The sequence below is a fragment of the Macrotis lagotis genome, chromosome 1, assembly GCF_037893015.1.
Source record: "Macrotis lagotis isolate mMagLag1 chromosome 1, bilby.v1.9.chrom.fasta, whole genome shotgun sequence".
Lineage (NCBI taxonomy): Eukaryota > Metazoa > Chordata > Mammalia > Peramelemorphia > Peramelidae > Macrotis > Macrotis lagotis.
This window is the reverse complement of record NC_133658.1, coordinates 802349760-802477606: the sequence shown is the minus strand read 5'-3', so window position 1 is coordinate 802477606 and position 127847 is coordinate 802349760. Positions and strand designations below refer to the sequence as shown.

At 38.4% G+C, this 127847-nt stretch overlaps 1 protein-coding gene and 2 pseudogenes across 1 annotated transcript; all 3 read left to right on the top strand.

Moving 5' to 3' along the window:
• Positions 1-6350: 6350 nt before the first annotated feature.
• On the top strand, positions 6351-28120 carry THAP12 (THAP domain containing 12). The gene is given in 6 exon segments (XM_074216927.1): positions 6351-6365; positions 6368-6441; positions 20263-20383; positions 23929-24036; positions 24664-24700; positions 25258-28120. Coding segments are annotated over 6 exon segments (2301 nt in total). The 3' UTR covers positions 27204-28120.
• A 26771-nt stretch (positions 28121-54891) lies between these two features.
• Positions 54892-58950, top strand: LOC141488632 (BTB/POZ domain-containing protein 1 pseudogene; annotated as a pseudogene).
• A 1055-nt stretch (positions 58951-60005) lies between these two features.
• Positions 60006-62345, top strand: LOC141488624 (cytoplasmic tRNA 2-thiolation protein 1 pseudogene; annotated as a pseudogene).
• Positions 62346-127847: the final 65502 nt, after the last annotated feature.

Here is a 127847-nt window from a genome sequence, read left to right as displayed (position 1 = left end):
ATTGGATTTAAGGAGGACTAAAGAAAGCATCTTCCAAAAGGTTGAATTTCAATGGGACTTAAAAGAAATCCGGGAGGTCAGTAATCTGAGCAGACAAGGGAGAGAGTTGGGGGACTGAAGGACAGACAGAGAAAATGCCTCCAGAGAAAATGCCTGGAGCCAAGAGATGGAGTCTTTTTTTGTGGGAACAGCCAGGAGGCCCATGTTACCAGATGGAAGAGTATGTGGTAGGAAATAGACTGGAATGACATATACTTTGTCTTATTACCACTTAGTTTTAATGTCTTCTGCTAGGTTTCTATACTTAGAAAGCTTTTCACTCCATGCAGTTTGGATGTTATAGGTAGTCAGCATAGAAAAATCTATTTAGAATATTGTTCTAAAATTATTATGGATGAATGCTGAGCAGATGATTGTGGGCAGCAGTCAGTTCTGTCCATAATGATGCTCCCATTCCTGTACATTCTGTTGCATTCTCAAGGTTATTTTGAGATTTGTATTTGCAGCATGAAGATCTGTTACCTAAAGGACAGTGAGATTCTGGAGTATAATTCTAGCTGTCTAGAGTGTCATGCTACATGTTTTTCAACCTGCAAAAAAATGAGTTATTGAGGATTGAGTTATTGCAGATGTCACCAAAGAAGGATTTTGATTTCACTCTGAAATCTTAACCGTTTCATTAGCTCTCTCTGGAACTAAATCATATTCTATTATATTTAAGAAATCCAACAATAAATACCTATGGTCAGCCTTACTATTATGAAGTAAGACAGCTTACTTCAAAGGTTTTCTATAAATTTTTAACATATTTATTGTGTACCCCGGGGGGTATCTATAATAATTCTCTTTTTCCTTCTTGACAAAGAAGCACTTATCTTTCTTTAGCTGCCATGGGGTGAGAGACTTATGTTCCTGTATCATAACATGGTTTTTGTTTGAATGCTTTCTTTTGGGGGGAGGGGGTGATCTGCCCAAGATCACACAGCTAGGTAATTATTGAATGTCTGAGGCCAGAATTGAATTCAGGTCCTCCTGAGTCCAGGGCCAGTGCTCTATTCATTGTACCACATAGCTGCCCCCTAAATGCTTTCTTAATCTCTTAATTACTAAGTCAAAAGTATATATTAAGACAAGCATCACATAGGTGTCAATTCTAAAAGTGATCATGTTTTAAGGTTTGACTTCAGAATATAAATCAATCAGGCCTAGCTTTCTCCCTGTGTCTTGTCTGGAGAAAACAATGATATTTCTACATATTACCTTTATCCATTGATTGCTCTGACCTACAGTTTCAATCTCAACATCTGTTATGTCTATTCTCTCTTGGCTCATATGAATGATTTTATATTTGTCAAGTGTAAATATGTTATCACACTATTCACTTATATCCAGTATCAAGTCCACTAAAATTCAGAGTTGGTTTTTTTTTTTTAGGTTTTTGCAAGGCAATGGGGTAAGTGGCTTGCCCAAGGCCACACAGCTAAGACCAGATTTGAACCCAGGGACTCCTGACTCCAGGGCAGGTGCTTTATCCACTGCGCCACCCAGCCACCCCTAAAATACAGAGATTTTAAAGAATAAAACCTGGGTGGGCATGGGGGTGGTTTAGAGAGGGAATGGCACTCTATCAATCAGTCTCCCTGAATGTCCATTAATACTTATTTTTTAGAACCAGTGACTAGACTTAAATTCATCTAACCATATTATTGTCTAATCCATCTTTCTCCATCTTTATCACAAAAATAGCATGAGAGACTTGCTGAAATCTAGGAGTATTTATTTGCCTAACATTTCTCTGATCTACTAGTTTATTTCTTTGGTTTATTTATATAAAGAAATTAATTTAGTCCGACACAATTTGAACCAAATCCCTTTCCTAAATGCACATAAACTATCCTTTTACTAATAGATTTCAGGACTTCGCCTGGAATTTAATCAGTAACTTATAAAGACTCCAAGCTATTCCCTTTTTAAATATATTATTTATATGCATTTATACAGTGCTTAAGATTTGTAAATTATTTCACATAAATTCAAATTTGAGCCTCATAGCAACCATGTGAAAAAGCAGAAAAATACTCAAATGGATCTGAGATTCCACTGTTGTGAATCTTACTTCCAATGATGCAGATAGCAATCCAGCCCTACTTTCCCATTCTATAAAACCTGTGTCCCCCAATAAGTTCCCTTATAGTGGATATAAGGATATAGCATCCTTGATTTCTCTTGAATTTCAAGGTTACCCAGTATAGGATATGCAAGCCATTCAGTGGCTTTCCCTTGATGTTGCCACATGAACAGCTATGATCTTTTGATCATATATTTCTTTGATATCTTTTACTCTGATTCTTTCTCTCTCATTCCAAATAATTCATGAAGCTTCTTCCTAAGAAGCCTGTGCTTTTTCCACTGCCCTCTGAGCGATAGGGATACTCAATCTTAATTCTGTAGAAATGGTAGTATTACATAACTGTATTGTACTACCATCTGTATTGTTACTAGAGAAGATAGGCCTTGATATCAAGGAGAAGTTCAAGGTCATTAAAAGAGCAACTTCCCTTTGATGCTTATGCCCATTCTCCACCTCTTGTTTAATTCTGGACTCAATTGTCCATTTATGGTATCTATCCAAGGTTTATTATTTGTACGTGACCAGTGGTAGAGGCTTCTGAGCTCATATTGGTCTGATCAACCAGTCACACACTGCACCTTGATTCTAAGATAGTGATGCCATTTTGGATCCTCTTCAAGAAGGACAACCAACCAAGCAACCAAGGTTTATATATCAAAGTTAGGTAATTTAGTTGTTTGTCATAGCCTGGCCGGTAGACATTTTTTCATCCACTTGTTTTTTCCTCTGAGAGGAGTTAAGCCAGACTCTTTTGAGGGACAGTATAGATACCAGAAAGGAGCAAAGGAGGGGGAGAAAATGAATGATTACTTTACAAATATCTCATTTGATCAACACAGTAACCCTGAGAAAGAGGTACTATATTATCCTCAGTTTACAAGTTGAGGAAACTGAGGCAGACCTTAAATGACTTACCTAGAGTCACGCAGTTAGTGTCTGAGGTTAAATTTGAGCTCAAGTCTTCCTGACTTCAGACTGAGAAATCTATTACTGTATCACCTAGCTGCCTCAGGTAATAAATAATACAGTTATTATTATTATTCTCATTTTATAGATAAAATTAACATTTTATAGAGATAAAGTGAAGTTCAGAAAGGTTTAATAATTTGCTCATAATTCTTTATAATTAACCAGAAGAATTTGACTTTTATCTCTTTTGATATAAAATCCAGCATTTTCCACTATAGCTGCTCCCTCAGTACACTTACCTATCTCTATTCTTTGTGGTGACACCTCTTCCCTTATCCATGCATACATATATTCTTTTTTTATTGAATCTTTTCTTCTATTAGGTTTTTTTGGGGTTTTTTTTAGATTTTTGCAAGGCAATGAATGGGGTTAAGTGGTTTGCCCAAGGCCACACAGCTAGGTAATTATTAAGTGTCTGAGGCCAGATTTGAACTCAGGTACTCCTGACTCCAGGGCAGGCGCTCTATCCATTGTGCCACCTAGCCACCCCCTTCTATTAGGTTTTTAAAATTAATTTCTTAAATGAACAAAAATCAATATTCCCCATCTTCTTTCCTCCTCATCTCACTGAAAAAAAAAACAAAATTCTCATAACAAATATGCAATTTTAATTAGAACTACATTATTTTAGTATCCTGACATATAGGTTTGGTTACCTAAAGTCACTGAAGGAAGTTTGATGCTTTTTTACTTTCACACTTATGATGGATTTTATCTCACTGCTAACTATTTATTTGTTTAATCCTCTCAAGACTACAAATCTTTCTGGTAAAAAGAGCAAAAGTGAAATAGGAATTCAGTAATTCTCACTTCTTTTCATCATTGACCACAATCAATTTAGTAATCTACTCCTAAACAGTCATCTTAGCACTTAAAAAAATTAAAATCTTAAGATTACTTTGATCTGAAAAAAATTGCATTTAAATATTTTTAAGTGTTATGTTACTATATTTTTGTTTGTATGATATTCTGTTTTTCAGTTATAGATTCATAGTCTTAGGCCTAGAGTCTGGTTCACAGACTTAGATATTGACAATCAGTTTTCTTTTTTATTTCTCCAATGACTCTCACATCCACCCATCTATCATTCTCCTTTTTCGACTACCAGCCTGTTTCCTCTTACATAGACAATAACATAAAAGTAAAACCACTGATCCAGGTAAATGCAATGCTAATGCATGGATATAGACAGAGGCTGAACCAGCTTTTCTCAGATGGCAAATCTGAAAAGGAACATTCAATAATAATACAGCCCCAGTTTTCTTTGTTTTAGAAAAGGAACACTTTTTTGGGAGAAGCAATTAGGGTTAGGTGACTTGCCTAGAGTCACAAAGCTAGTAGGTGTCAGAGGCCAGATTTGAACTTGGGTCAAAGTTTAGAAAGGGAAGGGTTGAAGATGGTACTTTTAAGACAAAGGCACGGTAAGCTTGGTTTTGAGAGATGATTTTTTATGCTTACAGAACCTCTTTTCTCAGGATAAAGAGTCTGTCCAGAATTTTTTGGATATGGGGATCTTCAAGGTGCTTCATTGTTAAAGACTGAGGGATAGTCTCAGAAAGGTATTTATAGGAAACATTGGCCTGGCATTACCTTCCCCTGAAATGATAGGATGGTAATGAATCACAGATCAGGCAAACAATGGTCATTGAAAATATATAAAAACCAGACAAGGAAGGCAGATGGTAAGCACCAAATCAAAGCACACAGCTTTGGGACCAGGGTGAGATATGTAATCATATGCAAAAAAAAAAAGGCAAGTCATTATCTCATGTAAGCTAGGAAAAAAAAGGTTCTAATACCAGTAGCAAAGATAAGACTTTCAGCAAACTTTGAGCTGAAACCTCTGAAACCATCTCATCCAGGCAAAGGCTAATTCTCTTCTGGAGTGTGCCTAGACCAGAGGATTACTGGTGATGATTATAACCTGGATAGCTGAGTAGTGGGGAAGGAAAAGCATTTCCAGTTAAGATAAACTGCTATTTTCCCAAAAGTTGCTTCTTTTTTCTTAATCAAAAATGCATTTTGAACAGATTTCTTTGAATTATGAGAACAGTTTCTGTTCACTTTTCAAAATACAAGATACCATCTCAGTAATCACCGTTTTTCCATTTTAAAGGTTTTTTTTATCTAATTTTTCTCTAAATGTATCTCTTCAGTCTTCACGTTCAGTTAAGCATCAATTTGAATGACATTTTGAGTGTTTCCTGGTGGGAGATGGATGGATCACACAATCACATCTTCCCTCCTTCCCTTCTGTACTCATCGAAGGGCCGCGCTTCTAAAGAATCATTCCCGCTTCTAAGCTGCCGACAAGTGTCAGGCGATTACTTTGTTTCAAATACTTTCGCTCTTTCCCTGAAACAATGACCACTTCGGAGCCCGGGCGACCCGCAGAGCCGGAGGCTGGCCCGGGCCGGGGCAGCCTTACCCCGGTGATTTTTCCAGTCCGGCCGGGACTCAGCGGCCCGGCCGGCGGGATGAAGACGAGTCGAGCGCCCTTGGGAGTCAGGCTGTCAGCACGGCCACGTGGGCCAGCCTTGCCATGCAACCGGCCCGAGCCGGGGAGGGCCCCGCGGCTCGGGAACGGGAGCCGGCCGGGCCGGGGGGAGCTGGGAGGAGCCGCCAGGGCCGGCGGGCGGCCTCTGCCCGGCTGTCTTTAAACAAGCAGCAGCAGACACACCGAGCGGCTGGCCCGTGGGGGGGCTCGGAGGGCAGGGAGCCGCGCCCCGAGGCGGCCCCGGGAGGAGTGGGTGAGGACCCCGCCCCGCCCCTCGCCCCGCCGGCTTCCCGGGCCTGCGCGCCTGCGCGCCTCCAGAGCGCTTCGCCCGCTCCGACACCGCCCTTCCCCGGCCGCGCTCCGCCGCCCCAAGCCGGCTCTCACTGCGCGTGCTCCCAGGCCTGGGCCCGCAGGCCAGGCGGGGAGGGGAGGCCGAGGGAAGGGAGCCGGGCCTGGCGAGGGGGAGGCCGGCGGAGTGCATTGTGGGACGGAGGCGGCAGCGGCCCGGGCGGCGCGGCGGCGGCGGCGGCGGCGGCGGCGGTGAATCCTCCCGGCCGCTCACAGCACTGTGGCGCCGCGTCCCCAGCCCGGCCGCGGCCCGCGGCGCCCCTCCTCCTCCTCCTCCCCCTCTCCTCTCCCCTCCTCCTCCTCCTCCCCGCCGGGCCCGGCGGCCCGGCCTCCCCGGGGGCCGGGGGCCGGGGGGCGGCCGGCGGGGGGCCGGGGGAGGGGGCCCGGCCGGCCGCGCGGGCCACGATGCCCAACTTCTGCGTGGCGCGCCGAACTGCACGTGGAAGAGCACGCAGTCGGACCTGGCCTTCTTCAGGTTCCCGCGGGACCCGGCCCGGTGAGTACGTCCGGCGCCCCGGGCACCGCGGGCACCGCGGGCCGCCTCTGCTGCCCGGCGCGAGCCGCCCCCCGCCCCGGCGGGAGAGCGCAGTGCGCAGGCGCCGACCCCGCACCTCGGAACGGCCCCGGGAGGGAAGGAGGGCAGGGCGGGCGCGCCGGGCTGGGCACGTGCGCCGGGTAGGCCTGCGCCCCCCGGGCCCCCGCCTGGCACCGCCGAGGGAGACCCGATTCAGTGGTGATTCTTGGAGCTCGGAGAAGAGGCGCTTATTAGACGCCTGCTGTGTACGGGCACTGCGGGATGGGGGCGGCCCCGTGGCCCGCCTTCCAAGGACTTTTTCCCCAGGAGACATGTAAACACAGCCAGGACACTGGCTTACTGACGTCCGCCGAGGCCACGGCCGGAGACGGAATGGGGGGGACAGCTAATCTGGGGCAGATAACTGCCCGGGGACACGAGGTAACAGTGAGTCGCAGGCCACAGCGGGGGGGCGTCGGGGTGGCAGGCAGAACGGGGCTCCACGTCAGTTGGATGGTGGTCCTTCCTTCTCCAGGAAGACCTCAACATGAGGGGGTGATGCCGTGACAGGCACGTGAACTAGGTCTGAGTGAGGGGGGCTGGGCCGAGTCACCTGCCTCGCTTTCTCCCCCAGAGCCATCTGGGTCCAGTGACCGCACATGACTCAGGATGACTGGACGTGGCCCGGATGCGAGGCAGCCAGGGTTAAGTAACTTGCCCAAGGTCACACAGCTCATTGTCAGGTGTGGAGGCTGAATTCTAACTCAGGCCCTGATTCCAAGGCCAGTGCTCTGCCCACTGGGCCAACGGATAGCCTAGTTTTGAATCCTCTTACTCCCTGGGTGACTGGGGCTGGTTAAGCTTCAATTTCCTAGACTTTTAAATGATCATTCCCCAGGCTGCAGGGTGGCATAGTGGTCTAGAGCTACAGACCTGGAGCCAAGAAGGTCTGAGTTCAAGTTCTGTAAATTAGGCCTGTGCTAACTGGATGACCTTGGGCAAGTCACTCCACCTTTGCCTCAGATTTTAGGGCTATTATGAGGATTAAATGAACATATCTTCCCTACCCTTTGGATGTCTCTTGCTTTCATCACACTCAAGGAGTGTGGTAATATATGTGTGTATGTACACATATGTAACATGTAATATAGAATACATATAAGTATACATTTATTATTCTCTTTACCCCTTCACTCAAATGTCACTTCTTGAAAACAGGGGTTACTGTTTAAAAAAACATTTTATATCCTCCGTTGCCTAGCACAATACTTTGCCCACAGTGGGAGCTTAATAGGTATTATTTCAGTGAATAGATTGTCCAACTCCTCCAGGAATCCTTCTCTGATCTAGCTCTCTTCCTGCTTCACCTTCCAATTGATGCAACACTTTGCAATGGATATTTATAGCATTATAACATTTTTAGTTATGGATATTTCTGTGTGATTACTTTTTTTTTTCTTTAAGAGACTGTTCTTTGACATTTTATACCAAGTCTTACTTTGCCTCTTCCCCAGTATCTGAACTTGGATTCTGGAAATGATAGACACTTAATATATTTACTAAATTAAGGAATTTTAAAAAGACTCCAAGAACTTGAAAGAGAATAGAGATCATCTAGTTCAACTCATCTTTTTACAGAGAGGTATGGAAGGGACAGGACATTCGTCTAAGAGCAGGATTTAAAATGCATTTTCTACCTCATAATTTCTCTGCTACTTTCTCCCTCCTACTTTCCCACATTGTGAGGGATACCACATACCCCATTTTCTTAATTCTCAGCTTTTCCTTGCTATGGAGATTTAGGCTGACATTTATGGCCCTCCGCAGACTGGCTCCAAACAGTCAGTAAGCATTTATTAATTTAACACTTACTATTGGCCCATGCTAAGTAATGGTGATGCAAAGAAAGGCAAAAACAGTCTCTGTTTTCAAAGGAATGTATATTCTTATGGGTAGAACTATATATAAAAAGGTATGTGGAGACTACATGGAAGGCAATAGAAGAAAGACCTGCAGAAGGTGGATTTTGAACTGTTTTGGAGGAAACTAGGAGGGAAACTAAAAGGTCTAGGTGAAAAGGAAGAACATTTAACATAGGATTTAATGTTTCAGTTAGTAAACACTGATTAAGTCATAATATGTGCAAAGAGTACAAAAAGAGACAAAAAGACAGTACCTGACCTCATGGGTAAACAAATAAGTTCCAACAAGCTATATATATATATATACAACATAAAATAGAGTGGGAAGGACTGGAATTAAAAGGGGTGGAGAAAGACTTACTACAGAAGTTAGGAAAGGGGAGGGAGGAGAAATTGGGGGAGGGTGACTTAACCAGGAGACCAGAGGCACTGGTCTGTGAGGCAGGGCATTAAGTATGAGAGTGGAAGATGGGGTGTTAGATTATGAAAAATCCTGAAAGTTAAGAGGGAGTTTGCACTGGAATTTGAATAGGGGAGCTTTAGGAAAATGACTCTGGCAATTAAATGAGGATGGATTGGACTGGGGAGAGACCTGAGGCAGGAAAAATAATTAATTAGAAAGCTATGATCATAGTCTAGAGAGGAGGTGGGAGTGGAGATACTTGGACACAAAACAACTTTCCTGTGTTACTTCAAATCTCAACTAAAGACCCACCTTCTGCACAAAGCCTTCCCAGTCCTTAATCTTACTTTCTCTTTGAGATTTCCCCCATTCTGTGTCTTTGTTGTTTGTACATAGATATTTGCAAGCTTCCCATTAGACTGAGCTTCCCTAGAGCAGTGGCTGTCTTTTGCCTTTCTTCATATTCCCTGGGGCTCAGTATTACAATAACTTTTCCACAATTTTTAATCCCTCCTCAAATTTTTCATGGCTCCCACCTCCTGTCTCTCTCAACTGAGAAATTTGCCTCATTGTTTGATGAAAAAAAATGGAGACTATTCATTAAGTGCTTTCTATTCCCTCCTCATCTCATATCATGCCATTATCTTCTTCACCCATCTTGAATGAGTAGGTGACCTCTTCTCATTACCAAGTTGAACTTCTCAAACTTCTAAGTATGTTGACCCATTCCATCCCCTCTTCTCCTTGGATTGTCACTCTTCACATCCCTGCTCTCTGTGATCCCTTCTGTCAATAAAGATACTCACATCTCCCCTCCTCACTCTGTCTCTGGTCTGTTTTGTCCCAAATCTCTTACCCCACGTCTCTCCTCCTGTTTGTGACTAAATTTGAAAAGGCAGACTAATCAGTGCCTTTTCTCTCACTGTCTTAATTTCCTATAGTCTCACTCCAATCTCCTCATTTAATATGAAAATTCTCCCACCAAAGTTACTAATGATCTTTTAATTGCCAAGTTTAAAGGCTTTTTTCTTATTTTTCCTTTTTTAGCCTCGCTGCTGCCTTTGACATTCTCCAAGAGTTTATCCAGCACTCTCTTTTCTTTTCCCTCTATATTATTTTGCTTGGTGATTTCCTTGATTTTTGTACAGTTTTATCTTCCCCACCAGGTCATAAAAAATTTGTGTTCAGAGATATAACTTTCATTCTTGCATTGCTTAGTTGCTGAATTTAATGTAGCCGAATTATCCATCTCCCTGCCTCTTTCTGTCTCCATCTGTGTTTCCAAAGTAGGGCAAATATACATCTATACCATTCTCCTTTTCTTTTGCTTCCCCTAGACCTCATCCTCTCCCTGACAGAGAATGTGATATAATGAACTGAGTATTAGTCATTTTTTGGAGAATCTGGGTTCAATTTTTGTTTTTCCCATTTCCTCCCTGTATGAAATTGGGCAACTTAACCTCCCTGAGCCTTAGTTTAAAAAAAAAAAATAGTTGGGAGTTGGGTTGATTAGAGGATACTTGCTCAGCTGTCCTTTCCAGCTCTATAGCTATGGCCTAAGATAAATTTCCTGGTCTTCTGTCAGTGATGGCAATGCTGTTGTTGTTGTTCCTATCTGAATCTTTGTGACCCAATTTGGGGTTTTCTTGGCAAAGATAGTAGAAATTCCTTCTCCAGTTCATTTTACAGATGAGCAATATGATTTTCTTTTTTGGTTGATGAGGATATGAAACAGTTTAGAAGCAAACAAGGTTAAATGACTTGCCCAGAAATCACACAGATTTTAAGTTAGCTGAGAGTGAATTTGCCAGGTCTTTCTGACTCCGGGCCTCTTGCTCCATCCAGACTGTTTTATATCCTCATCAAATAAAAAAAAATTGCTAATATATGTATATTTTTAAAATAAGTTTCATTAATGTCTTTTTTTATAACAAACTTCCCCCCCCCAGAGAACCATCCCATGTAAACAAGTGGCATTTTTAAGACAAAAGGAAGAGAAAAAAAATCAACATGTAACTAATCAGTACATTGAAAAAATCTGACAATATATGCAATGTGCAACATTTATAGACCTTCCATTTCTGCAAGAGGTAGTAAGGTGGAAGTGTCTGTCATGTTTCTTCTTTCAAGCCATGCTTTGTTACAGTTCTTGTGTATATTGTTTCCTTGGTTCTGTTGACTTCACTCTGCATATAGGTTCATGTAGCTCTTTCCATGCTTCTGTATTCATTAAAATATTTGAACAATATGATTGAGTAAATTTAATATTTGAGAATTTTGGCTCAGTACTTTGATAGAGATTTGAAGGACAGGTTCTAAGTTCAGTTTGTTTTAACTTGATTTTCCTGACTCTTTTAACTAAAATTTTATCAAAAGATCCATCAATTGAAAGGGAAAAAGAACATTGCTGTCTGTACTCACTAAAATCTTGATACTTTTTGTCCTGTCCACCAGTCATACTGCTCTTATTGAAATTTGGCTCATAAATTTCCATCTTCCGTAATATCAATTGTTCTTTGAAACTAATTGGAAGATGTTGCTTTTTTTATTTAAAGTAAAGAGATTCTGGGGCGGCTAGGTGGTGTAGTGGATAAAGCACCAGCCCTGGAGTCAGGAGTACCTGGGTTCAAATCTGGTCTTAGACACTTAATAATTACCTAGCTGTGTGGCCTTGGGCAAGCCACTTAACCCCATTTGCCTTGCAAAAACCTAAAAAAAAAAAGTAAAGAGATTCAAAACTCTTATTTTAGATTTTTTAAATAGGTTAGAAAATGACATTTTGACTTTGTTTTTGTCAGTAAAGGCATTTTGAATGCCTACCTAATTATGAAGTCTGTCTACTGTTTCTAACTAGAATTCTCATAACAAAAAAAATACACATTTAGGGCAAGGTCTTTTCTTTAATAGTAGTAGCTATAAAACTATTTCACATAATTTTGAGAAGTTTAAATATTTTGGCCGACTTCTTGCCAGATCTGAGTAGTTTAACATTGTTTTTACATTGAAATATGGCTAAAGAATTTGTACCAGATGTAAGAAAGGTGTCAGCTCTGCCATTTTTGTCTTCACTCATGATCCTGTTACTAGAGTTGTCTTTAACCTGGTTTCTTTGCAGAATCTGTTTAAGCCCTTTGCCCATTTTGTGAAGGGCAGTTTAGTTTAAACTAGATTATATATTCCCTAAACCCACTTAACCAGGCACATGTAAACTGCAATACATTTCAGTGTGTCGGAAGTGAATAATGGGAAAAAACACTCACTGCTCTTTCCTCAGCCTTCCTTCTGGGGCATGTGAGCAGCCTATCTGTTAATAAGTAACTTAAGTTTTCTTTTTCTCGATAAAAAAATGTATATCTTAATATCTTTGCATACCTTAATGAATTTTCTTGGAGGAAGTCAGGTGGTGTTGTGATGGATAGTCAGGAAGACCTGAATTTGAATACTATTTCAGACTTTTACTTTTTGGGCAAATTACTTCATCTTTCTCAGGCTTTCATTTACTGTCTGCAAAAATGGGAAGATAGTTCACTTCATAGGATTATGATGAAGATTGAATGAGATAATAGATGTTAAGCCTTACCTCTCACTCCATTCAGAGGAACAACATTAGCATTCTGACAGCCTTGAGAAGGTTCCTTAGGCCACAAGTGTTTATGAAGCACCTACTATGTATCTTCGAAGAACTGTGCTGAGAGGTCTTGTAGGCAGATGTCTACTCAACCTTGGCTCGAGAAGAAGGCATCTTTGACCCTTAGACAGGGGCTTCTTGTGCCCTGATAATTGATTTTAGTTCTTCCCTCAGAACAATGGGAAGCAGAACTTGTATTCTTTCTCATGGCAGTCTTTCAGATGTGGTTTTCAGACACCATGATATCCTGTTTTCCCTCTGTTGGATGACTTCCTTCTCTTTGTTAAACCTATGATTGATGAAACCTGGAAGCTATTTCTACAAATATTTGCTGAATGAACAGTTGCCTTTTTCATGACTATTATGCACTATTCCTTTTTTTTATTAAGTGGAATATCAAAAGATTTTTTAAGATTTTTAGAGACAGATATAGATAGAAGAGTTGAATGTAAGTGGGTTTTTCCCTGACCAATTTTAATATTCTTTATGGGATTTTCTCCCTTCCTTGTACTGTCTAGTATTTTATTCATTTCTTCTATTCTACTTTGGTATTACCTTATTTTATTATTGTGTTTATATGTCCTCTTTTATAGTGAATTGGAGAGTGATGACTCTCAAGCACTAAATAGTTTTAATGAATGAATGATTTAGCATTTCATTATCTCTTTAAATAAGATTTTGACTAACTAGGAGAACTTTCTAATAGTTTAATGAGGTAGTTTATGGGGTATTGATAATATTCTGTTGTGCACAGCTATTATTATTAGGGTTTTAATACTGAGAAAAGCAAATTTCCTGGTGTAATTTGACATTTGTGATCATGAATGAGCCGATAAAAAATTTATTGATTAACTAGCAGATTACTGGGCAACTAGGTAGCAAGTGGATAGAGTGCTAGATCTGGAGTCAGGAAGACCAGAGTTCAAAAATGGTCTCAGACATTTACTAATTGTCTGACCCTGGTTAAGTAATTAAAATTTGCTCATCTGCAAATGATCTGAAGGAAATAGCAAACTTTAGTATCTTTGCCATGAAAATCCCAAAAAGGGTCACAAAGAGTCAGACATGAATTAAATGACAAAACAACAATAAAACAGATTACTGCACAACAGAGAGAAAAATGGGATAAAAAATACCAAAATGTTATGTTTCCAAGTCTAAGAGGAAGAAGACTGTTTATGGGAATAAGGAAAAGCTTCCTTTCTGAGGGAAAGAGATGAAAGATGAATAGGAATTTGCCAGGTGAAGAGGGGGAGAGAAGCCATATGGGACCTAGGAACAGTTGGAAGAGTAGGGAGTGTGAAATAGAAGACCATGCCTGCCCTCTGAGTCAGAACTTTGTTGTTGTTTGGTCATTTCAGTTGTGACTTGTCCAGGGTCAAGCAGCTACTGAGTGTGTCAAATCCAGTTTCATTTACTATTTTACCCTAGATTCATTCAACCTAGGTGACTCCCAAGGCTTTATCCTGGGCCCCCTCTGTTGGTGAACTCATCTGCTCCCATGATTTCAGTTATCTCTGTGCTGATGATTTCCAGATATGTTATCCAGCCCTTAGTCTTTCTTTTGTACTATAATCACCTATTGCCACTTGTCTCTTGAATATTTCAAACTCAATGTTATCTAAAATAAAATTTATTATTTTTCTCCCCCCAAAAAATTCTTCCTTCTAAACTTCTCAAATTACAGTCAAGTGCACTATCATCTACCCTGTCACTCATAATCACAATCTTTTTTTTTTTTTGCAAGGCAAATGGGGTTAAGTGGCTTGCCCAAGGCCACACAGCTAGGTAATTATTAAGTGTCTGAGACCGGATTTGAACCCAGGTACTCCTGACTCCAGGGCTGGTGCTTTATCCACTGCACCACCTAGCCGCCCCCATAATCACAATCTTAATATCACCCTTGGCTCCTCTTACTCCCTCTGTATATCTAGTCAATTGTCAAATCTTTTTTGTTTATGCCTGCACAATATATCTGTGTTTACTTCTCTCCACTTCCTTCCTTATAAGACTACTGTATCACTTGTTGCCTAGACAGTTGCAATAAACTTCTGATTAGTTTTTCTATCCTAATACTCTCCCAACTCCAATCCATTGTCCACTTAGCTGGCAAGGTGATTTTTTTTTAAAGTCCAAGTCTACTCATATCACAACCTCTCTCTTCCCTTCTTTTCCTTCCCCTTCCTCCCCTCACCCCCCTTCACCTCCAGAATCAGTGTAAAATCTATGTGGCATCTAAAACTCTTCATAACTTGCCTCCTCCCTGCCTTTCTAGACTTCTTACAACCTCCCTTTCCTCCAAATTACTCTGCTACAATCCCCTGCTTGGCAATTCCCTTCACCCGTGCCTTTTTTGTTGTTTTTGCAGGGCAATGGGGTTAAGTAACTTGTCCAAGGTCACACAGCTAGGTAATAACTATTAAGTGTCTGAGGCCGGATTTGAGCTCAAGTCATTCTGACTCCCAGGGCCAGTGCTCTATCCACTGCACCACCTAGCTGCCCCTTCATCTGTGCCTTTTTACTGGATGTTTCCTGTTTCTAGAATGCTATGCCCCCTCATTTCCCTCTCTGAGTTTGCTTGGTTTCCTTCCAGACTTAACTTACCTTTCCTGGTTCCTCCAACTGCTGATGTGTTTGTTATCCCTTCAGATTACCTTCAGCTACTTATTTAATGTGATTCTAAGGGCAACTAGGTGCTATAGTTGCATAGAACACCAGCTCTGGAGAGGATCTGAACTCAAATCTGACCTCTGACACTTGACTTTTACTAGCTGTGTGATCTTGGGCAAGTCATTTAACCTTGATTGCCTCACATCTAGGGCCATCTCATGATTCATATCTGTCCCTGGACCCAGATGGCTCTGGAGGAGAAAGTGAGACTAGTGGCTTTGCACAGCACCCTCCCACTCATATCCAAGTCTTGTGCCTGATATGATATCACTTCCTTGATGAAGAACAAAACAACACCTACTTTGTTGTTTACATATTGTCTATTCCATTTAAATGTCCAATTCTTGAGGGTAGGGATTATTTTTACTTTTCGTTGTGCCCTCAATTCTTAGTATAGTGCTTTGCATATGACAAGAATTTACTAAATGTCTATTGACTTTTCCTCATGAGCCTTAGTTTCCTCATTTTTAAAGTGTTGGAGGCTGGGTTCAATGGCTTTTAAGTTCCTTTTCATATCTCACTCTAAGCCTTATAGAGCACATTCAAGAAGTAGAATCCTCAGTGCATGAAGGAGTGGGATCAAAGACCAGAAAGGTTGACATTTCCCACCCCACCTTACCTTACCTTACCCCATCCCTTCATTTTATAGTCCAGAAAATGAGTTTGTCTGGTCACTACTATTATTGGTTTTTTGTTTGATTGGAATTATTAGAGAGGATTTATGTTGCTTACCGAGGCCACATATACTTTTCTGGTGTGACTTTGTTTCTCTTCTGTAGCCATACATCTTATTTACATATGAAAATTTCTCTACTTAAGTTAAAGTGCCAGTTGTTACCCAGGAGTTAATTGGTGGACCACGTTCCCTTTGATTGACCTTAGATACCTCCCTGCTTTTTAAGATCTATTCAAATTCCTGATGTTATATAAATCCTTTCTTTTTCCCAGCTAGTGACTGAAAATCTATAGACCTAGGGCCAATTATTTTAACTTCTGGTAGACAACCTAATCCTACCTAGGCTTCTCTTACACTCTTTTCCCTCTTCTTCACTTCTCCACCCCCACTTTGGGACCTAATTATAGTTGACTATACATATTTCTCTAGTCATTGCCTAACTTACTCTAGTCCAGTCTTCTTTTCCCCTTAAGGTTAAGAGACAGAGCTTTAGTTTTCAAAGGTTTTTACTAGTAGTAATTAAGAGAAAGAAGGTAGAATTATATAGAGAATAGAATTGTTAAGTTATAGAAAATGAAAATCTTTTAAACCTAAGATACTTGTCAGCCTAGGCTAGAAGCCACTGAACTAGGATCCTCCTTCTAATTGACAGATCATCCTTTTACCTTAGGAGAAAGACTCGCATACCCTTCTTGGCTAACAGCTTTCAATTCTTTCCCATCCCTTTTCCTTTCCATTTCCCTTCTTATCAGCTTCTGGGTGGAGGGAGGGTGGTCTTTTATTTCTTTCCCATCAGTTAGAAGCATTTAAAGCTCCAAGTATTTCTTATTTTTATCAACTTAGTGGGATCATCACCTCCTTATTCCTGAAAGCCATGCTTCCTTTACTAAATAATAAATCCAAGATCACATTTGCTTTCTTAACTGACAGATCATACAGATGACAGAAACTCCCAGATCTTTCTCAGACCAACTACTAATCTCACCCTACCTTCTTCTTGTGAGAATAAAGTTCATTTTTTAAAAAAATTTTGCTCCAAATGTAAAATGTTACATTGATCCTCCTATATTCCTGCAAATTAAATTCAGCCCATTGCTGTAGCATGTCAGGATCTTTTTGGAGTCTGTCATTCAGTTTGTTACTTATCCCTTTGGCATTTTAAAAACTTCTACCTTTCCAAGCTTCTTATGCTTTGTTTTCCCTTTTTATACTCATTGCTCAGCTCGGGGTCAAGCATAGGCTCCAGCACAGGGTCCTTTGGATACTCCCTGAGATCTCTTGCCACAATGACACTAAACCATTAATAACTATTCTGTATCTCATCATCCAACTAGTTCTGAACCTAATTGTATCTAGTATGCATTGTTCCATCTTTTCCAAAAATAGTATGAAATTCTTGATTGTTATCTTTGCTGAAGTCTAGGTAAACTGTATTCTTATAACATTCTTCCTCATCTTCCAGTTTAGTAATCCTTGTCAAAAAAGGAAATGATGGGTGGCTAGGTGGGTCAGTGGTTAGTGCACTGGCCCTGGAGTCAGGAATACCCGAGTTTAAATCCAGCCTCAGACACTTAATAATTACCTAGCTGTGTGGCCTTGGGCAATCCACTTAACCCCATTGCCTTGCAAAAAAAAAAAAACCCCTAAAAAAAAGGAAATGAGTTTATTCTGAGTGACTTTTTCTTAATGAAGCCATGTTTTCCTTTTGAGATGTTCTTTAGCTTTGTCTTTAATGATCTATTCTAAGAATTTCCCAGGAATTCAATTCAGACTCCTTACCTTGTAGTTTGCAGATTATGTTTGCTTCTCTTTCTTGAATATTGGGATGACATTTGCCCTTCTCTAATCTTGTGGTATTCACAGTCCACTATCTTTCAAATATTGTTGATGGTGGCTCAGTAATGACAGCTGACATTTATTTGAACACCCAAAGGATGTTGTTTATTAGGGCCTGAGAAATGAAATTAATCAACTCCCCATCAGCCTTTTTTGTTGTCCTTTCCAGGACAAAGAGCCATTCTCTTTGGCAGAGAAGACAGAAGGAAAATAAAAATTGAAAAGCTCTGCCTTCTCTCTGTTATCATTTCTCATGATCTCATTCACCCTAAGCAGAATCTATTTTTTAAATTTTCCTTTTTTTTTAACTATGGCTCAAGACAAAAACCTTTTGTGTTTTCCGTAGCTCATGCTGAGCTTTTTGCACTCTTGTCACTGAAGTATTGTGCCATGTTTGTGTGTGTTTTCTTTTATCTGGATTTATTTTTATACTCTGTTACTTTTTTTAACATAAAAGTTTACTATCCATCCACATTGGTCTATTTTATTTAATCCCATTTTGCTCCTTTTCATGGGAAATTTTATTTAATGTTTTCAGAGGGAAGGTACTGAAAGCAGGGAGACTAAATAACAAGCTAGTTAAGAGTCCCAATTAGGAGGCCCAGGTGAAAGTGTTAGCTGTGTGAATGAAAAGAGGTTGTAAGACTGCAAGAAATTAGAATTAGAATTGCAAAGAATTACAATAAAATTGAGTAGCTGATTACATATAAAAGAATGAGGACAATTCAGAGTCAAAGATGACTTTTTGAGATTGCAAACCAGAGTTACTGAAAGGATGGCAGTTCCCAGCAGAAATAAGAAAACTTTGAAAAGGGCTAGGTTTTGGGAAAATGAGCTTTGATTTGGTTGTGGTTAATTTGAAATGCCAAAGGTTATTCAGTTTAAAATATTTAATAGATATTTGGTGATATAGTTTTGGAGCACAGGGGAGAGACTAAAAGAAGATAGTGCTCTGAGAGTCATTGATAGAGCAAATAAAAACCTTGGATGAGCTGACTGGCATAGTGATTATGAAAGTATAAATAGAGAATAGTTTCCAGGTGTGTATCCAAAACAAAACTTCTATTCCCCTTGAGGGCATCATCTTCCTTCCAATCACTCAGGTTTATAATCTTAGAACCATCCTTGATTCTTTTCTTTCCCTTAGCCCACTCATCCATTCATTTATCAAATATTGACAGTTTTGTCTGTGTAATATCCATGACATGTCTTCTTTCTCTATTCACACAGTTTATCTCCGGTGGAGACTTCATAATTGACTTCTGCTTTTAGCCTCTCCCCTTTCTTATTCATCCTATCTCTACACAGCTGTCAAAATTATATTCCTAAAATTGTGATGACCCTGCTACCCATTTATGCACAAATCTTCAGTGGCTTCCCTTTGCCCTTAGGGTAAAATAGAAAATAGCTGGTTTAGCATTTAAAATCTGCCTTGTGGATCCCATCTACCATCCCTTCTTATTTCACTTTATTCCCTTCAAATGATCCTTTTAAACATGCTGGCCCCCTTGATGTTCCCACCTCCCAATCTCTCTGCCTTTGTCATGGTGGTTTCTCAGGCCTAGAACTCATTCTTCCTCACTCCCGCCTAATAGCATTCCTTACTGCCTCACAAGCCACCTTGTTGATATAAATTGATCTCACTCTCCTAGATTACTTGTATTTATTTTTTCTGTGTCCATATTGTATTCCACTGATAGAATATAAGACCCCTGAAGGTAGAAACTTTTTTTTCCGTTTAATGCTCATTGCCTATTTAAACTCTAAAATTCTGAGAAGGCATTAGGGAAATGGGGATTAAGTACTGATCTCATTTAGAAAAACCTGGATTCTGGCCTCCTAACCAACACTGCCTATATAACTACTCACTTGCCCTCTCAAGGCCCTAGTTACCTTCCTAGGACTTTGATTTGCAAAGTAGTGCTGATCTGCATTAGGATAGCATTCCCTAATCCGGGAGAGAGAAGATCTAAGGAAAAGAAACATTTTTTTATTTCACAAGTGCCTTGACTTGAGTGTCTTCATTAATGTTTGTTGAATTGTGTTACTAGAAATCTTTATTGTGCCATTCTTCAGCCACAGAGTGACTTGCTGTGTGGTCTATGAATTGTGTGGCCAAACAGTCTAGCCCCAAATAGAATTTAGGTACAAAATCATTCAGTCAAGTTTTTTCTTATCACTGATCAATTTGGCCTCTACTTATGCCCAGCCCTTTGGTTGAATACAGTTACTCTTCAGTAACTCAAATAGACCCATGTTTTCTTGTTAATGCTTATTTGTTTGTCCTTCATTTTTTTTTTTAGGTTTTTGGCAAGGCAAATGGGGCTAAGTGGCTTGCCCAAGGCCACACAGCTAGGTAATTATTAAGTGTCTGAGACTGGATTTGAACCCAGGTACTCCTGACTCCAAGGCCGGTGCTTTATCCACTACGCCACCTAGCTGCCCCTTTTAATGCTTATTTGTTTGAAGAGTTTTAAATCTTCTCTAAGTTGAAGAGCATTGTGCAGGGTTCTAGTCTCAGCTGTGTGGACTAATTTGCTGCATAATTTGGATAAAGTATGTGCTTTTTGATGGCAGAGATGTGTTTATTTTGCCTTTGTATCCTTAATGCTAGTTTAGGGTCTTCTGTGCAATAAACTGCTTGTTAATATTTGTTCAATTTTTTTAGATGTCAAAAATGGGTAGAGAATTGTAGAAGAGCTGACTTAGAAGATAAAACACCTGATCAACTCAATAAGCATTATCGACTTTGTGCCAAACACTTTGAGACATCTATGATCTGTAAAAGTGTAAGTTACAAAACTTGATTCTTTCATTTTTTTCCCTTTTGTTTAAAATGTAATCCTTTTCTTTTTTCCCCCACATTTACTCATTTTTAATTTATGGACTAAAAACAAGCATTTCCATAAGATAGTATAAAATGATTGTATAGAAAACTGCAGATCTATTATATATGATGTGCTATTCCTTTTAAACATATAATAAATTTAAATGTGTAAATTTTTTTAATGTAATCTTGTTACAAGGAATATGGATGTATATAGGGGAGAAGATGTAAGTGAAATTTTTGTTGTAATTATATATTATCCTTAAAAATCTTACTTTTTTGAAACAATTTCTTGGGTTTACTAATCAAAGAAGGAAGTTCATTAGCCTTAATTCATGTTATAAATTAAATCTTGGAATTTTGTGTATTTGTCTGTACTTGGTTGTAGCCTACTCTTTTTTTCTCATATTTAATGGTCACTAGTGAAAGCAAGGAATAATGGATAGACAACCTACACGTGCCATTTGCATCCATGAAATTCAAGGAGGTGGATCCCCTATAGAGGTGATTTAGGAGGAAATGGGAAAGAATTATACACAATGAAAAAGCATAGATTGATTCTAGTGTCATTTGAAGAGCACAATTGATAAATCCACATTGACAAGATCACAGATTCATGTTCAGTTATCTGTGTATTATAATAGAAACCTAGAGGATAGCATCAATGATTTAAAATAAATATTGTAAAAGAGCTTTAGCCAATATTTTTAAATTTTATGTTCTTAAGAGTTGTTAAAAAGTAGCAGCAAATTGGCCTGTTTGAATTAAATCTGCTTTCCCTTTATCCTGCCAACCCCTCTGAAATTCCTAATCAAAGTGACACCCTAATCAAAGTGACATGACTAGAAAGCAAGGTGAAGAAATAAGAAATAATAGTATTTGTTTTTAATTCAGTCCAAGTAAAGATTTAACTTTGCTTTTCCTAGAAAATAGTATATTTTTTCTTTGATATAATCCTCCATAGCTCAAAAAAAGTCTGAAAGTCTTAATTTTATTTGATTTTATTCTTCAGGTGTTTTTATTTAATAGTGCTCATTTAAAGCAGATATATAGTAGATTTCAGAAATCATGACAAAAACCCTGGACCTAGAGCTGGGAGATCTGATTGAGGCCTGTCTTTGCCAATCCCAACTGTGGAACCTTGGGCAAATCGATTTACTTCTTGAGTTTTTTCATCTGTAACTTGGGGATAATAATGCACACTACCTACATCAGAAGAGAGTATTGTAAGCGAAGCATTTTGTTTACTTTAAAGCAGTGTGTTTGTATGCCTTGGCCTATGTGAGTTCCTCATGGAGCTCACATTCTAATGAGGATATGAGAAATACAGATAAATGCATTGTCAAATCAACAACCATTTATTAAATGCCTACACTATGTGATGGGTCAGAGTATTGGAGGTACAAAGGCCTGTGGGGAAATCAAAGGGAGGGTGGATTTTTATGGGGAATTGGGTAAAACTTTTTTTTTAATTTATTTAATTATTTTTGAATTTTACAATTTTTCCCCCAATCTCCCTTCCCTTTCCTAACCCCCCCCCCCCACAGAAGGCAAGTCTGTTAGTCTTTACATTGTTTCCATGCTATACATTGATCTAAGTTGAATATGTTGAGAGAGAAATCATATCCTTAAGGGAAAAATATAAAATATAAGAGATAGCAAAATTACATAATAAGAATGATTTTTTTTAAAAATTAAAGGTAATAGTCTTTGTTAAAATTCCACAATTCTATCTCTGGATGCAGTTAATATTCTCCATCACAAATACCCCAAACTTGTCCCTGATTTTCACACTGATGGGATGAGCAAGTCTCATTAAGCCCCCATGTTGCTGTGTACAATGTTCTTCTGGTTCTGCTCATCTCTGTCAGTATCAGTTCATGCAAATCCTTCCAGACTTCTCTGAATTCCCATCCCTCCTGGTTTCTAATAGAACAGTGGTGTTCCATAGCATTCATATACCCTAATTTGTTCAGCCATTCCCCAATTGATGGACATTCACTCAATTTCCAGGAATTGGCTAAAACTTAATGGAAAAAGTCAAAGTTTCATTTGGTTTTCCAAATACATCAAAATTCTTGTAGCAATGTAGTTAGGGAACATATTTCATTTGTAGGCATACCAGTAAGCAACAGTAAAAGACTTAAAAATGCAGGGTTTGTTCTGGAGGCAGATAGTAGTTTTTACCAATACTGAAAATGTTAGACAGACTATAGATTGTGAATTGCCAAGATAAGGAAGGAGTTGACTTATTCTGTCCAGAGGAGGAACATGATCAGATCCATGCATATGAAGAATTATTTTGGCAGTCATATAAAGAAAGAATTAGAAGAGGAAAGAGTTGAAGCGGGAAGCCAGGTTCTGACTGTTGCAGTAGATTAGGCAGGTGATAAAAAAAGGTGATAATAGTGGGAAAAGAGAGAGAAAGGGGGATTAGAGATAATGAAGAAGGCAGAATTCATAGAATGACTTGATAGCTGTTAGAATTTAAGGTTAGGGACGAAGAATAAAAAAACACTTAGGTCTCAAACCTGGGAGACTGGATTAATGATGATGATGATGATGTCATTGGTCAAATATTAAAGTCAGGAGGTGTATATTATAGTCAGATGGGACTTTGTAGAGGTGTCAAACGAGTTGTAGGCCACTACAAAGTTTAGGTAGATAGAATACCTGATAGAATACCAGACCCAGTTTTGAATCTTGCCTCTTATGCACTATTGGTCTTGTGATCCTGGTAAGACTCATGAGCAGATGCTAATTTAGAAGATTAGAAATAATTTCCCTGCAGGAAGTTAACCATCCAGTTTATTCCTTACCTGATTTTTCCTCTTTCTCTCCCCCCCCACAAAAAAAGTCAGAGGGAAGTTTGCTGAGTAAGCAGATTAGAGTTGAGGGAGTTTTATGGATTTTATGTATGTAAATTTTTGAGTGGAATTTTAAATGGTAGGCTTTAGAGGTGCTTATGGAAACCGTGTAATTTCTTGAGACAGTGAGGTTTGATATGTGATGTCTGGCACAAACTGGAGAAAGAGTTCATAGAAATTTAAAAGGCTGAGGAATGGTATATGTAGTTAATGTTAGAAGAATTGTCAGTCTGTATATTGAGGGGTTCAAAGACTTCATATTGCTTTTTAGAAAAAGTCCATCATAGAGAGTCTTCACTATATTGTGTCTAGAGAACCAGCCTCGGAATCAGGAAGATGATTTGGGTTCAGTGGAATCAGGAGGAACTGGGTTCAGATCTTGCCTCTGGCACATTCAGAAACTATCTCAAGTGATTTCTTTTTAATTAACCCTTAAGATTTCTGAGAGAGCAAATACAGTTTACTGAAGATTGGAGACAGGAGTTGGTAGTTATCCAAATTGATTTTAGAGTCTTCCAGATCCCTTTAAATAGTTGAAAGAGTGCTGTGGGATTGGTTAACAGGAATTGCATTTCATTTAATTGTGTCTTATTCTCATGACTTGGATCTAAAATATTGGCTGATTTTTTTTTCTTTTCAGAGCCCTTATAGAACAGTTCTCCGAGATAATGCTGTACCAACAATTTTTGATCTTACAAGTCATCTGAACAATCCACACAGTCGGCATAGAAAACGAATAAAGGAGTTGGTATGTTTAAATTCCCCCTTCTGTTCTGTAAGATTATATCATTTTAACTTAAATTTAGTGATTTGCTTAACTCCCTTTGATATTATTGACCAAGGACAATGCTAACCCATTCTTGCAGCTGCTTGGCATTAGAAAGGAGGGAGATATGTTACGTATTTTCTTTATCTAGTGATAAGGAAATTATAAAGGAAATATATTATAATCATCTCTATTAACTTTCAGAAAATGTAGAATGATTATTAAATGGTGGGCCCATACATTTTCATAAATTGCTGTGAACATAAAGTTCTACTTCCATGAATTACATGTTTATTTTGTCTACCCTATAGGTGTATGAACTACTCATTTTACACTGTACCCTGAGTAGCTCTATCCTCCAGTGGACTTGTTGATTTGTGCTTGGCCAGATGTAATACAAAATGATGTTCTGGACCTGTCCCTCCCCTCTAGGATTCCTGTAATAAGATTTTGCTAACTTCTTTGTATCAAATTGATTTAGATTTATTTTATATGAGGTATTGTACTGAGTATATATTTCATACATATATTTATGATCTTGAGAGATTTAATAGTTAAGAAGAAAATGTTACTGTGAGATAATATAAAGAGGTTTTCTCTTGTCTTTAGAGTGAAGATGAAATCAAGTCACTGAAGGAGCGAAAAAGTAAGTGGCTAATATCATATGTAAATAATATGAAATAGAAAAATCTGACAATAACAATGTTTTCTTTGTCCACGACTCAGTTTTAGGATGGGAAATATGTAGCATATTCTGTCATGTGGTTTTATGATTACTTTCTGTGATAAAGTTCAGCTATATTAATTTTTCTTTAGAGGAGCATAGAAGATATACCTCCCACCCTGAGTCACCCATGCAAATTCTTACCAAAATGTTGATGACTTAAAAAGTTGCTTGTTACATAATATAGTGGGAAATGGGCAGAATGTCAGGAGACTCTGGATTTAGTCTAGCACTGCTGCTGATTTCAAGCTCAGCAAGCATTAATTAAAAACCCCTCTTAAGAACTTTCTATGTGTAAGGCATTGTTCTAGATCCTAACATGAGCTGTGTGAGCTCAGGCAATGTGTATATGATTGCACACTTGGATTAAATGCCTGTACTGATTTCTTTTAAATTTAGTTAGTAAGAATAGAAGAAAGTGTTTGATTTTAAGTTTTGAATCTCTTTTATAAAATTAATCCTAATGTTTTGTCTTCTAGTTGATGAAACCTCTGAACAGGAACAAAGCAATCAAGAAACAAATAATAGTAATAGTACTCAAAATGCAGTTGCAGGAGGAGGAGAACAGGATGAAGAAGTTTTACCTTTAACACTAGAAGAAAAGGAAAACAAAGATTACCTTAAATCTTTGTTTGAAATTTTGATCCTTATGGGTAAGCAAAATATACCCTTAGATGGCCATGAAACTGATGAAATCCCAGAAGGCATATTTATGCCAGATAACTTCCAAGCTCTTCTTGAGTGTAGAATTAATGCTGGTGATGAGGTTTTGCGAAAACGTTTTGAGACAACAGCAGTCAACATGCTGTTTTGCTCTAAAACCCAGCAAAGACAAATGCTGGAGATCTGTGAGAGCTGTATCCGGGAAGAGACACTCAGGGAAGTCCGAGATTCTCATTTCTTTTCCATTGTTACTGATGATGTAGTGGACATAGCTGGAGAGGAGCACTTACCAGTGTTAGTCAGGTTTGTGGATGACTCGCATAACTTGAGAGAAGAATTCATAGGTTTTCTTCCTTATGAAGCTGATGCTGAAATTTTGGCTGTAAAGTTTCACACCACTATTACTGAAAAATGGGGCTTGAATATGGAGTACTGTCGGGGCCAGGCCTATATTGTCTCCAGTGGATTTTCTTCAAAGATGAAAGTTGTGGCCATGAGACTTTTGGAGAAATATCCCCAAGCCGTTTACACCCTCTGCTCCTCCTGTGCCTTAAACACATGGTTGGCAAAATCCATTCCTGTGGTAGGAGTGTCTGTTGCTTTGGGAATAATTGAAGAAGTCTGTTCTTTTTTCCATCGGTCACAGCAATTGCTGGTGGAACTTGATAGTGTTATCTCTGTCCTCTTTCAGAATAGTGAAGAGAAGGGTAATGAGCTAAAGGAGATTTGCCGTTCACAATGGACAGGAAGACATGATGCCTTTGAGATTTTAGTGGACCTTTTGCAAGCACTTGTTTTATGTTTAGATAATATAAACAGCGACACAACTGTTAGATGGGATAATTTTATTGCTGGCCAAGCATTTGTACTTGGTAGTGCATTAGTAGATTTTGATTTCATTGTTACTGTTGTGGTTCTTAAAAACATACTCTCTTTTACAAGAGCCTTTGGGAAGAATCTTCAAGGTCAGACCTCTGATGTCTTCTTTGCAGCCAGCAGTTTGACAGCAGTATTACATTCTTTAAATGAAGTGATGGAGAATATTGAAGTTTATCATGAGTTTTGGTTTGAGGAAGCTACAAACTTGGCCACTAAGCTAGATATAGAAATTAAACTCCCTGGAAAATTTCGCAGGTCTCAACAAGCTAACCTGGAACCTGAAGTGACATCTGAAAGCTACTACAAAGAAGTTCTTAGTGTACCTACTGTGGAGCACATCATTCAGGAGCTGAAGGATATCTTCTCTGAGCAACACCTCAAAGCACTGAAATGTTTGTCTCTAGTGCCCTCTGTCATGGGTCAACTGAAATTTAATACATCGGAGGAACACCATGCTGATATGTACAAAAGTGACCTTCCTAATCCAGACACACTTTCTGCAGAACTCCACTGTTGGAGAATCAAATGGAAGCACAGAGGAAAAGATATTGAACTTCCAGCAACAATTTATGAAGCCCTGCACCTACCAGACATCAAATTTTTTCCTAATGTTTATGCATTACTTAAAGTCCTCTGCATACTCCCAGTGATGAAGGTTGAGAATGAGAGATTTGAAAATGGTCGAAAACGTCTTAAGGCATACCTGAGAGATACCTTGACAGCTCACCGGTCAAGTAACTTGGCTTTGCTTAACATAAACTTTGATATAAAACATGACCTAGATTTAATGGTGGACACTTATATAAAACTCTACACAAGTAAATTGGACCTCCAAGAAGAAGTTCTTCCCACCAGTAATTCAGAGATAACTGAAAATACATAAGGAAATTGACCAAGATAGGTTTTCTCCCTGAATTTACATATTGGGGATTGGAAGAGAAACCCTGAGATGTTGATCGGCTGCTTACTCATTGAAGATAAGTTTGCCTTTTGGTCTCCATTTGGATATGTTAGCCATGATAATCTGTATGTTAAACTACTAAATGAATTGAAATTGTTTGAAAATTGCTCTTCCAAAATGTAGAAATGCTACCTTTCATTTCTTTGTAATTTCTACTGGTAGCTACTGCTCTGGAGATATTTTAGTTAACTTCATTTTGGACTTCTCATTTGTGATTACCAGGGAATCCAACTATCAAGTTTTGGGTTTCTTAGTCATTGTGAAAAAATAAGTATTGGGAGAAGTGGGAAAAATTTTTTAGTTAAAATGAAGCTCACTACTGACCACTGACTCCTATTTGTTTGTTTGTTTGTTTTTTAAAGTTGTACCATTGAAAGAAAAAATATATTGGAAAAGAGTTAATCCAAACCATGACCTCATACACATTTCCATGTCAACTCTGACTGCATCAAATGAATGTAAATGAATGAATTCACTTAAAATTTAAGTAATAGAGCCAATGTTGTTCCTCATAAATGAGTGATTGTTGTGGTTTACATTCCTCTGTTGGGGTTCCACAGTAACTGTTTCATGAACTTTTCAGAGGTTTACATCAAATATTATGTTCTGTGATCTTGAAGCCAATCTCACAAACATAAAAAAACTGATCTTGTTTGTGTTTTATTCTGCCTTTTTTCCATGCCTCATCTTGACTTGTAAATCTAACCTGGAGAACTTACAAATTAGGCTTTTGTGGTTTATCTAGGAGTAATGAGGAAAATATTACTGTTATTTTTGGTGAGGAAAAACAATTTTTGTATAGTTTATTTCATTCTAAATAAAATGTGAATTTTCTTTAATTCTGAAGTAACTTTCATTATTTTTAGTGTAATTAGATTCTGAGAAGCAATATGGCATAGTTAATAGGAAATCTGCTTTGGAGTCAGGATCATCTGGGTTCAGTTATCATCTCTTCTTAACACAACCTGACTGTGTAGGCAGCTCATTTAACTTCTCATGGCCCAAGCAACTCTCCTATGTTATTAAAATATTCAGTTTAATTTTTCAGTTAACAAGTATTTATCTTCTCTCCCTACCCCAACTAACCTCAGTAGCACCCAACTGAAAATAAAATTTTAAAAAAACATACAGTGTTTATTTTTATAACACATAAAATTAGGCTGAACAAATTCCTACATATTACACGAACAGAAATGTATTTCTGATTTTGAAGCTTTAGTCCATCACCTTTCCATCAGGAGATGGATAGCACAATTTGGCATCTATCCTTTCGAATCATATATGATCAGTCACTGTTGAAAATTCTAAATTCTTCCAAAGTTTTTGTCTTTACAATGCTATTGTTATTACATAACTTATTCTTAATCAATTCATTGAAGTCTCCTCAGTTTTCTCTGAAATCCTGCTTTCTGTCACTTCTCATGTACAGTATGCTATAATTTGTTTAACTTTTCCCCACTTGATGGATACCTCTTTATTTTTATTTTTTTATTTATTTCATTTAAGGCAATGAGATTAAGTGACTTGCCTAAGGCAACACAGCTAGGCAATTATTAAGTGTCTGAGGTTGGATTTGAACTCAGGTCCTCCTGACTTCAGGGCCACCTAGCTGCCCTGGATACCTCTTTAGATTCCAGCTCTTTATCATTACTATGTACTGTGAAGATATTTTTGTATACATGGATCTTCTCTTTGATCTTTTTTTGATGGTATATAGGCCTGGTAGCAACCTTGTTGGATCAAAGGGTATGCACATTTTAATGACTTGGGGCATAGTTCCAAATTGCTTTCCAGAATGGCTTGACCATTTCACAGAACTAATAGTGCATTCATATACTTGCTTTCTTGTAGCCCCTCCAACATTTGCCATTTTCCATTTTTTATTAGCATATACCTGGTATATGATGGGATTTAATAAATGTTGATTGACCAATCTAATGGTTGTGAGGTAGAACCTCATCATTGTCTAAGACTAAGGTGCATAGTAAGAGCTAATCTACCTTGGTAGAGGAATTTTCATCACTGGGAGTTCCTATATCATATGAAATCACAGGTCTAGGCCCTGGGCCCCAAAACACACTCACAAGATAACTTATCTCCATAGTAAGCTCCATCTGACTATTCATTTGCTTCACATTAGTTGTTAAGAGGTTAATGGCTTTTGTTTTTGTAATTTTATAATGAATCACTTGGAATCAGAAGATATACTTTTATGTTTCCTCTTACTCTCTAACCTCAATTTCCTCATCTTTATCATAAGTAGAATGAGAAATTTGGACTAAATGACCCCTCTGGCCTTTTTCTCAATTATTTAATCTTTTATAGTGTGATATGGAATTTTTAGAAAGCAATTTCTCTATTGATATGTTAGGATTGGTTATAAAAACTGGAAAAAATAGACGCCCAATAGGCAGTCCAAATATTGGTTATATCTAGATCAAATCTTCCTTTACACTATGATTAAAATCAGACAAATTTTTAGCCTTCCCTAGTCATACCCCAACCTGTTAGGTTTAGATGACCCTAATAAATCATAGTTTTTTAAAAATCAAAACTTTCTATAGGAAATACTATTTTGCAAATTTGTAAACTATATTCAAATTATTTTCCAAATTTTACTTAAATAAATTAAGGTGTATTTTTCATCAACCATAAAAATGTTTTGTCAAATAGTAGAAGCTTCTCTGTTTGTACATTACATTGCTTTGTCCACTAAAATCTTTCTTTTATTATTCTTTTTGACATGGTGATGGCCCTTGGAGATCATACTGGCATACTGAACTCTGGCATGGCCCATTAAGCACATAAGGTAGCCCTAAGGACTGACTTAGGTGTGATAGCTCTCTGAGTACTCTTGACGTTTTTCAAAACAGTGTAACATTGTTTTACGAAAACAATGATTAGTAAATATATCTGTATTCAATTTAAAAAATGTTTGTTTCATTGCCTGTGTTCATGGTAGATAATTGTAAGTATTAGCTTAGTGATTTTGCTGATATCTATTTAGGGATAGATTAATGGCAGGAAGACTGATCTTTGTGATGGAAATTTAACAAAAGAGTAAACTCAGGCAATTCTTGGAGCAATTATAATTTATTAGTGGGAATTTGAAGTCTTATAATAAATGGGACAATGGATTGCTTCCATATAGGCCAAAGACATGGGAGTGAGGAACAGTCAGTTGGACCTTTTAAAACTAGGTATGTCTTCCTTCTACTTGACATAACAGTACAAGTAATTCTAATTGATATTTTATTAATTTCTCCTTTAATTTTTAGAATTTCTAATTTGGTATTTAACTAGGGAGTTTTAATTTTTTCTTTCTCTAATTTTTGATAGAAATTTTAATGAAAAGGTAAGTTAAGTTCTCAGATCCTCCCTATTCTTTCAGTTGAGAGAGTGGGCAGGACTAGTCCTAAGGTGAATGGATGGATTAGTCTGCAGTTGGGGAAAGTGGACTGGCAGATGATATCCCTCTTTTGATTCAGCTGCTTCTAGCAAGCTTTGCTAGAAAATTAAAAAAAAATTCTATCAGGTTCTTTGGGGGTCCTCTCCCTGTTTTGGTCTCCCCTTTTTCAAAAAAGTCACCCCTAACTATAATGAAGGAAAATCAAAGACAAGAGACTTGTTCCTAAGGAAGGACCTAGCTCAACTTAGCAAGCTTTGGGGACTGGGAGTTGTCAAATTACTTGATTCATGCCCTACAGAAAAGGTATATGACAGAATGAGAAAGAGGATGGATCACAATAATATTGGTTATTAAATAATAGAATACAATATTTTCCTTAATATGAAACATAGTCAAGTCCATGAGATACTCCACTGATAGAACCTAAGTAAATATGTCATTATTTTATTTTTAATTTTATTTATTTGAAGCAATGGAATTAAGTGACTTGCCCAGGGTCACACAGCTAGGTAATTATTAAGTGTCTCAGGCCAGATTTGAACTCAGATCCTCCTGACTCCAGGGCCAGTGCTCTTTCCACTGCATCACCTAGCTGCCCCCATGTATGTCATTATTTTATAAAAATTCCTGCTACACTAAACTTCTAAGTATATATCTTCCAGATAGTGATTGGTCATAAATGTTCAAAAATCTAAGTTAAAATCTTGTCTCAGACATTTACAAGTTGTGATCCTGAGCAAATCATTTGACCTTTATCTACCTCTATTTCTTCATGTAGAATTAGGAAACCATAGCACATTTCTCTTTGATTTGGAAGGTAATATGAAGTGATATTTGTAAACTTTTGCAATCCTTAAGGCTAGGTATAATTATTATTCAGTCCTTAATTGTAAGTCAGTACAATTTTGTAAGAAAACAATTTACTGACTCCAAAAGCAGGGCTTGAATTTTTCCATAGGAATAAAATCTTTAGTATTGAATGAGCAACAGATAATGAAGTAGGAAGCTCCAAATATCTATTCTCACTTGTAAACTCAAATTTTAGAACTTGTCTTAGCCTCTCATCAGGATTAAGTTCAAACTATATTACTTTGAAAATGTTAATTTCTCTTTTCTACCTGCCAAAGGTTTCTGGAATAATCTGATTTTTAATATTAATGCTCCTTTTTAAGGTCTAATTTTTTTTGAGGAATTGTAAAAGGGAGAAGAAATTCTCATCTTATATTTCACTGCCTTGATCTATTCCTGTTATTTTGATGATAACAAGTAGTCCCTGATTTTCTTCCTCTCCCCCTCTAAAATCAAACCTTTCACTTCTCCTCTGATCTTTGAAATTCTTTCAGTAGAGATAAATCTTACTCTCTGCCAGTTGATGTGAAGCTTAAAATTCTAATACCCTTTCCAGAAGCAATAAGATTGGATTCACATTAGTGTATAAGTCACTGATAATATATCCTTTCCTGAGAGAAGGCTAAGGGAGTAATCTTCTATCCTGAAAAAAAATGTCCCTCCCTGGAGATTTTCTTGAAGCTTGGATAAGGTTTTGCAGTAGAAATTCTTGTTCAGGTATAGGCTGTATGAAGGTCTTTGAGGACCCTTATACCTCTCAGATTCTATGATCTTGATGTACAATAGATGTGCCCCCAAGGGAAATTTTGTGTAACTCAAATTTTGGTAAATCAAATTCATAAAATACACATTTACTTAGATTCATCATAGAGCATTTCATGGACTTTGCCTCCCCACTAGTCTTTTAACTGCTTCCAAGCATTCTTCCTGACAGTTCAGTTGTGAGTGTCTATTCAAGTAATGTCCTTGATTAGGTTATATCTCTTGAAAAAAATAGCAATGCAAGAACAACTACAAATAAAGCACACACACACGGAAAGGCATTAGCAGCTGGGGAATACTGAAGCTGTAGAAGAAGGTGGGATTTGAACTGAGTCTTGAAAGAAACCAAGGAAATCAAAGGTGGAGAAGGAGAAAATGACAGAGGGGTGAGGACAGGGAAGGGAGAGACAGTCAGCAAAAAGGCCCAAGGGAGATGCAATGTCCTGTTAGAAGAGTTACCTGAATTGTAAAGCTAAAGTTGTAAATTGTGAAATTGTAAAACTGAATTATAAAGTATAGAGGGATTTGGGGAATAAGAAGAGGAAAGGTAGGAAAGGGGCAGGTTATGAAAAGCTTTAAATTACAGAAATTTATTACAATCAATGTTGGAAGTAATAGAAAGCCATTGGTGCTCATTGAACCCCAGAATGACAGGGACTCATGCTTTGGAAAGATCATTTTAGCTGCCTTGGAGTGGGGGAAAAAGTTGAGTTGGTGTGGTTAATTAGAAGGTTTTTGTGCTAAGTCATACAAGCAAAAAAAAAAAAGTTTTCTTGATCCTGACATTCAAGGCCCTCTATAATATTGTACCAGCCTACTTTTCTAACCTTATGTTGCTTCTTTTTTTAAATTTATTTTTTAAGGTTTTTTTTTTTTTTGCAAGGGAATGGAGTTAAGTGACTTGCCCATGGTAACACAGCTAGGTATTATTAAATGTCTGGGGCTGGATTTGAAATTGAGTCCTCCTGATTCCAGGGCTGGTGTTCTATTCACTGTACCACCTAGCTGTTGCTTATATTGCTTCTTAAACTAGTCCATTCTTCACACCCTACCTTGCCTTTCTCCTCTGAGCTTTTACTCATGGTGTTCTCCATCTCTGGATTACCCCTACCACCATCGCTACTATGGACTCTTCTGGTAGGACTCTGAGAAATCCCCATCTCCTAGGCAGCAGGTGACTGAGCAGAGAGTTGTAGTCATCTCTAAAGTCAGTAGTAGAGAGGTAAATCCTCTCTTTGGCCAATGAAGCCAAGTCAATTGTTAGTACAGAGAAGGATAAAATCTTTCTTCCAGTCTCTGAGGTCACTTCTTGTACCAGGCTTTTTGTTAGAAAGCAAGGTCCCTTCAGTGAGAGACTTCACAATGGTTAATCAAGTCCTTATTTTCTCCTTGCTAAGAAATAATAAGATAGCTAAATGGTGCAGTGGGTAGAGACCTTGGCTTGTTATCAGGAAAACTCATCTTCCCTAGTTTATATCTGGCCCCAACACTGTGACACCCTGGGTGAGTCATTCAACCTCCTTTGCTTTAGTTTCCTCCTCTGGAAAATGAGCCAGAGAAGGAAATGACAAACTATTCCAGTGTCTTTGCTTAAAAGCCCCAAATAAGATCATGAAGAGTCACTCCTGAAAACAGTAACAAGGGAATGTACATTTATTTGTCTAATCTCAAAAAGTTCTGGGGTTCAGATTTCAGTTTCAAAGTTCTGCTGGTCATATACACATTAAATTTTGGGAGACATGATTAAGTGATCAACTTTACCCCAAGTAAGTGGTTGTCTTTGTTAATTGTTTTTCTTCATTTTCCCCCCCTTGCCTCTTTCAATGAATAAAATTGTCAAGATACAAAAAGGGCTTATATTTTTACCATAGCTATTTTTGTTCATCTCTAATATCATTTACTATTACATGTATTCCTTGAAGGCAGGAATTGTCATTTAAGAAAAATGTAACTTCAGTGTTAAAGTGTCCCATATTGATCAAGCCCTTGGTGTTTGCTGAATTGAATTGTTGAAAAGGGGCTAATGTGGGATGATCTAAAAAATCACCTCATTTCCTTTTGTGACCATGTTATAGGATTGTAGACAAAGTGTGCTTGTTTTGGTAAAGACTGAAAATTTTCCATGATGTCATTCATGGTGGATGTAATGGCCCTCCATTTCTTTTGAGATTGATTCCACTGATCTACCCTAAGTCCTCATTTTATAATTATGGGAACTGTGACCCAGAAGGTTAAGAGAACTAGTCCAAGACTACTCATATAGTAAATACTAAAACTACAATTAAATCAAAATTTTGAGAAGAGATTAAGTGCCAAGGCAGTCCTTTCTTTGGACATCTCTACTGAATAATATCACTTCTTAAATATTTTGGGATATATAAGTGACACCTTTGGGGTAGTGGAACCTCTGAGTTCAAATATATGAGTATCTTAGTTAGTTTATTTTAATAAATTCAAATTACTTTCAAAAATGGTTTTTCTACTTAATAGCTCCACTATCAATGTACTACTGTAGCTATTTTCCTATAACCCTTCCTATATTGACTTTTCATTTTTTATCTTTGCCAGTTTTTCTAAGATAAAATTTCAGTTGTTTTAATTGTCAGTAATCTTATTAGTGTTTTGGAACTTTTTATATAGTTGTTAATAGTTTTCAATTCTTGTGATAATTGTTTGTTAATATTTTTTTATCACTTGTCTATTGGGTAATGATTTGGGATTTTAGATCCATCTATCATCTGTCTTTCTCACCCACACATTCTTGGTTGGAGATCATCTCAATATAATTAACTCATACCTCTGTCCTCTTTATATGAAAATGTCTTCTAACTGACCTAATAATGACACATATTAAATCTTATATGATCTAAACTCTAACTCCATGATATTTGATTTTTTCCCCCGCTATTAGCAATATTTTCTCCTTGACCGAGAAGCTTTGGAATTTGACTATAATGTTCCTTGAAGTTTTCATTTTAGAATCTCTTTCAGGACATGATCAATGTATTCTTTCAATTTTGATTTTATTCTATGGTTTCTTCATAAGTTTTTGAAATATGATGATGTCTAGGCTCTTTTTTTTGATCATGGATTTTAGCTAGTATAATAATTATTAAATTCTCCTTAATCTATTTTCCGAGTCAGTTTTTCTAATGTGATATTTCACATTTTTTTCTATATTTTTCATTCTTTTGACTTTGTCTTATTTTTTAATGTCTCAGAATCATTATTAATAAGAAATTATTGTCCTCAGTAAGTTTTTATACCTCTTTTCTATTTGATCACTTCTCTTTTTAAAGGAATTTTTTTTTTTGGTGAATTTTTGTATATCATTTTCTATCTGGTCAATTCTGTTTTTTAAGAAGTTTTTTTCTTCAGTGAAATTTTTTGCTTCGTTTACCATTAGGCCAATTCTGTTTTTAAGGTGTTATTTCCTTCTGTATTTTTTGTACCTCTTTTACTAAGCTATTAACTTTTTCAGTTTCTTGCATCAGTTTCATTTCTCAATTTTTCTCTGAATATTAAAGATCATCCTCTTAAAAAATAGCAGATTACATACTTTTCACATTTATGTAAAAGGTATAAGTAAGAAAAGTATCCTTAACCAAATGAAAAATAGAGACAATTCCACTAGATAAAATAGTTACTTTTGATTACGTGAAATTGAAAGGTTTTTTTATGTGCTAAATTAAGAAGAGAAGTGATAGAATGAGGGAAAAAAAATCTTCTGCCACTCTTATTTTTTTCTTCAGGTTCTAATTAATCTTTTTCTTTAAGTCTTTCTGGTCTTATTTTCACATGGTTGTCTTCTGAGTTTCTCTTGATTTTCCTTTGCTGTCATAGTAGCTTGACTAGGGTTAAGTGTTTTTTTATTTCTTGAACTTTGAACTTTATGTCAAAGTTAGGTTCTGCTCTCTGTGGGGTAGAGAGACGCTGGACTAGGTTTCAGATTTTTTCATTCTTCTGTTTTGAAAGCTAGCCCTGGGATTCTGCAAATTTTTGGTGCTTCCAAAGTGGTGTGTTCCTGGAGAAGTGTGATCAGTGCTCTCCTGGTCTGGTCTCTGATCTTTGTTCAGGAAGGGCCTCTGCTCCTCTACAACTACAAGAATTAGCACTCTTCTTGCCCTGAAACTATGACCAGGTCCCTTGCTCTTCTGAATGACAAGAACTAACTCTCCTCTTTGCCTTGGAACTGTGATTAGGGTCCTTGCTTCCTTGTGACCACCAACTAAAGGTACTCCTCTGCCCTAAAACTGAGACCCATAAATATGTATAGTCAGTAGAATTACCAATCATTGCCAGCTGCATCCTAGCAGAATCCCCTATAGTCTTTTTTGACTAGTTGTCTGACTCACCATCTCTAAACTAAGAAATCCCAAAGTTGCAGCTGCTACCTTCAAGGCTCACCACGATGAATAGGCAATTTTCAGAGGAAAAAAAATCAAAGCTATTAATCGTCATATAAAAATACTCTAAATTAGTAATAATGAGAGAAATGTAAATTAAAGCAACTCTGATATACCATCTCACATCCATCAGTTTGGATGTCAAAAAAGAAAAATGACAAATGCTGAAGGGGATAAGGGAAATAAGTACACTAATGTACTCTTTGTAAAGCTATGAATTGGTTCAACCATTCTGAAGCACAATTTGGAACTATGCTCAAACTGCTGTAAGACTGTATACCCTTTGACAGCGATACTGCTTACTAGGTCTATATCCCAAGGAGATTAAAGAAAAAGAAAAAAAACTCATTGAGTTATGAGAAATAATGACACATAATAGTAGGAACCTTTTAATGTCCCTTTCAGATTTGAACAAATCTATCAGAAAGTTAAAAGGGAGCATGTAAAATTGAATAAATTGCTGGAGACTCTAAAGCTTTTTTTTTAGCATTTTATTTTTTTAAAATCAGAAATAACTTTTGTAGAAAACTTTTTTGTACCTATTAATATAATCTTGTGACTTATTCCAAGGGATTTACTGCTTACTCTAATTAACGAGCTCTCCAGTTCCTCAATTTCCTTAAATCCTATGATCTATTCCTTCACTCCATGTCATGGTCTTCTTCATATAAGGAAGCCACGTTAACAATCAGCCTATCAGTATTTATTGTGTCTACTATGTGCTAACTGCTATGAAAAACTTTCAAGGATCTCATAGTCTAGTGTTCTATTCCCTTAATTAGAAACTCAACTTTTCTTTGACTCTAACCCCATCATTCATTTTTCTATATCTCTCTCCTCTTATTCTTATACCTATTCTTTCCTCTCATAAATACCTCCAATTTCATCATCAATCTCAAGTTAATAGCTTTGATCTGACTTTCTTCCCTTTCCAATCTTGAAACCATTATTAGGCATTTCATTTCAAAGATATGAAATATAATATGATATGCTTTAGAAGCCCTAATCCATTTCCTGTCATTATTCATCTCTTGCCAAACATCAACCTGCACTTTCCTCCTTTGTTTAAAACCTTGCCCTTCATCATTTTTTATAGCACAAGAGTATTCCTTTACATTTATACACCACAACCTTCAGCCATTCCTTAGTTGATGGACACTCCCTTAGATTCCCATTCTTTGCTACCTCAAAAAGAGCTATAAATATTTTTTGTACATCCTTAATTAGAATTTATTTTGCTTAGAACTAGTTCCTTCCTATACTCTAATTGCCCCTTCTCCTTTTTCCCTCTTATTTCCTGTTGAGTGAAGTATATTTCTGTACTCAACTCTGTATGTATGTGTGTATTTTCCTTCCTTCAATCAGTTCAGGTGAGAGTGTGGTGCAAGTGTTAGCTGCCCACCCTACCATTTGTTCCCTTATTGTTTCTATAAATGTTTATTTGCAAGCCCTGATTATGTGAGATAATTTTTCCCTAACCTTCCTTTCTCTTTAGCTCACAATGTTTAATTCTTCCCTTCTTTCTTAAGATTTTCAAGACATAACTGAATTATCCCTAGGCTATCTGTCTAATTAAACTCCTGCTATGACCCCTGATGATGGTAGGGTCCAGAGAGGACACATGATTCATCTCCCCATATTAGAGTATAAGTTGTTTATGTTTAATCCCTTATGATTGTTCGTCTTTACATTTTTGTATTTATCTTAATCTCTTTCTTTGTTTCCATATGGTTTTGGTCTCTAAGCATCAAGAATGCTTAGAAGCCCTCTATTTCATTAAATATCCATTTCCTTCTGTAGAAATATATTCAGTTTTACTGGTTGTTATTCTTGGTTGTAATCCTATATCCTTTGCATTCTGGAATATTATATTTCAAGCCCTCTACTCTTTTATAATGGTGACTACTAAATTACATGAGATCCTAACTGTGACTCCTTAATAGTTGAATTCTTTCTTTTTGACTATTGTAGTAATTTTTCTTTGACATAGTGACATGGATTTTGACTGTGGTGTTCCATGGGATTTTGTGATTTCTTTCATGATGTACCTGTAGGATGGTGATCTACAGATGAATGCCTTTGATGTGTGTAAAGTCAAGAAGGTTATTAGTGGACCCAGTGTAGCAATTGTTCAAAGTTGTGCCATGACACACTAATATGCACCTGTCCTCCCTATACCCAGAAAATTTTCTTTTTAACCCCTGCTCTGCCACTCCTGTGTTACTGCCTTCTTTCTCTACTTGTCTTCAGAGAAGTCATAATGATGAGTTTTATCAGTGAAGGTGCCTCCAATTCCACTGTGTCCTAGCAAAGTAAAAAGCAAAAGGAGAGTAAAAAGTCATGAGAAAGGAGAAGGGGAGGAATCTCAAACCTCAAAAGGAATAAAGGCTAGAGGCTTTGGATTTCTCTTTCTCGCTCTTTTTTTCCCTCTCTTTTCTTTTTCTCCTTTTCTTTCCTCTCTCCTCTCTCTCTTTCTCTGCTTCTCTCCTCTTCCGTTCTACATTTGTCTATGCCTGTCTGTCTCTGTCTCTTCAGTTTGTAGGATCACAGATTTAGAATTGGAAAGGATTTTGTAGACCATCCAGTCCACTCTCCTTTTTTATATGAAAAAACTGAACTGAAACTCAGAGAGAGTAAGTGACCTGTGTTATGTCACACCCCAGAGTTGAGATTTGAATGCATATCTTCCTGACTCCAAGGCTAGGTTTTTACCAAACACACTAGGATTATTCTTAACTTGGTGTCTATGAACTTTAGAGAAAATTGCTAACTGTATTTCAGTTTAATTGGTTCCTTTATGCATTTTATTTTATGTATTTAAATTATAAATAAGAAAGATTTTTGAGAAGGGGTTCATAAGCTTTAGCAGACTTTCATGACAAAAACAAAAAATTATTATCCTCTGTACTTACCAGACTGCCTCTAGTTTTCTCAGAGCTAAATGGAATCTTCTACCTTTCCACCCCTTACCCCACTCAAAATGAATTCTGGGGCAAATATAGCTGTCTCTTATAGATAGGACTTCATCAATGTATACATATAGATAGATATGCATATATATATTATGATATTGTTCACCATTAATAAGTATGTATATGTAAAATGAGCCACTGAATGCAAAATATCAGAACTAGAACAGACCTTAGAATAGTGGTTTGTTGATATGTTTGAGCAGGAAGACCTCTTAAGATTTCACTGACCTCAATTATAACAATAAATATTGGCCTTTGAGCGAGAATAATAAGGGGACTGACACAACCCTGGCAGAGGTCCTCATCACTTCATGCCTCAACAACCATAATAGCTTTTTGGTTGGTCTTTATCCTCCCTTCATCCATGAAACTCATCTTCCTAAAATGTGAGTTTGACCATGCTACTCTACAAACTCTGGTGACTATCACTTCCAGGACCAAATATCAACCCCTTTGACATTTAAAGCCTTTCCTAACATGGTCTTTGTCAACCTTGTCAGTCTTCTCACGCCTTCTCTACAGTCCAGTAGCACTGGCTTTGATGCTGCTCCTCCTACAAGAGACTCCATTGTTGCCTTTCTGTCCTAACTGGAATTCTCTTCCTCCTTATCTCTGCCCCTTGGCTTCGCTGGTTACCTTTAAGTCCCAGCTAAAATGCCACTTCCCACAAGAAAAAAGCCTTTCCCAATCTCCCCTTACATTTAATGTCTTCCCTTTGAGATTCCTCCCAAATGAACATATCCATATTTTGTTTATCCATATCTATTTTCATGTTGTCTCTCCCCCGCCCCCATTAGATAGTGAGCTCTTAAGAGCAGGGGCATCTTTTGACTTTCTTGGAATCCTTAGCACATTGTTTAGTAATAGCAACCATTTAATAAATGTTTGTGGACTTGAACTATATATCCTTCTTTCCTTGAAGGGTGGTCGCTGGGGAGTGCCATAGTGCACATTGTCCCCTGATCTGGAGTCAGAAGGATTCATCTTTCTGAGTTCAAATCTAGGCCCAGGCACTTACTAGCTGTGTGACCTTGAGCAAGTCACTTCATCCTGCTTACCCCAGTTTCCTCTTCTATAAAATGAGCTGGAGAAGAAAATGGCAAACCACTCCAGTATCTCTGCCAAGAAGATGCTAAATAGGGTTAAAAAGAGTCAGACATGATTAAACTTCTTTGAAGGGACTATGGATATGGGACTTTGTGGACTATTTTCAAGTCATCAGATGTGATTGCTATGTTTGCTTTGTTTAATTATTTTTTGTTATAGGGAAAGGTTCTCTCTAAGAGGAGGAATTTGAAGGAAAAATCTAAATAGAAATGATTATCATATAAAAGCAAAAGGCATCAATTAAACTTTAAAAAATTCAGACATATAATAATAGTTGTACTATTAGTATCCATCGATAGAAAAAATACTCGATAATTAAAAAACTAATTTGAATTCATTAGTGTCTTTAAAATTACGTGATATTTTTTCTACATACTCAATAATTCTTATAAATAATATTGTATTTCTTTGATCATGCCCAGTGTCTACATATTTATGAACCATGACTTAGTGGTTGGTCTTTGTCCATCATAATATCCTCTCTGATGAGGGCATGCCATGCTAGTGTCTCCCATGTTGTACAATCATTTCTAAAGTTCTTAAGAGAGACCTTCAGGGTGTCTCAGTATCATTTCTTCTGACCCTTTTGTGAGTACTTGTCCTGGATCTCAACATCCCCTGCCAAATGATCTTTGGAATCTTCCTAAGATAATTTAAATGGAAACAAATAAGTTTCCTGACATAGTGCTGGTAGACTGTCCAGGTTTCACAGCTATAGCAATGAAGTCAGCACAAAGGCTCTGAAGACCTTCAGTCTGGCAGTTAATCTAATTTCTCTTCACTCCCACACTTTGTTTAGGAGCCTCCCAAATACTGAGCTAGATCTGGAAAAGTTTAACTTAATTATCAATGTTTGCCTCCCCAGAAAGGTAAATGAACCTGTCCACAGTACTCAAAACTTCTCCATTTGCTGTAATGCATGATTCTACATATCGATGGCATGGTGCTGGCTGATAGAGCACCTGTGTTTTCTTGGAGTTAATTGTTAGACCAAAATGAGCACAAGCAGCAGAGAATCGACCCACAATTTGATCTATCTTGTCTTCAGAGACTGCAAAGAGTACAGCCATCTACAAACAAAAGATCATGCACCAACACTCCCTCCATTTTGGTGTTGGATTGTAGTCTTTTCAAGTTGAAGAAATCAATGTGGTAGCTTACCTTGATGTTACGTTCACTTTCAGTTAAGGTGTTTGATAACATACCTGAAACCATCATGCTAAAAAGCAAGGACACAGCCTTGTTTCACTCCATTGGTAACCGTGAAACACAGAACCTGAGCATGCATGCTGTCATGAAATTGATATATGATACTGATGAACCTTCAGGCAACCAAATTTTGACAAAACTTTCCATAAACCTTTGTGACTGATAGTATCAAAGACCTTGATAAGATCTGCAAATGTTGTCTAGACCTCTATTCTGCTCCTGGCATTTCTCTGGGAGTTATTGGGCAGCAAACATCATCGCGACTGTTTCTGCACCCTTTCTGAAGTTACTATCTCTCAAGGAGGTGACCATCTTCCAGGTGAAGAATCAGCCTATTGAGAAGGACTTTGACAAAAATCTTACTAGTGGTGACTAAAAGAGAAACACCCTGTGTTTGTCACAGTTCAGTCTTACCTTCATAGAGGTGGACAATGGAGGCATCCTTGAATTCCTGGGGAATAACCTCTTCATGCCATATAATCTGGAAAATTTCAGTCAACTTTTGTAGGAGCAATAGAACCCCCCCCCCCATCTCATAGATCTCAGCTGGAATAGAATCAGCACCAGGTGCTTTGCCACTTGAAAAGAGCCTAATGGCATCAAAACCTCTTCTTCAGTTGGAAATTCAGCTAGGGACTGATTGACTTTAACTTGAGGTAAACGATCAGTGGCTTCTGCATTGATTGAAGATGGTCTGTTAAGAACTATGAAAGTGTTCAACCTATCTCTCTAAGATCATGCCCCTATTGTTAATCAACGTGACTACATTAGCACACAGTAGTTGAGATGCACCATATGTTTTGGGGCCATAAATAGCTTTGGGGGCATCATAAAAATACTTTGGATTGTTGCTGTCTGCATAAAACTGAATTTCATGTCCCTTCTTACTGAGCCAAGAGTCCTGCATCTCTCTAAGTTTCACTTGTACTTTACTTGTGATGGAATTAAATACTGCCTTCTTAGAAATGGACGAACTCTCCAGCTGATAAACCCTGTGGAGCTCTTGTTTTTCATTTAGCAACTAAAGTATTTCCCCATAATTTTCATCAAATCTTTTCTAGCGCCTTCCACACATCAGTAAGTGAGCAGTGTGTTCTTTAAAAAGCTACTCAGATACCCAGGGGAGTGATGAACCCCACTGCTGCTTTCAGTGGGGAAATGACTCTATGGCCTGGGTCACCTGTGTGGAGGTTTGTGATAAGCTTCCAGAGTATCTGCACTTGCTGCTTCATCACTTGCTGCTTCAACCACAGAACTTTGAAATGGGAATGGTACAGTGGTATGAGTGATGTCTTTTAAATAGTGGGAATATTTGGATTTAAGTGAGGCAGAGTTGCAACTTCACCCTTGCTTTCAAAGTCACTGAAGTCCATTGACAAGATACAGTCAAGATAACTGGTGATGGTACTAGATGCAGTGGCATCTTTGATATCTAACTAAGCTCTAAATGCTCTACAACTTCTGCTTCAGCTGCCTTCACAGCCATTGGAATGAATTGTTCTCATCCACTCATTCCACCAGTGAAGCACTTCTCGTACTTGGGGTCGATACCCTCAACTCACTGATGAGTTTGAGACCCCTCCATTAACCTCAAGCTGTTTTTTTTCTTTTTTAGTTTTTTGTAAGGCAGTGGGGTTAAGTGACTTGCCCAAGGTCACACAGCTAGGTAATTATTATGTGTCTGAGGCAAGGAGTTGAATTCAGGTCCTCCTGACTCCAGGGCCAGTATTTGTGAGTGTTCTGGTTATCCAGGAAGTTTTATTGCATTTAGATAAAGGAAAGACAGTGTTTGTGATGAGGTCATGAGATGCACAAGTCTTCAGTAAAAGGTAACCATTGCCATTGCTGTTTCTAACTCCATTCCTCCCAAGGACTCCCTGCCGTGTCTGGTAATCTGAGCTCATTCTGGCATCAAAGTTACCAAGAATTATGAGCTTACCTTCTTCTAGTACATTTATGAAAAGGGTCTCCAGGTCTTCAGGAGATTTTCTTTCACTCCATTAGGTTCATTGTGGTAGAAGCATAAGCAGTAGATGATGGTGGCATAGTGTTTTCCTGGAAGTGGCAGTTGCATTGTTATGACCCTGTTGAATACTCTTTTTGTAGGCATTCAAACTTCTTGACTCAATTAGTTTTGATTACAAATCCTACCCCAGCTTCAGGGTGCTTCCCTTCACTGAAGCCACTCTAGAGGGTAAAGAGAAACGTATCCAGCTTGGACTTCAGGATGCTGGCCTTAATTTGCCAGTCTTGTTTCACTCAGGGCTACTATTTGGATATGATACCTGCTGAGTTTTCTAGCAACGAGAGCTGTTGGTTTTCTGGGTCTATTGGATCTTGTGTTGTCTATGAGTATGCATACATTCCGTGTACTGATGGTGACTTCACCCTCTTAGAGTCATTGAAGTCCGTTTACAAGATAGAGTCAAGACAACTGGTGATGGCTCTAGATGCAGTGGATGACCTTGGTGTCTTCAATGTCTAAGCTCTAAATGCTCCACAACTTTTGCTTCAGCTGCCTTCACAGCCTTTGGAATGAATTGTTCTCACCCACCCATTCCACCAGTGAAGCACTTCTTTACTTAGGGGTTTGAGACCCCTCCATTAACCTCAAGCTATTTTTTTTCTTTTTTTAGTTGTTTTTGTAAGGCAGTGGGGTTAAGTGACTTACCCAAGGTCACCCAGCTAGGTAATTATGTGTCTGATATTGGATTTGAACTCAGGTCCTCCTGACTCCAGGGTTGGTACTCTTTCCACTGTGCCACCTAGTTGCCCCTATCTCAACCTGGTTTAACCCGTCTGCTGAAAGGGTTCAGGGTGTGGCTGTTGTGTGCTACAGTTTCTTGGAACCACAGGTGAGTGTTAGGTGACTCAGGTGAACATCAAAGGTGGAAAGCAACCCTAAGAATGGTTCAGCAGTCCTCACACCAGAGGTCTTCCTTGAGCACAGCCCTGGCAATGAGATCAGGGTTAGGTAAGCAAACTAGGCTTAGGTAAGAATTGGGGCAAAAGAGGGCTTTAGTACTGGCTATCTGCTCTCCTACCTCTGGAATGCCCTTCTCATTAACTGCTTCAAAGAGTCTCAGTCAGTGTCTCTCTCCTTTAAGCTGTAGCTCAGATGCCGTCTTCATTATTAAGCTCTTCCTGATCCCCTCAAACTCTTGTTTGTATTATTTGTTTTATTATACTTTATATGATCTTGATATTATTAACTCTATATGAACAGGCCCTATATACCTCCTTGAAACAATCATGTATGAGACTAATATGTATGATATGTATGTGAATGTGTCTGTGTGTATATATAATCTAAATACAATCTTTACTTCTTGTCTTCCCCTATTAGAAGGTAAATTCATTTTTCTGCTTTGTACCTTGTAGCCCTAGTGGCTGGCACGCTGTTAGCATTTTCTAATTATGTCACCTGTTTATCGAATGATTGACATAGGTGTGAGAGAGTTCTGGTTCATGTTGTATACTCTTTTGTAGCTAAACAATAATCAGATAATGATCCGTGGTATATATATGAATTTATGGACTTCCTATGATAACTACATGATTTACATATTGAGAGTCATTTCCTTTAAACATATATAAAGTAAAAAACACAAAATATTAGAAACAGAATTGACCTTAAAATACAAACTGACAGAGATGGAAAGTACTATATAAAAAACCCTGTTATAATAATTCACTTTAAGTCTAGGGTGCAATATAATGCTCCTAAGGTCCATGTGGTTCATTCTTCCCTCAGCTTTAGAAAGTTGATTTTAGTTAAAAAGTGATGAGTTCAGTCACAATTACTCTGTGCCCTCAGTTGAATTCCTAACATTTAGGAAGAGGTTGGGCTTTCTGCCTAACTTTACATTTATATCTATCTCTAGTTTATCCCTGGCCTCTTTGTGGTTAGGACAAAATTCAGTTTACTGGAAGTGTTTGGGTAACTAAATAGCAGACTATATCTGTGGATAGACAGTTACTGGGAAGGAAAGTTAGTTTTTTTAAGGAATTTTCTCTGAGATGCCTATAGAGCAAAATGGCTCTTTTATTTATCTTGTTGCTTAATAAATATCGATTGATTGTTTCTTTGCCACTGTCCTCAGAGGCATTATGGAATTTCATGTTTGCTCTAACCTCTCAAATCCAGAAACAGCAACTAGGTGACCCAATGGATAGAGCCCTGGACCTGGAGTCAGGAAGGCTTGAGTTCAGATCCAGTCTCAGACATTACTGTGTGTGACCCTGGGGAAATCTCTTAACCCTGTTTGTCTCAGTTTCTTCAACTGAAAAATAAATTGGAGAAGCATCTTTGTCAAGAAAACCCCAAATGGGGTCTTGAAGAGTCAGACATGACTTAACAACTACAAACCCAAACCTAAGTCCTCAAAGCATCTACTTGGTTTTGAGATACAAATTCCTTATAGCAGGATCAAGTCACTCATATATAGACTTTGATCAATTCGAGGAGGTATAGAGGTACTAATCATATTTGGTTCTAGTTGGTTGTTCACTCAAGAAGAGTTTTTACTTAACAAAAATAATGCTTTTAAGGGAAAAGAGTCTATTCTATTCCATGTTTTATTCTTTGGTGATGCTGTTCCTAATGTCTTACCCTTAATCCTTTCCATTCTAAATAACAAATATGAATGCTAATGCAAACATAGAATGATTACTATAGATAGGAATGATTATAGAATATAGAATGATTATAGAATATAGAATATTAGATTTAGAGAGGGCTCAGGTGAAACATAAAAAGTTCATAGAATCACGAGTTTCAGAATTAGAAGCAAACTTAGAATAAAGAACATTCTAGCTAAGATAAACCAGAGATAGTAGTAACTTGAGAACTGATGAGCATTTGTGGATCAAAGGGACAAGCAGGGAGGCAGCTAAGTGGCACAATGATTAATTAGAGCATCAGCTCTGAAGTCATGAGGACCTGAGTTCAACTTCGGCCTCAAGCACTTAATACTTACTTAGTTTGGGCAAGTCATTTAACCCTACTGCCTTGGAAAAAACAAAAAAAAAAGGGCAAGTATTCCCTCCTATTTCTAAAAAAAAAACAATTTGGGATTATTATGAAATTTGAACATGAGGACAGGTTTGAGTCATGCCTAAAATTCTTTTTTTCTTTTGCAAGGCAATGTGTTAACTGACTTGCCCAAGCTAAGTAAGTATTGGTGTCTGAGTCTGGATTTCAACTCAGGTCCTCCTGACTCTAGGGCTGGTCCCTTATGTCTGGAATTCTCTAGAGGATATGTATGAGAGTCAGACTGAGAGATGAGGACTGCCTTTAAAAGATCTTCATAATCCCAAATCCCTCTGAGCTATAACTCCATTATTAGTCCATTCTCAAGATGATATTAGAACTTAGGACATAGAAAGTCAGAACTGGAACATGACTGAATGCAGAGGGCCAGAGCAGAAAGGACCTTAGATCACAAAATGCTGCAATCAAAAATCTTGGGTTCAACTCCGTCATTTGATTAAATGAAGTGAAATCACCAAGATACAAGTTAGGCAACATTGCTGGAACAGGAATTTGGACCTTCTGAATTCTGAAACAGAATTCCTTATATGCTCTCTCTCTCTCTGTGTCTCTCTCTTTCTCTCTTTCTCTCTCTGGCTTTTGCAAGGCAAAGGGGTTAAGTGGTTTGCCCAAGATCACACAGCAAGGTAATTATTATGTGTCTGAGGTCAAGTTTGAACTCAGGTCCTCCTGACCCCAGGGCCAGTGCTCTATTCACTGCACCACCTAGCCACCCCATATGCCTTATGCCTATGTAGGACTTGATTCAGTGGCCCTTTAGAGTTAGAAACTGATAACCAGATGATATAGAGGACAGAGAGAAGGATCTGGAATCAGGAGGACTTGGGTTCAAATATAGCCTCAGACCCTTCCTAGCTGGATGACCCTGGGCAAATTGTTTTACTTCTGGCTACCTTAATTTTCTCCACTGTAGAATGGGTGAGTTGATAGTAATTATCCCCCTCCCCCGGGTCTATTATTAAGTTCTGATGAGATAATGTTTGTAAAGTATTTAGCATTGCACCAGGCTAAAGGGGTCATAAAAAAAAGGCCCTGGACATTTAACATTTAGCACTGGGACCAAGTGTGGCCTGCAGGACTATATGGACTATGGCACAACTGAAAAGGTGGATCCTTCCCCATCAAGGATGATCTCCCCTGATTCAGCCTCCCTTAGAACTTTGTCCCCTTAACACACTTTCCATGTAATTTTCTATGCTGTTCTCCATATTAGATTGTTATTTCAGGATCTTTTCAAATTTGTATTCCCCCCTCAGAGTCCAACTCAATGCTCTGTATATAGTAGTTGCTTAATAAATGCTTTAGTAAATTAGTGTTATAAAGCACAGCAGCATTATTCTGTCACCCTAAGTGTAAGATCTTGGGTATTGCAATGTAACTGCAATGTAACACAATTACAGAAATTATATTTGTTGAGCATCATTCCTTTAGCTTGGGACTTGTAGGTGCAAAGATGAAATTTATTTTCTCCTAACTATTGAGCTGCAGACCCCTGACCCCTTGAAATCAGTAGTGGTTGGTTCTGGGGTGGGGGAGGGGGAAAAGACTGGAAGCTATTTCCTCTGGAAAGGGCAGTAGAGGAAAGTTGACAGAGGGCCCAGCCCTTTCAGGGCCCAGCAAGATGAATGGCATGGAAGGCTGTGGAGGCGCCGGGCAGACTCATTTCTCTGCCAGAGCCAGGGATGCTGGAAGGAAAGCCAGAAGTGGGGAGAGGGTGTCAGACCAGAGGTTGGCTGGGTTTGTGAAATTCTACAATGTGGAAAACAGTCTAGGGGATTACTGGTGGTCAGCATCTGGCCTGGACAGCATTGTCTTTTGCATCAAATCTAAGTCCAAAGTACCATGGAAAGACAGTGGTGAGAGGGACCTGAGATCATAGATCACAAAATTTCATAACATAGAATATTAGAGTTAGAAGGAACCTAGAACATAGAATGTAGAAAGTCAATCTGGAAAGGACCTTAGAACATAGAACATAAAATAACCTAGAATGTTAGAACTAAAAGGGCATTAGACATTAAATATAGCACAATCTAGAAGGACTTGAGAACATAGGATGTCAGATCTGTAAGAGCTATTAGAGTGAACATAAAATGTGAGAAAGTAGAATATTAGAGCTGAAAAAGGATTTTAGAATGTGGAATATAGAATGTTGGACCTTAGAAGTTAAAAGTCAGACCTAGAAAGTAGCATAGGGGAAAAAGAATGCAGAATGTCAGAATTGAAAAGGATCTTCAAATATGAATGCGAAAGATAAGACCTTAAAGCACAAATGTCCCAAACTAGAAGGACTTTAAAATACAGAATGACAGATACAGAAGAAAATCTTGGAGATAATTTGGTTCAACTTGCTTGTTCTATAGAATAATAATAATAATAATAATAATAATAATACCTAGCATTTAAATATCACTTTAAAGTGTACAAAATACTTTTCATGTATTATTTAATTTGATCCTTATAAGGGTCTAAGAAAATGGAACTGAGAGAGAAGAGCAAATTGCTCTTCTCACCCTGGTGCCCCAAATATTGAGAGGAGTTTGTGGCACAATTTTTTGAGTCATAAAGTGTCAAAGAGAAAGAAAAAAACCATATAGAATATCTAGCCTGACCCCTTTACTTTTTTTAAAGAAATATTTTATTTATTTTTGAGTTTTACAGGTTTTTCCCTATTCTTGTTTCCCTCTCTCCCACCCCCCACAGAAGGCATTCTGTTAGTCTTTACATTGGTTCCATGTTATACATTGATCTCAGTTGAATGTGATGAGAGAGAAATCATATCCTGAAGGAAGAAAAATAAAGTATAAGAGATAGCAAAATTACATAAGAAAATAACTGTTTTCTTTTAAATTGAAGGTAATAGTCTTTGGTCTTTGATCAAACTCAACAATTCTTTCTCTGGATACAGATGGTATTCTCTATCGCAGATAGCCCAAAATTGTCCCTGATTGTTGCACTGATGGAATGAACAAGTCCATCAAGGTTGATCATCACCCCCATGTTGCTGTTAGGGTGTACAGTGTTTTTCTGGTTCTGCTCATCTCACTCAGCATCAGTTCATGCAAATCCTTCCAGGCTTCCCTGAATTCCCATCCCTCATGGTCTCTTTTTTCTTTTTTTCTTTTTTTTAGGTTTTTGCAAGGCAAACGGGGTTAAGTGGCTTGCCCAAGGTCACACAGCTAGGTAATTATTAAGTATCTGAGACTGGATTTGAAGCCAGGTACTCCTGACTCCAGGGCCAGTGCTTTATCCACTGCATCACCTAGCCGCCATACATATACCAGTGTTTGCTAAGTCATTCTCCAATTGAAGGACATTCACTTAATTTCTAAATCTTTGCCACCACAAACAGGGCTGCTATGAATATTTTTGTACAAGTGATGTTTTTACCCTTTTTCATCATCTCTTCAGGGTATATACCCAGTAGTGGTATTGCTGGATCAAATGGTATGCACATTTTTGTTGCCTCTTGGGCATAATTCATAATTGCTCTCCAGAAAGGATGGATGAGTTCACAGCTCCACCAACAAGACATTAGTGTCCCAGATTCCCCCCATCCCTTCCAACATTGATCATTTCCTGACCCCTTTACTTTTACAGATACCCAGAGAGTGGAAATAACCTGGTCAAGGCCATACAATAAGTTAATTAACCAGTATTAGTCTTCAGGTTTCCTGACTCCTCAGATCCAGTGATCTTCCAAAGAATATATCCTCAGGAGTGGGACTGAAGACATCTTCCATGGTGCCTAAAATACTATAATTATTATCATGTTTTTAGTTCAGCATTTTATTTTCAGAACAATGTTTGTATTAGTATTCATATTTTCCCACTTGTTGTAGGACCTTAGGTAATCATTCCCCTTCCTTTGGGTTTCAGTTTTCATATATTTAAAATGGAGATTGTTGTTATTCAATCATGTCCAACTTTTTGTGACCCCTTTTGGGATTTTCCTGGCAAAGATACAAGGGTGGTTTGCTGTTTCCTTCTCCAACTCATTTTACAAATGAGGAAACTGAGGGAAACAGGGTTAAAGTGACTTGCCTAGAATCATATAGTTAGTAAATGTCTGAGGATGGATTTCAACTCATGACTTCCCGACTCCTGGTCAGTTCTCCATCCACTCTAGTTGCACCAAATAGAAATAAATACATCTAAACTACCCACTCCTAATCCATTTGTGAGGATGAAATAAGATAATGGATGGAAAGTGCTTTGAAAACTGACAATGTAAAGGGTTAATAACATTAATTAATTACCAAATTGGCCTTATGCATTCTTTTCTTTTTAAGTTTTTGCTAGGCAATGGGGTTAAGTGGCTTGCCCAAGGCCACACAGCTAGGTAATTATTAAGTTAAGAGATTGGATTTGAACCCAGGTACTCCTGACTCCAGGGCCAGTGCTTTATCCACTGAGCCACCTAGCTGCCCCAGCCTTATGCATTCTTGAAAGCAATTTTGAATCATTAAAAAAAATGATTAAAATTCTCATATCCTTTGACCTGGAGATTGCACAGTTAGGCATATATCCAAGGAAGTTATTGGTAAAAATCGCACATCATTATAGTTATTTTTTATTTTATTTTTTAAAGATTTTATTCATTTTGAGTTTTACAATTTTTCCCCCTATTCTTACTTCCCTCCCCCCACCCCCCACAGAAGGCAATTTGCCAGTCTTTCCATTGTTTCCATGGTATACATTGATCCAAATTGAATGTGATGAGAGAGAAATCATATCCTTAAGGAAGAAACAAAAAGTATAAGAGATAGCAGGATCAGACAACAAGATAGCAGTTTTTTATTCTAAAGTAAAGTCCTTGGTCTTTGTTCAAACTCCACAATTCTGTCTCTGGATACAGATGTCATTCTCCATTGCAGATAGCTCAAAATTGTTCCTGATTGTTGCACTGATGAGATGAGTAAGTCCATCAAGGTTGATCATCAACCCCATGTTGCTGTTAGGGTATACAGTGTTGTTCTGGTTCTGCTCATCTCACTCAGCATCAGTTCATGCAAATCCCTCCAGGCTTCCCTAAATTCCCCTCCCTCCTGGTTTCTAATAGAACAATAGTGTTCCATGACATACATATACCACAGTTTACTAAGCCATTCCCCAATTGAAGGATATTTACTTGATTTCCAATTCTTTGCCACCATAAACAGGGCTGCTATGAATATTTTTGTACAAGTGATGTTTTTACCCATCCATTGGGGAATGGCTAAACAAATTATGGTCCATGAATGAAATATTACTGTTCATAATAAATGATGATTTTGATGCAGAGAATCATAGAAAGATTTATATGAACTGATACAGAGTGAAGTAGAGCCAAGAAATATCTACAATAACCTGTAAATAGTTTGAGCCCCTCCAAATGAAACATTGTAGCATTGGAATATTACAAAGAATAAGTTTGATCTCTAAGAAAAGATATGAGAAGACACCTCTTCTCTTTGTGTTGTGATAAGAGGAATCTACTGATGTGTTGTTATATGTTTAATATAGTGATTATTTTTCTTTTTTTCTTTTTAAAAATGTTATCTAGGATGACTTTATGGAATGGGGCAAAGAGTAGAATATAGGGGGAAATCAGCACTTGAAAATGAAAGCTATCAATAAGCATATTAAAATTATTAACAATAACAAAATTCTTAATGTGATTTTCTCCTCAGTGCATATGATTTTACTACAACCTTGGGTGTTTAGTCTGGCAAATATTGGTAATAAGTAGTCAACTTGGAGTCAGGTAATCTAGATTTGAACACTTGTTCTTCCAGTTGTTAGCTTCTTTTTGGTTTTTTGCATGTAAAATTAAGGGGATCAGAGTAGATGATTTCTCTAAGGTCCTTTCTGACTCTAAATCTTTAACTTCAGATCATAAAATGTGATAGGTAATTGATTTGTTTGAAGTCACACTAAGAGTTAATAGGAGAGTGGGGTGGCGTAGTGGCGTAGTGGCGTAGTGGCGTAGTGGCGTAGTGGATAAAGCACCAGCCTTGGAGTCAGGAGTACCTGGGTTCAAATCCAGTCTCAGACACTTAATAATTACCTAGCCGTGTGGCCTTGGGCAAGCCACTTAACCCCATTTGCCTTGCAGAAACCTAAAAAAAAAAAGTTAATGGGAGAGTGAGGAATTGAACTTAGTTTTCCAGATTCTGATATCCTTTCCATTGGACTATGATGACCATCAATCCCATTTGACTGATGAAGAAATGAAGACCCAGACAGGAAATCAATTACTCAATCATCAATCAACAAGTACTTATTAAGCACTCACTGGGCACTGTATGGGCATCTAGTGAACTGGGTTGAGTACTGGACCTGGAGTAAGGAAGACTCATCTTCGTGAGTTCAAATCTAGCCTTAGATTAGTTGTATGACCCTGGGCAAGTCACTTAACCCTGTTTGCCTCGGTTTCCTCATCTGTAAAATGAGTTGGAGAAGGAAATGGTTAACCTCTCCAGTATCTTTGCCAAGAAGACTCCCAAATAGGGTCATGAAGAGTCAGTTAAGAATGAAAATGACTGAACAACAACAGCAAAATTTATTAGCTAGTGCAAAGATACAGAGATGGAGATAGGTCATATATAAGAAACAGCAAAAAGACCTCTCTGGGCAAAGTGCAAGGTAAGGACTTTCTAATCTTTTTTTGTATCCTGGATTCTTTTGACAGCCTGGGGAATCCCTTCTCAAAATAATATTTTGAAATGCATAAAGTGAAATAGGATTACAGAGAAACCATTCTATTGAAATACAGCTTAATGGGGCAGCTAGGTGGCGCAGTGGATAGAGCACCAGCCCTGGAGTCAGGAGGACCTGAATTTAAATCTGGCCTCAGACACTTGATTATTGCCTAGCTGTGTGACTTTGGGCAAGTCACTTAACCGCATTGCCTTAAATAAATAAACAAAATTTAAAAAATACAGCTAACAAAATATTATTTGGAGTTCAGAGTCCAGGATTAGTTGATCCTTCTTTGTGGAGAGTGTAAGAAGAGGACTACTATATAACTAAGCTAGAAAGTTGTGGAGGTTTAAAAATCAAATTGAGGAGTTGAGGCAAGGATACAGGATGACTGTTGCTTATTCTATGACTTCTGAATAGGGAGACTCAGCTCCTCAGGAGAGGCCTGCAGCCCAGCTGTGGCACCATCAATCTGTATTCCCTTCTCTGAGCTCAATTTCTAACATTAGCAAGACCTGGGGAGAAACTTTGAGAAGAGCCAAGAGCTAACAGAGCACCTCCGGCTTTGAGTCTTCTGGGAGCCAAGACCTTGAATTGTGGAAGAGTTTGATTTAGAAAGATGGCTGCCCAGAGAATCCTGCAGAACGACTCTGGCCAGGAAATTCTGGCTTTGGTTCCGCTGATCCTCAGAGGATCGACCCATCCCACTTCCCAGCCTTGGCAGTCCTCAGCAGCCCTACACCCCAACTCCCTCCTTCTCTCCCTGAGGCCCAGATCTGCGGCCTCCTCTTCCCTGACTTTTCCAATGCCTTCTTCCCATAGCCTCATGGGAGTCAGAGGGAAAGGAACTTTAGAGATGTTCAACAAGAATTTAAGAGCTTTATAATTCTGAAGCTATATAAACACAGGTAATTATAACTCCCAGCATCTCTGCAGGAAAAAAAACTCCAAATGGGGTCCCAAAAAGTCAGACACGAGTGAAAAATAACTATATGATATAATCATATATAATAATGTAATAAGTATAGATATAATGTATACATAGAATATAAGTAGATATTATATTATATAATATAAATATATAATTATATGTTAATTTAATATATAATGTAATCATAATGTTATAATGAATGTAATTATATAATACACTATAATTTTGTTGATTCAAGAGTAATTTATTAAGTGCCTATTCTATTCTAGGCTTTGAAGGTGAACATATTATTATCTATCTATCACAAACATTCTAGGAAGTAGGTACCATTATTATTTTCCCCATTATCTAGATGAGAAAACTGAGGTTAATGGAGGTTTAATGACTTGCCCAGTGTACCACAGCTAGTAAGTATCTAAAACTGGATTGGAATTCAAGTCTTCCTGACTCAAGGCCCCAGTGCTATATCCACTGTACCAGTTCGATGTCTCATCCATTCTCTTAGAATGGCCTATAGAAAGACTCCAAAGGCTTCAAATCAGGAGAAAAGAATTTATGTCCCTGCTCCTCTCCCTGCCTCACTCTAGGACCTTGAGCAAATAATTTCCTCTTTCTCAATATATGTAAAATAGAGGAGTTGGATTAGGCCAATGGTTCTTAAAGAGTTGTCCTAGGAGCCTCCAAGATTCTTTTAGGAATCATCAAGGTCAAAATTATTTTTAAAATAATACTAAAATATTTTTTGTTTCTAATATGGATAGATGGAGCCCACCTAATTTCTATGATCAAATGATCCCAATTCACATCCCATCACAAGATCTCAATTCTGTTCTTGGTAAAATATTCAGCCTCCTTCACAGAACTGATGTGAGGGGTCTGTGGGATGACATGGCAAGTTTTTGTAAATTATTACAAGAGTGATGGTATCGTTATTATTGTCTTGCATCCTCCATGAAACTTTTCACTGACTGCCTCAATCCACATTAATCTTTTCTTTAGAAAAAATCCTTTTAGGTTACTTCAGAGAAGAGAAGATTTAGAGGGGGAAGTGAACTCTCCTGCCAAACATTTAAAAGAGGCAGAAATGAAGGCTCTGTTTGGTCCCAGAGAGTGGAACTAGGGCCAATACTGTGGAATGTTATGGAGGGCTGTGTGTGTGTGTGTGTGTGTGTGTGTGTGTACAATTTACTTTTCAGTGGAAAGAAGTTTCTTAGCAATCAGAGCACCCCACAATGAATGGGATAGTTGGATGACTTTCAATAGCTGAATTTTAGTTTCCTTTTCTGTAATATGAAGGAGTTTTAGGTAGCATAGTGAATAGAGCTACTAGCCCTGGAGTCAGAAGACCCGAGTTCAAATCTGACCTCAGATACTTAATACTTACCTGTCTGACCTTGGGCAAATCACTTTAACCCCATTTCCTTGCAAAAAGCAAAAAACAAATATGAGGTAGGTTTACTAGGTCACAGAATCTGAGAGATGTATTGGATCTAATCTACCATTTAGTCCAACTCATACGTAAGTAAAAGTGCCCTGGACAATCTATTCAACAAGGCATCATCCAGCTTTGGACTTGAAGACTTCCAAGGAGAGAGGACCCTCTCCCTGCCTTCCAAGGCAAGCAATTTAGCCAGCCTATTAGGAAATGTTTTATGCATCATTTCTAGTTCTAGCTTCTGAAACCAAGAAGGTCAAACCTAAACAAATCCCTCCTTCATCTGACATTATTTCAAATTACTTGAATACATGTAGGTTTGGAAGATGGAACATTCCAGGAAAAGTGAGCAGGCCAGCTTGGCTGAATATAGAGTACATAAAGGATAGTAATAGAAAATAAACCTTGAAAAGAAAGATTGAGAAGTCTTAATTTCCTGAGGAATTTTGATTTTTTTCTTTTTTAATCTCGAGGAAATAGTAGTTGTCCTTTGACTTCAAAGAAGACCACGACATCAGGGAAGATATGAGTGATTACAGGAGGGGTGTTGTGCAAAGACACCATTCTCACCATTCCATTTGAGTCCAGTGATCTGACATAGTAAGATCACAGTGGCTGGTGATCAATGGGAGACTTTGATCTTTTCCCATATCACTGAGGCTTCTCACTGGTCAACAAATGTTCAATAGTATGGTAAAGTCTTAGGATTAGAGAAAACTCTTATTACAGTAGTATAAGTGAGAGGGTATGACTGTGAGTGGAGAGAAGTGGATATTTGAGAAAGATGCTGTGTAAGTAGAATGTTTGAACATTGGGGAGGAGGAGGAAAGATTCAAGGATGATTCTGAGGTCACAAACCTCATCTTTAAATGTAGCTCAGTGAAGGCTAGTTCATCAAATGAGATTGGAATAGGAGACTAGGCAGATCTTGCTTATCACAGAAGTAAGAAAGGAGAGGAATTTAGAAGAGGGAACTGACAGAAGCAAAATTAGAGAAATAAATGAAGATGAGGACTGTTCAAAGGCCATAAGATTTGGCACTTGAGACCACTGGTCAATGAGGGTTAGCAGAATGGTAGTGTCAGAAACCATAATATAAGGGGTTAAAAAGAGAGTGGGAGGAAATCCTCTTGTATTTCTCTAGAACCTTTGACCTTTATGTTACTTCTTTTTTATGTGGCAAAATATCTGAGTTTTGAGAAAGTTCTATGACTAATATTACAGGTAAAAAGTAACAAAATTGGCATTTAAACTCCTTTTCTTTAACTTCCAGTTCACAGCTTGCGATGAGATTTCTTTATCCAGATGAAGTTTAGATTGATCCAGAAACAGTCACAATTCTTTTTACTGCAAAAATTAAAAAAAAAAAGAGCCAAGTGCAACTTTAGAAGCACAAGGTATGGATTTTCTCCCCAAGCATCCTAGGGCAGATAGTGCCTTTATGGTTCTCACTTACACATATTATGTGATGGTCTAGAAAGAGATACACTCAGTATTTGAGAAGGTTGACTCTTTGAAACAGTTGTTCGCTGGGCAGAAGCTGCAGTGTCAGAGGGAGCAGCTGCCAGTGACTTTTGTAGACAAACAGAAGTTAGTAAAAGTTCTCTCATTTAGACCAAGAAGTATTTAATCCCTTCCTTCATTTTATGTCAATCCTAAACCCCGAGTTGAATACATTGATTGACCCAAATTGCTGCCTCAAGGGAAAAAATGCAGCATCAGTAGATTCCAGCAAATAAAAAGTCCTTGGGGTTACAGTGGGGTTACAGGGACATAGTTGATAGAAGAATCTCTCTATTGGAATTTGGGTTGTCTGGGTCTATTTATGGGTCCACAGATTACCATGTAAATATACAGATAATTGAATATGAAAAAACAAAACTCTGAGACAAAACGATTAGATTTAGTTGTGATGATACAGCTAACTTTTTCAGGGTCATATTTAAAGCATCTATTGAAATCTTACTCTTTGTCTGATAGAAAGGTCCAGATTTCCACTGATTGAAGAAAGTTGTACATGAATCATCTACTGCAAGCAAAACATCATTTTCTTTCTTAAGTTATCCTTTCAATAGTAACTATAAATCAACAGAAGATGCACAAATATCAGGAATAATATTTTATACATAATACAGCTAATAAATACTAATCTGAAAGGCATAGTGAGGATGATTAAAAAGTGAGAATTACGGGGCAGCTAGGTGGCATAGTGGATAAAGCACCGGCCCTGGAATCAGGAGTACCTGGGTTCAAATCCGGTCTCAGACACTTAATAATTACCTAGCTGTGTGGCCTTAGGTAAGCCACTCAACCCCATTTGCCTTACAACAAAACCTAAAAAAAGGAAGTGAGAATTACAATATGACTGAGGGCAAGCCTATTGAGAATGTTGTGGAAGGAATTTGTTTTCAGATATTGATTAGACTGAAGCAATTAGGTGGCACAGTGTATAGAGTACCAGATCTGGAGTCAGGAGAACCCGAATTCAAATTTTACCATGGAAACTTATTAGCCATGTGATCCTGAGCAAAGTACTGGACCCTGTTTGCCTCAGTTTCCTCACTTGTGAAATAAAGTAAATGGCAAACTACTTTATTGTCTTTGCCAAGCAAACCTCAAATGATGTCATGAAGAGTGGGGCATGATTGAAAAATGACTAAACAACAATTGATTGGATTGGATGACCACTAAAATCCCTTTCAACTCTGAAATTTTGTGATTCTATTTAGTAATTGTTCTGACTTCTCTCTCAAAGAGCCAGAATGGCTGCATCTCTTTTTCTCAGGGATCCAGGGAAACCCCTGAAATGTTGAAGGTATCTTTCTAGAGTACTGTCAGCTTGATCCTCAAATCTAATATATTTCTCCTACTTTTAATTGCCATTGATTAATACCCTGGTTCCATTTATACATTTATCAAGGAATTTTTACAGAGATATTACTTAGAAGACATTGCAAGATCAAAAGTATAATTATCTCTCCCTAACACCTGGCTATGTATATGGGGGTGGATACTTTTCCCAATGTCACTTTGGTACTAGGGGAGAATGGACTCAGATTTAATGTGCTTCCTTGCATAGCACCCACCAATTCACTAAAAACTGCATTGCTGTTAGATAAATCCTTTTCTTAGCTTTCAATCTGGGTCCCAAAGATTGCTCTTCACTCCTTGGGGCCTCAGAGCTGGATTGTTGGTTGTGAAGTCTGACATGGCTTCATCCTTGGGCCTCCATCTCTAATTTTTTTTGTTTAAAATGGAAGAACAAATATTAAGACTTATAACCAAGACCTACATTCATAAACTACATGTTGGCTTGAAACCTTCCCCCTTACAGCATTGTCTTTTCTCATCAGAACTCCACCACACAGGAATATGCTTCCCAGCCCAAGTTCTGGTTAAACAGCCAATTAAAAAAAGTCTCCTTTATCACATGATATAGGAGTCTGGAACCAGTTACAGAATGTATGAAAATTCTCTAAAGTCAAAAATGAGGATTATATTAGGTGAGCACTTTGCATATCCTCATAGGGAGTGGACTCATTGGTCAGTTTTTTGTTACATTATGAAAGTGGGTCTCGAGAGATTAAATGATTTACTCCAGGTCAAATAAATAGTAAAAAGTAGAACCAATATTTGAACCTGTCTTCTGATTCCAGCTCCTGGATTATTTCCATTGGACTATTCAACTAGACCCTTAGGACCACATAGCAAGCTTTTTACTCCACCCTGCCACCCCCAAGGATTGACCATCATATTCTTCTCATTAGCCATCTCCTCTCTTCCAGAGACCACGATGACACTATCTTTCCTCGGATAATCTCGTCTCCTAGTATATTAAGAATAATAGCTCCTCATGGTTGGGCCGGCTGGAAGGGGGAGGGGGGGTCCTCTCCCTGATCCGCCCCAGATGCCAGTGCCACGGTGCTCTGGGCCCTGCGGCAGGGCCAGGCCAGCCGCCTTGCGAAGGCCCCGCACGGGCCGGGCTGTGTGCTGGTCTTGCTTCTGTGGCGCCTTCGAGGCCGAGGTGCTGGGCACGCTGCGCACAGGCCACCTGCTGCCACTGGGGGCCGTGGGGGCCTCCGGGGGCAAGGACTCCACGGTGCTGGCCCATGTGCTGCAGGCCCTGAACAGCCGCCGCATCGGAGGCTACCGGGATGCGGCACTGGCTGCTGTGCGCCGCCAGGCTGCTCGCTGGCAGCTGCCCCTGCACGTGGTGGCCTATGCACAGCTCTTTGGGGGCTGGACCATGGACGAAGTGGCCCGCCGGGCGGCCCGGGAGCCGGGCGGGGCCCGGGCCTGCTGCACCTTCTGTGGGGTGCTAAGGCGCCGGGCGCTGGAGGAGGGGGCCCGGGCCGTGGGGGCCACGCACATTGTCACAGGACACAATGCAGATGACATGGCAGAAACAGTGCTCATGAACTTCCTCCGGGGAGATGCTGGCCGGCTGGCTCGAGGAGGGACACTGGGTGCCCTGCCCCGCTGCCGCCCCCTTCAGTTTGCATCCCAGAAGGAGATCACCCTCTATGCCCATTTCCAGGAACTGGACTACTTCTCTGAAGAGTGTGTCTATGCCCCTGAGGCCTTCCGGGGCTACGTAAGGGACTTGCTCAAGGCCCTGGAGGCCACCCGGTCTTCAGTTGTCAGACCTCCCCCCCCCCCCCCGTGCCTGTACCCGCTGCGGGGCTCTGGTCAGCCGCTCCCTGTGCCAAGCCTGTGCCTTACTTGATGGTCTCAACCGTGGAAGACCCCGCCTGGCCATTGGCAAGGGCAGAAAAGGGTTGGGGGAAGAGGGTGAGGGAGAGAACTGTACTTCTAGGGATAGGGGGCACCCCACCCTGACTGGAGCCATTCAGGCCTTCTAGAGTCTTAAACCAGAGATATTCTGGGACCCTTTTGGGGTCCTAGGTTTCTTGTATGACTAGATTTCTTGGATGCTGATGGGTTCTAGTATCCTCCATGAATTTTGATTCTCTGCTTTGAAAGTCTAGGTCACTATCAGAGTTCTGGACTCTTTAATAGATTTTAGGGCTCCTCTAGACTAAAAAATCTAGACACCCCCAGCTGGTCTCTGTATTCTCAGGGGAGCCTGGACCTTTCAGAAGACTGAGTCTTGAGCAGGTTTCTGGGTCTCAAATCTTCCCTTGAGGTTTGGAGTACTTCTTTGGGATTCTAGATATACTGACATGAGGACTCAAAATAAACCTTGCAAGTCAACACTCTGAAAAAAAAAAACTTCCACTGTATCTCCCCCATCCTCTCCTTTGCTCTGTTATCTAAAAGGCAGTCCTTGGGCAAGCCACTTAACCACATTTGCCTAGCAAAAACCTAAAAAAAAAAAAGGCAGTCCCTTCTTGTTGGGTATACAAAGACAAAAAACTTAACAGTCCCACAGGGGGAACATAAAAGGGACAAATAGAAGTATACCAAGTAATTTGAAGAGAGAATGACTTGCAGGGAGGAGGAAAGGCTTCATGTAGCAAGTGACTGATACCTGGACTGATTTTGGAGGAAGCTAGGTATTCTAATTCCTTATGTATTAAAAGACATTGACTCATTAAACAAGTATTTAGACACCAATCTATCTTTCCAGAGAGAACTCATATTACTCCTCCTCATGAACTTTATGTTCCAGCCAAATTGACCTATTTGTTCTTCTCTCCCCACACCATTTCACCCAGTGATGATCTTTCTCTATCAGGCTTCATGTAATTATATCTATAAATATAACTACATCCCTGTCTGTTTGCCTATCTCTTTTGTATATATGTATTTTCCTCTTTTGATTTCATGCTCCTCTATCTATTTATGTGAACACTTAGATGGCATAATATATAGGACAGCAGGCCTAGAGTCAGTAATATTTGAGTTCAAATCTGTCTTCAGACATTTCCTAGCTGTGTTACCCTGGACAAGTCATTTATCTCTGTTTACTTCAGTTTTCTCTTCTGTAAAATGATCTGGAGAAGGAAAGGGCAAATCTTTGCCGAGAGAAAATCTTTGCCAAGAAGGAAAGGGCAATATCTTTGCCAAGAAAACCTAAAAATGGGATCACAAAGAGGCAGACACAACTAAAATGACAGAGGAACAATAATAGTACCATGTAGATAAGCATATGTCTGTCTTCTTTCTAACTCATTTTCATCTCTCATTATATATGTATATATCTTTCTTATCTACCATTCTCTTTATCTGTTGCATTCAGTCCAGGGTTCTTTCTGTGTGTATATTCAGGATTGACCAAAGCAGAAAAAACGCCTCATTCGATTCAATGTAACTTGCATTTTTTAAAAGCATTTTCTCTGAGCTGATACTTGGGAACAATTCAAAGTCCCTGGCTTTATGGAGTTCATAGTCTGTTGGAGAATAAGATGCCTATGATATACAATATTATGTAAATGCATTAGAAGCTCCAACTATACAAGAGCTTAGAGGGATTAAAGATGACTTCCTGAGGAAATTGGTCTTGGAATAGGGCCTTAAAGGTTGGGATGGACTTCAGCAGGTAGTAAAGGGGGAAGGAGGGAGGATAATCCAGTCACAGAGGATATCAAAGGTATTTACTTGTCCCTCTGCTAGGAAATTTACTTTCTGAGTCTGGCCCCTGACCCATGCAAATAGGGAAGGAAGAAGGGATGAGGAAAAAGAAAGGCAAAGGAGGACTCATGCCTACTGATGACATTAGAAAGTATTCTTTCTTTTTTCCCTTCATACATTCACTGGTCCATTCATTTTCTTTCTTCACTGGCCTCACTCTGGCCTCATTCTCTTCATTAAATTAAACACTGCCCTAGTTTGGACCCTCACTGCTTTTTGACCCGACTATTTTAAGAGCTTCCAATCTGATGCATAATAGTCTTTTTTGCATGCTGTCACATTAGAATGTAAGCTCCTTGGGGGCAGGAATTATTTTTTCTTTTCTTTGTGTCACCAGTTTAGCACAAATACCAAGTGTTTAATAAGGATTGCTGATTTGGTTAGCACCATGCCTTGAGAATAATAGATCCTCAGTGAACATATATTGAATTGAATTGAATTGGTCTCCTTGTCTCTCCCATCTGTTTCCCTCTAGTCTATCCTATGTATTATCAGATCTAGATTCCTAATCCTGTTCCTCCTCTGATAAAGCACCTCCTTCTCTCTCTCTCTCCTCTCTCTCTCTCTCTCTCTCTCTCTCTCTCTCTCTCTCTCTCTCTCTCTCTCTCTCACACACACACACACACACACAGAAACATACATACCACATTTGTTCCCTATTGCTTACTAGACAAAACTAATTTCCTCAGCTTGGCATTCAAGGTCTTTCATACTCTGATTAAAATCTGCCTTTCTAGCTTTACTTCCTACTACTCCCCTTTATACATTCTAAGTTCCAGATAAATTATATGACTGAATGACAGTTCAACCAACTCCCCCATGATCCCTTCTGCCCCTTGATCTCAGACATTTTGTATTCAAAGACTTAGTTTTATTTTGCCTCATTATCTTTCTCCTAGATGATGGGCTCCATGAGAGTAGAAATATTCAGTCTTTTATCTCCAGCAAGCCATAGTGATTAGCAAATTCCAAATAGCTGATTAGTTCAATTCTATGATTTCAAGATTCTATAATTCTATATGATGTTAAAATCGAAGATTCTTTGGGGGTGGGAAGAGATCTTCCTGATAGCCCCAGAATCATGCCAGATAAAGACCATGTACATTGTCTATTTGTGAGACTACTTTACTTTCCAAAGTCAGAATTTCTGGAAGCAGGTTCTCTCAGTTTCTCTAGAATATTCATTTTGGCATCAATTCTTGGGAAACATTGTGAGAGTTCCCACACTGGGAGTTGGGAGTGACAAAACAAAGATAAAAGCACAGCACTCTGGATTTCTGGATTTTTCCCTTTGGCCACAAGGTCCAGACTACCAGTGTTGGATTATGATCTTTCAGAGCTTAATTTTATTGATTACCTTACTTTTATTGATTATCTAGATCTAAGAAAAAGTTGGAAAAATATTAATAATAATTTAATTGGTTAAATAAATAATTAATAACTATTAAGATTAAATTTAAAGTGTGTTGTGTGTACATTTATTTTTGAGAGCCAATTATTAAACATTTGCTATATACCACTAGTTATAGGGATTCCTGTGGCTGTTGTAGTGGATTATATAACATGAAAGTGAGTGGAGTGTGTTATATAGTAGTGAAGCAAAAGATAATGGGCATCAGGTTAAAAGAGTAAATTAAATACTTAACCCTGTCTCAGAATAAGAAATTCAGTAAGCCATCAATGAACTCTCTAAGAAAAAAATCTCCAGGGCCAGATGGATTTACAAATGAATTCTACTGAACATTCAAGGACCAATTGGTTCCAATTTTATCTAAACTTTTGTAAAAAAATAAGTGAAGGAGACCTGCCAAATTCCTTCTATGACATTAATATGATGCTAATGCTTAAACCAGAAAGCATCAAAACAGAAAATGAAAATTATAGACCAATCTCCCTAATGAATATGGATGCAATTTTTTTTATTTATTTTTTTTGATGCAAAAATTTTAAGTAAAATATTAGCAAAGCGATTACAGCAAGTTATCACTAGTGTAATACCCTAATGATCAAGCAGGATTTATACCAGGAATGCAGGATTGGTTCAATATTAGAAAAACTATGAGCATAATTGACTCTATCAATAACAAATCTAACAGAAATCATGATTATCTCAATAACTACTGAAAAAGTTTTGGCAAAATTCAGCACTCATTCCTACTAAAAACACCAGAGAGCATAGGAATAAATGTAATGTTCCTTAAAATGATAAACAGTATCTATCAATCAATAAGCATTGTATGTAATGAGGATAAGCTAGAAGCATTTCCAGTAAGATCAGGGGTGAAACAAAGATGCCATTATCACTATTATTATTTAATAAAATTTGCAGAATATAAAATAAACCCTCAAAATTCTCAGAATTTCTATATGTTACAAACAAGATATAGTAGCAGGCAATAGAAAGATGAATCCTATTTAAAATAACTTTAGACCTGGGGCATCTAGACAGGAGGACTGGAGTTCAAATCCAACCTCAGACACTTAATAATTACCTAGCTGTGTGACCTTGGACAAGTCACTTAACTCCATTGCCTTGCAAAAACAAAACAAAACAAAATAACTTCAGACCCCCATAAAATACTTGGGCGGGGTCCTAATCTACCAAGGCAGACTCAGAAACTTTATGAAAACAACTATAAAACACTTTTCACACAAATAAAATCAGATTTAAATAACTGGGCAGATATCAGTTGCTCATAGGTAGGCTGAGCTAATATAATAAAAATGACAATTCTAGCTAAATTAAATTACTTATTTAGCACCATACAATCAAATTTCAAAAATCATAACTAAATTCATATAGAGGAACAAAAGATCAAGAATATCAGTTGAATTAATGAGAAAAAAATGCAAAGGAAGGCAGCTAAATCATACCAGATCGAAAATATTATAAAGCATCAGAAACAATTGTTACAATTAATGTTTTTGACACAGGTCTCATTTCTAAAATATATAGAGAATAAAGTCAAATTTATTAAAAAAAAAGTTATCCCCTAATTGATAGTCAAAGGATATGAACGTAATTCTCAAAGAAATCAAAGCTATCTATAGTCATATGAAAAACTGCTTTAAATCATTATTGATTAGAGAAATGTAAATTAAAATATCTCTGAGGTACTACCTCACACCTCTCAGATTGGTCAATATGACTTGAAAGAATAATGATCAATGTTGAATGGGATGCAGGAAAACTGGGAATGCATAGTTGGTGGAATTGTGACCTGATCCAACTTTTCTGGAGAGCAATTTGGAATTATGTCCAAAGGGCAATAAAAATGTGCATACCCTTTGATCCAGCAGTACCACTACTAGGTCTGTATCTTGATGAGATCATGAAAAAAGTGAAAATGTACAAAAATATTCATAGCAACTCTTTTTGTAATGGTAAAGAATTGGAAATTGACAGGATTCCCGTCAATTGAGGAATAGCTGAACAAATTGTGATATGTGAATATAATGGAATACTATTGTTCTATAAAGAATCATGAGGGACAGAACTCCAGTAAAGCCTGGAAAGATTTACATGAATTAACACTGGGTGAAATGAGCAGAACCAGGACATTTATACACATTACCAATAACATGGAGTGATGATCAACTATGATGGATTTGTTCATTTCAGCAGTACTACAATCAAAGACATTTTTTAGGGACTTGTGATGGAAAATTCCATCTGTATCCAAACTTCAATTTTATTTTAGTTTTTTTTTCAAGGCAATGGGGTTAAGTGGCTTGCCCAAGTCCACACAGCTAGGTAATTATTAAGTGTCTGAGGTCAGATTTGAACTCAGGTAAGGGCTGGTGCTCTATCCACTGTGCCACCTAACTGCCCTCGTCTTCAATTTTTCAAAGTTGTCTTATATATTATGTCATTTTGTTCTCTTTAATATTTTCTTTCTTTCGTTTGGATCTGATTCTTTTCTCACAACACATTCATTTATCGATCTATGTTTGGCATGGTTACAAATGTAAAGCCTATATCAGATTGTTTTCTATCAGGAGGAGGGAAGGAGGGAGAGAAATTGTAAAAACTCAAGACTTTGCAAAAAAAAAAAAGATTGGTAAAAACCTACCATTGTTTGTACTTGGAAAAACCAAATAAAATATTTATTAAAAATAATAGGCATCCCTCATCTTTTTTTTTCTCTAACTTTTGTAGGAATCCCCCAGGGATAGAGTCTGTTTCCATCTGTACCCCTATATCTTCACTCATTTATTTATGTATTGATTCTTTTATTCATTTAGTTATACATCCATTCTTTCAATATGACAAAATTGAAAGATTTAAATATGGTAAAGTAAATGGAGTACTGAATTTTGGGATCAGGAGATCAGGTTTAAATTCCAACTTTTACATTTTCTGACTGTGACTATAGGAAAAGTAATTTAACTTATCTGAACCTCAGTTATTCCATCTGTAGAATGAGAATAATACTACTTACAGTGTCAACTTCATAGGGTTTTGATGAGAAAAATGCTTTTTTGGGGAGGAAAATCTTGAAATATGGAGTATGAATTGATTCTCCATTTGTGGGGATAGTTTCCTGCCCTCCTGGCCTTAGTTTTTGTGGAAAAAAATAAATAAGAGATAACTAGAAGGAGGAAAAGCTTTGCAAATCATAAAACACTGCAGTTACTAAAATAATGTTACCTTGACTTGGGTAAATCACTGAGTAGCCCAAATGTTGATCTGGTTCTTTTTAACAAGGTTGTCTATTCTATTCAAAGAATCTATAGGGTTCTGTGGTTGGCTCAGCTCTTACCTTTTTGTCCATGCTTTCCTCTGGTCCAAATCCTGGGGAGATGTGTTTTTTGTATGCAAAGAAGGGAGAAACCTGGTGGGGCCACATTGAACTGACCCCAGAACAAGCTGTTTGGGACTATTGTCCTTGATCGTAAAGATTCCTGCTTTGGGCATCACATTTTTAGAAAGGACAATAACAAATTGGAATAAGACAGGTTGGAGGAGGGATGACTACTGGCAACAAAATGTACCGATTTGTATCATTCCATTAGTACAAAAACCAGTGAAATGGGATGCTTGCCCTCAAGAGGAAATAAATTATCTTCAAGTATCTGAAAGGCTAGATTTCTTGCTTTTAACCCCCTGGGAAGGAGTGGGGAAAAGGGAAGAAGGAGGGGAAAGAAGTACAGAGAAGCAGATTTAATATTCACATAAAGAAATAACTCCTAACAACTTAAAAGCTGTTCAAAAGTGATATTGCCCAGTTTTGGTGGATAGTGAATTTCCATCCCTGGCTGGATGATCCTTTGTCAAGGTTTCGATAGAGAAAGTTCTAATTTAGGTACATATTGGACTGGATGTTCTATTGGGTGTCCGAGACTCTGGGCAAGTCATGGAACCCTATTTGCCTCAGTTTCCTCATCTATAAAATGAGCTGGAGAATAAAATGGCAAATCACTCCAATATTTTCGCCAAGAAAACCCCAAATGGGTTCAAGGAGAACTGGACAGGTTTGAAAAATGACTGAACAACAATAACAACAAAGGCCCAATTCAGGCCAGTCCAATGATTCAGATTCGGGACTGGAATGTAAGGAGGCACTTGTGGCTCATAAAATATTTAACAAAGAGAAGTTTACTCAACCATAAAAAAGATGGATAAGGATAAAACAGTGATTCAGATGGAATCAGAGCTCCCCTCTTCCCCTGCTTCTGTCTCAGCTGTAGCATCCCATCAGAGAGGCATGTTCATTCACTCAGCACAGGATATTTATTTTATCAAGCCTGAGGCATCCTCTAGACTGGGCCTTTTATATTTCAGGCAGCCAGAAAGCCCTAATAATAATAACCACCAACCCAAGACTTAATTCTCCAGAGCAAGCAAATGCTGAGAGGGGCCTCTTCATCACTTAAGGAATAACCAGGTCTTTCAAATTCTTTGAGAATGACAAAAGCAACAACAATAGCACATTCCATTTAGCTAACAATTTGTTACCTTACAAAGTACCTTTTTCTCTCCACCACAGCCCTTGAAGGAACAACTGGGTCTGGGTCATTTCATTTTAGCATCCCCAGAACTGAACACAGCTCCCTGGTTGAAAGTTAATATTTATTGAGTTGTAAAAGGCATTATACCCATTTTTAGGACAGCTGATTAGTCTGAAGGTCACCAATAGTCAATAAACAGAGCAAAGGGAAGACATGAACCCATATCCTGATTCTACAATAAGGGTGTTTCTCCCCCCCCCCCCCCCCCCCCAGCGAAGGCCCTAAGTAGCTGTTGACAAAGCACCTGAATTACAGGTGAAGGCAGGGGACTGCCCTTTTCAGCACTCCTAGTTATGGGGAGGAGAAATTCTGGGAGGGGGCTTCCTCAGGGTGTGCAGAGGCCGCAGCTGGATTCCCATTCTCCACAGTTCCCTGCCTGTAACCTTCCTCTGGCTTCTCCAACAGTACATAAATATTCACTGGTCCCAGAGGGGGGTGGGGAAGGAAACTCACTTTCCAAGGGGCCTCCCAGTTCTCTCTCCCATTTTCCAGTGGGCAGGCAGGATTCATGTGTTAAGGTATTTGGATGCAGGGCACTCTCTTCACTGGCTCCTGAACCCATGATGCTCACACTTGTCTCATTCTTAGCAACTACAGCAAGAACTTGCTTTTGGAGAGCTTTCTGTTAAAAACAAACAAACAAACAAACAAACAAACAAACCAAAAAACCACTTTGCAAAAGCCCTAAGGGATGTATAGTGTCACAATAATTTCCTTCTTTCTGACCTCTCTCCCATTTTAGAAAGGAAGAAACTGAGACCTTAGCTTTGTGACCTTGGACAAATTATTGTCCGCTATCTTTTCTGAAAATGAGTATAATACTATCTGTCCTTCTTACCTAACAGGCAAATAGATAATTAGAATTAGAGAGGTTCTTAGAAATCACTGAGCCCAAATGTGCTGTTTTATAGAAGAGGAAACTGAGGTTGAAGGAGTTGTTTAAGTTCACGAGCATGGAAGCAGCAGAAATCTTGTGGTCTTGTGTTCTTTTGACCTCACCACACTTCCGTTTTTGTAATAAATCTACAAGTCTCTGCTGAACTGAAAGCATACCCTACTAGGGATCATGAAAGTCAGATTCAAGCTCTGACACAACCTTGACCTCTCTGTGGGACCTTAGACAAATTATTTCCCTATTTGAGCCTCAGTTTCTCTACTTTACAATGAAGAGGATTGGGTTGGATGACTTTTAGATTCCCTTCTATCTCTGATATTTTATGGCTCATGTTTGACCTTGGGCTAATTTATGCTGTGGGGGGGGGGAGATAGGAGGTGAGTTATGAAATGTCACAATTAAAAGGGACTCTAGGGATGATCTGGTCCACTTCTACCCCCTCACACAAACAACCTATACTCACAAACTCACAGACACACACTCACAGACACACACACACACAGGCACAAATAAATAAATTCATATACATACACTCATTTTACAGGTGGGCAACCTGAGATCCACTGAGTAGGAAGGATTTGCAAAGAATACAGTGACCTTCCATGTGAGAGATTTCATTGTTCAGAAGATAAGTTGGAACAGATGGAAAGTGAAGAAATGCACTCACTGTTTATTGTCATTCTCCCAATTAGATTTGATTTTCAATGTGAGTCCTCTGCCTGGGAAGAACCTGCATAGAGAACCTGCTCTTTCCAGGCCTTCTTTCTCTACCTCACAGGATGTAGCTGAACACATAGCAGACCTTTAAAGAGAATACCTCACTGCCAGACTACTGCATGGCTTCTAGTTTGCTTTTTCCTGCTCAGTCTCATTTCAGAGACTGCTACGTATCATTTGTAATACTGCTGGCTGATCAGAATTTCAATCCAAGCTGGGTGACATTAGGCAAGTCTTTCCCCACTCTGGACCTCTCTATAAAATGTGAAGGATGATTTCTATTCCTCTCCTTCTAGTTCTGACAGTCTGTGTTCTGAGGCACATCCCATTTTTTACATTCTTTGTTCCGAGGATACTGCTGAGTTTGACATTCTGGGTTCCAAGGCTTTTGCTACCTCTAATATCTATGTTCTAAGGGTCCTACCAATTCTCATGTTTCATCTTCTAATGTCCTTCCCAGCTCTGAAAGTCTATGCTTTAAGGTTCCTTCTGGTTTAACAGTCTATGTTTTACATTCCCTTCCCCCTTGTCTACTTCCTTGGCTTTTTAGATAGTTTCAACACTTTTCCAACTCTGACCTTCTAGATTCTCTATTCTAAGAGATTCTCTGCTCTCAAATTTTTGTCTTAAGGTCCTTTATTTCTCTGACATTCTGTCTTCATGAGCTCATGGATTTAGAGGTCAACTATTCAATCTCTTCATTTTTATAGGTGAGAAACTGAGGGCCAAGGAGTTCAGGTGACTTGCCCTGTGCCATGCAGAAAGTAAGTGGTCAAGTTGGAAATGTAAACCAGAATTCATGTGCCAAACCCAAGTCCCCTTTACCTTATGTCAAACACTGCCTTGGTGTTAAAGAATATCTCTTCCATTTTTAACCTTCTGTGTTCTAAGGTCCCTTTCTGTGCTGCCATTTTTGGCTTATGGATTCTTTGACAGTGCCCAGGCAGACAACATCTTTCTACCCAAAGAGCAGTAATGCCTCTGTCCCGGCTAGCTGCCCTCTCTCCACCTTTGTGTACTTTTCTGTGGTTGCTCTCCTTCAGGCATCCCAACAGACTGTCTTTTCAGATCTACAATCCCCAGGGTCCACTCCCCAAAGCCTTGGCTTCTTCATCTTTCGAGGAAACTCAGGGACAAACTGTTCCTTGTATCTCTCTCTCTCTCTCTCTCTCTCTCTCTGTAAGCTTAGTCCAAAGAAACCCCCAAATTCCAGGGTGAGGATGGGCCTAGTTATGGGCTCTCTTTGGGACCCAGGACAGCAGGACATCTTTGAAAGGGGCCTTCTCCTGCTCACTCATCAACCCCAAGGATGTATCCCGCCCAGGAAACCTCAGAGGCAGGCTGGTAGCCAAACTAAGCCACAGGGACTGTCTGGGAGTCTGAATGAAGTGTGGCCTCAGACTACACATGGGACAGGATATAGGGCTGGTATTTGGGCAGCAGATTTGTCAAGTGGGTAAATCATAGGATCAAGGAATTGGAGGAAGTCAGTTGCAAAGCATCTTAGCATTCATTAAACCTTATTTTATAAATGAGAAGGAAAGGCTCAGAAAAGGGAAATGACTTTCCCAATGTCATATGTGAATTTCAAAGCCAGCATGAGTAAATTTAAATGGAGATATATAATCTTTATCCATCCATTGAACTACCTATCCCATCTATTATTATTTACCTGTTGTTTTTTTTATGAGAGTTGGAAGAAAGCAATGGAACCTTGAAGTTAGAAGTTGGGTGGAAGACCTGTGTAGTTGAATTGATCTCAGTAAGCCATTTAACATGTTTAATACTCCTATCATTTTTGTTTGTTTGCAAGATAATGGGGTTAAGTGACTTGCCCAAGATCTCACAGCTAAGTATTAAGTCTCTAAGGCCTGATTTAAACTCAGGTCCTCCTGACTCCCTGGCCAGTGCTCTATCCACTGCATCACCTATCTGCCTGTACCTTTCCCTTCTTTAAAGTGGGGGTAATACTCAATTTGTTTTCCTCTTAGGCTCATCCTGAGGAAAATGCTTTATAAACTGTAGTCTTTAAAAAATGATAGGTATTCTAATGTCTCTAGAAAATTATCAATTTCTGATCATCTACTCACTATTCTTGTTGTCTCCTGGTTAAACTCATCACTGGGAGAGACATTGATATTCTCATTCACATTGAGATTTATGTAACTGATAAGGTTTAATTTATGACAACTCTTAGAGAGATAGGGATGTCTCATTTTAAAAATTTAGAAGGTAAATGGAATAAAGTGTTAATGATGGAGATTAGGTCACTAATGGCAGAGATTGGGGAGGGGGGAGGTTGGTGACAAGTTAGAGTGTATACTGAGGAGGTTGGCCCAAAGAAAATATCAAACATTAAGAAAATAGGGATGAATAGTCTGGAGAAGAGAAGACTCAAGTAACATTGCCTTTCAGCATTTGATGGACTGTCCTGAAGAAGGAGATTGGCTCCAGAAGACAATAAAAAACAAGGGGGAGCAGTATAATTTTCTTTATGGCCCTTTCACTTTCTGAGTTTCTAGTTTTGGAGTGAGGAGGTTGGACTAGGTAACTCTAAGCCCAGGAAGCTTGATTTAAGTTCAGTAGAAGGTAAATTACTTGAGGACAGGGACAGTCTCACTTTTATCTTTGTATCTTGGAAGTCTTACACAGTGTCTAACACATAATTGGTGCTTGACAAATACTTGTTGATTGAGAGGCAACACGCTGTGGTAGATAGGATCCTGGTCTCGAAGTTGGTAAGACCTGCATCTTTTTAGCTGCATGACCAGGTAGAATTCTGATAATCCTTGTCAGAAAGTTTGTAAAGTCTTATCCTAGATGGCCCAGATTAACTGGTGACTCAGGTTTGTTCAACTCTGGAATCCCAGGACCCGCTGAGTCTGTGAAGGAGAAGCTAGCTCTGATCCTTTCTAGGCATGGAGTCTTGGGCAAAACATTTTCTATCTTTGATCCTCAGCTACTTTATATCTGTAAAATGGGTCAGTCTATCTCATAGGATTGTCATAGGGAAAATACATTATAAAGCCATATATGAATTATTCCATCTTGCACCTCATCACCTTTGGTCAATAAAATTTGGGCAGGGAGAAAGGAATGTAAAGCTTGAAGTAACCACTCATAATCCTTAGTAGACGACTGAGGTTTCAATGTATAGCCAATAGGTGGCAGAATAGTCTAGGCCATTCAAATCTCCTGGGGCCCAGGCAACCAGTAGCCCTCCATCCTGCTCTCTCTGTGGTCCTTGGGCATGGGGGGCTCAGTTGTCTCCCTCCTGAAGCAAAATAAATCCATCCCCAAAGTTCATAAGGGTCTTTCCACTCAACCTAGCTTATTTAGTTTGTAGAAAAGAAGGCTTGACAGAAGAAGGGGGTTGTGTTCCATATCTGAAGATTTGTTATGGGAGTTAGATGTTATTAGTATACTCATTTCCAGTACAGAAAACTGAAGCAAAAAAGAGGCTAAGTGATTTCTTGAAGGTCGCACCTACAGTAAGTGTTTGAAGCCACATTTGATCTCAGGTCTTTCTGACTCTAGGCCCAACATGGCCCTATCTGACTGCCGCTAACTATACCCACATCTACCTAGAGGACTTCCAGCTAGAGAAGGGGCATAGGATCTATTAGTGCTAAAGTAGACTTGAGAAAACGTTAGCTCATATGATCACCTCCAGAGTCATCTGGAGGATGGCCAGATATGAAAAAGGATGAATGGAGATGGCCCTGAATGTATGGCAATTAGGGTTAAGTGACTTGTCCAAGGTCACACAGCTAGTGAGTGGCAAGTGTCTGAGGCCAGATTTGAACTACTGTCCTCCTAAATCTAAGGCCAGTGTTCTATCTGCTGTGCCACCTAGCTGCCGGATAGAGATAGATAGAGATGGGGGGAGGAGGAAGGGGGGAGGAGGGAGGAGGGAGGAGGGAGGAGGGAGAGGGAGAGGGAGAGGTGAAGTGATTTGTCCATAGTCACCCAGAGAATAAGTAATAGAGTCAGGATTCAAACGAAGATTCAGTATTTTTTCCCTCTCTCTCTGAGGTCAGCTCTTTCAGGCCTGATGCCTGGATCAGACCGGCTGTAAGTGCCTCATGAAGTTCAAGATGTTTCTCTTGGTGGTTTCTTACTGTTAGTTTTTCCTCCCTACCTCCCTCAAAACTCATTCCTTCCTCCTCCCCCAGGGTGTTTATCCACCTCAAATATTTGTGAACCATTATTCCATCCCCAGAACTCCCTGTGGGCAGTCAAGCCATACACGATGGCTCCCTTTAATCATTCAACATCTGCCCCAGTCATTTGATCATGTGAGTCTATGTAGCTTGCTCCAAAAGAGGCTAGAACATAGTAGGGCAGAGCTGAAGGGTCCTCAGAGCATCTGACAAAGGACATCAGAGTTGGGAGGAATCTTAGACCTTAGAGTATCAAAACTGGGAGGGACATCAGAACAGAGAATGTAGGGAACCTTAAACCTTAAACAAAAGAATGTGTGAGCTGGCAAGAAGGAGAGCACAAGGAGGGAACTTTAGGACACAGAATGTCAGAGATGGGAGAACCTTAAAACTTAGAAAGTCAGATGAACTTATAATTTTGTAATTCCTTCCCTCTGTTGATTATTTACACTTTATCCTATATGTAACTGGTTTACAACTTGTTTGCATGTTATCTCCCCTAATAGACTGTGAGCTTCTCAAGAGCAAAGACTGTCTTTTGCCTCTTTGTAACCTTAGAGCTTAGCATAATGCCTGGGATACAATAGCTAATAATAAATATTTATTGACTGAGGATACCAGAGTTGGAAAGGACCTTAAAATTTAAAGGGTCAGAACTGGGAGGAATCTTTGACCAGAGAATGCTAGAGATGTAGGAAATTTGAAACCATAGAACATGTGAGCTGAGAGGTGACAGTGGGGCAAATCTCTATGTCAGCTACCTTATTTTACAGATGAAGAAACCGGCTCAGACCAGTGAAGCATCTCCCTAAGATCATACTGTGATGGAGGTGTAGGGGTGGCAGTGGAATCCTGGTCAGATAATCTAATCCTGATATTTCATTGCTTTATACCTTTTTAGCTCCTCACCCTCACACCCAAGACTATTGACCTTTATCTCAACCTTCCCTTATCAGTGAAGTCTTAAATCAGTCAACTGACCAGTCAGTGCACATTTCCTGAACTCCTATTGCACGTTCAGTTTTGTATTTTGCATGAATGTTGAAAGAGTGAATTTGATTTTTGCAGTCTTACAAATGCTGTATGCTTTTCACCATGGTAGACTGGATCTCAATTTAAATGCCATCACTCCATACTAGACTATTTCTATGAGGACGGGGGAGGAGAGTATTCTAGGGAGTTGCTGGGGAGAAAGGTGCCCACCCAGTGGGTAAGTGATCCTGAGCAGCTTGCGCAAAGCCTAGCCAGTTAGTCATAGTGGTCTCATTGCTTGTCGGGTACTGGAAAGGTCTGTGAGGTCATTCCACATTCTGGGCAGTATAGTTTCTTCCTTGAAATTCTATTGGGGGTCTGTTCTAGTCTCCAGTGACTCAGGCTTTTAAGTCATAAATCTAATAGGAGTTCAAGAAATTGGAATTAGAGAGTAGACTTTGGAGATAATCTAGTTCACTCTCTCATAACAAATATAAAGAAACTGAGATTCAGAGGTAAAGTTATTTGCAGTGGTACACAGGTTGTAAAAGCACTGCTGACTCCAAATCCAGCTCCCTTCCCAATACACACTGTTGACTTTCCCTTTGGCAGAGGAGACTTGCCCTGTTCTCTCTCCCATGACTACAAATTCCTGTGTCTCTAAACCCCAGACTGGGGGAGGCTGGGAAACTCTGCTGTCTTTGGTGTGTGTATGTGGGAAGGAATGCTGCTGTTTCCACAAACCTGTCCCCCAAAGTGGTGAAATCTTACCCTCGAGTCTATACCTGTCCCTCTGCCAGTCATTCTATCTTCTCAAATTCCTCCCCTCCTCCCTTCATCTTTTCAGTGGGACCCTTGGAATCTCCCCTCTCTGTTCAGAAAGTGACTTTGAGGGCTTGTCCAGGAACAAGGCTAGAGGAAGAGGTGATGGAAGGAGATGAAGACCTTTTAGGAAGTTGAAGTTGATGGAGCTGGAGGGAGAAGAATGGCTGAGTGACCTCTCCATGCTTCTCTTCCTTCCAGCTTTGATCCATATCTAGGCATGTTTTCAGAATCTGCAGAAGGAAGAGTGGCTTAACTTAGCCACCAGGAAATCTGAGACAACCTCATAGGATGGACCCCAAGATGTGGTAGGAAGAGAATGAGACTGGCAGATGGGAAGCCCAAGTTCGTATCATTCCTTCACTGAATGGCATTGTGCAAGATGCCTTCCTTCTTTAAGACTCAGTTTTCTTCATTATAAAATCAAGGGGTTAGGTTAACTTATCCTAAAGGTCCTTTCTTTCCAGACCTTCCACTTTCAGGGTTGTAGTAAGGATCAAATGGAGATAATATTTGTAAAACTTTTAATACTAACAGTGCTGGATGTTTGTTCCTTTCATTTCCCTTCCTTCATGTTCTGAATTTTAAGGATCTTTCCAGGTTTGGGACAGTAGAAAGAGCCACAGATCAGTAGTAGTTAGGAGATTGGTGTTTAAACCTCAGCTTTGCCACTTACCTAGTTGTGTGACCTCAGGAAAATCACTTAGCATTGAAAGTTTCCATTTCTTTATCTGCTTAAAAAAATGTTCAAATAGATAATCTTTGAGGTTCTGTCCAACTTTGAATTCAGTGTTTTACCCTCCCTTCCATACTATGCTTTAAGACTCCTTATAATGCTGACATTCTCTATTCTAAGACCCTTCTAGTTCTATCATTTTCTGTTTTAAGACTCTTCTCAGCTGTTATTCTAAGGGAAAAGGCCCCTCTCAGCTCTGACATTCAATATCTTTGTTTTTTTAGGTTTTTGCAAGGCAAATGGGGTTAAGTGACTTGCCCAAGGCCACACAGCTAGCTAATTATTGTCTGAGGCTGGATTTGAACTCAGGTACTCCTGACTTCAGGGCCAGTGCTCTATCCACTGAGCCATCTAGCCTCCTAGCCACTCCCTGACATCTATATCTTAAAGTCCCTTTAGCTCTGACATTCTCTGTTCTAATGCCCTTCTTAGCTTATCAATTCTATGCTCCAAGGTCCTTCACAGCTCCAACATTCTATGCTGTAAAGCCTCTTCAGCTTTGACATTTTATGTTTTAAGGTCCTTTCCAGGTCTGACATTCTTTGATCGAGGGTCCCCCATCTAACTCGAACATTCTTGGATTTAAAGTTCCTCCTAGCTCTGACATTTTCTGTTCTATAGTCCCTCTCAGATCTGATTTTCCAGATTCTGAGATCCCTCCTGCTCAGACATTCTAATTTCTAAGGATCTTTATAGTCTGATGTTCTATATTCTAAAGTCCCTTCCCAGCTTTGCATTCTCTTGTTTGAAGCTCCTTATATTTTATTCTATAGTCTCTCTCAGCTCTGACATTCTGAGTCATTGATATCTGTCCCTGTACTATACCTGTCACCTTTGTCCATCTCTAAAACTATCTGGCTTCCTAGCCTAGCTTTAGATCTCAGGTTCCCTGGAAAAATGTGGATGGGTTCCCCCATATCATCCAATCCCTGCCAAGATCCTTTGTGGATTTGTTCTGTGATGTGCTGGGTCCTAGAACTGTAATTAGGGCAGGACATCTGGGAGATTCCCCCAAATTGTTGAAATTTAGGTGGTGCTGACAGTACCAGTTTCCACACCACAGGAGTTCCATAAGCTTAGCACCTAGTCAGCAAGAATAACTAGTTGAAACAATAAATCACCAGTTAGCAAGTTAACAATCATTGTTGAATGATAGAGGGGTCATATTATTGTGGGATTTTTCAAATCAGGTAACTGATATGCTACAATCTATAATTTCAGCATGGATTTTACCAGGTTCATATACCAGTTTCATCTTGTCTTCCTGTTCTTTACTCATGCTGTCTATTCCAGAAATAATGCCCTCCCCAATGCCTTTCCAATTCCCAGATTTTAACCTGCCTTCAGGTTCAAATTTAATCTCCTCCAGAAAGTCACCCTCCCTCCTCCAACTTCCCAGCTCACATTTTTCTTACTTTCCTGAATTCTTGAAGGAGCTGCAATATTTTTGTTCTCCCTAATTGGTAGATATCATGTCCTATCTTGCATTGCTAATGATCATATCACAACACCCTTCATCACATAAACCTATTGTCTGACCCAATAATATAAACTCAAAGTTCTCCAATTTCTGGGCTCAGATTAGCTTTCTTCCCTTATCTCATATCACTTCTCTTCCCATATAATCTCTGTTCTAGCCAAACTGTACTGCTCTTCTTTCTCCTTTCTCATATCTTTTTACTCAGGATTTCCTTGCTGCCTGAAAAAGACTCTTCCTCTCCTTAAACCTCTGTTTTTAAATTCTCTCCATCTCTTAGATGCCATCTTTCCCAATGAAGCCATCTCTGCTAAATGTACTTTATCCGATAAGATTTCTCATAACACTTTGCTTAAACCTTTCCTTTATACTTATATGTCTTATTCCCCTTGTGTTAGGGAAAGAATATTGACCTTCATGTCTTAAGCCTTGTGTTCTAGTCCTGATTCTAATGCTTAATTGTTGGGGGGACATGAGCAAGTCACTTAGCTTTTTTTCCCCCCTCAAGGCCAACTAGTCAAATACAGGAATGGGAGTTAACTTGGCCAGGATCATGCAACTAAATTAGTGTCAAAGGTAGAATTTGAATCCAGGTCTTTTTGACTCTGAGTCCAGTCCTTTTCCCACTATGAATATCTTCTGTGTAATGTATCCCTTTTCAATGCTCAGACTATATCCAAATTCAGTTCCATATCATCTCTTTCTTGAACTATTATAATAGCCTCCTAACTGGTCTCTCTGCCTCAGCCCTCTCCACACACTCTAGTCCATCTTTGACGCAGATCCCAAAGTGATTTTCCTTAAGCATAGGTTTAACCATATCCCCAGGTTTATAAATGGATTCTCAGTGAGAAGACTCAATGAAGAAAATGGTTCCCCCAGGGGAGTTGGACTCAAAGAAGGATGTGGAGGCATATGGAAGTGGCTAGTGGCTCAGTAAAGGGGTAGAAACTTAGTGAAGAACATGGGTGGATACAGGAATGAGCCTCATTCATTGAAGTGAGTAGAGGTCAATTATCAGAAGTAAATTATAGGAATTTTTTTGCTCCCAGGGACTTTGAAATCACTCATCTACTATTTTTATTGATAACTGTTTATTTTTATTTCATGTCATTTTCTAAGATGTTTTGTTCCTGATGAAGAAGCTATTATAACTGTCATTAATATTCAGGGAAAAACTGGATTATTATAGCTATTTTAGATCTTCTATTGTCTTCTTTATGATCTTCTATTGTTCCTTCCATTTACATTGTGGCCAGTTTGTATGTTATTTTCTTAGTTCAACAATATTCATCATTTCCATTGTTTCTTCTAATGCAATAATATTCTATTATATGAATGTATTACACTTTACCCTTCCTTAATCAGTGGACACCTACTTGTTTTCCAGTTCTGTGTATATGGGACTTCCATGTCTCACTGGGGTTTCTCTCCATAGAACTAGGGCCAGAGACTGTTTCATTTTAGGTTTTTGTATTCCATTTGGAATTGTTGGGGGAACATGAGCAAGTCACTTGGCCCCATGCAAAGGAAGCGCTTAACAATAAATGCTTGATGCTTTTTGATTGACTTATTTCACCCTAATATGCATTGATGGAGTTAAATGCTCTACATAGAGGAGCTGTTAGGATGACCAAGCACTCATAATATCTTCATATAGGACAAGATTCCCAAGGGAAGCTGACATCTGCACACACCCCCCCCCCCCACTTGTTGCTTTAAGACTGTACTGCTTTACATTTCCTCATCTCAAAGCTTCTCTATCTCATCTGGTGTCTAACTGCCTGGGGACCAGTCACCATTTACTGACTCATCAGTATAAGGTCTTATGCTTTTCTGGGTCTCAGTTCCCCATCTACAAGGGTTTTCTTAGGTCTCTTCCATCTCTGATGTTTTCTATGTTCTTTTCTCTTCCTCCTTCCCTCTCCTTCCATTCCTCCCTCTCTCCCTTCCTTCCTTTCTCTCCCTCCCTTTCTTCCTTCCTCCTTCCCTTCCTTCCTTTCTTCCCTCCTTCAGTTTTCCAATTCTTCTTTAGAATATCTGATGGTCCTCTATTCCTTTGTTCTTACCATATTAATGCTGAATTTGGCATAGTTCATTGCAACTCAAACCTTTTGAGCTCCAGAGACTCACAGACTGAAGTATCTCTTCTTCCCTTCCCCCCTCCTCTTCTCTTTTATTCACATGGATAATGTGGAATTTGCTTAATTATACATATTTGTCCTTAGTTTTGTTTTTCTTGCCTTCTAAAGAGTGGGGGAGTTGAAAAGGGGAGGAAGAGAATTGCGTTTTAAAAAAATAAAGTGTTGGGCAGGAAGAGTCTAAGGTCCTTTAATAATCTTTGACTCTCTTGGGTCTTCCTTATTTCATAGGTATTAGGCAAATCATGTCCATCCTTTGTCCTCAGTTTCTTTATCCATGGAATGGGTAATAATAATTCCTGCCCTCATGACCTTATTGCTGATGTTAGGCTCCAGTGAGACAATGGATGAGAAAATGCTTTGTAACCACAAAGGACCAAAAGCAAGTGAGGGATTATTATTCTATCACTTTAACTATTTTGCTTGAGGGGGATGTTCCTGGGCAAGTTAGATCTTGATGAGTCTTCAGAATTTAGACTTTTGAAAGAGTCAGGGGAGGCAGCCCATGGGATCAGGAACTGGTAATGGGCAAGTTAATTAATTCAACAACCATGCTATTATCATTATCATAATTATATGATTATGGTATAATTACTCAAGATCCCTAAATCCTACATACTGCAAAAAACTTTAGAGTGGTGTTTACTTCTTTGCTGCAGGGAACATAAAGGTAGGCATGAGACATAATGCCTGTCCTCATCAAGCCCTTAGTCTGAAGGCGATAAATAGCCCATAAAGGATGAGGAGTAAAATAATGAATTTGTTTATAAGCTCCTTCCCCAAATGACCATTAGTGCCCCCCCCCAAGAAAAGGGATATAAGGGAAATATTTCTAACAATTAGAGTTTCCCTAGAGAAGAATGAACTGATTCAGGAGGTTCTCATCACTGGAAGTGTTTGATTGGAGGATAGATGATTTCTTGTTGGCAAGAAATTGTGGAGGAGATTAAGGCTCAGGTCAGGATCTGGTTTGATGACCTCTCGGGTATCATCTGGGTTTGAGATTCCATTATTGCTAAAGTTTTCATTGGGGAAACAGAGGGATGGATGGTGGAATTTTGGAGACTTGATGTGACTGAGGAAAGTACAAGCCAATGTAAGGAGATCTAAATTCTCTCTGAAGGATCAGAGCTATAGACATTGCTGTAAATAGTTGGGGAGAATGTAAGAAGGGTTAGAAAGGAAGGGTCAAGGTCCAGGAAGGGGCAGTAGACGGAAAGGACACTAGTTTAGCAGTCAGCAGACCTAAGTTCTAGGCTGACTCAGACACTGACTTGTGGGGTAATCATCTTGGACCTTTGTTTTCCTGTCTGGAAAAATGAAGGAATCAGATTGGATTCTCTTCAAGATCTTTTCTTGCACTCATGTTTAAGCAAGAATGCTCAACATTCTAGTTTTCTTTGTCCTGATTTAGCAATTAGGAAGGGAAATTATTTTTCCCCAACCTCTGTAATCTAGAGTTTTGGGCTGAATTTCTAGAATTCAGAGATTATCAGAGACTTTAGAGAGACCCTAAAAATTGTTGGGTTCAATTGATCAGGAGGACAGAAGAATTCCCAGGCCTCCATATATCTTTAAGGTGTCTATGCTTAAAAATTCTATCCAAAATATGATTATTGATCATGTTACTTCCTTGCTTAGTAAACTTCAGTGGCTCTATATTACCTCTAAAATCAAATTCAAACAATGTTGCTTGGTATTTAAAATTAAAATTTTTAATGTAGACCTAAGCTTATCAGTTGAATAGTTGGACAAATGATAATAGTTAATAACAAGCTCCTTCTCAAAGTACCTCTCTATGCACTTTAGCTCCCAGCTAAGGACCAGGGCCAGACAACCATAGGCTAGGGATGCTACTGGCACTAGAGGAGCTCCAATACCAGCTAGTGAGATCTCAGAGCTTTGGCCCCAAGACATCTCATCTTTCATCACAGGTTGACTTTAAGTATGCTGACTATGGGCCCTAATGCTTTACCTCCCAAGCTGGTATGAGGTAGGTAGCCTTAGATCTTATCTCTCTCTCTCTCTCTCTCTGTCTCTCTCTCTCTCTCTCTCTCTCACACACACACACACACACACACACACACACACACAGTGCTAAAGTCACCTTTTTTCCCAATTTATATTTTATTTTTTTTAATTACATATTACAAAAGTTTTTCAACAATCGTCCACATGCGCATGCATATTTTTAAGCTACATAATTTCCTTCCTCCCTGACCCCAGCAGTGAACAATCTGGTGAATATTGTACATACCCAGAATTAAGGGTAAAGATAGAAAACTATGAGATAGGAAAGAAATACATAGAGAAAAATTTAAAAAGTGAGTGTAGTATTCATTCAGATCCCGTAGTTTTTTTATTTGTTTGTTTTGTTTTGTTTTTCTTCCTCTGGTTGGGGATGTCATTGTCCATAGCTGGTCTTTTAGGATTGTCCTAGTTCTTTCACAATGTTTTTGTTAATATTAATATGTACAGTGCTCTCTTGGTTCTGCTCCCTTCATCAGTTTCAGTAATTTGTTCCATGCTTTTTTAGAGTCTACCCATTCATGATTTCTTAAAGAACAATAGTATTCTATAACATTCATGTACCATAACTTTTTTAGTCATTGCCCAATTGATGGACATCCAAATTTTTTTTTTTAGGTTTTTGCAAGGCAAACAGGGTTAAGTGGCTTTCCTTTTTGTCATTTTAGTCAATCTGATAGGTTTCAATTGATACCTCATAGTTGTTTTAATTTGCATTTCTCCAATCAGTAATGTTTTGGAGTACTTTTTATATTATAGATAACTTTAATTTCTTCATTTGAAAACTGTTCATATCCTTTGACCCTTTATCAACTGGGGAATGACTTGTAACCTTATAAATTTTATACAATTCTCTATATTTTTAGAAATGAGATAAGGTCACCTTCTTAAATTTTGACTCTGACCATAACTTTTCCCTGTTCACAATTTTTCTGTGGTTACTTAATGTTCAACTCCAGATATGCAGGCATTAAATGCTTTCTGTAATATGGCACCAGCTTGACTTTTAATTGTCCCTTTCATGTACCCTCTGTTCCAGTTGCTCCCCAAATGGACCTTGTACTTTCCTGCCTTTGGACTTTAACTCCTTTGCTTCCTCTTGCCAGGGGTTTTTCCATAACATATAAACATATGTATATGTGCATATGTCTATATATATATATATATATTATATACATACATATATGTGTGTATATGTGTATATACATATATTTATAAGTATAGCCAAACATACCCCAGTCCTTTTTTGCTTCTCTAAATCCTGCTCTTTAAGTTCTAACTCAAGACCCAGAAAAAAGAAAAATATTTAATTTCAATACTGCTGTAGTCACTATCAGAGGCAATTTATATCTCCCTCTCTAAGCTTTAGTTTCCTTATCTGTAAAAGAAGGGAGGCAAGCAGGGCGAAGTGATTTGCTCAGGGTCACACAGCTAGTAAGTGTCTGTGTCTCAGGCCAGATTTGAATTGAGGAAGATAAGTTTTCCTGACATCAGACTTGGCACTCAACCTACTGTACCACCTAAATTTAACAAATGCTTGCTTATTTGATTAGGTAGGATGGTCCACAAATCTACTGAACATCAGCAGACTTCCTGATTGGCTAAGACTGAGACTGTTGCTCTCATTTCTATATTAGCTTAAGGTTTGCAGTCAACTTTCCCCAGAAAATCTCTGTGGGATAGGTGGTAGAGATACTATTTATTTGGAAATGAAGTCCAGAAAGGGAAGTAATCTGCCCAGTTTTAGTCATTGTAAAGAGCTGTAAGTCTGGCATTGCATAGATATTTTTTCTTTCCTGTATATTTCTAATGTCCTAGACACTAAGGCAATCAAGACTGGCAAGTCTCCTGGGATATCCCACTGAGAATTGGAAAAGATCATTAAGGTCATAGAGCCCAATCTCCTCATTTTTCAAATGATAAAACTAAGGCACAGAGAGGTTAAGGGTCTTGCTCAGGATCACACAAGTAGCAAGTTTTAAGACTGAAGTCGATTTCAAACTCAGGTCTTCCTGACTCTCCATCTTCTACTCTATCCATTATAACACACAACACCTTATACATCAAAAGAAGAAGAAGAAAGGAGGAGAAGGAGAAGAAAGAAGAAGGAGGAGGAGGAGGAAGATGAAGATGAAGAAAAAGAAATTTAGTAAAGGATATGATAGATGTTTTCCAATATTTGAATGCTAGTCATGTGAATAAGAGAAGTTAATTTTTCACCTTATTAGAGCTAGGAACATAGCATTTCACATCTTGAAGGGGTTTATTACATAGAATGAAAAGACCCTAAGAAGTAGAATATCAGAGTTGGAAGAGACCTAAGAACTTAGAATTTCAAAACTTAAAGGGCTTTTATCACATAGAATGTCAAATCTGGAAGAATTGGAACATAGAATTGAAGAAAACATGGAATATAAAACGCTAGCACTATAATGGACCTTTGAGATAACTTGGTCCAATTTCCTGAGATTGCAAAAGGGAAAACAACTGCTCCTGGATCCTTGCTTAATAGTATGTCCCTTTGAGTTAAGTCTGGAGTCAGTATTCTTGTCAGAAGAGAAAGGAAGAACTGGTGAGGATTTAGGACCCCCCCCACACACACACAGAGCAAGGACTAGGGCACTGCAATAAAAGGTTAGCGGACTCCCCCAATCAAATTTTCCTTGCTTTTCCTTGCTGTACTGGGTTGGAATGTAGACCAGGCCCCGTTCTGGGAAGGTCAGGGGAAGCAGCCAAAGCAAGGTGCTATTTTTAAGTTCTAACTTTGCCTGCCTAGCCTCATCAGCCCCCCCCCCCCCCACACACACACACCCAGTCGTCCAGAGCCAAGACGCCACCGGGAGGCCTGAAGCCAAGAGGCCGGTTTGTTCCATTCAAGTGAGTCTTGGCTCAGTAGCCACTTCACACCCAATTAATTACTTCAGCACCAGATTAGGCTAGCAGTCTTGAAGCAAAGTGATAATAGGGGCCAATTACATTAATTTATATTTTCTCTGCCAACCTTGGCCTCTTTGGCGGGCCCCTGAAGACCTCTTGCTTTCCCAGGGGCCGATGCACAGAATTACCCTATCTTGTCCATAAATCCCCCTATTTTCCTGGGGAAATGAATGAAGGTCAGAGATGGAAGAGAATTTAAAACATAGGAGAGTGAATATCAGAACTAGAAGAGAAAATAGAACACTGACTATAATAACCTTAGACCATTGAATGGTGGAATATAGAACACTATAATAGGAATATAAGGAACAGGATACAGGAATATAATAAGAATAAGGAATATAAGAACATTATAATATAGAACATAGGACACAGAATATAGACTTGAGAGCAGCTTTAGAATATAGAACATAGGGTGACAGAACTGGAAAGAGTCTGTAAGAATTAAGTACAGATAAAGGACCCATTTTTCATTTCTGCTAACCAATTCTCTACAGAAACTGAAAATGAGATGTATTATCACTGGAGTTAGTATGGGTATTTGTTGGGAAGTCTGTAATGTCCTAAAAATGTCTTTAAATTAAAAGAATATAGTTCATATAATCAATGTCAGAGCAGGGAGGGACCTTAGAACATATAATGGCAGAGTTGGATGGGACCATAGAAATTGGAACATAGACTTACATAGTCTTGGGATGGATTTTAGAATACAAAACATAGAATACTGGAGCCAGAAGGGTCCCTATACCACAGTGGCCTTCTAGAGGGGAGGAAGAAACACCAGGTTCTATTGACGTAGGTCTCTTGCTCCTGTCAGGGCAGTAAAAATAGCTGAGGAGAAGAGGGAGGGTTGTTGTTTTTTTTTCTTTTTTTTTTTTCCACCATCCACAGTGGCTGCCAGGAGAAAATGACCCTAGTTAAACAAATGCCTTAAGAAGTCGGTTCCCTGCTGAGAAGGTGGAGGCGGTGAATTCATGCTTTGAGTCTTCAAGTGTCAGAAATCTGTCTTTGAGGAGTCATCTGGGCTAGTCCTCCTATCCATAGACTGGCTGACATCTAGGCCACCCAAGGCAAGGGTCTTCTGGCTTTCTGATTCTTAGACATGGCTTGATGAGGTGGGAAGGGTGTTGAACTTGGAGGTGGTAGTCTGGGGCGCTTACTTACAATCAAGAGAAATTGAGTACTTACTTATGATCTTGCTATTTATTTTGACTCTCAACTTGTAGATCTTCAATATCTTTGCCTTTGTCAGCTGATCATCCATATCACACCCTGATGAGTGATTTCCTAGCCTTTGCCTTGAACCCTTTTCTCTCCCTACATTCTTTTTGGGGACTTCATTAACCCCCAAGGGTTTAATGATTACATTTCTCTTGATTCATAGATCTATCTCACGCCCCAATCTTTCCCCTGATCTTCAATATCAACTGCCCTTGAACCTCCTGAACTAGAAGTTCCATAGATATTTCAAACTCAAAATATCATAAACCAGAACTCATTATCTTTCCCCTTCCCTCTTCCCAACAGCATCAGCATTTTTCCAGTTACCCAGGTTCATAACTCTGGTGTTATCTTTAACTCTACTTTTCATCTCCCAGTATAGCCAGTCAATCACCAGATCTTGCCTTCTACCTTCACATCTTTCATATCTGACCTCTATTCCCTCACACAGCTGCCCACCTTAGTTCAGACCTTCTTTCTGTTTTTCATCACCTTTACCCTACATTTTGCAATAACCTCTTAATTGGTCTTCCTGTCTCAAGTCTCACTGCATTCCAATCCATTCCATACACTACTACCAGAGTGATTTTCCTTACACATAATTGACTACACCATTCCCCTACTCAGTGTCTGTAACTCCTCATAGCCTTTAAGATAAATTATAAGCTCAGCTTTGAAAACCCTTCACAACCTGACCCCAACCTCTCTTTACAGCCTAGATGGATAGATATCCCTCTCTTAAACAATGATACAACAAGGCTGGCCTTCTTTCTGTTCTTCGTATATGATACTCCATTTACCATCTCGTTGCCTTGGCATTGGTCTACCATCATGCATATATTTTTTTCTTCACCTCTGATTCATAGAACTCCTCTTTCTTCTATATGACACCTTTTCTGATTATCCCCCACTCTAACTACTGCTGTCTTCCTTCCAAACCATTTTGTGAATCTCAAATATGGTATAAAAACCCCAGCTTTCTCCAGACTCTCACTCTCGCTGATTGGTGAGGTCCAATGGAGGAGGAGCATGTGGTTGCTATTCAGGGGTGGGGGTAATACACACACACACACACACACACACACACACACACACAGACAAGCAGGAAGGAAGAATGAATATGCTGCTACTGTTTTTTACTGTAGATTCTGAGCCTCCTCTGATGTTCTTTGCATTTAGGAGGGAAAAACAGTAACAATGACTTTATTAACCTTAAATGTGATATATTTTACATCTAAGAAAGAATGAGCAAAAATAATACCATTTACTCAATAGAAAACAGAAACAGGAAAAATCAAGATATGACAGTTTGCTCATAATCCTGGATCACACTTTCCCATCAATGCTCATAAGTGTCTATGGGAAAGAGCAAGCCATAAACTTACAAAATCCTAGCAATGAGGTATCTGAGTAGGAAACAACTCTTAGGACTTACGAAACTATCTATTTATTATCTGTTGGCAGGTTGATCTGTTTCTGGCCTCTCCACTCTTCTTGCTGGATGCAATTACTTCTGTGCTAGCCTGTGTCTTTGGCTCCCCAGGTCCACTTTCTTGCCTGGGTCCTGAGGCAGTATTATTAAGCTGTTTCCTTAAGCCTGAGAAAATGCAAACCTCTTTGGATCTGATCTCAGCTTCTCTCAAGCAGTAGCCTAGACTGTTCTTATACTGGCTTTTTCCAATCAGCTACCAGCAGCTATACTCCTCCTCTTCTAATGAGCTCCCAGCAGCAACTACAGATCCCTTCTGGTTTCTGTTAGCTCTCTCAGTTGTCTCACTCTGAAGTAGCTACTTTTATTTTCTGAATATCCTCTCCTCTGTGCCTTTTAAGACTATTTGTGTCATTATTATCATCATCTCTCTCTCCAGGTAGCTGCTGTATTCATTCTTTTGATCACTTCTCCAGGCTCTTCCCCCTGGTTCCTTCTGGTTTCTAAAACCTCAAATCAAGGCTTCTTCATGAATAGTGGCTCATCTTTAACTTAGGTTCATAAACCCCAAATCCTCAAAGGAGTCTGTGTATTGATTCAGGGAGTCTGTGAACTTGGATGGGAAAAATACATCTTTTCCCCCAGTAACATTCAATTTTCTTTGTAATTCAATGTATTTTATTTTACCCATTTAAAAGCATCTTCCTGAGAAGGATCTATCCAGAGGGTTTATCAACCTGCCCCCAAATTTGAGAATTTCAACTCCAATGGTTTCATTGGATTTTAAACTACTTGAGGGCAAGGACCTGGGTGGTTGAGTGTTAAAAGATCTAGATTTGGAATCAGGAGAGTTGATATCTGAATCCTAACTATATCATTTATATTAGATATGTGATTTTAGACAAATTATTGAGCTTTTCTGTGCCTCTTCATCCTTAAAAACTGGGCTAATAATCTGACTCAAAGATTTTTTTTTCTAAACCAATGTGTGGATTCTTTCAATTGGCATTTTTGCTATCTATATTTAGAAGTTCTGAACAGTTTTCTCTTATTTTGTTCATTATGATGTTTAGTTTTTTTAACTTGTCATGTTTTTTAGTTGCCTTATTATTTTTAAATTGTCTTTTTGCATCCTATCTTTGAGATCAATATGTTTTGCTTATACAGAGATCACATTTTATTTTAATTTTATTGATTTTTAACTCTGGTCTTCCACATTAGATTTCAATTCTGAGTTTTCACATTTCAATTCATCTCTTTTGTTTTATGGGTAAGATTTGAATTCAAGTCATGTTACCATGGATTCAAGCTTTTTATTCTATGGTTATTTCTGTTGTGCAGACCATACATTCTTCTTTCAGAATTTTTAATTTCTCTTTTGAACCATTTAGGAGCACCTCACTGTCATACCATGCTCCATTAGCAATCTCCAGTATCCTCTGTCTTATCAAATGCTGATTCATTTTTTCTTTGTTTTGCAATATTTATTTATAGATGCTTGAGCTCTTTTGCCTGATATAGAGCCAATATTCCCATCCCATGTTATAAATAACTCCTATTGCTTTTTTTCTTATCTTAATGTCTTTGAATTTTCTTCTAAAATTTGGTAATTTCAGTCTTTTTTCCCTGTCTCTTATTTTCTGACTCTCTCCCATCTAAAGGTGATTTCCTCAGGAGTTGATCTCAAAGCATCTCAGCATCCTCTAATGTGGGACAATACATGTATTCCTTCTCCAAATGAGTTCTGGAGGATAGATGTATCCCCAATTGGATGCTGAACTCTCTTCCTCAGACTTAATGGAGTACTATCAGGAATACTCACACTCCTGTCTGAGAAAATTTCTGCTATTTGGATTTCTGAGGCACTAGTAGAAAGGGTAAGTAGTATTGGAGTGTAGAGTTGAATTCACATGTGAGCAGTGGAGGAGACACCTGGATTTTCTCTATTGTTTCATCAGGTTTTACCTTGTTTGGATTCTTGTTGTCCTAGTCCATTAAGATAGATGAAATTGCTTTATCTCTAATGTACAATTCTTATTTTGGAAAGTTTTGAGAGGTTTTATGGTTGAGGAAATTGAGTGTCAGAGGAATAACTAAGAATCACAGACCTTCAAAATTGGAGGGGACTATGTTGCTCGACTTATTTCCCTCAAAGATTTCCTGCTACAATATATTCAAACAAATTCTCATCCAACTTTACTTGAAGACTTCTGGTTAAACCTTTTTTTACATCTATTACTTCAAATTCTTGAAAACAGCTATCATATGCTGCCTCTTTTTTCTCCAATCAATCAATAAACATTTATGAAGCAATGTACCAGGTACTATGTTAGCTAAACCTCTAAAGTTCCTCCACTTTTTCCTCCTGCGTCATAAGCTCCATTCTATTCATATTGATTTTTTTAAAATGCAATGGTTATTTACTCATTAGATGTCCACATGCAATTCTAAGATTGGCAAATTTCAATACAAAATAGGTGAGAAAGCATTCCTGTTACCTTTGTTTACAATAAAGAAGGTTGAAATACTTACCTAATTGTGAAGTACTCAGAGAATGTACCCCCACCACCACCACTACCACCATTAAAAAACACATACACACATATCTCTTGTTTTGGTAAGTAACACAAAGGGCAATGGAGAATTGTGAGGTGGCCCTAAGTTGCCTACAGCATTTTACTGACTTGTCCCTGCCTGTGAGAAATAGTTTAAAATAGCCAGTAGCAAATAGATGAGATCATGGCTGTGCTACTACTTTATAAACTGTCATATGCTATAGAATGGTTAAGTTACTTTTGGCTGCTCCTATGTTCTCTATGTCATCTAGCACAGGGCTCATTTGTGACCTGCAATGAATTTCTACCTTTTTCCAAGGACAGCAATCTCAGTTTCCTGAGTAGATATCTGTAGTATCTTATGTCTCTGACCTTTGGTTTAGTACCTGCTTTTGTTGCTTGTGAAATTCCCCTCCTATCCTTCTAATTGCTTAATAAATATTTATTGAATGATTGGGGAAAAATCTGTCCTCCCTATATGGGGCATTCTCTCTTCATCTCATCTTATGTAATTCCTGGCTTTCTTTAACACTCAGGTCAAATGGTACTGGGAGGTCTTATGCTTTTCTTTCTAACATTTTTCAAAATTTATTCTGTACATACTTTGTATGTCCATAGCTATTTATGCATATAACACATATTTTTAATTTAACTCCTTTTGCCTCAACTTGAACTGACTTCCCTGGATCTGCAAAATATGGTTGCTACTTGTTTCCTAAGAGTTTTAGAGTAACCCTGGACTGGGGTGGCAAGTTAATGCTATAGTTCATAAACTCCTATATCAATAGTTATCGGGAGAGAGCATTGTTAGGTGGCGCAGTGGATAAAGCACCGGCCCTGGAGTCAGGAGTACCTGGGTTCAAATCCGATCTCAAACACTTAATAATTACCTAGCTGTGTGGCCTTGGGCAAGCCACATAACCCCATTTGCCTTGCAAAAACCTAAAAAAAAGTACACGGAAGAAAGAGTGATGTATAATTTCTGGTTTCTGGTAGTCTTTTTCTTGCCTTTATAGAATATTCATGTAGTTCTCCTTAGGAATGGTAAAGAATTTTTGCTGAGTTTCTGAGTTCCTTATCAATTTGAATCTGCCTTACCTCCTCAGATTCAGTCTTTCCCAAGCTTCCAATGTAGACACTGGGTTCAGTTTTTCTTGGAGTGCTGCTGGGATGCCATTTCATCTGGTCAAGTTTATTATCACTTCATGCAGGATGGCATAATTCAATTTATTGACTCAGTTGATTACCTCTTATATTTTTTTTATATTTTCTTCCTCACTGGAATGTAAAAAGGGTCTGTTTTTCTTTTTTTCTTTTTCTTAATATTACCTGTTCTTCGAACAGTGCCTTTCATATAATAAACGTGCTTGTTGGCAGATTGATTGGTCATCATATATGATAAATCATATGATAAATTAATGGTTTTCAAATTGGAAAATTAAAAGTCTTGTAGTACAACTCCTGTATTTTATGGATAAAGAAACTAGCCCAGGGAGAAGTGACTTACTCAAGGTATTACAAGTAACAAATGATAGAGTCAGGTTTTGATTTTATGTTCTCTGACTCCAAATTCAGTATTCTTTCTGGATATACTCTAAAGTCCTTTTCAGCTCTAAAATTTTATTAGAGTGTGATCTTTAAAAAAGCTTCAAATCTCTTGTCCTAAAAATGGTGCAATTGGAAGGATGCTAACTTTGCCGCTCACCAACTTTATAACCTAGAATGAGTCATTTTCTTAGAACCTAGGATATTCATTAATTCAAAAATAATCATTAAAAACTTGCAATGTTCCAGGTACTATGAGTGGCACTGAAGACACAAATATGAAAATTAACAGAATTACGGTTTTCTAGGATTTTGCAATCAAATAGAATTTAGTGGTAGGGAGATAACATATTTGAATGTAGGAAGACTGGGGTTTTTCAATGCTCTAAAGCAAATGAATTTTTCTTTGATATATACACATAATAAAGGCTGGAAAATAAATTAAGTGGTTGGACAATATCCTTGCCACACTAGCTTAACTTTTGTTCTAACTTAAGTATATTTGTATGCTAAACCAGAGAGGATCATGGTAATAGCTTACTTTTAGTTATTTGTAACTGGGGGATTTGATTTCTACAAAAGCATAGGGAGTGAAAAGAAAAGATTTAATCTTAGCCTTGGAACACTTTGCTTGGCTTTTATTAATTGACATTTCTTGAAGCAGTTATGACTAAGGAGCTGAAATTATTCTCTCTTATCAGACTGTGGTTCTGGCCACTATGGCCTAACAGGCTGATACTGAGATGTCCTGGATGGTCTTGAAGAGATGTATCCAGAAGCAACAAGCCCAGTCATTATCATAAGACCAGAGAGAATCACGTAAGTCTTTGGTGGTCTGGTAAAGTGGAAGGTCTGAGTTGCTCCTCCATGGTATTTCCTGACCATACATGTTCTTTGTGCTCACTTTCCCTACCACTGACCTGTCCATCTATGAGACAGCATACCCTCGGTTTATTATCTTATTGTGTAATTAGGTGATTTTGCTTTAACTAATTGTGTTTGCTAGTTAACCAGAAGAACTAAAATCATCAGGAGGAGTTTGTGTACTGTTGAATGGATATAGTCTTACAACCAAATGTGTGTTGCTGCATGTTCTAAGAATCTTGAAGCTTAAGTAAGTCTTCATATGGTCAAACTGATCAGTAAAGCACCCTCAAGGGTAGCTTATGGAGATTCCTAGTAGCTGATATAGGAAAGGAAGGTTACAACTACAGTAGCTCACAACCTTTATTATAGCACTGAATCTATACCTTCTCTTCATAAGAACTTAGGAAAGGATACAACAGGGGTTGAACAGATTTCTTCAAGCCACATCAGGAGAAGGAAATAGATTAATAATAAGGTTTTGGCTTTTTCATCACTTCTTCCTTCCTCCTCCATGATAGATAAAGTGCTTGGGTCCTTCCTGTTTCCTCCCTGCCCCCCATCTCTCTCTCTCTCTCTCTCTTCCATCTTTTCTTTTTTCTTTCTATTTATCCATCTATCTATGTGTATATACTTGTTTGCATATGTATATTTATATAATACACATATATTAATATATAGCATGAATTTATAAATTCTATATATAAATTATTTAAATACAAATAGCTATAAATACACACAAAATGTAATACATAGACACATTTGTATTATATAGCATATTTATGAATACATATAACATACATGTGCAGGTGTGTGTGTGTGTGTGTGTGTGTGTGTGTGTGTGTGTGTTTGTGGTGGGGCAGTATAATAAACACATGTATATTGGGACAACCTATCCACAATAGCAAGTAAGCCATTTTTATTGGAACAAAAATACCTGAAGGGAAGTAATTTGAAATACATTAGAGCTAGATTGATCATTGAAAACTTTGTACTTTTTCCTAAAAGCACCAGGGAATATTTTTGAACAGAGGACTGACATGGAAATACCTATGACTTGGGAATATTAATTTGGTTTCTGTGTGAAGAAAAGACTGAAGAGGGAAGAAACTGAAGGCTGGAACACCAATTAGCAGACTTTTGCAAAAGTAATCAGGGGTGGAGCCAAGATGGCAGCATGAGGCTAACATGCCCCGGGAATTTTTCCCTACCAAAGATAAATGAAGCCTCTATTCTGACATTCAAGCTACAGATCCCACCAAGAAAAAGCGAAAGTTTAAAGAAGTTTTCAACAGTAGATATCGTGGAAGAGCTTTAGTGAAGGTCTGTTTCTGTGGGGAGGGGGAAGGGAAAGTAAAGTCCAGGATGGGGGAAAGTGGGGAAAGCCATCTGGAGGTTTTTAGCCATAACAGCTTGACACATGGGCAACTTCTTGGCCAACGACAAGTCAGGGATCAGACCCCAGTCACAGAAAAAAAAAGCTTGGTGAGGCAATTCTCTAGCCCAGGGTAACCTGGAAAATAGTGGAAAGGCTCTGCTCCAAGGGGTTGGAGTGGTGGCCCTGCCAGATTGAAGAGGGCTTCAGCCTCCTGGAAGCAGCCTGGGGGCACATGGCTCATGACAGCAGAGGCAGTTTCCTGACCTGAACCCTGGGGGAGTACCAGGAACAACTTGGAGGATCAATGGGGAGACATCCACTGGAGCAAGCAGCCCAGGCCATCAGAGTACTCCGTGTAGTGGGGTTGCAGCAGCCCAGATCCAGGAAATGGAAGCAGGCATGACAGCAAGCAGGAGCCTCCAGGCAACTAAGCCCTGAGGGCTCAACCCACCGAAGGTAGGGGAGTGGAAAGAGACTTCCAAAGTCTGTCCTCTGTCCCTGGAATAGGACTCTGAGGCTCTGACCACAATCAGATCCTGATCACAGTCTAGGCCTCCCACCTCAGCCCCATAGCAGAGGGGTGTGCTTGTGGTCATTCACAGACCAGGAGAGCAGACAGAGCTTAACAGACTGAGGTCCTTGTTGGGGGGTGTCTCAGTAATACTCAAAAGCTCAGGAAGCACACCAAAACCAGACCAAGGCTGGAGAAATGAGTAAACAGAGACAAAAGAGGTTTGTCTTTGATACCAAGAAGGATCAAAATACTCAATCTGAAGATGAGGAAATACAAGCTCCTACATCTAAAGACTCCAAGAAAAATGGAAGTTGGGCTCAGGCTATGACAAAGCTCAAAAAAGATTTTGAAAATCAAGTAAGGGAGATAGAAAAAAATTGGGAAAAGAAATGAGAGAGATGCAGGAAAAACATGAAAAAGAAGCCAGCAGCTTAGTCAAGGAGATACAAAACAATGCTGAAGAACATAACATGTTAAAAACCAGCATAGGTCAAATGGATAAAACAGTTCAAAAAGTTATTGAGGAGAAGAATGCTTTAAAAAAGCAGAATTGGCCAGATGGGAAAGAAGATAAGAAAGCTCTCTGAAGAAAACAAATCTTTCAGATATAGAATGGAGCTAAAGGAAGCTGATGATTTTATGAGAAGTCAAGGGGCGGCTAGGTGGTGCAGTGGATAGAGCACTGGCCCTGGAGTCAGGAGTATCTGAGTTCAAATCTGGCCTCAGACATTTAATACTTACCTGGCTGTGTGACCTTAGGCAAGCCACTTAACCCCATTGCCTTGCAAAAAAAAAAACTAAAAAGAAAAGGCAAGACACAATACTTCAACACCAAAAGAATGAAAAATTAGATGAAAATGTGAAACAGCTCATTGAAAAAACAACTGATCTGGAAAACAGAATCAGGAAAGATAATTTAAAAATTATTGGGATACCTGAAAGTCATGATCAGGAAAAGAGTCTTAACCTCATTTTATAGAATTTGTACAGGAAAATTACTTTGATATCCTAGAACCAGAAGGCAAAATAGAAATAGAAAGAATCCACCGATTCCCCCAAGAAAGAGATCCAAAAAAAAAAACCCCATCCCCAGGAATATTATAGCCAAGTTCCAGAACTCCCAAGTCAAAGAGAAAATATTACAAGCAGCCAGAAGGACACAATTCAAATATTGTGGAGCTGCAGTCAGGATCACACAGGACTTAGCAGCAACTACATTAAGGGCTCACAGGACTTGGAATATAATATTCTGGAAGGCAAAAGAGCTTGAAATGTAACCAAGAATCAACTGCCCAGCAAAACTGAAAATCCTCTTCCAGGAGAAAAGATGGACTTTCAATGAACCAGGAGAATTTCAAATGTTCCTGTTGAAACTACCAGAGCTGAACAGAAAGTTTAACCTTCAAATACAGGACTCAGGTGAAGCATAGAAAGAAGAAGAGAAAGGTAAAATATGAGGGACTTAATGATGATGAACTGCATATATTCCTGCATAGAAAAATGATTTTGATAATACTCATGGGAAACTTCTCATTTAATAGAGCAGGTAGATGAAGCACAGGAGAGAGCTGAATTTGAAGATGTAATATATTGTAAAAAGGGAAATGTACTGGGAATAAGAGAAAGAAGAGGTGGATCTTGTCTCTCCATGGCAGAGGTCCAAGATGACTTCACTATGTTTGAGACAAAAAGCCCTGATGAAAAGCAGTGTTGTTAACTTTAAACTTGAGTGTCTCATTATCCTTTCATCCATTTTAATTATACTGTTCTGACAAACTTTAGCACTTTGTCTAATGAGGGAATCAAAAGCTGGGTGGTCCTGAGTCAGTGTTTGAGGTAAAAGTGTAAGAGAAAATAGGCCTGGGGGAGGGGCACAAATAGTTCAAGAAGTGATTTGGTTTGGATGATACTTTGGCTCATGGGGAGGATCATGTGTCCTTGGAGGATGCTTGAAAAAGGAGCAAGATAAAAAATGATTATCATTATAATTTAATGTCATTTGAGTTAATGTTGATAACAATATGAGCTTATCAAGTAAAAAATAATCAAACTGTGTTTAATGATACCTGATTAATAATATTAGAGCACCAAGGGAAGAGGCACAAAGATTTATAATTTTAGAGGGAAGGAAGAGAGAGTGTGAACACCGAGTAAACTCTAGCTGAAGTAAAAGAATCAGGGGTAGTGATCCTGATATCTCAGATAAAGTAAAAGCAAAAAATCAATCTCATTAAAAGGGGCAAGGAAGAAAATTATATCTTCCTAAAAGGCACCACTGCTAATGAAGCTATATTATTATTAAACATTACTAAACCTATTGGTATAGCATCCAGATTCCTAGAGGAAAAGCTGACAAACTTACAAAGTAGACAGCAGAACTTTAATAATGGGGGACCTCAACCTCCCTCTCTCAGAACTAAATAAACCTAATCACAAAGAAGGAAGTTAAGAAGGTGAATGAAATCTTAGAAAACTTAAACATGATACATCTCTGGAGAAAACTTAATGGTGATAGAAGGGTTATTGAAAGATAAATCAAAAACTAATTAAAAACTAAATAAGAAACTTCAAACTAAATAAGAAACTTCAAACTAAATAACAAACCTCAAATAGCAAATAATAGGAATAATCAATAATTATATCCAAAAAAATGATTCTAATGAGACATCATACCAAAATTTATGTGATGCAGCAAAGGTAATTTTGAAGGGAAATTTAGTATCTCCAAATGCCTAAATGAATAAAATGAGAAAAAGGAGATCAATGAATTGGACATGCAACTAAAAAAAGCTAGCAAAAGAACAAATTAAGGTCCCCATTTAATACCAAATTAGAAATTCTGAAAATCAAAGGAGAGATTAATAAAATTGAAAGCAAGAAAACCTTTATCTCATAAATAAAACTGAATTGGTTTTATGAAAAAGCCAATAAAACAGGCAAACCTTTAGTTAATCGGATTTTAAGAAGACAACCAAATTATCAAAAGTATCAAAAATGAAAAGGGTGAACTAATCACCAATGAAGAAGAAATTAAAGAGATAATTTGGAGTTACTTTGCCGAATTATATGCCAATAAAATGAGGGGTGAAACAAGGACGCCCATTATTACCATTAATATTCAATTTAGTATTAGAAATGCTAGCTGTTGCAATTAGAGAAAAATAAGAAATTGAAGGGATCAAAGCTGGCAAAGAGGAACCAAAAACTTCACTCTTTGTAGATGATATGATGGGATAATTCTCCCCAAATTAAATTACTTATTCAGTGCCATACCAATCAAACTACCAAATGAACTATTTTACTAAGCTAGAAAAATAATAACAAAATTCATCTGGAGAAACAAAGGGTCAAGAATAGCAAGGGAACTGATGAAAAAAAGTGTAAAGGAAGGTGGCCTAGCTCTTCCAGATCTGAAACTGTACTATAAAGTTGCAGTCATCAAAACTGCCTGGCATTCCTGCAAACCTGTCCTCAGACACTTAATAATTGCCTAGCTGTGTGACCTTGAGCAAGGCACTCTTAGGCCCATTGCTTTAAATAAGTAAAAAAATAAATTAATTAATTAAAACTGCCTGATATTGGTTAAGAAATAGAGTAATGTGAATAGGTTCAAAAGAAACTGCAGTAAATGACTACGCAATCTATTGTTTGACAAACCCAAAGACAACAGCTTCTGGGATAAGAAGTCACTTATTTGACAAAAATTATTGGGAAAACTGGAAAATACTATGTCAAAAACTAGGCAGAGACCCACATATCACACCCTATAACAAAATAAGGTCAAAGTCTAGGATTTAGACATAAAGGGCGACATCACAGATAAATTAATAGACCAAGAAATACAGCACAACACAGCAATACAACACAGACACAGCAAAACAGCACAAATTTATGACCAGACAAGAATTAGAGTACATTGTAAAATGCAAAATGAATGATTTTGACTATAATAAATTAAAATTTTTATGCAATAATAAAATCAATGCTGCCAAAATTAGAAGGAAAGCAGAAAGTTGGGAAACAAATTTTCACAATTAGAAGCAAAGTAGAAAATTGGGAAATAATTTTCACAAGGTTCTGATAAAAGTTTCATTTGTAAAATATATAGAGAATTGCATCAAATTTATAATGGTCAAAGGATTTGAACAGTTTTTCAAATGAAGACATTAAATCTATATATAATCATTTGAAAAAATGCTCCAAATCATTACTGATTAGAGAGGCAAATTAAAACAACTGTGAGGTATCGCAATTCCAATTCTAGACCTATATCCAGAAGAAAACATAAAAAATGGGAAATTTTCATAGCAGCTCTTTTTTGTAAAGGCAAAGAATTGGAAATTGAGGGGATGCCCATCAATTGGGGAATAGCTAAGCAAGTTATGGTATCAGCACCATATTGGTTTCATAGAAAGAGTTAGGCAGGGTTCCATCTTTCCCTATTTTTCCAAAGAGTTTATATAGAATTGGAATCAATTGTTCCTTAAATGTTTGGTAGAATTCATTTGTGAATGCATCAGGTCCTGGAGATTTTTTCTTAGGGAGTTCAATGATGCTTGTTGAATTTCTTTTTCTGAGATAGGGTTGTTTAGGTATTTAATTTCCTCTTCATTTAACCTGGGCAACTTATATTTTTGTAAATATTCATCCATTTCACTTAGATTATCAAATTTATTGGCATAGAATTGGGCAAAATAATTTTGAATTATTACTTTAATTTTCTCCTCATTGGTGGTAAGTTCACCTTTTCCATTTATGATACTAGCCATTTGGTTTTCTTCTTTCTTTTTTTAATTAAATTGACCAATCAATTTTTATTGTTTTTTTTCATAAAACCAACTTTTGGTTTTATTTATTAATTCAATAGTTTTTTTGATTTTGCTTTTATTAATTTCTCCTTTAATTTTTAGAATTTCTAATTTGGTATTTGAGGATTTTTAATTTGTTCTTTCTCTCATTTTTTTAGTTGCATGTCTAGTTCATTGATTTCCTCCTTCTCTGATTTATTCATATAAGCATTTAAAGATATAATATATCCCCTGAGAGCCACTTTGAGTGAATCCCACAGGTTTTGGTATGTTGTTTCATTATTGTCATTATCTAGGATAAAATGGTTAATTCTTTCTATAATTTGCTTTTTGATCCACTTATTCTTTAAAATGAGGTTATTCAGTTTCCAATTGGTTCTAGGTCTATATCTCCTTGTCCCAATATTGCATATAACTTTAAAAAAAAGTCCTGGAAAGATATGAGTATCTAAAATAGGGTGGTGGTTCTGTGAGTAGAGAGAGGATGGATGAAAGATATATTGTGGAGCTTGAATGATGGCATAGCAGAGAAGACTTGGTATGTGATTAGATAGTAATCATGAAAGAGAGGGAAAGTCAGTGATAATGGTGCTTACAGACCTGGATGATTGAAAGGATAGTGAGGCATTTAATAATGAAGATTGGGGGAGGGGTGAATTTAGAAGGGAAGTTAAATGATTTGCTCATGATTTTGAACAAATTGGGATGTCTATGAAACATCCAATTGGTGATATGGCATGGATTTCAAGAACAAGGCTGGACTGTATTTATAGAAGTAAAAGATAGCCTCATAGCAATGATCATTGAACCCATGAGAATAGATAAGAAAACCAAAAGAGAGAAGAGGGCCCAGGGAAGAGTCCTAAATTATGTTCATTTTGAGGGGTGGGAGGTGCATGCTGATTAAAAAATGACTGTTACGGAGGATAAGGGAATAAGAAAGAGAGGGAGAGTGATTAATGGTGTCAATGATATAAAAGAGAATTAGCACTGAAAAAAGACCACTGATAATCTTTGAGGATATATTTTTCAGTAGACTGATGGGGTCAGTTGGTGGGGGAACAAGAAGTAAGAGGATAATAAGAGAGTGGAAGCATCAAATGTAGATGACTTCTTAAGATTTTGATAGTGAAGCAAAGAGACATCATCCTGAGGGATGGTTAGGTCAAGTAAATCAGAGAGGGATGGAATCAAGGACATAAATAGAAAAGTAAGCATTTGTCCAAAAAAGGATTATCACTAACTCAGAGAGTGGTTCAGGAATAGTGAGGCAAAGAATAATGGAAAGACAAGAGACTATAATCAGAGAATTTCCAAGTTCAGGATTATGGAGGTGGTTAGTGATGGTGAGGTTTAAGATGTAATGACCCGGGCAGCTAGGTGACACAGTGGATAAAGCACCGGCCCTGGAGTCAGGAGTACCTGGGTTCAAATCCGACCTCAGACACTTAATTACCTAGCTGTGTGGCCTTGGGCTTAGAAACCAGGAGGGACTGGATTTCAGGGAAACCTGGAGGGATTTGCATGAACTGATGCTGTGTGAGATGAGCAGACCCAGAAAAACACTGTACACCCTAACAGCAACATGGGAGTGATGTTCAACCTTGAAGGACTCGCTCATTCCATCAGTGCAACAATCAGGAGAGTACCATCTGTATCCAGATAAGGAGCTGTGGAGTTTGAACAAAGTGCAAGGACTATTCCTTTTAATTTAGAAAAAAAAAACAGATTTCTTATTGTCTGATTTTGTTACCTCTTAGACTTCTGTTCTCTTTAAGGATATGATTTCTCTCTCATCACACCCAATTTGGATCAAGGTACAAAGTGCTTTCTGTTGGGGGGGTGGGGGGAGGGAAGCAAGATTGGGGGAAAATTTGTAAAACTCAAATAATGAGACAATGCATTTACCCATGGTAAAGGCTCAAGGTAAGAGAAATTGAAAAGACACTTGAAATCCCAGTGTCAGGGTCTTTACCCTTCCTGAAAGAGTTTACCCTTTCTGAAAGAGTGCCCTACTTCTCCAGCAGTGAATAGACTTGGTCTAAGAAGAGTAGTTCAGTCCTGCAGCCAAGTGACCTGCCCCAAGAAAGGAAGAATCTTATGCTCCAGAAAAATGTAGGTCCGACTCAGCAATGGGGTCACCTAGCTGAGTAGCAGACAACCAGTGGATCGGCTTTTCAGTGGAAAAGCTCGGGTTAGTATAGGATACAAATCTAACAGAGATGTCATTTCCATTAATTTTGGAGGGTAATCTTCCAATTTTGTAAGAGTAGAATCAAGGAGAAAAAAAAGAACATAGAAAGTTGTGAATTGTTATTCCTGCTTTGCTTTTTTAATTTTTAAAAAATTGAATCAGCTACTGATTTTTTAATGCAAGGACGCTGGAACTAGTAATAGGAGTACAGGGTAACAGAGTAATAGGAGTATAGCCTGCCCCCCTCCGCACAGGGTTACCTCTAGAAATCTGAGAATAGTTGTAAATTGCCCTTTCTGGTGAACCCTAATTTGTTAGCATGTGTGTAGGCTGGGAATGAATGAGCCCAAACAGAGAGAAGAGAACGGGGTGAGAATTGGGGAGGGAAAAGAGGACCATACCACAGAATAATCAGCCAGCACAGAAGGTGACAAAGTATGAAGTGTTTTCCAAATAAATTCAGATTTCCATGAGTATCAGAAGATGGAAAGACTGAAAGGAAGTGAATATGACAGAGAGTATGTGAAAGGTAGAGTGGAAGTGGAGGACAAAATAGATATGAACTCAGAAGGGGAAGGACTGAATTGGATAGAGAAGAGAACATGGGGAGAGGTATGCTAATATTTGTACTGTCTGCCTCATAGGGTTGATGTAGAGAAAATGCTTTGGAAGCCTTTAAACACTAGAGAAATGTGAATTATTATTATTATTAACATTGGCCTCATCTGTTCCAACCTTCTGGTGAGGAAAGACTCAGAGAGAGGCACAGTGACTTGCTGAAAACTAAGTGTTGGAACTACTTAAGATCCCAGTTTTTAATTTTTTTTTTCACAATATCAGGGTACCTTTGATAGGTAAACCCATGGATGAGTGGTAGGGAAGAAGGGGAAAACTTTTAACTTTATCCTTCAAAATGAAAGAATGATTCTGATTTTCACTCAGAATTTCCAAGAAACTTTTAACCCAGGAAAACAAGTCAGTCATGAAAATTCTTATTCTTTCCAACCCCGATAAATGATTTTAGTTCTTTATTCTTTTGGGGAATAAATTTATGAGTCATCCTTAAAAGCCAAGTCCTGTCAGAAGCTGTTTTTCGTCTCGAAAAAATTTAGGGTCTACTCTGGGCATGGATGGCAATGGGAATGGGACAGGTAGTACGAAAGGAAAAAACTCTGTTTCTCCTAGCAAACTAAAAGGCTCTTTAGAGGTGGGGTATTTGCTGTTGGATAATTCTCTCCTGACCTTGGGCTCACCCCCTTTTCAGAAGCCGCCCCCAGCCAATCCCCCTACTTCATTTGGGAAGGAATTCCATCAAGGCAGCCAATTTTGACTTCAGTGTAGTTTGCCAGCCAACATGCTTAAGATACCCCTGGGGATGGGTCATCCCCTGAGCTTTCAAAATGACCTCCTCCAATTCTTTTCCATTCTTCTGGCCTGTCTGACTTATTGCCCGGAACAGCGGAAATCAGACTAGAAATCTAGAAAACAGGGTTCTAGTTTCAGTTCTGTCATTCATTGGATTACAAATATGGGTAAGTCATTCTTCTTCTCTGTGTCTCACATTAATCTGGATACAATAAATGTGTTAGACTATAATTTATCCCTAAAGGCTATTTCAGATTCAATCTTGAATTTTTGACTTATAGCTTGGAATGATTCCCACTATACCCCTGCTTTCCCCTGATTGATCATCAACCTCAGGCTAGATTTATAGAATCTTAGAATTAAAATGTACCATAAGGGTCAGGTAGTCTGCTTCTCCCTACCTAACTACTTAGAATTAGCATGTAGCTCATTGCAAGTAAATGTTGGTCCTAATAGTTTAATGGTATCTAGTAGGCACTTAATAAATGCTTGTTAAATGACTGATTGGAAAGCCCTATTAGGTTCTGTTTTGGTCTCAAACAAAAAAAGTTGGGGGGAGAGATGTGAATAAGACACAAAAATTACCTTCTTACAATAAGCCTATGAGCTCAAGAATGGGAGGGCTATTGCCCCCATTTTACAGAAGTTAAAACAGGCTCATGGAGGAAATATAACTTGTCCACAGTCACACAGGTGGTGGAGACAAGTAATGAAACCATGTCCCAGGGCTAATTTCCATTATTACTTATGTTGTCTTCCCTCATGGTTGGGAAAACAGAGGAGGGATACCAAGCCTTCCAGGAAATCTATAAATCCTTGTTGGATAGGAAGTTGAATGAATGGATGAATGGGTAAATAAATATGTGTGTGTATATGTATATGTATATGGTTAGAAAAGAGGAATCTTAAGACAGATGACCTCAATTTTCTCTGTTAATTAGGAGGCAAGGTCCTCTGTAGACACTGAAAAGATAAAGGGAAAAATAAATGATTATCTTTACATTTTGGGAAAATAATTAGATGGTGAAGAACCTTTTTTCTGCCAAGGATCATTTGACTATTTATAATATTATTCATGGGCTATATTGATCAAATGTTTAATTCATCCCTAAAAAATTCCTAGGTTTATTGAATTTTGAATCTTGCCTGAACAATCCAGCCCTACAGCCAGGGATTCCCTGCCACTGGATTAGAAGGTGGATGAGCTAATCATGAGATGAATATATGGGAAGCTATGTGAATAATAGTACTGATCAGAAGACCTGGATTTGAATCTCATTTCTGACATGTAGGACTCTGATTGTGGACTTAATCTCTCTCGATCTCATTTTTTCCATTTGTTAAAAACAGTTGTTCTGAGGAAAATGCTTTGTAAACTTTGCTATAAAAATACAATTTATGATAATGGGTATTGTATAAATATATATGGTTGTGTGTGTGGAGATGAATTGTTTATTTTAGAAAGATTTTATTTGAGTTTTACAATTTTTCCCCCATTCTTGCTTCCCTCACCCCCCCCACCACAGAAGGTATTCTGTTAGTCTTTACATTGTTTCCATGGTATGCATTGAATGTGATGAGAGAGAAATTGTATCCTTAAGGAAGAAAAATAAAATATCAGATGGCAAAATTACATAATAAGATGTTTTTTTTAGTTCAAAGGTAATAGTCTTTAGTCTTTGTTCAAACTCCACCATTCTTTCTCTGGATACAGATGGTACTCTCCATCACAGATATTCCAAAATTGTCCCTGGCTGTTGCATTGATGGAAGGAGCAAGTCCATCAAGGTTGATCATCAACCCCACGTTGCTGTTAGGATGTACAATGTTCTTCTGGTTCTGCTCATCTCACTCAGCATCAGTTCATGCAGATCTCAAAGGATATGCTCATTTTTGTAGTTGGGCATAAATCCAAATTGCTCTCCAGAAAGGTTGGATGAGTTCACAGCTCCACCAACAAAAATTGTTTCCCAATTTACTACATTTCTTTTGATGTTGGTTATAGTGATTTTGTCTGTGCAAAACCTTTTTAATTTAATGTAATCAAAATCATCTAGTTTGTTTTTAGTGATGTTCTCCATCCCTTCCTTAGTCATAAACTGCTTCGTTTTCCATAGATCTGACAGGTAAACTACTCCTTGATCTTCTAGTTGGTTTATAATTGTTTTTTTGTGTCTAAATCCTGTTTCCATTTTGATCTTATCTTGGTATAGGGTATGAGGTGTTAGTCTAATCTAAGTTTCTTCCACACTAACTTCCAAATGGAATGGAAGCAGAGGAGAAGAAAGAAGATAGGGAAGAGAAGGAGGAAAAGAACATCATTAACCTTAAATTGGAAGACATAGGTCCTTTGACTTTATCATGAGAAGGAAAAAAAGAAGGAAGAACAAAGGGAGGAAGAGGAAGAGAAATGGAGGAATTGTGAGTCTGGAGTCTTTCAACTTGTCATTGACTCCTTATATCACTCAGCACAAATCTTTTCTCCTCTTACTCAATTTCCTCCTCTATAAAATGAGGGGATTGAATGATATGATCTCTGAGGGCCTCTTCAGATTTGAAAATCCCTGGGTCCATGGAGAGATTTTGCTAGGATAGTTTTCCCATCTTTAAGAAACCTTCCCAATTCCCCTTACTGCTAATATCTTACTGCTGTTGATTATCTTTTATGTGTCCTTATTATATCTTATCTGTGTGTAGTTGTTTGTATGTTGTCTCCTACATAGACTGTGAACTCCTTGAGAGCAAGGACTATTTTTTTTTGCCTTTGCCTCTCCAGTGCTTAACACAATGCCTGGTTATCAGCAGGTGCTTAATAAATGCTTCTTACCTTGACTCTAGGATACTTACTTCCCTCATGGGCAGAATGACTGTTCAGTCCAGAGAAGAATCAGCTTGGAATTCATACACTCCTGAATGACTAACATGGGTCAGAGGAAACAGACTTTTTTTCTTTTCTTATATCTTCTCAGAGGTACAACCAGAAGCCAATAGAATTTACTGAGAGGTAGACTTTACTTTAGTAGAAGGAAGCATTTCATGCTCCCTGACATGGAAGGTCTTCAAAAGAAGTCCAGAAGACTTTGGCAGGGACATTGTAGAGGGATGCACTTGTTGAACTAATCCACCTCTGAGTTCCTTTCCAATTCTGAGATTCTAAGGTTCTGGGATTCTGATTCTGACAGGTGTTAGACTGTTCCTCAAGGAGAAATTACAGTGATTTAAAACTACAGATATTCTCAGATGTCCTAATTTTTTTATTTTTGCCCAGCCCACAATTGCCTAAAAAGATATATACAAACCACTAATTTTCTGAATTTCTCACATGGTCCACAGGACCTCTTTTGTGGTTACAGAAAATTTCATCATCTTTCTGTCAATTTGCTTTTATTTAGAACTTTTCCAATGACCATTAGTCTGGGAATCAGACAATGTGTTCAAGACCTGACTGGGACTTTGCTAGATGCATAATTTGCCTGTGCTATTTGTATGATCACTTTATTCCTCTAAACTTTAGGTTTGGGGGTGTCTGAATCTATTATTTCATCTGTGAGGAAAAATTCTAGTGGGAAACTTCTACCATAGATGTATCACAACTGTCTGCAAACAGTACAAATGAATAAAAAAAGAATAATGAACATAATAAATAATAAAAAATAAAAAAGGACCAGCCTTTTCTAAGTCTATGATGCTGTTATGATCATCCCCTATTCAAAGGGAAATGAAATAATGGGAATAAAACTGCATGTTCATTGGTGCCCAGCCTAGCCCTGGGATTTCATATGACTTTTAATTGTATAATTTTCTCATCTCTTCCCTTCTTGCAATCCAGTAGAAAGAGTTCTGGGTATGGAGTTTGACTCCTAGGACTGTCATTTACTCTTGTGATGTTGGGGTTATCCATGATCCTTTGATTTCCTTCCTGGACTTTATTTAACAAAGAGATAGCGATAGAGATTAGTCTGGACTCCTCTGGGGCAGGTGGTGAGGGGGTCTGTCTCCTCAGAGAAGTTCTGTCTGGGAAAATATAAACCTGGTGAGGCATGTGTAACATCCTCCTCCTTTAAAGTAATTGATTTGTAGATTTGTGGAGTGGGGGGACATAATAGAAAAGTGTCTTAAATTATCCACAATTCCATTCAGATACAAGTATCTTCTTTCCGTGACTCCTAGGGTTCACCCTCCTTCCACACAGCTCACACACACTTTGTATATATGATCTCCATAAGTAGCTGTGACCAGGAAAAAAAAATCATCTTTTACTAGCCAACCCTATGTAGCTCACACCTTCTTAGCTTCCTTCAGTCTCGGCTCAAATGTCAACTCCTCCATGAGGCCTATCCTGACCTTTCTAGACACTAATATCCTCCTTGCAGAAATGATCATTTATATATTTTCTTTTAAAACTTATCTGTGTATGTGCTATTTCCCTTAATAGAATGCAAGCTCCCTGAAGGGAGAAATGATATCAAGGTTGTTTGTGTGTGTGTGTGTGTGTGTGTGTGTGTGCATCTCCAGTATGACTAGAAATCCCAATGACTAGAAATAGTAGGTGCTTAATATATGCTTCTCGGATGAATGAATGAAAAGCTGGCTCCTGGCCTGACAAGCCAGCCAGACCCGACAAGTTGTAAACATAGCCCCCCATTACTCAGACTCTGAAAATGCTTTTAGCCACCCCCTGCTCCGGCGACATGGAAACTGTGATGGCTCCAAACTCAACGCCTTTTATGGGCCTCAGAGAGCCCACAGCCCCATAAAATCACTTCAGACACTTTATGAGTCGCTGCCACCTTCCCAGATACACTCTCACATGGGGAAAAATGCTTAGCTACTCACCGGAGCTTCCAGTGGATGAAAGTGTGTCCATACTCCCCAAACAAGCGCTTTAGGGATCCACCCCCTCCCAGGTGGATAAAACTGTCCAGCCTAGGATAAGTTAAACAGAACTGCAGAGAAGAGAGAAGTCTTCCATCCATTAGAAATTATTTTTAATGCCTTAGACTTGCTCTATGCACCTCCTTGCCAGATGAGTAACTTTCCCTTTTAAGGTTTGGATTCTGAGGTCCTAGGTTTGTGTCCTATTTGGACTCCTATTTGGACTCCTACTTGGAGTCCCCCTTAAAATCTGAGAGGTTGGGTAGTTTGGTGGAAAGAGTAATAGCTTTGGGGCCACAAGATCTGGGTTTCTGCTCTACCTAATGGTGCATCTTTGAGCAAGCCACTTTCCCTCCCTGAACGTTATTTTGCTCATTTGTAAAATGAGGGGATTAGACAATCAATCAATCAACACCTCCTGTGGGCTAACCACTGGGAATACAAAGAGGTTCTTTTGAGGTTTATGATTCTATGTGCCTCCAACTAAATGAGGGAGATCACATTTGAACTCAGGTCCACCTAACTTCGGGGCTGGTGCTCTATACAATGCACCCCCTAGTTGCCTAGAGCACTTTCTATCATTTCTCCTCCTCCCCCATCTCTCCTTTGCCCTGAAACTTTCTATTGTCTTAATGTCTTACTTAAGCAAATATTCTATTTCTTCCCAGTCCCCAGTAGATTGCAGCCTCTTTGAGGGCAGGGACTTGGTCATTGAAAATTTGTAGATCCCTAACTGCTTTGACTTCTATGACCTTTGATGAGTCCCTTAATCTTTAAAAATTAAGGACTGACCATGATCAATATGGATCTATATTTAGCATAGTTAGAAATATAGGGCCCATATCAGATTGCTTTCTGTCAGGGGGAGTGGGGAGAGAAAGGAGGGAGGGAGGAAAAAGATAAAACTCAAAACCTTGCAAAAAATAATTGGTAAAATTTACCATTGCAAAAACAAATAATAATAAAAAACCCAACATCTGAACAACACGTTTCTTGGAGATCTGTTCCAGCTCTTGATAATCATTCTATGACTTCTGACATCTCTTCTAACTCTGAAGCCTGGGATTCTGTGAGGTCCCAAATGGGGTTGTGCAGTCACCATGCAAATCCAGTATAAACCAATCTGACAGAATTTACTAAGCCCCAATCTGTAATAACAGAATTTTCATAGCACTTTGAGATTTATATATCCTGTCTCATTTGATTCTAATAACAAGTTATGGAGGTAGATATTATTAACCCATTTTATAAATTAGGAAACTGAGGCTAAGAGAGGTTAAATGATTCCCCAGGGTCATATAGCTATTGAGTTTCTGAAGCAATATTTGAACTCATGTTTTTCCTGCCTTCAAGTCTAACCCTCTATCCACTGGGCCATCTAGCTGTCTCAAATAAGTGTTTGAGGTAGAATTTTATTTCAGGACTTCCTGACTTCAAGTCCAGTGATCTATCCATTAAACCAACTGCTTCAATGTATGATTCTAAGTGCTATGACAGAAAGCTTTCATTCTACTGGGGAGGCTAAAAAATATTCATAGATATGTTTATAAATTGAGTCAGTGAATTCATACCCTTGTGGGTATAAATTAGAGTTGCTTCGACTTCATATGGGGCAGCTACATGATGCAGTAGATAAAGCACTGGGTTTGGAGTCAGGAAAACCTGAGTTTAAATATGACCTCAGACACTTACTTGCTGTGTGAACCTGGACAAGTCACTTAACCCTGTTTGTCTCAGTTTTCTGATCTATAAAATGAGCTGGAGAGGGAAATAGCAAACCATTTGGCAAGTATCTTTGCCAAGAAAACTCTAAATGGGATCACAAAGAGTTGGACATGACAGAAATGACTGAACAACAACTTGGTCTCATTAAAGTGCTCTCAGAGCCTGCCCACTCTCATCTGGTTTTTTACCCCTACAATTTGGCTAAAAGAAGAAACCCTGTTCCAGTACCAAACTTGGCTTGTGGGAATCCTTTCTATGCCAGCCTAGAGACCAAGAAGCCAGTGATGATTCTGGGGTTTAGTTCCTGTGCTTTTGTATGTGTAGGTATGTGCAAAATAATAATAATAAATAACAATGATAATAAAATTATATTTTGTTTTTATAATGACGAAACTGAAGTTCCTATAGGGGACCAAATTCTCATAGCTAATCAGGACTTGAATTCGGGGTTCTTGACTCCCCCATCCAAACTTTTGGGGAGGGGGGCCACATTCTCTATATGATTTCCTACAAGCTGATCCTTTGTTCTCAAAAGTTATTCCAGGGAAGCAGAAGCTCTGCAAGGTTCTACCATCCTAGAAAAGACAATGAGTGTAGTACTTGCAAGAGGCTAATGTCAGGAAAATGACTAATATAGAAGTGTTTTATATGATTGCACATGCATAATCCATATCAGATTGCTTCCAACTTAGGAATAGAATTTAGAATGCAGAATTTTTAAAAATTAATGTTAAAATTATTTTACATGTAATTGAGGGAAGAATAAAATATTATTGAAGAAAGGAAAATAGAGAAGGGAGACAAAAAGAGATAGTCATAGAGACAGAGACACAGAGACAGACACAGAGAGACAGACAAAGAGAGACAGAGAGACAGAGAGAGACAGAGACAGACAGAGACAAAGAGAGACAGAGAGAGAGACAAAGAGGCAGAGACATAGAGAGACAAAGAGACAGAGAGACAAAGAGACAGAGACAGAGACAGAGACACACAGAGAGAGACAGAGAGAACATCAGATTTTCAAGTACCAGTCCAGCTCAGTACATAGAGGTTTATCACCAGTAGTCTGGCTACTGGTTGATGATTTTATTTGTCCGTGACAACTCATGAAATAAAGAAAAATGCAACATTTTCCTAAGTCCTTTATGGACCTTCTTCAAGGATGATGATAATAGAATTATGGAGCAAAAAACAGAGGATACTAAAAAACTCATTAACTTAGCTATTGTTTCTAAATATGAGGAACGAAATCCCATTAATCTGGATGTCCTTGTTATAAAATAAATCATAATACTAAAGAAACTTCTGCTAAATGGAAGTATACTTGGCAAGTTAGTTGAATAATCACTTATTCAAAATAGCCTCTCTAGTGACCAATGAATAGACATAATACTGGAGGAACCAAATCATATCAATCTGGATATTCTAGTTACAAAAGAAATCATAATACTAAAGGAAATTGCAACTAAATGGAAGTTTGCCTGGAAGTTTCTCCTTGGAGAAGCAAATAAAAGGAATTGGCAGGGTTGATTTTATCATGAGTTCTTGTATTGTAGTGCTTATAATGAGTATTTTATTTTTTAAGAAAGACCCCTGTGAATATAATTACAGTTAGGTAAGCTTTTTGCATTAGGGATCATTTCATTCTTTTCAGCTGTATCCCCAGTCCGTAGCAGGAACCTGGGGCATAGTAGGGGATTAAGATATACTTATTGATTGATTAAGTTAACATACATTTTAGAAGATGAGAAAGTAGAGTTATTATATGAGAATTTGGTAAGGGTTTCCCAATTAAATCAACATATAATTTTAATAATCAGGGACTAGTGCAAAGATGGGCATGGGACATGGTGACAGAAATGTTGGCAAACATAATCCAAATGTAAGAAATAAGAGTAGCCAAAGACTTGTAGATGATCATGAATACTCTCTTTAGAGAGGGAATTGGGAGGTACTGGATACAGCACAAACCAAATAACATAAAAAAGAAAGTCGTTATAGTTTAATAGATGGGAAACAATTGGGAACAGATGTGTAAGTCATTTTTGAATTGGCCGTCTCCTTGCTACTATGGACCATTGATCTGTTAAATAGAAAAGAGAAAAATCAATGCCAAATTAGAAAAAAGAGATGAAAAAAAAGAGATGAAATTGAGGCAACTCCATCCTAACTTATTTACTGATGATGAAAAATGAGAAAATGCTAAAAGGATAGATATTGACACAGACTATCACCATTTCCTAAGGAAGTTTAATCTCTGTAAATCAATCACCATAATAAGGAGACTAAAAGAGCCTAGAAACTGCCTGAGCCAGGAAACATTGATCTCCTTGCCAAATGGAGAGGTATGACAGCCAAGAGCAACACCAGTTTATAATATAAACTCATTTGTAAAATCTTACAAAGGAGGATGCTGGAAGATTATAAGTAGTATCACCTCATAAAACAGCAAGAAGCAATGGAGGAAATAAATTGACAGAAAATTTGGTGAAAATCCCAACAAAATCATATCATTCTGAGAATATGTAAGGATGAAACTGAAAGGACAACAGATTAAAAATAGAAAATATTTATAAATGGTTTTATGACAATATTTTTCTCTGTCAACAGTGGAGGAGTATACCATTTGTGGACTCTAACAGCAATCCCTAATTTGCTATGTAAAGAAGTAGGAATGAATAAAAAGCTATGACATCATGGGAGTGATACCATGGCAAGCACATGAATTCGATTTGAGAGAGGGGGTGCTGTGCTAAGTTCCAGTTTCACTTTCTCCTTCAGAGTCATCTGGATCCAGTGGTCAGATAGAAATCAGGATGATTGGAGATTGCCCTGGATAGGAGGTAATTGCCCAAGGTAAATGTCTAAGGTTGGAATCGAACTTCTGTCCTCCTGATTCCAAAGCCAAGAGAGCAGAATCATATCAAGAGTTCACAGAGAAGGTCTATACTAGAGTTTATATACAGTTTTGAGGGTACTCAGGGGTTGATTCTAAAGATGTAAAAAGGGAAGACTACTATAAGCTTAGGGGGAAAAAATCAGATCTTATTACTACCTAAAAAAGACAGCCAAGAAAACATCAATACCTACAGTCACATATGCCTAATTTCCTACCCCTTTAAAACTTTTATGAGAATAACCTATATGTCTATTGAGAGTATCTTTATAAAGGCAACTTTATAAAGGGACCTTCATAGTTCAATACAACCCAACAAATAAACATTCATTAATAATAATGAAGATGGAAAGTTTCATTTATCCAACTTGGTCATAGAATGAATTGTTCATTTGTTCAGTTAACATCTGCTAAAGTATTTACTAGACAGAGTCTTGTGCTGGCTGCTTAATGAGGGACAGAGTTCAACAAGACCTTGACTTCATGAGGCTCATAGTTTAGTGAGGAAGTAAGATATGGCAACTGACTCTACAAGAGTCAATTCAACATTTATTAAATATCTACTGGTACAAGGCACCAAACTGGGTACTGGATATACAAAGACAAAAATATGTATCAATCAGGGAGACAATGTGAATATATTTAAGATATGGTAGGCTAGTGGTGGTGAGGAATAGGTATTAGACCTGTGATTTGACTAGTATAGACGACTCCTAAAAGAGGAAATTCCCTCTACTTATAAAAGTTGACACTTTCTTTATAACTTCTGATCTTAAAGACTTTCCCAGAGCACTGAGAGCTCATTATTGTCTTTCCCAAGTCCACAAAGCTAGTTGTGTCAGCAGTAGGAACTGAATCCAGGTCTTCCTGCATTCAAAATTGGCTTTGGTATCTGGGGCAAGGGGATGAGAAAAGGCCTCATGTAGAAGATGATGCTTGACCATAGCCTTTACGGAAACTAGGAATCATATGTAGGGACAAAGAGGGAGAACATTCTAGGCATGGGAGCAGTCTGTGTGAAATCATAGAGACTGAAGACAGTGTCATACATAAGAAGGTCAGTTGGTCAAATTGTAGGGGAAGCAATGTACAATAGACTAAGAAAGGTCAGTTGGAGCCAGTTTGTGAAATTTATTGAGTAGGAGAGTGAAGAGGTCAGATCTGTACTTTAACAAGATCACTTTGGCAGATGAGTGGAGGCTAGATTGAAGAGACTTGAGGCAAAGAAACTGATTAAGAAGCTATTTTCCCTAGTCTAAAAAAAAAAGAACTTAGAGGCTCAAATTATGCTGATGGCAGGAAGAGTAGAGAGAGGGAACAAATGTGAGAGATGTCAACAAGTCTTGGAAACTGACTGATTGAATATATAAAGAGGGAGCTAAGGAGTTGAGGATGATCACAAGGTGATGAACTTTGGTGACTGGAAGGATGACAGCTCCCTCAACAAAAATAGAAATATTCAGAGGAGAGGTGGGCAAAGAAAGGGGAGGGAAGACTCTATCTGTATCTAGAGAAAGATTTGGTAAATAGAAGTATATATGAAATAATTTTTATATATACAGACATACATACATACATATATATTCATATACATAAACATATACATATATTCTTCTATTTGTGCCTAATGGCAGACATCTCTAAAAGCAGGATAGGGGGATGGAAGAAAAAAAGGGAAAAAATTTATACGTTAATTTTGTTGCACATTTAAAAGGAATAACAAACATTGTAGATTGTAAAACCATCTCTTGTTATACTATGCTTTGAAAATGCTTGTTTTAGGCTATTCCCCTCATACCTCTAAGACTGGCCAACATGACCAGAAAGGACAATGATCAATGTTGGAAGGAATGTGGGAAATCTGGGACACTAATACATTGTTGGTGGAGCTGTGAACTCATCCAACCTTTCTGGAGAGCAATTTGGAATTGCACCCAAAGGGCAATAAAAATGTGCATACCCTTTGATCCAGCAATACCACTATTGTGGTGACAAAGAAATGGAAACTGAGGGAATGAACTGTGGTATATGTATGTGATGGAACACTATTGTTCTACTAGAAAGGGATGGGAATTGAGGGGAGTCTGAACTGATGCTGAGTGAGATGAGCAGGACCAGAAGAACATTGTATAGCAATGGGAGTGATGATCAGACTTAATGGACTTGCTCATACCAACAGGGTATCAATCAGGCACAGTTTTGGGGGAGAATGCTATCTGTATCCTGAGAAAGAATTGTAGAGTTTGAACAAAGACCAAAGACTTTCTATGTACCTTTAAGTTGTCTTATTATGTGATTCTGCTATATCTCATACTATAAGTTTCTTCTTTAAGGATATGATTTTTCTCTCTCATCACATTCAACTTAGATCAATGCATACTGTGGGAATGATGTAAAGACTAACTAAAAAAAAGAATGAACAAACTGCCTTCTGGGGGTGGGGGAGGGAAGCAAGATTGGGGCAAAAATGGTAAAACTGAAAATAAATAAAACCTTTCTAAAATTAAAAAAATAAAATGATGGGCATCCAATTCTTAGCCATCATAAAGAGAATTTATAAAAAATTAGGGTTAGTGGTGAGAGGCAACATATAGGAAGTGGTCCATGGAGAATCTTCTGTTTTTTATAGTCCAATATGCCAAGATTTTGTGATTCTAGGACTCTTTAATTCTACATTGATATGTTTTACTCCTTACTTATTCCATGATTATATGGTCCTATGATCTTATGATTTTAAAATTCTGTAGCTCTAAAATTCTTTGGTAGATCCTGTGATTCTAAGATCATATTCAAGGCAAACCAACAGGCTTCTTGAAGGAGGTGGGCTTTGGAAGAAAGCTAACTGAATATCTATAAATGTTCTAGAAACAGCTCTGCAAAGTACATTTCAGAATACCAAATCCCATTTCCCTTTGATTTTCATTACTGGAGTTGTATTTCTCCAAAAAAAAAATTGTCTGAGCAAAAAGTATTAAAAGCTGAGCTTAAGAATGTGGCAAGCCCTTTAAAAATTCCATAAGGGCATCTCCATCTGCTTTAGCTACTGCTCTTTGAGGAAATTTGCAGAATCACAGAATTGCCAAGTTGGAAGGGTTCTTCCTTCTTCAGCAGCCATCTAATGCAATCCACACCTGGAACAGAGTCATCTCTGCAATTTACTTGATAAGTGGCCATCATCCATTCTCTGCCCAAAGATTTCTAATGAAGGGAAAACCACCACCTCCTGAGGTTCATCTAAAGAGAAAAGAAGTACTTCCTAATAAAATAGTAATGGTCAAAGAAAGCTGTGAAATAGGACAAAGCAACTAGAGCTTTTTTTTTGTTTAGCTCAATACCTTAAAACTTGTTGGAGGTTTAAGGTATCTTGTTTTTGAACCAACCATTTTATTTTCCTCCAAGGATTTCAGGGATCTTGAAGGGCAGATGGTTCTTTACATGAGCTTTTGAAAGAGTCTGGGTCTTCACCCAAAGGTCTGAAGTGGGATGAAGGAGTCTGATGTTTTTGTACATCTTGGGTGATGCTGGCTTTGGGGATGTCTCTAATGACTAAAGTTTCCATGATGTTGTGGATAATGAACTTGATGATTTTGTCATTTGCTGTACCATGGGTGTGGTTGGTGCTGAATCTGAGCTGAAGTCTTCCTCTTCTTGGTCCTCATTAATGAGCTGAAAAGAATGGTTTTGTACTGTTTTGTTGATTGAGTGATCTACATTAAAAATTCCCTTCATGGCTATAGCTACAGCTGAAGACTTCTACTTCCCCAAAGACAGTTTTCTAGCTCTTTTGGAAGCTGATGCTCTTTAGAATCAAATTATCTGGGCCAAAAGCAAAGGCTACGAAATACAAAAGTTGCTGAACCATGGGGCAAGGGTGGGTGCTTTGGCTTCTGGAGGTTTCAACCCCTGGAGAGCCATTCAATCCATCTCTGGGATATTCTCTATCCATTTCCTTCATTTGAAGATTCTGCCATAGGGACTGAACACCTGTACACCTTTGTAGCTCTCTTGGCTTTTTTTTCCATTTTGTATAATTCCATATTTTTATTTTTGTGGTGACTTGTCCAAAATCATACATTCCTGGAGAGCAGTGGGCTTTGTAATAAATAAACAGGACCTGAGAGAAGAGCCAGGTCTACCTTCTCAAGAGGCAAAGAAGGGTTTAGTGTTAATTATTTACAACAGAGTGGGCATGGATAATTTCCAAGGCACTTTTTAAAAGGACAATGTTTCTGCTTTGGAACCTAAATGGGGAGAGAACATAGTAGCAAAACCATAGTGGGCAATGAACCACCCCATCCTCCTCTTCCCCCTCCCTAAGGCTGGGTCACCCATGCAAGGAATAGTTCCCATGTTCAAGATCTCCTCTCCTCTCAGTGGTCCCATGGGAAACATTTGTTTCCCTTCAGGATCAAATTTTTTGCCCCTTTAGGAAGGGGGGAGATAGTTGGCAGGGGATGGAAGCATGAAATGAGGGCTGGTGACCACCATCACCAGATGTTAGTTTATTACCATGCAGAGCATATTTAATTGTCCTAAGGCAGTGGAATAGCTTGATTAGGGTGAAGGCAACCTTTGTTTCCAGGAATAGTACTGGTTCCTATTGTTGTCCTGGTAGTTGTCTTCTTTGCCATTGTTATTAAGAACTTCCGCTTATATAGCATGTTTTTTGTGGGGGAGGGCAATGAGGTTAAGTGGCTTGCCTAAGGTCACACAGCTAGGTAATTATTAAGTGTCTGAGGCTGGATTTGAACTCAGGTTCTCTTCACTCCAGGGCGGGTATTCTATCTATCCACTATACCACCTGCACCGGCCCCTTATATAGCACTTACAGTTAACAAAGCACTTTCTTCATAGCTACTCTGTGCAAGAGATAGTACCAAGAATTTCTGAATCTATCTACTCAAGCCTAACTTCTCCTTTGAGCTCCAGTCTCACATATCCAAAGTCACCACCATCTTCTCTGTCATAGTCTTCTTATACTCCAATCTATTCATATTTCAACTACCAAAGTAACTTTCCTAAATTATAGGTCTGATTATGTTACCCACCCCAATCTCTCCAGTGACTCTCTTGCTATTACTTACTAGATCAACTACAAAGTTTTCTGTTTTGCATGTACTTTTCAGCCTTTTACACTCTGCTACCCTCCATATCCTCTATGATCTAGTTAACCTGGCCTTTTTTGTGTTCCTTAGTAATGACCCTCCATCTCCAATCTCCATTGTTTTTCTTTTCTATTTTTTTAAATAAGGTTTTATTGGTGTCTTCTTTTTAAATCATTATGCTTATCCAAAGTATCCAATTCAATCTAATAAATTCAATAAATATTTATCCTGCACCTACTATATAATAGCCACCGTGCTAAGAGCTGAGGATATAATTAATAAAAAAATAAGACAATCCCTGCTCTTAAGGAGCTTTCAGATTAATAGGAAGAGATAATACACAGAAGGAGACAGGAAGGAGCCTCCACCAGGTATTATCTTGTTCTATGGAACCAAAAAAAAGACAGGGCAGAAAATAGACTACAATGAGCTCAAAAGTTGTTTCTGCCCTCTATAAAAGAAAACTTTGGGAGGAATTTGGTATTCTGTCCTTTAGTCTACCATTCAGAGGGGAATGAAAGCTGTGGGAGAAGAAAGAACCCTGTTATTCTCCTAAGAAGGAGAATATATAACAATGATATTTTTAACATATTCAATGAATTAACACCTCCCACCTCCATAAAAGTTTGATTTGGAACAGGACACATATCTGGGCTAAAATGTTCTTATTGAAATCCCAATCTTTATAATTTTGTTACATTCACTTATGAATTTTAATATGTTTTCCCCATTTACATTGCTATAGTTGTTGTGGAGATTGTGACTTGGCTCTTCTGACTTCATTCTGCATCAGTTCATGTATATCTTTCCATGCTTCTCTGTATTCATCACATTCACCATTTCTTACAATACATTCCATTACATTCCTCCATCACAATTTGTTTAGTCATTCCCCAATATATGGGCAACCACTTTACTTCCAGTCCTTTGCTATTGAAAATAAAATGCCACCATAGTCCTTGTGTTCACATTTCTTTTCCTTTTTATTTAAAGGCCTTTTTCTTAGTCACTAGAAAAACTTGTTTTTAAATTGAATTGTTAAACTGTTATCTGTCTTGAAATTTGTAGCCTTCAGTTTGTTGTTGTTGTTTTCTGGAGGCAAATTATGAATTCTTTCAATTGATATTTCATTTTCTATATTCATAAATTCTGAGCAATTTTTTCCTTTTTATTTTTAGAATTTTGCAAGGCAAATGGGGTTAAGTGGCTTGCCCAAGGCCACACAGCTAGGTAATTATGAAGTGTCTGAGGCTGGATTTGAACTCAGGTACTCCTGACTCCAGGGCCGGTGCTCTATCCATTGTGCTACCTAGCTGCCACCTAGCTGCCCCCTGAGCAATTTTTTTTTTGTATTATTTCTTGCATTATGATGTTCATTGACTTGTCGTGTTCTTCTAGGATATCTATAATCCTTATGTTGTCTCTTTGCATCCTGTTTTTGAGATTATCTTTGAGTATGTTTTTGTTGGAAGATTTTTTCAATGTTATTGTATTTTTTGCTTCTCTTCCAAAATGTCTTTCACTTCTTTGTCTTTGCATTTCCAATCAATTGTTCTTTTGTTTTGCTTTGTGAGACTTGTCAGTGCTAATTCCAGTTTTTCTATTCTGCCATTATTTTTGTTGTTGTTGTTGTGCAAGCCTTAAATTCTTCTCCCACAAGTCTAATTTTTCTTAAACTACTCAGGAGCAGTATGATGTGGTTCCAACTTCTCAATTTCTACAAGGTCTTCTTTCTCATCAAATATTGAATAATTTTCCTTTGTTTTGCAGTATTCCTTTATTTTGCAGTAAATGCTTGGACTCAGAAATTTACTAGTTGTGTGACCCTGGGAAAGTCACTTAATCCCCAATAATCTCCTAAAAAAAAATCCCCCCAAACATAAATGCCTGAACTAATTTACTAGCCTAGAAGCTATACTCTCTTATGTTTTTAGTATTTTTCCCTGTTGGTTCATCTACTTATTTTCAATGTTTTGAGTTTTCTTCGTCCTAAGACATTTGCAATTTTATTCTCCACCACCCTACCCCTCTTTTCAAAGAATGCTCTTCTTCCTCAATTACCTTCAGAGGTTTCTGTGACCAAGACTCATCCCCAAACTTCCCTTCTATAGGGGACTTCCCCAAACTTTCCCCTCTTGCCTTCCTGGTAATTTGCAAGTTTTTTCTATCAAAGTGTTTTTGTCTTTCTTTGTATCCTCAATTGCTTATCACAGTTTCTGGAAATCAGTGAGTAATCAATCAATACTTATTGATTAACTGACTGATTTGATTGAAGAATTGTTCATTAGCCAATGAGATCAAGTAACCCTCCTCTCAGGTTGCGTGGGTCTAAATACAAGTAACTCACCTTGTGTCTCTGCTCTACTCCTCCACATAACTCACATATATGCATACTTTATATGCCTCTCAGCATCTCTCTGGAAGAAAAGAAAAGGGGAAAAATTGGAAAAGTGGCTAAAAGTCATCAGTGCATTGACTCCCTTTTATAAGTCAGCACAAAGGAGTAGTTCCTTTCATATAATGTGTCTCACAAAAGTGAGAGTAACTGGTTTATCTTAGGGACAGCTCCAGTCTCTGTGATTAAATTAAAAGAAGCCTTTCATCTTCTCTATAAGGTGCCAATGGACATATCCTTCCCTTCCCTAGAGAGATATTTCAGATTTCCCAAACAAAGCTTCACCTCTCTGTAAACTCAGCAAGCTTATTTGGAAATTTCTTTGAACAACCCGACCAGAGATCCATGAACTTGGTTTTAAATATTTGGGTTGTGGTATTTCAATATAATTTGTTTTCTTTGTAATCTTAAGTATTTTATTTTTCCATTTAAAAACATGATTCTGAGAATAGGTTCCCCCAGACTGCCAAAAGGATAGAATGTTGACTTGGGAACTGGGAAGATGAGAGAGAAAGGGACAGAGAAACAGACAGAGAAAGAGAAACAAAAACATACAGAGGCAGAGACAGAAAGATAGAGACAGAAAGATAGAGACAGAGAGACAGAGATAGAGACAGAGAGAGAGAGAGAGAGACACAAAGAGACAGAATAAAAGAAACAGAGATACAGATAGAGACAAAGACAGAGACACAGAAAAAAGGGAGAGAGAAACAGAAACCAAGAGGGAAAATGAGGAGAAAGAGGCATCATATACACTGTCATCTCTTCACCTAGTCAAGCTACATTATGTGTTCAGTCAGGTTAATATTGTGTTTTCAGTCTGAGTCTACATTTTATTTAATAAACTCAAGCATATCTAGAGGAAGGCAATATGGAATTGGAAGGAGAGAAGGGGTGAGGCTGACTTTGGTTAGGGTGATTTGCCCAGGGTCAAATTAATAAGTATCTGAGACTGGATTTGAATTTTGAACTCATCTTCCTAACTCTAAGCTTTATGCTCTATCCATTCTTCATATGAGAATCTGTTGAAAGAACTGGGGATGTCTGGCCTAGAGAAGAGGTGACTCAGGGAAGATATACTAGAGCAATAGGCTGGAGTCACAGAGATATGGATAGCAGGTCATCTTCACAAGGTTAGCTGTCAGACTTCCTGGATAGAGAGTTTAGTGGATAGAGAGCTGGGTCTATTGTCAAGAAAATACGAGTATAAATTTAGTTTTAGACTTCTACTAGCTATGTGACCCTGTGCAAGTCACTTAACCTTTGTTTGCCTTCCCAAATGTCAAACCACTCCAGTACCTTTGCCAAGAAAGCCCCAGGGGCAGCAAGAGTCACAGGGTCATGAAGAGTTGAAAACAATTGAATAAATGAACAACAACAATTAGACTTCCAATAGTATTCAGGCCCACCTAATCCATGGCCTTCCCAAATCTCTCATTCTGCAGATAACCTGGACTCCCTGTTTTGGTTATGGACCTGTGATTTCATCCGTGTTAGGAAATGTCTGATGAGAGGATATGTCTTCAAAAGGACAGCTATTCTGCAATTTATAATCAGAGTTGCCTAGAACCTTAAGAGGTTAATTCACTTGCCCTGTCTTGACTCCTACTTTATGGAAAAAGATGAAGGCTGTTCAGTGCCATCTCCTCCTTTTGCCTCCTCCTATACCTCAAAATAGTTCTATATCTTCTGTTATTCTCTTCTCCTGTTCTCAAATACTGAAGTGGCCCTTCTCCTTTCCCAAGTGGACTCCTTTTGAGTTTTTGATCCCATCTCCTTCCAAATTCTCCATGGCCTTGCTTCACCTCTTTCTCAGGAAATTTCCATCTTTATCCTTCTATTGACTCCTTCTTATGAACCTACAGACATACTTTCTCCTATTTTACAGATGAAAAAAGTGAGCCAGGGAGAGGTTAAGTAACATTCCATAGTCACACTTAGCATTTGAATTCAGATCTTCCTGACTCCAAATTCAGTGTCATACACACTAGACCACACTGTCTCTCCTTTCTTCTTTTTTTACAGCTAAAGTTTTGGAAGCGTTTTTTCTCCCTTTCTCCTATGTTTCTATCTCCCATTCATTCCTCCACCCCTCCTTAAACTGATATATGTCATCACCACTCCATTCCAATTGTTTACATGGGGAGCACCAAGGAGACAATGATCAAACCTTCTTCAATACACATATCTTATCTTTCATGATCTTTTTTTGAGAATTGGGCAAGATTATTCTATTCCTCCCCCTCCCTCCAGAACTAGTTCTAATAAACTATTTCCATTAGGAAAGCTTTCCCTGATGATTCTCTGCCTTCTTCCAAATCCCCACTAGAAGGAATCTCTCCTTTCCCTGAAACCCCACAGCTCAGTGTTGGTCTCTACATGTGAACTATACAGTAGTTATGGGGGAGGCCTTGGCTTATGCCCCTTTTAAATTGAGAACTCCCCAAGGGCAAGGGCCATGTCTTATCCATTTCTGGCTCTCTGACTATGCCCACAGTGGGAGTTGAAGAAATGTGTGTTGCAGTCAATAACGACTTTGTGACCTTGGAGAAAGATTGCATCCTCCAAAGGGAGGGCCCTGACTGTTTAGAGGTGAGGAGAAAGGAAAAGCCTTTTTTCCAGTCCATGCAACCAAGTGAACAAGTCGCAAAAGTAGCTTTCATGAAGCTGCTCTGCAGAGCCCCAGTCAGGAAGTGATCTATATTTTCAGAAGGAAATGAGCATTTTTTCCTGGAGGGGAGAGGACAGTTCCAAGGCAAACAGAGCAGCATGAGGTGAGGTAAGATGCAGGAGGGAGGCCTGTTTCTGGCTTTTTTTTCATTAGGTTAGGGCAGGTGTCAGAGAGCTCCTGTTGACAAATGATGTGTTGATGGCCCTCTTACCTGACATTTCTAGAAGACGCCTGCTCCTAATATTCTAGCAGCTGTTTCAAGGGGAGGGAAGGGAAAAGAGGGATAGTATTTTCATCACATTAGAGCCAAAAAATGAAAGTTGACTGAAAGAGAACTTAGAACATAGACTGTCAGAGGTGAGAGGGAACTTAGAACATAGAATGTCAACAGAAAGGGAACTTAGAACATAAAGTGTCAGATTTGGAAGGGACTTCAAACATAGAATGCCAGAAGTGGGAGGGAACTTAGAACACAATGTCAGAGCTGGCTGAAAGAGAACTTAGAACATAGACTGTCAGAGGTGAGAGGGAACTTAGAACAGAATGTCAGCAGAAAGGGAACTTAGAACATAGAATGTCTGAATTTGAGATCTTAGAACACAGAATACCAGAGCTGGAAGGGAACTTAGAGCATAGAATGTCAATAGGAAGAGAACTTAGAACACAGAATGAACAGAAAGAGAACTTAGAACATAGAATGTCAAGGTGGGACTTGGGTAGGTTTGTATGTATTAGGGAAGGATCCAGTAGATTAAAATAAGTTTGAAGAGAAAGAGGCATAGATAAAAGGATCATGCTCACAAGCCCTTGGCCTTAGGGAGCTTCTCAGTTTAGGGGGCATAAGTCATGGCCCCCCATAACTACTGTATGTATAGTTCACAAGTTGACCTGTGGGGTTTCAAGGAAGGGAGAGATTCCTTCTGTTGGGGGTTCGGAAAAAGGCAGAGAATCGTCAGGGAAAGTTTCCTAATGGACCAAAATAGAATGGGATCAAGAACAATAGGGGAGGGACAGCTAGGTGGCGTAGTGGATAAAGCCCTGGCCCTGGAGTCAGGAGTAACTCCGTTCAAATCCAGTCTCAGACACTTAATAATTACCTAGCTGTGTGGCCTTGGGCAAGCCACTTAACCCCATTTGCCTTACAAAAAAACTAAAAAAAATAAAGAACAATAGGGGAGATGAAGCTCAGCAAGAAGGATGATCTCTTTGCAGAGACCAAAAGGACAGGGGGAGAAAATGGGACATTCTAAGACTCTGAGATTCTGGGATTCTATAATTCTGTGATGGGTATTTGTCTAAGATTCTGTGATTCTATGGTTCTTAGAGACCAGGAGCCGGACTTGGTCATTCTAAGAACCTGTGATTTTTGTGCCCCAACCCCTAATTTGCATACCCCAATTCCGTCTTATATGGGTGAGAAGAACCTCCTTTGATAAGTTACATAGCCAGAACAGGCTGCTTCTTTAAAACTAGCCAGACTAGACCAATTTCTTTTCTGTGTTTTTTTTTCCTTCTGTACCCAAAAGGTGAATATCACAATTCACTGACAGCAATGGCATCATGAAACTGAACTTTTCCCTTCCCCCCTTTTCTTAACCTTGGCCCTGAGAAATTGGCTTGGGAATATTTGTTTTTATTCTGTTGTTTGTCCATCTCAGTTTGAGATGCCAGCAGCAATCCCATTAGACCTAGCAGTTTAAGCCATGTCAACCTTGGAGTTAGATCTGCCGGCAAGATGTTCCAGTCTGGCAGGGAGCCTGGTTACCCAGGACTCAAGCCAGAGGTAGGCTTTGAACTTGGAAGTGGAATTATGTGCTCTAGAGAAATGTAACTAAATTATGAATTTAATCTCCTTCCCCTCCTCAGAGACTGAGGTGGTACAAGGTGGGAAGGAGGATTAAGCTTCATGTGTTAGGGAGTAAGTCTCTAATTTATGATTATAATTACTGAAGTAAATATTCTTTTGTAAAAGCTAATTGTATTGTTAGTGGTTTAATGCAACTGCTCTCTATGCTTGGAGGATCATCATCAGTCAAGGCTAGAGCTTATTGGCAGATAACTTAATCTTCTTAGGGGAACTTTAGAGTATTAGAGAATCCTTAGGGAGTGCTGAAAGGCAACATATCTGGCATTCAGGCAATGGGGGCCAAGGTCTTCAGTGTTACACTAAGTTTCAGTTATTCTAAGATTCTGGGACTTGAATATTTCATGATTCTAAGATTCAATAAGAATCTGTAATTCTAAGATTCAGTAACTATAAGAAGCTATGATTCTAAGACCAAGTAATTCTCAGATACTGTGATTCCTATTTCTAAGATTCAATGATTCCATGAATCTAAGACTTATAGTCATTCTAAGTAGTTCCATAATTCTAATTCAGTAATTGTAAGAAATCTGTGATTCTAAATTTCAATAATTATTAAAATTTGTGATTCCAAGATTCAGCCATTCTAAGATTCTGTGATTCCATGATTCTAAGATTCAGTAATTATAAAAATTTGCGATTTGAAGATCCCATGATTCCAAGATCAATAATTATAAGAACTGATAATTCTAAATTTCAGTAATAATAACAGTCCATGATTGTAAGATCCAGTAATTCTAAGATTTTGTGATTTTATGATTTCAAGATTCAGTCATTCTAAAATCCTGCAATCTTGAGATTCTGAGATTCTCTTGATCCACTGCCTACAGGAAATACAGCCCTGAAAACTCTTATGCCTAAACACTTCCGAAAATACTTGGCTTTATAGAATTGGGGCTGAACTGAGTCTCTCAAGAGAGTGGTGGACCCTTCCCAGTCAGACATTCCACAGTAACAGTGTCTTTCAGACTCCTTCCGGCCCAAGACTGAGCCATTGCAGACTTATTAGAGAATGGGAAAATAAAAGGAAAGAGATCCCAGAGGATAAGAAATCAAGTCTGACCCCACTCCTCACCCCACCTCCCACCTCCCACCCCCAATTCCCCAATCTCAGGGTAGAGTCAGACAGTGGTACCAAGGATACCTTTGTCTTCTTCCATTATTTGTTTCCCCACAATGATATGTATTCATTGATAATTTAGAATCAGGCTATTTCAAAGCTCTTGGCTTGGAGTCTTGAGATAATGAAGAACAGTCTATCCCCCCATCCTACTACTCATTCTGGGAACTGAATTCCCCATGGAGAAGAGAGACCAGACAGCCCTGCCCTTGGACTGAAGGCCCTTTAGAATCATTTAAAACTTACAGGTCATGGCTCTGGTTTGTGCTAAGCTGAATAAACATAGCCCCTGTATAGGATCCAAGCATGGGCCAGAGCCCTACTTGACTCCACTGTCAGCTTCCTGGAGGCCAACTCTTCTTGAAGCTCATTCAAGTCTTTTTTTTTTTTTGAACCCTGGGCTTTGCTCAACTATCTAAACTTGTCTAGTTCCCTATATTAGGTCCTGACTTTCCAGGCCACTGGGCCAAAATGTGTAGTCTTCCTAAATTAGAATGTAGGCTCCTTGAGGGCAGAGACAACATTGGTATGTGGTAAGTACTTAATAAAAAAAAAAAAACTTGTTGGCTGACTGATAGAATCTACTAGACAACCTGAGCTCAAGATGGGGCTATAGCTATGATCTGACCAGGTCAGAGAACAGTAGATCTATCACTTCTCTCCCTGAAGACACTATACTTCTTCATTCATGCATCCTAATATTAGCATTTTTGCCTACCACATCTTGCTATTGATTTGAATGGAGCATTGTAGGTTCTTAAAACCTTCAGGTCTTACTTCACATGACAAATTTGTTCCTCTTCAAGAACAGCAAACAACAATGTGCCCTTAGTATTCTCCTTTCTTTTTCTATTCTCTTATCCTAACCCAATTCCAGTGTCTTTTACTTATAAATGATAAGATGAAATAGTTGAGCATCAGAGTCTCTCTCTGTCCTACCTATTTGGGAGACCAGGATGTCTAGTAGGTAACATTTCAGTTTATATTAAATTGTACACTCTCAAACTTCTCTATCACTTATTGCTATCAGGAAGCTGACTAGTAAGGGTGAAATAGTCACGAATGATCTCCCTAGGCATCAGTTTCCTCAACAGTGAAAAGATAGCCCTGAAGGTCTCCTTTCCAGCTCTAATGTTCTATTTTCTCACTCTCTTCTATTCCCCTGGCCTCAGTGACTAACTACCTCTATGCCAATGATTTCCCAACCCTCAATCTTCATCTCTAGTCCCATATCATTTATTTGATGGATGTCCTCATGTTCTTCTACACCTTAGTGGATCTTTGATCTCATGGTAGAAATCAATCAACCAGTAGGCAGTGGTCCAAGTCTGGAGTCAGAAGATTCAAGTTCAAATATCACTATTTGGTGACTTTGATGGGATTACTTAATCACTCCACATCTTAATTATCCTTGTCTTGTCATATGCCACTTATTACCCAGTTGCCTTGGGCAAGTCATGTTTCCTTAGTGAGTCCCTATTTCCTCATATAGATGCTCCTTAGATCCTGAGCTAGTCACTTCATTTATAATTTATATATAATATACAAATTTATAAAGTATATAACATTTATAAAATAATAATTTATAAATTTATAAAATAACAAAGTTGGACTTCCATTTTATCTCTATAATAAATAATCTTTAAACTATTCCTTTACATACTGCCAGGAAATTTTTCTTATGGGACACTCTGATCTTGTCATTACTTTATTCAGACCTAATATGGGTAA